Source organism: Miscanthus floridulus, chromosome 4 (genome assembly GCF_019320115.1).
Source record: "Miscanthus floridulus cultivar M001 chromosome 4, ASM1932011v1, whole genome shotgun sequence".
In the NCBI taxonomy this organism is placed as follows: domain Eukaryota; kingdom Viridiplantae; phylum Streptophyta; class Magnoliopsida; order Poales; family Poaceae; genus Miscanthus; species Miscanthus floridulus.
This window is the reverse complement of record NC_089583.1, coordinates 36,299,075-36,424,254: the sequence shown is the minus strand read 5'-3', so window position 1 is coordinate 36,424,254 and position 125,180 is coordinate 36,299,075. Positions and strand designations below refer to the sequence as shown.

At 44.4% G+C, this 125,180-nt stretch overlaps 1 protein-coding gene, 1 long non-coding RNA gene and 2 pseudogenes across 2 annotated transcripts; 3 read left to right on the top strand and 1 right to left on the bottom strand.

Moving 5' to 3' along the window:
- Positions 1 to 10,828: 10,828 nt before the first annotated feature.
- Positions 10,829 to 18,089, top strand: LOC136548392 (CASP-like protein 1D1; annotated as a pseudogene).
- A 3,542-nt stretch (positions 18,090 to 21,631) lies between these two features.
- LOC136549601 (glutamine-dependent NAD(+) synthetase-like) lies at positions 21,632 to 52,389 on the top strand (annotated as a pseudogene).
- On the bottom strand, positions 40,578 to 41,544 carry LOC136549602 (uncharacterized). The gene is made up of 3 exons (XR_010781961.1): positions 41,472 to 41,544; positions 41,298 to 41,396; positions 40,578 to 41,212 (listed from the first exon to the last, which is right to left on the bottom strand). It is a non-coding gene; the product is annotated as an uncharacterized lncRNA (long non-coding RNA).
- Positions 52,390 to 53,797: 1,408 nt separating the features above from the next.
- LOC136548390 (uncharacterized) lies at positions 53,798 to 54,475 on the top strand. Its single transcript, XM_066539941.1, has one exon. It carries the CDS (start codon positions 53,798 to 53,800, stop codon positions 54,473 to 54,475), a length of 678 nt encoding a protein of 225 aa, XP_066396038.1.
- The last annotated feature ends 70,705 nt before the right edge of the window (positions 54,476 to 125,180 follow it).

Genomic DNA, 125,180 nt, shown 5'->3' with positions numbered 1-125,180 from the left:
TTGTGCTTGAATTTCATGAACTTTTCGTAATAAACATGTGAATGATGATGAACATGTGACTTGTCGTTGTAATATATTGTGAGAAAATGGGTTATGTGTGATATATATATGTGATGGTTGATATATATATGTATATATATGAAATGCTTGTGTCGATGGAATGCAAAAAACAAAACAAAAAATTAAATTTCTATCTCTTTGCCGAGGGCAATGACCAAGGCCCTCGGCAAAGAAGGGTCCTTTGCCGAGGGCCGTCCCATTGCCCTTGGCAAAGATTCATTGGAAAAATTCTGGAACATTTCTTTGCTGAGGGCCATGGTTGGAGGCTCTCGGCAAAGACTTTTTTAAAAAAAATTAAAATTTCTTTGTCGAGGGCCTAGGGGAAGCCCTCGGCAAAGATTTTTTTTTAAAAAAAGAATAATTCTTTGCCGAGGGCCGTCCCATTGCTCTCGGCAAAGATTCATTGGAAAAATTCTGCAATATTTCTTTGCCGAGGGCCATGGTTGGAGGCCCTCGGCAAAGACTTTTTTTTAAAAAAATTAAAATTTCTTTGCCGAGGGCCTACGGGGAAGCCCTCGGCAAAGATTTTTCAAAAAAAAAAAAGAATAATTCTTTGCCGAGGGCCGTTCCATCGCCCTCGGCAAAGATTTTTTGGAAAAATTCTGCAACATTTCTTTGCCGAGGGCCATGGTTGGAGGCCCTCGGCAAAGATTTTTCAAAAAAAAAAGAATAATTCTTTGCCGAGGGCCCTCGGAGACGGCCCTCGGCAAAGACTCCGTCCCAGGCGCCGATACCGTGACGGCTGCTTTTCTTTGCCGAGTGCCGGTCCAGCCCTCGGCAAAGGCTTTGCCGAGTGCCCGATAAAGGGCCCTCGGCAAAGACCCTCTTCGCCGACTCAAAATTCCCCGAGAGCTCTTTGCCGAGGGTTAATGGGCCTTTGCCGAGGGCCTCAGGCCCTCGGCAAAGAGGCCGTCTGCAGTAGTGTAACTGAAAGGAGAGTTTAGAGTAGATCTCGTCCGTTTGTCTGTAATGAGTTGCTTTCCTAGGTATAGTTTATTTGGTGCATGGAGGAAAGGTCATGACTGCGGGGCACTTCACGGGGTAGTTTAAGGTAAGTTTAGAACCGGTGCCTTTTAGTATAGAGAGATAGATAGACTGGAATGTAATTGTACTTAGTGAAAGAGGCTTATTAGGGATTGATGTGGCACGTAGTGAGGTATGAAACATGGATAGCTTAGCATGCATAGATGCGGAGTTAGTGAGGTTTGTTTTTTTTCAAGAGATGTAGATTAAAGAGCTATCAGAAACCACCTTAGTTATAAAAACAGAAGAAAAAAAAAACAAACATGCCCTAAATTTGTTTTCTTCTTCCATTATTCCATCGGCCAACCACCCCTGGCATGGCCGGCCCCCCGTGACTAGCTAAGGTCCATTGGGAAATGGCGAGCTGGAGCTAGCCGAACCTTCTATTCTAACACAAGTTGTCCGGTGCCGTTTCTGAGTGCACAAGATATATATACACATACATATACGTAGATGTGGGCATCATACGAGAAGGTTGCTTGACTTTGTCGAGTGTGAACAAAGCACTCGAAAACGACGTGGTACAACAAGGGCCGCGAGCTGAGCGAGTGTCACGGTCCAGCCCGCTGACAAGTTGCCAAGCCTGAGAAGCTCAAAGCCAAAGAGGGAAAGGAGGCCCAGTACAAGATATGTTGGCCCAGAATGGGTGACTAGCAGGCCTGTTGTATCGGGTGAGCCCGCTGTTACCACAACAGCTGTAAGCCAGGAGTAGAAAAGGGAACGAGAAAGGCTAGTTTGTTTGTCTTGGTTGGCGTCGGACTTAGGCGGCGAGCTGTGGCTCGAGAAAACCGGCGACCTCCATTACCGTCGATCTCTGTATCTCATCACCAGACTGTTAAATCCTGAATAGAAGCTATCTCCGTCGTTACAGCGAGCTAGGTTGCCTGCTTTTTGCGATGTCTAAAATCCGTCCCTCATCTTCCACATACTGTATACATCGGATCAGAGGATGGCGTATTTGTTGGATTGATCTCCCACGCCATTAGGCCCAATGGTCTTTGGGCCTTGTTCTCACGCCCTGATCGGGGGCGCCCAACCCTACATGGTTGGTGGGCCCCCGTCGCACAGCGCTATAAAGGAAAGGTGGGGGTCGGGGCTCGTAGTACGAGGTTCACCGCTGAAAGGTCCTTGTTTGGTTTTGGTAATTGAGTGACAACTTAGGTGGACTAATTGTGGTTATGTGAGATACACAGGTGATTAGTCCACAGGTACATGTGTGTGAGCAACATATGCCATGGAGGTGAAAATGGCTTGGAGATGTTGCAAAGCTCACACATGTGATGATGAAGGAGCTGATTGCACATGAGACATGACATTGAGTCATATGATCAAGGTGGAGAAGATCAAGACAAGACTTGGCTTGATGGACCGGTTGCAAGCGTGAAGGGCAAGTCGAAGGCTTTGGAGTGATGGACCGCGTGGCGGTGAAGCTTGAGCAAGACTTGGCGCCGATGGACGATGGCAACGGTGAAGAGCAAGTAAAGTCAAGATCGATGAACCAATATGATCACGTGATGATATGAAGTGGATCATATCATTGTTGATCGTGTTGGTGCATGTGTTGCATCAACGTTGGAGGAGATGGAATGGAATGCGCAAGGCAAAGGTATAACCTAGGGCATTTTATTTCACCGGTCATAGGTGTGTAGAGAAGTTTATGATCGAGTTTAGGATAGATGGCCGTACTATCAAGAGGAGCAAACTTGTTTGCATATCGGTCATCTAGTGCCACTCGAGTGATCTAACTTTGCATCGTCGCTAGGATCGAGTGGCGTGGCAAGTTGAGTGGCTAACATTCTTTGGGAAATGATTGTGAAAAGCTAACACACACACATGGTGGTATTGGCACATTTACAAAGGAGGTGGTGTTTTCAGGGTTGAGATGGGTTTGGGTCCCTCTCTCCCTCCCGCCGAGCTAGCTCGGCGGGATTCGGCACTTTTGGGAAAATGAAATGCCTATTTTCTATTGCGCCGGATGCAAGTTCTTGTGGTTGGCACATTTGAGCAAGGGTGAAGAAGTTAGAAGTAAAAACGAGTTGGTCGCGAAGATGCTAGCGTCGGTCAATTGACCGGACGCTGGATCTGAAAGCACCGGACGCTGGCAGGCTGCGTCCGGTCAGGCTGACGTGCGGTGACGCAGAAGCTGGAGTGTGACCGGACGCTGGGCTGCGTCCGATCACGTGCGACCGGACGCGTCCGGTCGAAGAAATACGCCTTGGGGAGCTTACTGGAAACGACCAGACGCTGAGGTTTCTGCGTCCGGTCAGTTGAAGCTGCTGCGTCCGGTCAGGACAAGTGACCGTTGGAATCGGGACACATGGTCGTCTGTGGGCGACCGGACGCTGAGGTCCAGCGTCCGGTCGGCCCGATTTTTACCTAGTAAAGGGGTAACGGCTAGTTTAGCCCTTGGGACTATAAATAGAAGTGGCCTTCGGCCATGGCTAGAGCGGAGCATCTTGGGGGACTTTGTGTTCATGCTTGAGAGTGCTTAGGAGCCCTCCATCTCACACATACTTGATAGCGATCATCCGATTGTGTGAGTGAGCGATTCTAGTGCGATTGCATTGTGAGGTTGCATCGAGTGGCACTAGGTGATCGAGTTGCAAGCCGGTGGTGCTTGTTACTGTTGGAGGTTGCCACCTCCTAGACGGCTTGGTGGTGGTCTCCATCGAAGCGCGCAAGAAGCTTGTGCGGCGCTCCGGAGAAGTGCTTGTGAGGGGCATTGTGCTCGCCCCGCGGGAGCCGCGAAGAGCAACTCTAGTAAAGCGTGTCATTGAGCAACCCTCACTCAAGGGGTAGGTTCTTGCAGCGCCCGACGTGTGGGCTTAGCGGGTGATGCTAATTAGCCGCCGAACCACCAAGTGAGCGGTCGACACAACGGGGACTAGCGTGTTGGCAAACACGTGAACCTCGGGAGAAAAATCATCGTGTCAACCTTGTTCTTCCCGTTGGTTTGCATTCCCGTTACACAAGCTTGCAATTACTTTTATATACATTGAGCTTGTGTTGTTGCTTTAATAATTAGTTAGCTTGCGTAGCTTGCTAATTATCTTCTTGCTTGTGTAGCAAAGAATTAGCTTCCTTGCGTGGCTAATTTGATTTGTGTAACCTTGTTAGTCACATTGCTTAGTTTGTGTAGCTAAGTATTTGCGCTCTCTAATTTAGCATTGGTTGCCTTGTTATTGAGCATTGCTAGTGAGCTTTGTTAGCTTTGTGCTTTTGCCTACTAGCATGTGTAGGAGCTCTCTTATTGCTTAAAATACTAGTGGCATAGGTTTGTGTAACCTTGCTCCTAGAATTGTTTAGGAGAGCTCTAACTAGCCCAGCACCTTTCTTGCATAATTGTTATCTTTGCAAGGTGCTAGTGAACATATATAGTGGGGTATAGTCTTGGCTAGACCGATAGTTTTAATTCCACATTTGTATCGGTTAGCTGACGCGATTAAGTTTTAGAAAAGACTATTCACCCCCCCCTCTAGTCCGCCATGTCGACCCTTCAACCGTGCCGCCAGACACCCCACCGACATCCTAACCCTAACCCAATCTTGAGAAGGGGCACTGCCAGCGATGGGAAGCACCACTGACGCTGGCAACGCCACCCCGATACACACGCCGCCGTCAAGGACGCCACTGCACCGACTCCTCTCTCCACCGAACGTCGCTGCCGGCGCGCAGATGGCATCCACGAACGAGGCCACAACCGGCGCTTCCACTACTTCGGCTACTGCGACCACTACGGCCTTCAATGGTCTGCGACTTCACACTCTACCTATCCCTTTTCTCCCTTTTATGCCTCTTTGTAGATCGTGTATTAGGATCTTTGATTACTGGGATTTTGACTCGATTGAGTCCTATGAAACTTAACAATGGTATCAGAGAAGGGAAAAAGGGGAGGGTCGGATTCCGAACCCTAGATCTAAATCCTTATTCGGAGAAGAGAAAAGCAGACCCAAATCCGAAGAGGGGAAAGGGGACAATCTTGGAGAACTCGAATCAAACAAAAAAACATGAATCGGGTTCAACCGAACCCTAACCCTAGATCCCCTTTTTGGGTGAACGAGTAAAAAGAAAAGAAAGAAGATAGAAAACGAATCCGAAGGGAGAAGAAGGTCTACCTCGCCATGCGTCGAGATGTCCCTTCACCGGCGCGGGAGAAGAAGCCGAGCCGGGGAGCTGGCTCGCCGGGCTTGGCCAAGGAAGCATCGCGGCCAGGCCACTCGACGGCGGCGTGCTCACCCGTTGGGGAGCACGCGCGCCGGCGACGGCGCTATGGTCGCCCCACTACATGCTCGCTCGCCGTCGTCGCTCTCGGTCACTGTTGCGCAGAGAAGAGATGAGGTAGAGAGAGGAGAGAGCGGCGAAGAAGAGAGAGAGAAGCAGCGGCCGAATGACCTAGGGTTTCAGGCACCCGCGCGACGTCGGAGTTATTATCCAGCCGAAACAAATGCTCGGCCGTCTGATCCGATCCGATGGTGGAGCGCGATTGGACCGCCGGCTGGCCCAGGCTGGCGCGCGCGGCAGCGCGACTTTGCCGGCCCAGGCCCAGGTTGCGGCCTGCGCGCGCGTGGAGGACTGGGCCGAGCCAGTTTTTGCCGTCCTGGGCCGCGCTGGGCTGAACTGATAAGAATTTTTTTTGTTATTATTTTTCCAGGAGCAATTTTAATGCATATTTTTTTGATGAATTTGATACAATTTTCTATGCAAATTTTATCCAACGATATTTTGTCAGAAAACAGTAAAGTACTTAGCGCTTCTGGAAAAATAATAATATGAAAGATTATTAAGTTTCCGCTATGCATGATAATTATTGTTCTCTTTTGATTAAATTTGAACCAATGGGATAATTTAATTTTAAGAGAAGTGATGAATTTCTGATAATTTTTTATGAGATTATGATGTTGTTATTTTCTGACCAACGTTGTTAATAACAATATTATAATTTTGATTCATGAGAAATTATGCATTAATTTTACTTCTGCCCAACGGTGATGTAAAATGTTTGCATGGATAAATTATAAGTTTTAATTTGACCAATGTTGAGTTAAAGCATAAAATTTTATGTATAAATGTTTCTTACTTACTCTGGTGTGGTTTCAGGAGGCAAATGCATTGTGAACATTGCCAACATCCCGACACTCAATGGGACCAATCACCGTGTGTGGCGGGAGAAGTATGAATTGGAACTTGCGTTGGGAGAGGTCAATTTTGCCATCACCTCACCGTGTCCTACTGAGCCAGAGGACCCAGTGAAAGATGAAAATGAATCTGACACTGATTTCGCTGCTCGAAAGCATGATCATGCTGAAATAAGAATGAAATATGACCTTGAACATAGGCAATGGACTCTCTCCAACCGCAAGTGCCTGTTGGTGGCCAAGGCCACCATAGAAGAACAGATAAGAGGCTCAATCCCTGAATGTGCTACTGCCATAGAATATCTTAAGAAAATCAAGAGTCAGTTTACTGGGTCTACCAAGGCCATAGCAAGTTCACCGATTAAAAAGCTTGTGAATGAGAAATTCATTGGTGGTAGCATAAGAGAGCATATTTTGAAGATGAACACTACGGCATCTAAGCTAAAGGAAATGAATTTGAAGAAGGAGGATTTCCTGATTCATTTGATTTTTGCTTCTTTGCCAAAAGAATATGACACCTTCATTGTGAATTACAATATGCAGCCTGAAAGATGGGGCATAGAAAGACTCATCTCAATATGTGCTCAAGAAGAGAAGAGGATAAAGTCCTCACAGGGTGAATCCACTTATTTTGTGAAGGATAACAAAAGAAAGAACTTTAATGGCAAGAATTCTAAACCACAAGGGAAACCTAAGTGGGATAAGGCCTCTTCCTCCAATTCACAGGGAAAGAAACCCCAAGATTCTGAGAATTAGCAGTATGGTGGAGCTTAAAAAGATCAGTGCAAGCACTGCTTCAAGAAGGGACACTACAAGAAGGATTGTCCAGACTTCCTAAAATCTCTGCTAAAGAAAGGGGTTAAGTGGGACGAGAACCTTGCAAAGAGGAGAAAGAACGATTAAAGTTGCAAATGGAGTGCAAGCCAATGTTGAAGCCATTGGAGTTTTTTCTTTAGAATTGAATAATGGTTTTGTACTTAGACTTAAAGAAGTACTTTATGTTCCCTCTTTGCGTAGAAATTTGATAAGCGTTTCGAAACTTGATGATGATGGAATTGATTGCCATTTTGGTGGTGGCAAGTGTAAGATACTGGTTGATAATAAATGTGTTGGTCTTGCCTTCCGACAAGATAAGCTTTATTTATTATCTCTTGCTGAGAATGCGAACAAAGTATACGATGAGAATGTGGATGATTCCCCATCTGCGAATGTAACTAAGAAGCGGAAGAGAATTGATACTATCTCTTCAAAATTATGGCATTGTCGCTTGGGCCATATTTCAAGGGGGAGAATAGAACGATTGGTTAAGGAATCAATTCTCCCGCACTTAGAATTTTCAGATTTAGAACAATGTATTGATTGTATCAAAGGAAAGTATGTCAAGAAAATTATAAAAGATGCCAAACGAAGCACATAAATTTTAGAAATAATCCACACAGACATATGTGGTCCTTTTCATGTAAAAAGTGTAGATGGTTATGATTCGTTTATAACATTCACAGACGATTACTCTCGTTATGGCTATATTTATCCAATTAAAGAAAGATCGGAAGCGTTGGATAAATTCAAGATATTTAAAGCTGAAGTTGAAAATCAGCACAATAAGAAAATCAAGATAGTACGATCAGACCGAGGTGGAGAGTACTATGGGTGACATACCCCATATGGCCAAATTCCAGGACCGTTTGCAAAGTTTCTACAGAAAAATGGCATAGTCGCTCAGTACTCCACACCGGGGGAGCCTCAGCAGAATGGAGTGGCTGAAAGACGTAACCATATCTTAATGGATATGGTAAGAAGCATGATAAGTTACTCCACATTACCGATTAGTTTATGGATGGAGGCACTGAAAACCGCCATTCACATACTTAATCGAGTATCAAGTAAATCGATGCCTAAAACACCGTATGAATTATGGACAGGAAGGAAACCCTCACTTAACCATTTGCGTGTGTGGGGCTGTCCGGCTGAGGCAAAAGTGTTTAACCCAAACATAGGAAAGTTAGACTCCAAGACAGTCAGCTGCCATTTTATTGGCTATCCAGAAAGATCGAAAGGATATCGCTTCTATTGTCCTGACAGACATACGAAGATTGTAGAAACAAGACACGCTGTATTCTTGGAGGATAACATGATCAGGGGGAGCATGGTAGCACGAGAAATTAGCCTACAGGAAAAGTGGGTACATGTACCCACTCCGATGGTTGAAGAACCATTCTTCACGCTACCTGCTGCTGTTGCACCGACAGTGCAGGACACTGCAGTGCCAACACCTGTTGCAAGTTCTCCTGTGGCGACAATGAATGAACATGAGGTTCCTGTCCTTGAGGAACCTATCCTTGAGGAACCTATAGAACCAAATGTTGCACATGAGGAAGAACAACAACATCCCAATGTGGAACAAGTGCCGAAGGCACCTAGAAGATCTCAAAGAATAAGAAGATCAGCTATTACTGATAACTATGAAGTTTATGAAACAGAAGAATGTCAGATGGGGGATGATCCCACCTCATTTGAAGAAGCCATGAGAAGCGACCACTCATCAAAGTGGCTTAAGGCCGTGGAAGATGAATTGAAATCAATGAGTACCAATAAAGTTTGGGACTTAGAAAATATTCCTAAAGGAGCCAAAACAGTAGGCTGTAAATGGGTCTACAAAACGAAATATGACTCCAAAGGAAATATAGAAAGATTTAAAGCGCGACTTGTGGCGAAAGGCTTCACGCAAAGAGAAGGGATTGATTACAATGAGACGTTTTCTCTAGTCTCATGTAAAGATTCCTTCATAGTTATAATGGCACTTGTAGCCCACTATGATTTGGAGTTACATCAAATGGATGTAAAGACGGCTTTCCTAAACGGGGATTTGGAAGAAAATATTTATATGGCACAACCGAAAGGTTTTGTCGTAAAAGGAAAGGATAATATGGGATGCCGCCTGAAGAAATCAATCTACGGATTGAAGCAAGCTTCAAGACAGTGGTATTTGAAGTTTGATAGAACGATAAAATGTTTTGGGTTTAAAGAAAATGTTGAGGACAATTGCGTTTATGCAAAGTTCAAGAATGGAAAGTACATATTCCTAATTTTGTATGTGGATGATATCTTACTTGCTAGTAGTGATATCAAGCTACTAATGGAAATGAAGAAATTCTTGTCCTCAAACTTTGATATGAAAGATCTCAGTGAGGCCTCATTCGTTTTGGGAGTAGAGATTCACCGAGACAGGAGAAAGGGGGTTCTAGGATTATCGCAAAAGGCATACATAGAAAAGGTCCTGAAGAAATTTAGTATGCATGCGTGCAGTCCTTCAACTACTCCTATAGTCAAGGGCGATAGATTTGGGGAACATCAGTGTCCCAAGAACCAATATGAAATTGACCGAATGAAAGCGGTACCGTATGCTTCTGCTGTTGGAAGTTTACAATATGCTCAAGTGTGTACACGCCCTGACCTAGCTTTTGTTACCGGGTTACTTGGCAGATATCAAAAGAATCCAGGAATTGAACATTGAAATTTAGTGAAGAAAGTCCTGCGTTATTTGCAGGGTACGAAAGGCCTCATGCTTACGTATAGAAGATCTGATTCCCTGTAGATAGAGGGGTATTCAGATTTTGATTATGCGGGAGAAGAAAGAAAATCCACGTCAGGATATATATTTACTCTCGCAGGAGGGGATATATCATGAAAAAGCTCCAAACAAACCATAACTACATCCTCGACAATGTATGCCGAGTTTGTAGCATGCTATGAGGCAACGGAGCAGGTGAATTGGCTGAAGAAATTCATACCCGGATTGAAAGTGATTGATAATATAAATGAACCACTGAGATTGTATTGTGATAACAATCCAACGATATAGTACGCTCACAACAATAGGTCAAGTGGTGCTGCCAAACACATTGACATAAAGTACTATGTTATGAAAGATAAAGTTCGGGATCATATAATAAATCTTAAGCATATAAGTACAGAGAAAATGCTCGTAGATCCGCTCACAAAGGGCTTACCACCCAACGTGTTCAGAGAACACGTAGCCGACATGGGTTTAAGGAAAAGTCTATAATTCTCGAACATACGAAGGGCCCAAAGAAAGTTTACATTTCAAAACGGAGAAGTGTATTGTGGCTGTTAGTCTAACGGCACTAATTGCTGTGATGATGGGACAGTTCTATGCACTAATCTGTGATGAAATAGGATGGAAGCAAGAAAAATATAAATTGAAAGTTTTGAGTAAGAATTAAAGAACGAAGAAAGTGATGAGAGATAAAGGGAGAGAATGTTGGATTGATCTCCCACGCCATTAGGCCTAACGGCCTTTGGGCCTTGTTCTCGCGCCCTGATCGGTGGGTGTCCAACCCTACATAGTTGGTGGGCCCCCGTTGCACAGTGCTATAAAGGAAAGGTGGGGCCGGGGCTCGTAGTACGAGGTTCACCGCGCCGCCAGACACCCCACCGACATCCTAACCCTAACCCGATCTTGAGAAGGAGCGCTGCCAGCGACGAGAAGCACCACCGACGCCGGCAACGCCACCCCGACGCACACGCCGCCGTCAAGGACGCCACTGCACCGACTCCTCTCTCCACCGAACGTCGCTGCCGGCGCGCAGATGGCATCCGCGAACGAGGCCGCGGCCGGCGCTTCCACTACTCCCGCTGCTGCGACCACTACGGCCTTCGATGGTCTGCGACTTCACACTCTACCTATCCCTTTTCTTCCTTTTATGCCTCATTGTAGATCGTGTATTAGGATCTTTGATTACTGGGATTTTGACTCGATTGAGTCCTACGAAACTTAACAGTATTAACTGGCGTAGCACTCCACTCGATCACTAGTCAGAGGAAGCTAAGGCAGATAGAGACTAATTAATCAAATCAAAGCTCCAGCTAATGTGGACATACAAAATTCGTCCCAGACTAGCTAGGGGACTTCCGGCGCCCTACCTGCTGGGCTGGCTGCTGCTCCCGTATCAGACAAGTTGACGTCGCGTTCTCACGTGCCGCCGTGGCATGCTGCCACGCCGTCCCGTGTGTACATGTACGGCTGTACGTGCCAACCAACCTCGGCCGCCCGGCTATATAGCGGCAACATCTAGAGCCGCCGTGCCGCAACACACCACAGCTAGCCACGCCCCGATCGACGTACGCCTGCCGGCTAGTAGCACCTGCAGCTTCTCTAATTTAGCTAGCTAGCTGCCTCTGAGCCAGAGAGCCATCAGCCATGGCCACCGTGGACTGGACATCGCCACGACGACGGAGTCCGGCAAGCAGGCGCCGTCCCCGCCTCCGGCGGCGCGCGGAAGCAGCTTCTCCAGCGCCGACCTGGCCCTGAGGGCGCTTCTGTTCGCGGTGACGCTCGCGGGGCTCATCATGCTGGCCACCGCCAAGCAGACGGCGCTCGTCCCGGTCCCGCAAAACCCGGGGCTCCTCCTCTCCCGCCCCTTCAAGTTCAACGACTCGCCGGCGCTCATCACGGCGCCGGCGTGCCTTAATTGCATGGAGCATGGCCTCTGACGACGACTCTTTGCATGCATGTGGCCATGTGCTCATCGCTGTCTCTGGTAGATATCTGCTGTGAAATTTTTGCATTTTGGTCCCTTTTGAAAATATTTTTTACAAAAAGACCTATGTCAAAACGTTTGCTGAAAATAGACCATTTTTAAGCGTCTTAGAACATGACGCCAAGGTATGAGGGTCGGTGTCGACTGACACGACGCCGAGGTCTTGCCACGTCACGGACGACCCCGGTCGACGGTGACACGGTGGCGCATGGGGTCCGATACGTCGGCGTTGTGTCAGCCAACGTCACAGGCCCAACCTCGGCGCGGTGGGACTACACACCGAGCTATTGGCACCATCCGGCGCGCGGCCCAGGTGGCCCAACAACGCTCCGTGGCCCAATAGCTCGGCGCTGGGTCATTTAACGTCGAGCCACCAGACTCGGCGTGGCCCGACTCAACACCGAGGTCTGGACTCTTGAAGCCGCCCCGCGGTCCCCTTCTTCTTCCTCCCTCCATTCTGAAGTCGCCGGCTCTCTGTTCGTCTCCCCCACTGCCCCCACGAAACCCTAACCCCCAAATACGACCCTAGGTGCCCGGATCTCGTCTCCCGAAGCTTGCTCGAGGTAATGGTCCCTCCCCTCCTCCAATCTATCCACGTAGATGTGCTTGCATTGTCTTTAATCATGTGGAATCATGGGTGTATGGTGTTTTGATATATGTGTATTTGCATTTGCAAAATGTATGGCTTAGGTTGATTGAGTGCATTGTTGTTTAATTGTTTTATGTGCTGAACATGTTAGGTTAGTTTGGTTTCTAGTTATTTTGGTCATTAGGGTTCTTTGTTTATTGTAGGTGTCATTAAGATTAGTTATTTGTTGGTCATTAGGGTTAGTATATATTTTAGTTATTTGTTGGTCATTAGATTTTAATTTTTTATGACTAGAAATAATTATGTTGTTGGGGTTGAAAAAGATGAAATAATATATTTTAGTTCCTACTTATTGGATTGAAACTCGCATGATATATTGATATGTGACACTACTTATTGTGTGATGGTTGTAGATGGATAAATTAGTGAGGTTGCATCATGGAGGCCGTATTGTTAGGACAAGAGATGATAGTTTGGAATTTCTAGACATGTGTGAGGAGTTGTTGATTTTTTCTGAAACACCATCTTTGAACCAGTTAGTGGAGCGAGTGAAGGTTAAGTTAGGCTGGAATGAAGGAGACATGCATGTTCAGTTTGAAGGTGTCATAGATGTTGGATCGTCGAAGGGTCCTCGGATCAAGCGGTTGCTCAAAATTACAAGCGAGTCTAAATAGAATGATTACAAGGCAGTTGTATTGGCCTCAGAAGTGCGATCTTTGGATTTAGTAGTAAGTAAGGAGTCCGGCTTAGAAAATGATAACTTCGAAGCATGCCCATCTTCCCCCGCTCACATAGGTTAGGGTCCTTTGTCTGAAGAAAAAATACTTATCACACAACTAGGCTACGGTGGTGGTGAAGTGTTTGGATCGCTCGAGCGTGATGGAGGTTGGTTTGAGGGCGGTGGAGACGAGGAGGAGAATGCGGTTGCTGATGATGAGGGCAATCATGATAGTGATGAAGAGGATGATGATTATGTAATTAGTGATGCAGAAGAAGGTTTGGACGACGTTAGCGGAGACTTTTCTATTGAGGATGAGCTTAGCGACGAAGATGATCTTAGTGGTGAAGAAGACTTTGGTGATGCTAGGGCTACGAACCGTTTTGACATGGAGATAGCTGGAGATGATGAATCCTTCGTAGAGGAGATAGCCAAAGACTCTGATGATGATCGCCCTGTTGGTTGTCTCAATTTTAGGGAAATAGAGATATTGTCTAGGGTCTTGCCTTGGAGAGATCCACTAGTTAGTGATTTCGAGGACCTTAGCCATGGTCACAGGGCAGTAGCTGATGGTGGGCCAAGTGATACAATAGTGCCTGATGTTAGCGGTTGCCTCATCATACGGAAGGGCATATTGTTTGCTACCATGGATAAGTTGAAAACATGGTTCCAAGAGTACTCCATTGTACACAACCAGGGCCATACTCTAGGTCAAAGATGCGTCCCTGTAGATATGTGATGTACTGTTGATGGAGATAGATAGGAGGAGGGTCGACCCATCTAGTGAAGCCACAGTTATCTGAACAGCTTGAATCCTGAAAACCCATCTACCAATAAGTACTACTACAAACCAAATGCAAATCTCAAAAAGGAGAGAGAGTTCAAAGGAAATACAAATCCTCACGGGCATATGAAGAAACGACGGCCTCCACCGTCACATTCGTGGTACATCTGCACAACGCAATCCAAACTGTGGCAGCATTTTGGCCAATCTTCAATGCGCTTGTTGTATGATCTAAGAGGTCTCTCACGGGTGAAGTCACTCTTCCTCTCCAAAGGAAATTCCTCTATTGGTTTTTCAAAAGAATCAGGACCCAGAGAACCCTCCCACACAATCGGAGGTCCCTTCCTCACCCTCTTTCCTCTCCTTCCGTCGAAACCCTTTCCACTCGAGGAACCTCCGCTCGACATTTGCTAAAACTAAACCAGAAAACAAGTTGTGTGGATGTGGAGCAAGACATGGAGCACTATATATAGAGATGAAGGCAGGTTCACCATGAATGTTACTTGACAAAAAAACTTGTGTGCGTACTCATTTATTGAATCTACAAAGGCTAGATGCTTCATCTAAAAAGCCTACAACCATGACCGGTCATTTCATCTGAAAAGGCTACACCTGTGTTTTGTCACTTTATCTAAATACAGTACATCACTCTGATATTAATTCATTGCGTATACGGATACAACAATAAACGAATCTAGGCTTTTTAGTGAGTTTTTAAATAGATTTTTCATTGACTACAACAGTACTTGTAGCCGTTTCAGTGACTGCAACAGCATAAGTAGCCTTTTCAGTGATACAAACAGTAGCACTACAGTCCTAGGATAGTTAACGAAGTACAGGGTATAAGATCATCTGAAATAAAAGCATAGTGCATTACAACATAATAAAAAAAGTCCAGAGAATAAGTTCATCTGAAATAAAAGCAGAGTGCATTACAACATAGTAAAAAAAGTCCAGGGCTACACGACATTGCTCATGAATAAACCAAATACCTATTGAGTGCAACGAGGCCACTTTCTCTTTCTCTGGGCATCGGGATTCTCCTCCATCGTTGCCTTCACTCGGCGCACACGCTCAAGCTTCTTCTCCCTCTCCGCCCTGTATGCAGCAACACGTCTCCTTTCCTCCTCTTCCTTATGCTCCTTTTCTATCGCCTCCTGTCCGCGTCTCTGCTCAAACCTCTCCTTAACCTCCGCATCCCACTCCTTCAGACCTTCTAGATGCTGCTTGTCCGACTCCTTGATCTCAGTATCAATCCACTGCTCAAAGTCACACAGTGGTGGAACGGTCTGCAAGAAAAACAAATTGTTACAAAACAAATAAATAAGCAATACTTAATATCACAAGAAAATTAATTAACACACAATAAAAATTCCTCACAATCGATGCACGACGTTGTTGCTTTGTAGGTTCCCATTCATAATTGGGACACATCCAGTACATCTGTCTATATGTTTCCTCATCTTCAGAGATATCTACCTTGCAAGGATCACCATAAAAGCACATGGATCGAGAAACACCTTCAGGGAGAGACTTTAGGTCGTAGGGATTTACCCTCTAGCGACCATAGCTACAATTGAAAGAATTTAGTTATATTAACGGAGAACCAAACCTAAACCTAGGGTTTTCTATTTATTACACAAATAATGAATAAACATTGGGATTATCTTGGAATACGAGCTTTACCACGCCTTGGCATCCTAACATTACGTAGGAAAAAAATCAATCCAAAATACCTTGCAACGAATGTAAAGCTACTAACACTAAATCGCCATACCTCCCAAATAAGCTTTTCATTACAAACCCTAAGCAAATTTGAATCCCAACAAACACAAAATTTAACTCAATGATTATAAACCATAACATATACAACAACAACAATAACCATACATTTGGGTCATTCAATCATTTGAACCACCATACATTGCACAAATGACATGAACATAAACCAAACCTATAATACCAAGTTCAAAAAAAACACAAACAACCGAATCTAAATGGATGAAATGAAAGAGGGGAAAGAGGAGTACCTTGGCAAAACGTCAAAACCCTCGATCTGGCCTCCCAAGAGCTGGATTTAGGATTTAGGGTTCGTGGGAAGAGAGAGGGAGTGAGAAATGGCCACCTGTTGGTTCTGAATGGAGGGAGGAGGAAGAAGGGGGCTGCGGCGCGGCCTCAACTGACCGAACCTCGACGTTGAGTCGGGCCGCGCCGAGGTTAGCGTCTCTCGGCGTCAGCTGATCGCACGCCGACCTCTTGGCCCACGAAGCGTTGTTGGGCCGCCTGGGCCGCGCGCCGGATGGTGTCAAGAGCTCGGCGTGACTCCCCACCGCGCCGAAGTTAGGCCTGTGGCGTTGGCTGACACGACGCCGACGTACTGGGCCCCATACGCCAGCCCCGGAGTCGTCAGTGACGTGGCAAGGACTCGGCGTCGTGTCAGTCGACGTCAACCTTCATACCTCGGCGTGATTTCCTAAGACGCTTAAAAATGGTTTATTTGTAGCAAAAGTTTTGACAAGGGTCTTTTTATAAAAAAATATTTTAAAAATAGATCAAAATACAAAAATTTCACGATATCTGCTGATGGCGCTCGCTGTGCGTGACGTGCGTCTACAGCTTGCTGACGGCCCTCACCTCGCTTAAGCGCATCTCCGGCTCCTGTCCCACCAAGACTCTCTTCTTCCTTGTTCTGCTCGATGTGGTGAGCACCTTGCTTATTATACAAATTAATAAGCTTGGACAATATATTTAATTTCTTCTTCTTTATAATAGCGTTCTTTTTTCCGGCCCTGCGCTTAATTTGACATATAAAAACTTTGGGCAACTACTGTCTTTTTAATTAAAAAAATGGCTTTGTCACGCTTAATTTTGATATTGCTATAGTATTTCACGTTTATTAATTAGTTTCTGATCTTCACCTAAATATTATTTCATTAAAAAAAATCTTTTCAAGAAAACATAATAGGGATCTTGCTAAAAAACGATATCATGATTTCCATATATATATATATATATATATATATATAACCATCTTTCGTAAGAAAAAAACCAACATAGATCTTTCTATTTTTTAATAAATAATAGTCATATTAGTTCACCACAATATTTTACTAAATTTCGTTTTTTAAAGGGGATTAGGTTTCAAAAAATCGTTTCAATATAATACACGAAGTATTATGACTACACCATATGTTCTGGTGGATAAGAAGATATTTTTTCCTATGACAAAATCGACAATTATTGACTATATAGATGCGACATGTACATCAAAATATTGAGTATTTGGGTCAAGTTACTTTAATTCACGCAGAGTTTTTTTTTTAGAAATTCACGTAGAGTTATTAACCAATCTCTATATATAGGCAGATCTTATTGTTGCTTACCGGTACGTATTTAGGCCCCGTTTGACAGGGCTTCTTCACCGGCTTCAGGAGCCGTTTGGAGCTGTTTTCTATCAAACGGGGTAAAGTAAAATAGCTTCACTTGTGAAGCCCCTAAAAACATGCTCTCACAATGATTTGGGGTGGGATGGAGCCAAAAAAGTGGCTTCTCCCGGCTCCTCTTCCAGGCCCCTAAAAACATGCTCTCACAGGGAAGCCATTTTGCCAAACGGTTTACCAAAACCGCTTCAGCTCCACCGGTAGAACTGTTCGTGGAGCTAAAGCCAAAAAAAAATGGCTTCACTAGTGAAGTGAAACCCTACCAAACGGGGCCTTACTCTCCGGTATTTGAAGTCACTCGGTCCATGCATCTTTGAAAACTCTCAAGAAGAGAGCTTATTACTAGTCAGCGCGCGAAAAGGAAATGTATTTATTTCTAACATAACATCCATTTAAATTTGGTGCATCTCGCTATCTCCTTGTGTGCGCGTGCATGCATGGCGGCAGTTAATTATACGCAGCTATCATGGCTTCAGCGACCGGCTCAGCGGGTGGTGTAGCGTGGATCGGGCTCAAGGGCAACACGCACACCAACTGGAACAAGATCTGCAACCTCTACGGCAACTTCTGCCGTCACGTTGGCAGCTCCGCCTTCCTGGGCCTCATCGCCTCCATATCCTCGTCCTGCTCACCATCCTCAACGCCCACTCCTTGTACCACCGCAGTCGCTGGCTAAGCTACCTGATTATACGTACATCGATCGCCGGCTCATGGTGTGACATCTATATATTTCTACTTGTGGTCTAAATTTACAGGGAATCGAAGAATATAGAGCGTCATCTGTGTATTCTGTACTGCACTATGTATTTGTGTGTTTGTGCGGTTTATATTTCACTCTAGGTGTTTTTCCCCCCGACCATCGTTAGTTGTTGCTGTATATTATTCTAGCTGGTTCATCTGTTGCTTGTGCAACAAACATTTCAGTATTAGTTATGACAAGGTGCTGTTTGGTTAACGATTTTTTGGCCTTAATCCGACGCAATACCGTTACACAACCATGGAATTGGATCCAGACCCTATAGACACTTCACTCCCAATCGAGTGTGTTATGGACCTTATTAGGGCTCCCTTAGAACGTAGAAATTTCACGTGATTCATTTCATTTTTCGCAAAAAAAAAGTAGGAATGGGAAAAAGCCCCGCGTTCCGAAGGGGGCCTTAATAACCTTTATGACTGCATGTCATCCACTCATCCTTCCTAAAATATAACAAACTGTGCGTATTAACCAGTTAGCATCAATTACTAATTTGTTTTTGAACAGAATTAGAACCAATTACTAGTAAAAAAAGAACTTGGTTCGTGGGCTCACGGGTGTGCTTGGGCCACGGTGATGGGTGAGGGAGTGAGAGAGGAAGGCCTGGTTTGAGCCGGGAAGCCAACTAACAGGTCCTAAATTTCTAAATTCCAAACTTCCATTGCCTTGTTTCAGTTACTTCAACTAAACCTGTCGTAGCATATGCTTTGCTTTTGGATAACGGTATTACCAGCGTCCGGACGTCCAACACAAATAACCATCCGGACGCTTTCGCTCTACCCGCTCTACTCCAGCGCTCCTTTTCTTTGCTGACACACGTCACAGATCGCTTCTTTTCCCTGTGACGCAATAGTAAAATCCGGTGATGATGGTTGCGCTCCCTGTAGCGCCAGTACAGACTCTGCACCTTGTCATATGTGAGGGAGAGATGGAAAGAAAGATAAATGGATCATATGTTAATTATTGCTAGCAACATTGAGAAACAAGCAGCCTGTTCGGCTGGCCGTAAACGATCGTGGATTATTTACTGCTGACTAGTTTGGTATGAGAGAAAAGTACCGTTCCAGCTTATAATCCACGATTGTATACGAGCAAGTGAACAGGCTGATTCGCAATACTAAGAGCTTATTTAGTTCCATTTAGTCCATGAACTAAAGTTTAGTCTAGTCCCTATCTGTTTGGATTCAGAGACGGAAGGCCATTAAAGCTACTATATAAAGACCAAAATACCCTTCTTCTCACTATCTCTCTCTCCTTCTGTGCATTAACGAGGGGCTGAGGGTGTCTTTTGGCTGTTTTAGTCCCCTTTAGTCACCCCAAGGGACTAGAGGACTAAATCAGTTTAGTTATTTTTTAGTCACCATGTTTGGCAATTTAGTGACTAAAAGAGGCCAAATCTGGAACAAACATGGCCTAAAGAAATAGTGTATGCAACATTGAAAATAAACTTATATAACATCGAGGATAAGAATTAAAGCTGAACATCACACGCACTCATATAGATGATTCGAACAAAAAATCTCACCACAACATTGCCTTTTGCTTCACGTTCAAACCACATCATCTCAAAATCAAACCATGTGACATATCAAAATTATCCAATGAAACATATTGAATCACCTCATGTAACATAAAAAAACATGTTGCAACATCTCAAATAAGCTATTGCAACATCGCAAAATCCAATTTGTACGAAGTCTGCCATAGAACTTGTAACATCCAAGATTGATTGTGGCAACAAAATCACATACTACGACATAACCCACCATAGAGTGCAGATCCGATTGACCTTTTCTTGTGAAGGAGTCTAAACACAATGGAGGAGCTTGCCGCCAGCGAGGCCACCCCTCGATTGTGTAGTTCGTCGTCGAGAGATAGATCCAACCATAGAGGAGTTCATAGTCGAGAGACACCTCAACATAGAGGTGTCCATTTAGATCCACAATGCTGCCATGGCGGCGAGGCAAGAAGGTGGGTAGGTGTAGCTACGAGGAAAGAAAGAGGATGGGCATGAGCAGGCGGGGCCGCGAGGGAGGAAGAGGTAGTGAGGGAGTAAGGCGGTTAACGACGAAGGAGAAAGGCAAACAGAGATGACTAGCCGCGTCGGAGAGACGAAAAGCGGTGTGAGAGAGAAAGTAGAGATGTCAGGGCCGCTGGGAGGCTGCATGGCCTGTGATTCGAGTTAAAATAGCGTCGGACCACCGCGTAGGAGCATTTCCGTTTGGAGAACTGCAGCAGTCGTCCGTCCCAAAAACGAACCTATTCGACCGGCGAGGTATTGTAGCAACGTAGCGTAGGGCTTTGAGTTCTGACGGGTGGATCCCAGTCCCAGTAGACAGTTGGCGCCTGATTCCACCTTCGGAGCCGCCCAAGCGGCCACGCCTTCGGTGCTTTCGATGTTCGTCGATTCGATTCCCCACAGGCACAGCCACTCCCTCCACAGGCCCACACAAAAAGTCGAAGAAATGCTATACAACACATGTGTGTTTTAGCACAAAAAACACATGGATTTTTGGTGTACAACGAGACCAGGAACGCAACGGGGTCAGTCGGCGTACTTGGGCCGGGAGTGGTGTGGCGCCGCTGAGTCAACGTGGAACGGCCTGGCGCTCGGAGTCACCGCCGCCGTGGCCGTGCCCGTGTGCTAGTCCAGTCCAGCGTCAGCGTGCATGGATGGGACGATCGCGTGTTGGAGACCGACAGAGCTGACGGAAATAATACACTACAATGCCACGGTGCCACGGTGATGTCTTCACCGCCATTCTCCACACTTCACGCTGCACTGCACTGCACTACACTACGGGTGAGTCGGTACTCCAAAGTCCAAACGTAGATCGGCAAGTTCAGAAGTTCGTTGCATCTCGTCATCGTATTCGTCTTTGAATCTGTGATTTGTCTTTTTATAGAAAAAATTATTTCTTGTGATTTGTGTATTTGTGATCTTGTGATTGTCTGAAGATAGAAGAAGGCTGAAAGCTATAGGTAGAAGAAGGATGGAGACTGTTGGATCTTAATCATACGCTGAAAAAAGTGTCGAAACTGTATAAAACACGTAGTTGCGCAGGAGACAGACTCAGGCTGTCCGCACTGCTATCCCTCTAAATCCCACCTCTAAAGGTATATTCCTGTCCTAGTCACCCACTTACAGTACCATCTCCCACACCCATATTCTCTCTGTATCAAACTCTATCCCATTTTCTCTAATTTTTTAATCCCCCTCTCTCTCTCCCCTCCCTCCCACCGAGCACGCGCATGGGGCCCACCTCGCCTTTACCATTTTGCCGTACGCTCTCTGTATCTGGCGTTCCTCTCTCCTCCCCTTATTTCCCGGTGCAGGATACAGGCCTGCGCTGCGGCAATTTCTTTTGCTATGCGGACCTGCAGGGCGACATACAGGTGCCCGGTGCGGACAGCCTCAAAGCCGAAACATTCTTCAGCCGCCGCCTTCAATCCTCTCCCCGCGCGCGCCGAAGGCCGAACCAAACGAGCCTCTCATCTCAGGCAGGCGGTCTCGATTCGGGAGGAGGAGGAGGAGCGGAGTGGCCCCTCATCTGGGTGGCGGGCGAGATGAGGCTACTGCGGGTCGCCACGTGCAACCTCAACCAGTGGGCGATAGACTTCGACACCAACCTCCGCAACATCAAGGAGTCCATCGCGCGCGCCAAGGCTGCCGGCGCCGCCATCCGCGTCGGCCCCGAGCTCGAGCTCACTGGCTACGGCTGCGAGGACCACTTCCTCGAGCAGGACACCACCGCCCACGCGTACGTCACCGCCTAGTACCTTCTATCCCTACTAGTCTCGGCCGGCCCAGCCCGGCTAGCATGGCTCATATACCCACCCCTCAACTATGAAACCATCTGTTTTACTCCCTGAACTTTCCAAAACCGTCTATTTTACTCCCTGGACGGTTTTAAGCGGCGATTTTGCTACAGTAAAAGCGGGTCTGCTAGGGTAACAGCGGGTTGCTACAGTATGGTGGTTTGAATTTTCTTTTTTTTTTAATTTATTTTCGGTGAATTTTTGAAAAATCATAGAAAAATCATAAAATGAAAAATATAATTTTATTGGACTCCACATGAGTAGATCTACACAGTGAATATATAATACGGTATGCTTTAGTACAAAATTTTTACTGTAGCCTTAGATTAATTGGAAAATCTAATTTTGTCTGTAATTAATTGGAATAATTCATAGCTACAGTTTCTATGGTCCAATTGTGGTGAAATTTTTATGGTACACTAATTATTGTATGCTTGAACTATAGTAAAAATTTCGTACTCATTGGACTATGTATAACTTAGTTATAGATAAATTCTAATTAATTACAGACAAAATTGGATTTTCTAATTAATCTAAAGCTACAAAAAAAAATTTGTACTAAAGCATACCGTATTATATATTCACCGTGTAGATCTACTCATGTGGAGTCCAATAAAATTAGATTTTTCTATGCTTTTTCAAAAATTCACCGAAAATAAATAAATAAAAAAGCTACGGCCAGAGGTAAAATAGACCCGTTTTACTGTAGCAGACCTGCTTTTACTGTAGCAAAACCGCTGCTGAAAATCGCCCAGGGGGTAAAATAGACGGTTTTGGAAAGTTCAGGGGGTAAAACAGACGGTTTCATAGTTGAGGGGTGAAGTAGACCAAGTATGAAAGGTTGTAGAATGACAGAGAAATGGGAAACACCACACACCCAACATGGGAGGGTGACATTCATATATATAGCCAATATGGCAGGGTATAACAGGCATGTACATGCTTTACATAGCAGGTGCTAATCACACTGATTTGTGCCGTTGCCTATTATATACTTGGCTAATATACACTTGCCTAATATATCTATCAGCCGCCCGCAGTCGAAGCGTCAGGATTCCGGATGCAGAGACTGGACCGAAATTCTTCAAACAGCTGAACCGGCAACCCCTTTGTCATGATGTCAGCGAACTGAAAACGTGACGGCACATGGAGAACTCGAACCTCGCCGAGAGCCACCTTCTCACGGACGAAGTGGATGTCAATCTCGATGTGCTTGGTACGGCGGTGGTGGACCGGGTTGGCTGTCATGTAGACAGCGCTGACGTTGTCACAGTAGACAACTGTGGCAACCTTCAAGGGAACATGAAGTTCCTGAAGGAGTTGTCGAAGCCAACAGCACTCGGCAACCACGTGAGCAACAGCCCGGTACTCGGCCTCCGCACTGGACCGGGACACCGTGGTCTGCCGTTTTGAAGACCAGGACACCAGACTGTCGCCAAGGAAGACGCAGAAGCCTGATGTAGAGCGGCGGGAGTCTGGGCACCCGGCCCAGTCAGCATCGGAGTATGCAATCAGCTTGTCGACTGGCCCAGTGCCGATGTGGAGACCAGCCGACAGTGTGCCCTTCACATATCGAAGGATGCGCTTGATCAGCGCGAGGTGAGCTTCGCGCGGGTCATGCATGAAGAGGCACACTTGCTGTACAGCATAGGCCAGGTCGGGGCGAGTAAGCGTCAGGTACTGGAGAGAGCCGGCGAGACTCCGGTACGCGGCGGGATCAGCGACAGGAGCGCCCGCCGAGGCAGAGAGCTTGGCACGAGAGTCAACAGGTGTCGATGTCGAGTGACACTCGGCCATGCCCGCCTTCTGGAGGAGGTCCACGGCGTACTGCCGCTGGCTGAGGAAGAGGCCGTCGGAGGAGCGAGTGACGGATATACCCAGGAAGTGATGTAGTTCCCCGAGGTCCGTCATGGCGAACTCAGAGTGAAGGCGGGCGATGATACGTCGAAGCAGAGCGGCCGAGGAAGCCGTGAGGACGATGTCGTCGACGTACAGCAACAAGTAGGCGGAGGAGCTGCCCTCGGAGTAGATGAAGAGGGAGGCATCGGTGGCAGAGGCGACGAAGCCGAGCTGTCGGAGAAACGTGGCGAAGCGTTGGTGCCACGCTCGAGGGGCCTGCTTGAGGCCGTAGAGGGAGCGCTGGAGGAGGCAGACGGCTTCGGGTCGTGCTGGGTCGACGAAGCCGGGGGGCTGCTGACAGTAGACCGTCTCATGCAGGTGGCCATGAAGAAAAGCGTTCTTCACATCCAACTGATGGATAGGCCATTGGCGAGATGCGGCGATGCTGAGGACGACCCGAATAGTGGCCGGCTTGACGACGGGGCTGAACGTCTCGTCGTAGTCGACGCCGTGACGCTGGGTGAAGCCGCGGACGACCCAGCGAGCTTTATGCCGAGCCAAGGTGCCATCGGAGTGGAATTTGTGCCGGAAAATCCACTTGCCGGTGACCACATTGGCGCCAGGAGGACGAGGAACGAGGCGCCAGGTGTTGTTGTCGACAAGGGCCTTGTACTCCTCAGCCATGGCTGCACGCCACTGGGAATCAGCAAGACCCCCCCTGTAGTCGCGCGGAATGGGCGAGGCAGTGGAGCCGGTGGCGACGTGAGCTGCTGGAGGGAACCCGTACCGATCGACAGGCCTGAGGGAACCTGTCTGGAGGCGCGTCACAGGTCGGTTCGGAGGCAGTGGTGGTGGCAGTGGCGGAGCAGCCACCACAGCCGGAGCAGCTGCCATGGCTGGAACAGCTGCCACGGCTGGAGCCGGGGCCGGCTGTTCGGAAACAGCTGGTGCCGTGCGGCGCCGGGTGTAGACCCGAAGGGGTGGGGGAGCGACCGGTGCAGGTGGAAGAACCGGGCCAATCTGGAGGATGGCCGGGTCCTCAGCGAGCTCCTCCAGATGAGCTCGATGACGCGGCTGCGCAGCGTCGGGTTGCGACGGAGCGACCGCTGCTGCGCGTGGCACCGGCGCTGGTGTTCCTGCAAGAAAATCCAGAGAGCTTGGCAGCGCACTGGTGGAGTCAGATTGAAATGGAAATGTCGTCTCGGCGAAAACAACATGACGGGAAATGATGATCCGTCGTGTCGTTAGGTCGAGACACCGGTAGCCCTTATGGGAAGAGGGATAACCAAGGAAGACACAAGCGGTGGAGCGGGGGGCCAACTTGTGTTTGGAGGTAGCGGTGAGGTTAGGATAGCATAGACAACCGAATACACGAAGAATAGTGTAATCTGGTGGCTGCTGGTAGAGTTGCTCATAGGGGACTTTATGGTGAATGGCTGAGCTGGGGCGCCTGTTGAGGAGATAGGTGGCTGTGGTGAGCGCCTCGGCCCAGTATTTGGGTGGCATGTGAGCGTGGATGAGGAGGGTGCGGCATATATCGTTCAGAGAACGGATGATGCGTTCAGCCTTCCCGTTTTGAGGGGAGGTGTAAGGGCAAGAGAGGCGTAGGTGAATACCGCTGGAGGCAAAGAAGGTGGTGAGGGCAGTATTGATGAACTCAGTGCCATTATCAGCTTGTACAGCTTTGACAGGAAGGCTAAACTGTGTGTGTGCGTAGGCGCAAAAATTAATGATGTGAGTGGCTACCTCAGATTTGCGGACGAGGGGGAACGTCCAGCAATAATGTGTGAAATCATCTAGGATGACAAGATAGTACTGCGCACCAGAAATGCTAGCGACCGGGGACGTCCAAACATCACAGTGTACAAGCTCAAAGGGGAGAGATGAAACTGAACTGGAATTACCAAAGGGCAGCCGCACATGCTTGCCAAGTTGACATGGATGACATAAAGTAGGAGCTGATTTATTACAGGAAATGGAATTATTGTTCCTAAGCAAATCTAGAGTGGCAGCCCCTGGATGACCAAGACGATGGTGCCATAGGTCAGTGGAGGTGGCGAGGTTGGCCTGTGGCGTGGCGGGGACGGTGTAGAGGCCGTCGGAGCTATTGGAGCGAATAATCACGCGTCGGGTCTGCAGGTCCTTAACAGAGAAACCAAACGCGTCAAATTCGATAGTGCAATGGTTGTCACGAGTGAATTGGCGAACTGAAAGTAAGTTGCGCACTAAGGAGGGGACAACAAGAACATTGCGAAGAGAGAAGGGGGAGGTGCGGCCAGGTAAAGTGGAGTGACCAGAACAGGACACAGGCAACTGATGCCCGTTGCCGACAGTGATGGAAGAAGAGGAGGAGGGATGACGAGATAGAAGTATACCATCCGAGTTGTGCATGTGGGAGGTGGCGCCGGAGTCCATGACCCAGCCAGAGTTCTGGAGCGCCATTTGGTTCAAGGCGGTAATGAGGCCGGCTTGATCCCACATCGGTGTTGGTGGAGGTGCAGCGAAGTGCGCCTGCGGGTTGGTGCCCATGAGCCCCTGGTGACGCCCGCCCTGGGCATTGGGGTGTTGCAAGCCAGGGCGAGGGCCCTGCAGCCAGTCGCCATGTGGAGGAGGACCGCCCTGGGGGGCCCAGGGGGTGTAGCAGAACCAGGGCACCATGGGGCGGTTGCCCCCGTGTTGCTGACCGCCACCGCCGCCCTGCTGCCAGGCAGCGCCGCCGCCCTGCTGCCAGCCACCCTGGCCGCGCCAGGGACCCTTCTTGCCGCCCTTGCCTTTCTTGCCGCCCCCTGGACCCTTGGAAGGGGCAGAGGGAGCGCTGGAAGTGGAGGAATGGCACTCGGCAGAGGTGCAGCTAGAGCCGGAGGCGGCTACCATAGCGGAGGCCGCCGTGGTCTTCTCATCGTTGGCGAGGCGCAGTTCCTTGAGGGAGAGCATCTCGCGCGCCCTGGGAAAGGAGGGCAGCACGGTGCCGTTGGCGATGTCGTCGGCGGTGGCGCTGAAGCGCGGATTGAGGCCGCGGAGGAGACTGAGGACGAGCTGCTTGTCGTCGATGGTTTCGCCGACATCCCGGAGGGCAGCGGCCTTGACCTTGATCTTCTGGCAGTACTCGTCGATCGTCGAGTCGCCCTGCTTGAGGGAGTGAAACTCCTCAAGCAGGAAGACGGCCCGGGGTGCGCGGTTGGAGCGGAACAGGGCTTCAATTTCCACCCACAGCTCGCGGGCGGTTTGGTTCTCGTCGGTGATGGCGAGATCAAGAACCGAGTCGTCGACGGTGTTGAGGATCCAACCGCGGACAGTGCACTCAGCAATGGGCCACGATGGATCGTTGGCGGGGGGGTCAGCAGACTCACTGATGTGTGGGAGGAGACCGAATTTCCCACACAGAGACTTGAAGAAGGAAGCCCACTTGGTGAAGTTGGGATTCTTCATCTCCAGAACCACCGGGATGTGAGTCTTCACATTGACGGCGGTGTAGGGGTGGACGAGCACAGCCGGCGGTGAGCCGTCGGCGGTGACAGACATGGTGTGGACGGCGGCTGCAGAGGTCAGCCGGCGGGAAAGGTGGAGAGGAGAAAGGGGCGGAAGCAGAAGGTCCGGGATCAGATTGATCACGCGGGCTCTGATGCCATGTAGAATGACAGAGAAATGGGAAACACCACACACCCAACATGGGAGGGTGACATTCATATATATAGCCAATATGGCAGGGTATAACAGGCATGTACATGCTTTACATAGCAGGTGCTAATCACACTGATTTGTGCCGTTGCCTATTATATACTTGGCTAATATACACTTGCCTAATATATCTATCAAAGGTGGAAGGGTTAAGTCGACTTTTTCCTATATAAAATTCGGTAGATTACCGTGTTGCTCGAGATTAAGTATCCCGCACCACATTACAGTGGCTACGTTCTCGTGTGGTGGAGCCTGAATCCTTTTCACAATTTGGGGATTCTGCTAGATTACACTCTGGTAGGATAGGATCAGCTACTTCTACTGCACTCTGGTAGAATCAGTTACTTTTACTTCACTCTGGTGGAACCAGTTCACTTGGGGTGGAATGGGTTACTTCTCTACTCAACCTTGGTTGAATTACCTATGTTGTCTAGAAGTTGCACTAATTAACTTTAGTCTTTTTCTAGGAAAGCTTTCTCTGTCCGCAATGCAAAGAACATGTAAACAAATTGATAAGTCAAAAACAAAATGTATGGCAGGACAACCAAATCACTCATGTCATTTAATTTGTATTTCTCTGCATTCAGGGACTTGAAACCATTCCATTTAGCTTGATACAACTGCCGAATATGCACTCCTTATCTGGAAGACACTATATTATTCATGTGACTTATTATATGCAGCTTCTGTTATTAGTTTAACTGTGTATCAATCTGCAGATGGGAGTGCTTAAAGGACATTTTAACTGGGGACTATACGGACAACATCTTATGCAGCATAGGAATGCCAGTTATTTTCAATAGTGTGCGGTATAATTGCCAGGTTTTCTGCCTAAATCGCAAGATAATCATGATCCGACCAAAGATGTCCCTTGCAAATGATGGAAATTATCAGGAATTCCGTTGGTTTTCTGCTTGGACATTTAAAGATGAGATTGTTGACTTTCAGCTCCCTATTGAAGTCTCAGAGGCTATATCCCAGGATACTGTGCCTTTTGGTTATGGATACATGCGGTTTTTAGATGTGTAAGTATGAATGCTACTTGAATTTATTTCTGTGGTTGTAATTTTAGCTTCCTGCTTTTCTAGTGAACATGCTAGAGAAAACCATTGGTTTGTTGCCATCGATTTAAAAGTCAATTGTATCATGTAGGAGTACATGGTATCGAAGAGTTCAAGTTCAATTTAAAGTTTTTTTCAAACTGAGTTGGATATTGGACTGAAATAAGACATATCACTTTCTTAGTTTGAAATGTTCTGCAGTTTATCTTTTTTTTTGAGCGAATGTTCTGCAGTTTATCATGAAGGTTTAGTCTATATGCTTCATAAACTAATAAATCTATATACTCTCTGTGATGTATATTATTGATGATAAAGCACTACTTAAGCATTAGTTACTATTTGATCTTGTTTTTTTTTAAAAAATTCCTTTTGTCCAGGTCTTTGGCTGCTGAAACCTGTGAAGAGCTCTTTACAGCAAACGCTCCTCGGATTGACCTAGCATTGAATGGTGTTGAGGTTTTCATGAATGCAAGTGGAAGCCACCATCAGTTAAGGAAGCTCTTCGGATTGATTGCATAAGGAATGCAACTCAAACATGTGGTGGTGTTTACATGTATGCTAATCATCAAGGATGCGATGATGGCCGCCTTTATTATGGTATCTCAAAATGCCGTTGTTTGTGCTCTTGTAGTTTAGTTTTTTATTATCTGATTTTATTTTCTCATCTTCAGTTGTCAACCAATTTATTATTATCTCCAACACGTCATTCATGATTTTTTTATTCTTTTATACCTGACTTGAATGTCTGTTTATCACATCCACATGATATTATCCACTACGCAAACGAAACTGAGGAGCAAAATGCTTTGTCCTCTCCTTTATCGTTGGAGGTTGCAGTACTGAAACTGTATGTAGGATACATGGCATGTCAGTTTGGAGCTAGTGGTTTTGGGTAGTCCGACAGAGGGGATGTGATGTTATGAATGGAATTCTTAAAAATGTTCTTCTCACAAATAATTCCTGTGGCTATACCTCATGATTGCTGATGGCTGGGGTAGCATGTGCTTATCCATGAATCCATGACGATATTTTACTGGGGACAGAAATTTAATTGTTCTTTTATGAACTGAAGTGCCTTCTGAGAGTGCTGTTTACAGAAGATGTATTAACTATGTATGCTGTTCTACACTTTAAGTTTCTGAATGACGTTCCTGATTTGGCCCTTTCTTTCTTAATTCTTCAATTGTGTTCTATTTTGATCATACTTATCCAGAGAAATTTTCTGTTTTTTAAAATGTTCCCACTAGATGGTTGTTGCTGCATTGCTGTAAATGGTGATTTGGTAGCTCAGGGATCTCAATTCTCGTTGAAGGATGTAGAAGTTCTGGATGCTCTGGTAGATCTTGATGCTGTAAGTTCTAATCCTTTAGGTATTTTTTGTATTTGTGTAATCCTGTGAGTGTTTCCTGTTATATTTTTAGTTACATGAAAATTATTCTTTGGTTTGTTGCCCAACCAACCTTGATAAAATTGTTCCTATCCAAAAGAAAAAAATGTTGTCCATAGTGCCCATGAGATTGCCAGGATCTCGGGATTTACAGTAAAATTCATATGATGTGACCTAGGGCCATGAGCATTCAAAAGAAATTGCAACTATCCAAGCAAGTACAAAATTCTCTGGACCCTACCAAAAATTGGTAAGGTGGGTTGTCGCAAAAATAATACATTCAACTACTCCCCGAATTTTCTATATCTACCATCTGAAACACCTTTCCCTGTTTGCATAGAAAGAACATTTGTTAAGAAATTATCACATTGTTATGGGTATAATAGTTAGTTTAGCTGTTAGGCCTGGTATATCCATTCCGTGCTTTTACTTATTCTTTGTATCTTTTAGAAACTTCTTATTGAGCGTTTGCCTGTTTGCAGTTCTCCAAAGTCCATATTTATTCCGCTTTACTATATTTCTTAAGCTTTAAGTTTGTGAGCTATGGATTGTGCAAACACGGGTCGTATTCTGCTTTACTATATGCAGTTCTCCAAAGTCCACATTTGTTCTGCTTTACTATAAATTATGAGCTATCTGGCTGTAGTTTTAATGCAAATGTGAGGCATATTCTAGCACAGATAATCATTCATTTCTGCAATCAGGTATCGAGTTATCGAGCATCTGTTTCTAGTTTCAGAGAGCAAGCAAGCCACATAAAAAATGTACCTTTTGTGAAGGTACCATATAAGCTTTGCCAATCATTTCAGAGTGGAATGGTTCCGACTTCTCCAGTTGAGGTTAGTTGGTCTTCCAATATTCCAATGTTACTCTGTATACTTTAGTAGGTGGGTTTTTGTTACCATATCTGAAAGCAACTCAATCTTTCTTCCAGTTAGAGCATCTAGTATGGGCCTCAACATTGTAAACCAGTCACCAGTGTATGATGATTAAGCTTTGATAAGTAATGCCTGTTAGCTCATCCCATAATCATATATACAATATGAACTAATGTGCTTTTAGAAGAACTTCACAGCAGAGCCCAACTGGTTAATCTTAAATTAGACTAAGGTATGGGCCAATTCTTGAAGCGTTTATTGATGTACTTAATAATTAAACATGCTTGGGCTTTGGAATTTTATAATCCTATGTATGTATAAATTTTCTAACATCCTGGGTTTATTTTGTAAAATTTCTTCCTGCTAATATCGTAACTATTGTTGACAATCTATTTGAACATCTGCTTTATACTGAGAAAACATTGCATAAAATCATTGTTACCCTGATTGTCGTTTTACTAAGTATTCATAGGCAAATGCTTTCTCCCTTGTCTATCTCTTGAGCCCTACAATAGATTGGTGTATCACCATGAAAACTGTGCAAATGGGTATTTGGAGTAACCTTTTCTATCACGTCCATCTTTGAGCACATATTATATATCATTGTCCTGAAGAAGAGATTGCATTTGGACCTAGTTGTTGGCTATGGGATTATTTGAGGAGGAGTCAAGCATCAGGATTTTTGCTTCCACTTTCTGGTGGTGCAGATAGTTCATCTGTTGCGGCAATAGTCGGGTGCATGTGCCAACTTGTCATAAAAGGTCAGATCTAATTTCTGTCTTCCTTCTTTCACCTTTTAGTAGAATGTTCTCTGAACTGTCTTCGAAACATAGTTTGCAGGAGTGTTAAACAGATGCAAAAGTTACTATTTAGGGATAAGAAAAACCTTCTAGTAGAAGGTTCTCTGAATTGTCTTCGAAACATAGTTTGCAGGAGTGTTAACAGATGCATATGTCGACATTTAGGGATGAGAAAGCCACCTGACTATGAATTATCGGACTTGTTAACAGATGCATATGTTGACATTTAGGGATGAGAAAGCCACATGACTATGAATTATCAGATGGTGTTGTTTTATTCCATTGAAATAAAACTATGGTTCATGTCATGGCATAGGGAATAAATTAGGGCAAAGTAATTATTCTAATATCAAAATTAACACATAAAATATCATGGAACTGTACATGATGATCAAATGGAACGATACCGAAGCATTACTTTGGGCTGACATGTATAGGGCTCAGTGCATTGTCATAACCTTTTAATTTTTCCTTTTTGAATTAAGTGTCTCTGTTCACATCTCTAGTTGGCATTTGGTGGGCCATTAACAAATGAAAGAGTGGATGGTCAAGTCCAGAAAGGTCTAAACTCCATTATCATCCTTGGAGCCTGGCAATCTGGAATCATTGCAATCTGGGATTTTGCCTAATTTCAAATTTTAAATGGGGGTAATAGAGTTCATCAGGGAGGAGTTACAACTTTGGTGTTTAGCTGGGGCTCAAGGGGTTTCACATGTCCTTGCTCTTGGGTCAAGTGATAGTTTGTTTGTTGGTCGAGGTCATTTTAGTGTTTGTGTTCAGTAGCAAGAATCTATAAGTATTGTGTGGTTTGACTCTATGGTGTTGTATGGGTTCAAAACCCTTTTTTGCTTCTTAATATATGATACACAGCTTGAATTCAAACTGAGGGTTTGCACTATAATTCAGACATTTGAAAAGAGGTATATGGTGGAATACTTTTTTTAAACAATATGGTTGAATACTTGTAATTCAGAATTTCAAATGTTTAAAAATATAGGTTGGTGCAAGCTGTCCGGCAGACTTTAGACCGATCACTATGATACACAGCTTTGCCAAGCTAATCTCTAAGGTACTGGCACTGCGGTTAGCACCAAGGCTCAATGACCTGGTAGCCAAAAACCAGAATGCGTTCATTCAAAGCAGAACAATACAAGACAACTTCAAGTACATTCAGTCGGCTGCCGCAATGATTAGAAAGAAGAAAGTTCCAATGCTGCTGCTCAAGCTAGACATATCCAAGGCATTTGACACGCTCTCGTGGCCGTTTCTGCTGAAGGTATTGCAAGCTAGAGGCTTTGGGCAAAATTGGCGTCGGTGGATCTCAGTCCTACTCAGCACAGCGTCGTCCAAAATCATGCTCAATGGCCACCAAGGACCGGCAATCCGACACAGGAGGGGAGTGCGGCAAGGTGACTCTCTGTCACCTATGTTGTTCATCATTGCCTTGGATGTGCTCCATAGATTGTTCCTCAAGGCAGCAAGGGACGGCGTGCTGAGGAAAATGGATCCAGCATCAGTCAAATACCAATGCAGTTTCTATGCAGATGATGTGATGCTCTTCATTCGGCCAACAGTGCAAGAGGCAAGGGCGGTCAAGGAAATACTCCGCATCTTCGGTGAAGCATCCGGATTGAAAACCAATTTGGCAAAATGCTCAATTACGCCAATTTACGGTGGGGAGGAGACCATACAGGAACTGACCGACATCCTTGGATGCCAGGTCCAGCCGTTCCCGATCCGGTATCTGGGCTTACCCCTAAGCACCAAGAAGATTCCCAAGACTCACCTGCAATCCATGGTTGAATCAGTCGCAAGTAAACTGCCGCCCTGTCAGGGATCCCTGATGGCGCGAAGTGGACGCCTTGTCTGGGTTAAATCGGTGCTTAGAGCGGTACCAATTTACGCCATGACGGCAGACAGCCTACCGCCTTGGGCGCGCAAGGAGATTGACGCAATCTGCCGTAATTTCTTTTGGGCAGGAAGAGATGAATCCATCCGTGGCAAGTGCATGGTCGCTTGGGAGGCTGTGTGCAGACCGTCGCAACTGGGGGGGGGGGGGGGTTGGGAGTCTCTGAACTTAGACTCGCCGGCTACGCTAACAAGATGGCTGTGGCTACAGAAGACGGACCAAGATCGAGCCTGGAGCCAACTACCCATCAAGGTTGACACAAAAGTGCACAGGTTCTTCAGAGCATCCACGCTAACGGTGGTCGGCGATGGAAGGTCCACCCTCTTTTGGGATGATAACTGGATCGATGGTCAGTCAGCACAAGATATCGCTCCTGCCCTGTCTCAGTTCGTGCCTGCCAGAACGCGCCGGCAGCAGACGGTTAGACAGGGATTGACTGACCGGCAATGGGTACGCGCCATCGCTGGAGGCGTTTCAGTTCCAGCGATCGCCGATTATCTATCGCTCTGGGAACTCACGGAGGGCATCCAACTCTCTGACCAACCCGACAGAACAATCTGGCGCTGGACACCGAGTGGCTCTTACACGACCAAGTCTGCATACAACATGTTGCACACAGGCGCCATAAAATTCCGTGGGCACAGACTCATTTGGAAGACCTGGGCGCCGCTCAGAGTAAAGATCTTCCTATGGCTGGCCTTCCGACGCAGACACTGGACTGGGGATCGTCGTTTGCGCCATGGACTGGACGCAAGGGAGCAATGCTATCTCTGTGACCAAGCTCGGGAAACGATTGACCATATCGTCGCATCATGTCCATATACCAGGGAGGTCTGGACAATCATCCTCCATGCCTTCGGTCGACTGCTCCCGCCGGCAACTCAATCCATCATGTCCTGGTGGCGACGGCTGCGCACAGACTGGAATGGTGTGCAACGTTCCGGTATTGACTCCCTCTTTGCGCTAGTATCATGGGAAGTATGGAAAGAACGGAATGCGCGCTGCTTCAGAGTGGCAGCTGTCGCACCTATCGACCTCTTTTCGGCCATCAGAGCAGAAGCGGGTCACTGGGCAAAAGCCGGAGCTTCAGGATTTCACAGCTTGGCGATGCCAGGAGCAAGATAGAACGCGGCGACAAACCGTGTCCGCAGATAGTTCTTAACGCCTATGTAACCCCCCTTTAAGTTTCTGTTGTCGGGCCGGCGTAGGCCATTTGTAATTTAAACTCTCTTCCTTCTTAATACAAATGATACGCAATGCTCTTGCGTATTCGAGAGAAAAAAAAATATAGGTATGATGGAATACTCTATTTGACGTCATCTCCATTTTTTTTGTCATTTGAGCTTGATGTAATTGAATAAACCAAACAGGTTGATGAATATCCACCATACTAAATATTTGTCTTATGAGTTGTGAAGTTGCAATCATCATTTGCTATTCTTCTGTGAAAGTTCCTGGTGTGAATTGCCCACATTTGAATTCTTCCTCGTCAAATATCTCACTGGACAAAGTTCCTGGTGTTCTATTTTCCTCTTGATTAATTGATCAAATTTTGTCAAAAGAATTAATGATCATGTCAACAACCTGCAGATATAGAGAAAGGAGATGAGCAAGTTAAGGCGGATGCTCTTCGGATTGGGCAGTATAAAGATGGGGAGATCCCAACAGATAGCAGGGAATTGGCTAAACGTTTGCTTTACACTGTTTACATGGGAACTGAAAACAGGTGAGTTTTTCTTTGTAGTGACCTTATTCTAATGTGTGCCCTTCCCATTTCCTTTTTCTCAAACACAAGAGAATTGCGTATCATTTCATTAAGAAAGAAGAGAGTACAAAGGGAAGTAGAGAAACCCTAAAAACACACACCCAAGACACAGTCACAAGATACACTCCTAACACAACTTAAGGAGAAAACAGAAGCAGGAAGCCAATTGCAGCAGCTGGCAATCAAACAACCACAAGCCTGGAGCGCTAGCCTATTTGAGACGACCTGGGAAGCATCTCCTAGTGACGTTTTGTTCCACCAGCACACCAAAGGATACACTCATTAGTGACTGCTTGCAGCACCACCATTTGGATTTGCACAATTGAAGAGTGAGGATACAACAGTTGCTACGCTTCCAAATTTCCCAAGCCACAGGAATAATGAGTGAGTTAAGCCCCTTCACATCCTTGGGTGGCACCACTAGCTTGAGAATCTGCTTATCGAAGGTTGGGGTGCGATGGCAATCAGGCCCAATGCATTGAATTGTTATTGTGTAAGTGGCTATGTTGATAATGCTTATTGCTATTGTATATGCTCTTTGTTAGATGTATATGTACTTGTTTGTAATTCATTCATTGTGGAGGGATTTCTTTGCATATGTATGCACATAGGCCTCTTGTATAATGGCAGCTTACTGAATAATACTTGAGCTACTGTTAACACGGTCAAACAATATTATAAATATATATGAAGAGTATGGTATTTGATATGAGGGAAAGGGTCTTTTTACAAATTTGGAACTAGAATCTATGAATCGACACCAAGTCGGAGACCAGGCATCCAATACACCAGAACCACTAGGTCCTTTTCTCTAGTTCATGGTATAGAGCATTCAAAGGTGTCCCTAAGGAGATTCGCCAACTTCTGACTCCTGAGTTACACTGGTTAGACAGTTGAACAGTTGAAGTCCAGGGGGATATCTCTCTGGGCAAGTTTTTTTCCCTAAGGAGATTTGAAAAGGGTTCCACTCTCTAATTATCTTGGTTTCCTGGACAATTTGGAGACTGTGTCTTCCATGGTGAACCCAGCGTTCCAGTAGTTCTTCAGGGCATTGCTAATGAAAGCGCTCTTTAGTGCTTGGCTGGCGCCACAGCGCTCCTTGAGCTGCTCCCAATGTCGCTTGCTCCAGGTGTCTAGCCCGTGTAGTGTGAGTTGGGTTACAGACGTGAAATTTTCGTATTTTGGTCTCTTTTGAAAACAATTTTTAGAAAAATACCAACGCCAAAACAATTTCTAAAAATAGACCATTTTTAGGCGTCTTAGCACATGACGCCGAGATATGAGGCTCGGCGTCGTGTCACTCCACGCCGAGGTACTGCCACGTCACGGGAGACCGGGGTCGTCGTCGACACGTTGGCGCGTGGGTCCGAGACGTCGGCGTCGTGTCAGCCGACGCCAAGTACCCAACATCGGCGCGGTCGGACTCAGCGCCGAGCTCTGGCCCCATCCGGAGCACGGCCCAGGCGGCCCAACAAAGAACGGTGGCCCAGAAGCTCGGCGTTGGGTCACTTAACGCCGAGCCTCCAGACCTCGGCGTGGCCCGACTCAACGCCGAGGTCTGGACCCTTTAGGCCACGCCGAGGCCCCTTCTTCTTCTTCCCTCCCCTCCTCCATTCCCCCACGGCTCCCAAATCCCCCACGGCCCCCACGAAACTCTAACCTCCAAAATCGACCCCCGGTGCCCGGATCTCGTCTCCCGAAGCTTCCTCGAGGTAATGGTCCCTCCCCTCCTCCATTCTATCCGCGTAGATATGCTTACATTGTCCCTAATCATTTGGAATCATGGTTGTTTGGTGATTTGGTATATTTGTGTTTGCATTTGCAAAATGTATGGCTTAGGATGATTGAGTGCATTGTTGTTTAACTGTTATATGTGATGAACATGTTAGGTTAGTTTGGTTTCTAGTTATTTTGGTCATTAGGGTTATTTGTTTATTGTAGGTGTCATTAGGGTTAGTTATTTGTTGGTCATTAGGGTTACTATGTATTTTATTAATTTGTTGGTCATTACATTTCAATTTGTTATGACCAAGGCGTTTTCTTCGTAACGTTAGGATGCCAAGGCGTGGTAAAGCTCGTATTCCAAGGTAATCCCAATGTTTATTCATTATCTGTGCCAACAAATAGAAAACCCTAGGTTTAGGTTTGGTTCTCCGTTAATATGACTAAATTCTTTCAATTGTAGCTATGGTCGCCAGAGGGCAAATCCCTACGACCTAAAGCCTCTCCCTGAAGGTGTTCCTCGACCAATGTGCTTTTGTGGTGATCCTTGCAAGGTAGACATCTCTGAAGATGAGGAAACATATAGGCAGAGGTACTGGATGTGTCCCAATTATGCATGGGAACCTACAAAGCAACAACGCCGTGCATCGTTTGTGAGGAATTTTTATTTTGTTAATTAATTTTCTTGTGATATTAAGTATTGCTTATTTATTTGTTTTGTAACAATTTATTTTTCTTGCAGATCGTTCCACCACTGTGTGACTTTGAGCAGTGGATTGACACTGAGATCAAGGAGTCGGACAAGCAGCGTCTAGAAGGCCTGAAGGAGTGGGATGCGGAGGTTAAGGAGAGGTTTGAGCAGAGACGCAGACTGGAGGCTATAGAAAAGGAGCATAAGGAAGAGGAGGAAAGGAGGCGTGTTGCTGCGTACCGGGCGGAGAGGGAGAAGAAGATTGAGCGTGTGCGCCGAGCGAAGGCAGCGATGGAGGAGAATCCCTGATGCCGAGAGGAAGGGAAAGTGGCCTCGTTGCACTCAGTAGGTATTTGGTTCATTCACGAGCGATGTCGTGTAGCCCTGGACTTTTTTTACTATGTTGTAATGCACTCTGCTTTTATTTCAGATGAACTTATTCCCTGGAATTTTTTTATTATGTTGTAATGCACTATGATTTTATTTCAGATGGTCTTATGCCATGTACTTCGTTAACTATCCGAAGACTGTAGTGGTACTGTTTGTATCACTGAAAAGACTACTTGTGTTGTTGCAGTCACTGAAAGGGCTACAAGTACTGTTGCAGTCACTGAAAGGGGTACTAGTCTATTTGAAAACTCACTGAAAAGCCTAGATTCGTTTACTGTTGTATCTGTAGACGCAATGAATTAATATCAGAGTGATGTACTGCATTTAGATGAAGTGACAAAACACAGGTGTAGCCTTTTCAGATGAAATGACCAGTCATGGTTGTAGGCTTTTCAGATGAAGCATCTAGCCTTTTCAGATTCAATAAATGAGTAGGCACACATGTTTTTTGTCACGTAGCATTCATGGTGAACCTGCCTTCATATCTATATATAGTGCTCCATGTCTTGCTCCACATCCACACAACTTGTTTTCTGGTTTAGTTTTAGCAAATGTCGAGCGGAGGTTCCTCGAGTGGAAAGGGTTTAGGTGGAGGGAGAGGAAAGGGGGTGAGGAAGGGACCTCTGATTGTGTGGGAGGGTTCTCTGGGTCCTGAATTCTTTTGAAGAAGCAATAGAGGAATTTCCTTTGGAGAGGAAGAGTGACTTCACCCGTGAGAGACCTCTTAGATCATACGATAAGCGCATTGAAGATTGGCCAAAATGCCACCACGGTTTGGATTGCGTTGTGCAGATGTACAACAACTGTGACGGTGGAGGCCGTCGTTTCTTCAGATGCCCGCGAGGATTTGTATTGCCTTTGAACTCTCTCCTTTTTTAGATTTGCATGTAGTTTCTAGTAGTACTTATTGGTAGATGGGTTTTCAGGATTCAAGCTGTCCAGATAACTGTGGCTTCACTAGATGGGTCGACCCTCCTCCTATCTATCCCCATCAACAGTACATCACATATCTACAGGGACGCATCTTTGACCTAGAGTATGGCCCTGGAAGTGGTAACAGGGACAAGTCGGACGACGACAACATCAATGATGCAGAGGAGGCACTATGCAATAATCCATACTGCGAGTGCACAAACCATAAGAAGGACGGACCTCCTTCTCCACCGCCACCACCACCGCCACCACCACCGCCTCCGTCAACTGGAGGATACTATGGGGAAGGCGCAACTTAGTTCAATATGTGGGAGCATTATTAGGACCAACATTTGTTAGTCAATCCGAATGTGGAATGCTTGTATGAGTTGTTCTTTTCAATCTCGTAAGGCATGCTAGGTTTAGTTTGCAACATGCCATTGTTAGTTTTTATTTGAGTGTGTTCCCTTTGTAATGTCTGTATCACTTGTTTCTTTCAATCCCCTAAGGCATGCTAGGTTTAGTTTGCGACATGCCATTGTTACTTTTGATGTGAGTGTAATCGTTGTGCCTCCGCTATTTCATAAATTGCAGTTTACCTACCTCTAAGTTTCATGTACTATGGTTGATTCCCAAACTGAAAAAAAGATTTGAGTCTTCCTAAAAATAGGGGATTGAAATCGAACCAACAATCAGTTTTTCCTGCAGGAACAAATATACAAACATAAATATAACTTGTCTACTCTTATTAGTATAACTCGTGTTAGTCGAAGAGGAATCGTTGAGAAAGATTTTTCATTTGAATCATGCAAATAGGATCAGCAACATATACCAAATGGTTTGGGTCAGGCGTTTACGTGTTGAGCTGAGGCTCCCCTAGGGTTTGGGGTGTGTGAGGTGGGCTGAGGCTCGGCGTTGAGTCAGCCCACGCCGACCCTAGGGTTTGGCGGCCGTGTGTGAGGTGGGCTGAGGCTCGGCGTTGAGTCGGCCCACGCCGACCCTAGGGCACGCCGACCCTAGGGTTTGGCGGCTGTGTGGTGGGCTGAGGCTCGGCGTTGAGTCATCCCACGCCGACCCTAGGGTTTGGCTCGGCCTTCTGCGAGTTGGGCTGAGGCTTGGCGTCGAGGCGGCCCACGCCAACCCTAGGGTTTGGAAACGGCCGTGGCCCGGTTTGGGCCGAACCTCGGCGCTTAGTCATAACACGCCGAGCTTGGGTACCTCGGCGCTTCGATGCAAGGGTTTCCAGTAAGCACCAGGGGTCGGCGTGAAATGACTAAACGCCGAGCTTGGGCACCTCGGCGCTTCGATGAATTGCTTTCCAGTACATACCAGGGGTCGGCGTCAAATGACTAAACGCCGAGCCCCTGGGTTCACCAATATATCATCTCTTCTTTGCGTGCTTCGTCCCCTTTGCGTCCCCTTCGCTAGCTCCCCGACTCTCCTAACATGTCACCGTGGATCTTCTTTGCGTGCTTCGTCCCCTTTGCGTCCCCTTCGCTAGCTCCCCGACTCTCCTAACATGTCACCGTGGATCCAACAGAGGTTGATCATAACATGAAGGATGGGGATGATGACACCCCTTCTTCCTTGTGAGTTGCGACGGAGGCCCTTAATAGCTGGAAACATGAAACATGGCGACGTTCCACACATTCACATAACACATGACCACACCGACAGACACATTCATTCAACATCCGTACATACAAAAGGTCCAACACATTAAGCATCCAACATAGTCCAACACATTCAACATCCAACATAGTCCATACATATGCTTCATCAATCAACAAACATAGTCCAAACATAGTACAAGGTCCAATGCATACATAGTCCATGCACAAAATAAAGCATATGAAGTCTTTGGATCTTTTATCGCTCCTTGTACCTTAACGTGGACGGCGAGCGTAACGCTTTCCCCTCCCAAACGGATAGGTACCTGGAGTGTACCTGTCCACTGGTCTGAGCGTCCTATGTGGACGTCCAGAACCGGAGGGGCCTTGAGTTCCTTGGGGTGCATCTCCAAGCTGGGACATGCCAATCTCATCATACTCATGATCATACTCTCCCTGTCCTTCATCAACTTCATCATCATAATGACCATGTCCTTGACCACCCTCTGCAGTAGTTGCTGCACCATGTGAAGAAGAAGTCATGCCACCATGTGCACCATGTGAAGATGAAGTCCCTCCAACATGTGCAGTAGAAGGTCCAGCACCAAGCTGTTGTGGGACTGCCACATCCGGGGAACGTCTACATCCAAGGCGTGCAGCTACCTTTCGTAGGCGATGCATGGCACGCTGCATTTTGAAAGCACTATTAGTAAGTGGGGTTGGTCGCAAAACTATATAAAGATGTAACATCAACTGAATGAGAGAAGACTACCTGAATGTGTTGTCGTAACATGGAGGCCTCATCAGGATCGCCCACAGGAATCATCAATGCCCTTCCTTGGTCGGCCACTGTCCTCATTATCTCCATGCTCTATGCAACAAAAACAATAATTTAAGTCTCTATCACAGTAAAGACCTCAGAGATTGAAATAGTTGTATCACTTACAGCTCTGGCTAACGCAGGGGCGATCTCAACTTGCCTGCCTTCTCGGGTAGCTTGGTCATATGGGTTGTTGCCCTCACCCTCGCTCGCAATGTCAGCAATGTCTTGCTCTGTCCAAGCGGGCCTCAATTGAAGCCTTGTTCGTTGACCAAACCAAACAAGGTAATCATGGAATGCCTTGTCATGATGGACGGCGTGGATGCCCATGTTGTTCTGCTCCATCAACATCCACTCATCAATGTAGCGATGGTGCTCCAGCTGTCAGTTGGTGATCTTCTTATTTTTTTGTCTGTTGAACCTACAAATTTTACACCAAATTGGCAATATGAAGGCCTACTCAATGATTCTTTCATGTGAAACGAACAAAATATTGTATGTTACGTACTTGTGGAGCTGCCAACTGGTGGAGAAATCATCGAGCGGAGAAGGCTGCAGCCTACCAAACTGCTGTGCTACATGGTGAGGGAGATGGTACTCAACTGCATAGAAACAAATAAGGGGGGTCCTCATCGTCCAGACGTCCTCGTCTGCCATGCACAAGGCGCTCAAGTTGAGATCCGTTACTTGCCTCCGCCGATATGGGCTCCATTGAACCTATACACAACGTTGTCATCAACTAGTCGACGCTCAATTTGTGCACATATCCTCGATTAGGGCAAAAGGGTGGGAAACTTACATGCTGTGGCAAAAGGGTGTCCAGCTCGTTGGTGAAGCTGATGTACGCGTGGCGTCACACATGGTATGTTCCATGGGCTCGCTCGTAGAGGTGTGCCACGGTAGGGGCGACAACTGCGTCTCCTTGAGGAAACCAAGGTTGTGGGGGATCAAGCTGATGCGGTCTCCCAACTGAAAGCCTCTCCCACATCCAAATCTGGAAAAAAAGAGTGGAAACATGAATGTTAATCACTTTTGTTAAGAAAATACATTGAATTGTAGTGGTAACTTGTACAACTTTGCTTTATTACCTGCAACAGTGTGATGCAGCCTGACATTGTAGCATGCGAGCCTCCAGGATGGTGGCAAGCCTCACAAAGCTGACGGTACAGGAAGGCAAGTATAGCCGAGCCCCAACTCCTATTGCCGGCATCCTCCCAGTTCAAAAGGCACAGGAAGTACATCCAGGACGCCGTGTCTCCAGTGCCGTCAGGGAAGAGAACCATACCTAACATGTGGAGGACGTAGGCCCGACAGTAGTATGTCACGGTCTCGGCGTCTACGTTGGGTGGGCACTCCCGAAACTGCTGACGAAGCCACCTCAGGGACACCCCACTGCTACGCCGTTTCTTGCCAGCCTCAACTGCCGCTAGGGGCCGTCCCAAGAAGTGCTCAACCCGCTGCTGCCATCCTTCAGACTCCGTGTCTCCTGTCACTGGGAATCCTCGGATTTTGACTCCAAGGATCATGGCAACGTCCTCGAGAGTGACCGTCATCTCCCCGCATGGTAGGTGAAAGCTGTGTGTCTCCGGACGCCACCGATCTATCAACGCCGTCAGCGCCGCTGGGTTGAAAGGTGGCGTGCCTCGACGACAAACACGAGCAACGGTAGCAAGGTTCGCCACCTTCAGGAGGGGCGTGTACCTCTCGTCGTAGAGGCCTCATGTGTCATTGGCCTCAGCACATTCAAAACCTGCAAAAAAAACAAGCATGAAAAAGTATTAGTTCATGTCACTTTATAAAGAGCATGGACTATAGAGCAAAACATGAACAATGCAGTGTTTTCATACGAATTGTTGAATATACCTCTCCATTCTCGATCCTCCGAGCCCGGTGGTGCTCATCGAACCTTGGATCAAGAAGGGGGAACCGATCCATCCGGCAACATAAGCAATGACAAACCATTAGTGTAAGTTAAAGCATGTGTATGTGGTACGAAGTAACATAAAAATAAAAAAAACAAAAGTAAACCAATGTACCATTACACAAAGCAATTCTAGTAGCTAGCTTGATGGATACCTGTTGTCTAAGTAGTTCAGGACATTTTCTCTTATTGTGGCCCGGCTTATGGCAACCAGAGCAACGGCTCTTTTGGGTGTCCTCTACAAAATGTCTCCCAACCTTACTCGTGGTTGATCTACCTTTCGTGGCTCGGTCCATGTCCATCCTGAACCGCTTCCGCCGCCTAGGTCCTCTACTCTTCCAGAGTAAACCAAGATCAGCCACATACTTGGGGCCATCATAAGTAGGCCATTGACTCTCGTCAAGATATGGCTCGAACTGAGGATTCCAGGTGCTCATTAGGTTCCTCAAAGAGAACTCCGTGGCCATACGGGGAGGGACCTCAGGGTCAACACGTCTAAGGCGACAGGCTGTAATCATGTGGGAGCAAGGCCTATGGTATATGATCGGTTTTCCACACATACACTTGTTCTCATTGATCACTACTTTATGTTTTCGAGCACCATGGTCTTCACCACCAATGTTAGTTCCGCCACCCTCTAGAATCTCATATCCATGGTTGATCGGATCGAAACATGAACCCTTCTGTCGTTTAGAATTTTTCTTTGAGAAAGCTAGTTCCTGAGATGCTAAAAGTGGCCAAGCTTTGCCTGCTGTCCATAGAGACCTCGCATGCTTCTTCCTCGAAACGAACCAAGAATTCAACTTGTAGATGGTGAATGAGGCAATAGCAGTCACAGGCAGACCACGACAACCTCTTAGAAGGCTGTTGAACATCTCTGCCATGTTACTAGTCATGAAGCCCTATCTCCAACCACCCGTGTCATATGCAAGTGACCACTTATCCTTTGACGTCATCAACTCGCTCAAGAATTGCCTGCCATCAACATTTGTGGCTAACTTCAGGGCATCTAACTTGTCTTTGAATAATTGAACCTCTTGCTACCTGCAAACCTCCTCAAATAATTTGAAGTTGTCCTTTGTGTGATCACGCCTTATAAGATTCTGAGCAAGGTGTCTGGTGCACCACCAGTGATGTATTTGGCCGTAACCAGGAATCTCTTGTTCTACGGCATTCAGAATGCCAGCATGCCTATCGGATATCACACAAACATCACGTCCCAGACCAATTACCACTTGTCTTACTAGCCTGAGAAACCAACACCAACTATCTGTATCCTCCTTCCGAACAATCGCAAAGGCCAATGGCACAAGCTGGTCCTCTGCATCTGTCCCAATACAAATAAGCATTGTGCCTTCAAATTTCCCTGTAAGAAAGGTCCCGTCAATTGAGACGACGGGCTTGCAATGCTTGAATGCTTCGATGCTCTGCCCGAACGCCCAAAACGCCCTTCCAAATACCTGGCTACCATTCCTTGTTTCACCCTCCTTAGGTAAATACTCGAAGTGCATCCCAGGATTTACGGCCCTCATTGCGTTCAACATTACAGGGAGGCGCTCATAAGCTTCTTCCCAATTTCCAAATATTATTTCCAGTGCACGCTGCTTTGCCCTCCATGCTTTCCCATACTTAACATAGTAATTATACCGTTGGAAGATGATCTCAACCAATGCAGACACCGTAATGGTTGGCATATGCTTCACCACGGGGCATAATTGCCTTGCAATGAACCTAGAATTGAGCTGCAGATGGTTCTCTTCTGCCTCAGCAGTGGCACAAACATGTGGTTGCTTCACTGAGGTAATCTTCCATTTGCCTGCCTTCGTCTTCCTAGCACATACTCTCCAACCACACTGTTGTTCTTCACAAGCAACAGTGTACCTCTTCTCCTTGAATGAATTGATGACCCTAAAAGGTCGGTTGTGTACAATGGAGTACTCTTGCAACCATGATTTCAACTCATCCATGGTAGCAAACAATATGCCCTTCCATATGATGAGGCAACCGCTAACATCAGGCACAGTTGTATCACTTTGCCCACCATCAGCTACTGCCCTATGACCATGGCTAAGGTCCTCGAAATCACCAACTAGTGGATCTCTCCAAGGCAAGACCCTAGACAATATCTCTATTTCCCTTAAATTCAGACGACTAACAGGGCGATCGTCATCAGAGTCTTCGGCTATCTCCTCTACGAAGGACTCATCATCTCCAGCTATCTCCATGTCAAAACGGTTCGTAGCCCTAGCATCACCAAAGTCTTCTTCACTACTAAGATCATCTTCGTCGCTAAGCTCATCCTCAATAGAAAAGTCTCCGCTAGCGTCGTCCAAACCTTCTTCTGCATCAACAATTACATAATCATCATCATCTTCATCACTATCATGATTGCCCTCACCATCGGCAACCGGATTCTCTTCCTCATCTCCACCGTAGCCTAGTTGTGTGACAAGTATTTCTTCTTCAGGCAAAGGACCATAACCTATGTGAGCGGGGGAAGATGGCCATGCTTCGAAGTTATCATTTCCTAAGCCGGACTCCTTACTTACTACTAAATCCAAAGATCGCACTTATGAGGCCAATACAACTGCCTTGTAATCATTCCATTCAGACTCGTTTGTTATTTTGAGCAACCGCTTGATCCGAGGACCCTTCGACGACCCAACATCTATGACACCTTCAAACTGAACATGCACGTCTCCTTCATTCCAGCTTAACTTAACCTTCACTCGCTCCACTAACTGGGTCAAAGATGGTGTTTCAGAAAAAATCAACAACTCCTCACACATGTCCAGAAATTCCAAACTATCATCTCTTGTCCTAACAATACGGCCTCCATGATGCAACCTCACTAATTTATCCATCTACAGCCATCACACAACAAGTAGTGTAACATATGAATATATTTCAATCCAATAAGTAGAAACTAAAATATATCATTTCATCGTTTTTCAACCCCAACAACATAATCATTTCTAGTCATAACAAATTGAAATGTAATGACCAACAAATTAATAAAATACATAGTAACCCTAATGACCAACAAATAACTAACCCTAATGACACCTACAATAAACAAATAACCCTAATGACCAAAATAACTAGAAACCAAACTAACCTAACATGTTTATCACATATAACAGTTAAACAACAATGCACTCAATCATCCTAAGCCATACATTTTGCAAATGCAAACACAAATATACCAAATCACCAAACAACCATGATTCCAAATGATTAGGGACAATGTAAGCACATCTACGCGGATAGAATGGAGGAGGGGAGGGACCATTACCTCGAGGAACCTTCGGGAGCCGAGATCGTGGCACCGGGGGTCGATTTTGGGGGTTAGGGTTTGGTGGCGGCGCGGGGGAGAAGAGAAAGAGAGGGAGGCCGGCGGTTTCAGAATGAAGGGAGGAAGAAGAAGGGGCCTCGGTGCGGCCTAAAGGGTCCAGACCTCGGCGTTGAGTCGGGCCACGCCGAGGTCTGGAGGCTCGGCGTTAAGTGACCCAACGCCGAGCTTCTGGGCCATCGTTCTTTGTTGGGCCGCCTGGGCCGCGCTCCGGATGGGGCCAGAGCTCGGCGCTGAGTCCGACCGCGCCGATGTTGGGTACTTGGCGTCGGCTGACACGACGCCGACGTCTCGGACCCACGCGCCAACGTGTCGACGACGACCCCGGTCTCCCGTGACGTGGCAGTACCTCGGCGTGGAGTGACACGACGCCGAGCCTCATATCTCGGCGTCATGTGCTAAGACGCCTAAAAATGGTCTATTTTTAGAAATTGTTTTGGCGTTGGTATTTTTCTAAAAATTGTTTTCAAAAAAGACCAAAATACGAAAATTTCACCGTTACAGACTTTGTATGTGTCCTTTTTAGTTTTTCTGTCCATGGTGTGGGGAGGGCATGGAGTTTCTTTAATTCCTATTCCTGTTACTTTGTACCATATTTCTTTCTTAATGCAATGACATGCAGCTCTCTTGCGTGTTCAAGGAAAAAAGGCATCCAACACCAACAGTCATCAAGTATCCAGACCGGACAGCCCATCCCCACTCCCGCTCCAACTACCCTCACATTAGGCCAATGCTCCATATAGCTGCATGGGTACTTTGGCAACACAAAATCCCCAGTTTCTGTGGAAAAGGAAGTTCAAAGATGAAGTTATTGTACAAGATGGATCATGGCTAGATAGTCTTTACTCCCCTTTAATTTATTTCCTTAAACTCTGTAGTCTGTACACATGTTTTCTTCTTAAATTTAATTTAAAACAGCTTGTGCTGTGGGGATTGGGGAACCTCCCCACAATTTTTCATTAAAAATGTTGTATTTGGCACATGCATGGCTGTAGTTGAAGTTTGAATTTTTTTCCTTGATGTGATGGAAGTGTTTTAATTTCCAATTGCTACAGCATTGTAACTTGTGATTTTTTTAAATGGTAAACATGTGATGATTTCAATGTAAATCAATCCAAAGTATTAAATAGGAGATATCTGCTTTTCATTCATCGTTGTTTAATTTGTATTCTAGGTTATCTGTGATTGTAGAAATTTTGTTTGTTGAAGTTGTAGATTGTTAGTTTGCTTTATTTACATTGCCATGTTCTGGACAGTTCTGAAGATACGAGATCACGTGCCAAAAGGCTAGCTGAGGAGATTGGTTCATTCCACCTGAATGTACCCATTGATAGTATAGTATCTGCTTTTCTTTCCTTGTTTGAAACATTGACCGGGAAGCGACCACGCTACAAGGTATTTCTTCAACATGACTTCAATTTACTAAATTACTGCAGTGCAGAAACATAAAAATAAACTAGACCAACCTAGTAGGAACTAGGTGGCATTTCATTAAGAAGAAAATAAGCACCCAAATCCGTGTTGACGAGGACTTGAACATGGGCGGTCTGGGTATACATGACTAGCCAAGCTAGCTCAGATTCGTGTGCAGAGAACACATATATAGTTGAATTCATGTTTATTCACCTTTTCATGGTATTTTAGTTTGTGGCTAGCTAAGATTGTTGAACTGAAATTTTTGCTTAATAGCCCTTAACAGGTATGCCTGCAAACTTTATCTATTTCTTCTTTTGCAATAATTGTGAAATGTGGCCTGGGGAACGGGTAGTTATGCTTAGGTGGCTTTGGTCACTGTCAGGCTTATCTCTTATGGGTTAGGTTCTCTTGTCTCACTGCCATTTTGGGCTTCTGGGAGGAACTACTAGCCCTGACCTCAAGACACAAGGAGTCAATGAAAAAGGGGGTGGGGGGGTATTGCCACCCCTACATAAGGGACATTACGTTTTTATACTCTACATACCTTAGCACCTTATATGTAAGGCCATCCTTATAAGTTACCAGTCCTAGATCTACAGGTTTTAAAATATAGATTGGTATCATGAGTACAGGGGGTTTCGATGATATTGTTGTGGCCAAAAGTTCTCATTAGCAATGATAATAGATTAAAATTGATGGTAGCCAGCCGATTGGCATCTGACTACCCTTCAGCGGTAAAAATATCAGACCAAATGGTACATATGAGTTCCATTTTTTCCCCTCGAACAACGCAGGAGAGCTGCGTACCATTTCATTAAGAAGAATATGATTTTCAATTTGAGGAAGTCTCTGGTGCAAGCGGTAGAGTCTTACCGCCTGTGACCGGAAGGTCCCGGGTTCTAGTCGCGGTCTCCTCGCATTGCACAGGCGAGGGTAAGGCTTGCCACTAACACCCTTCTCCAGACCCCGCACAGAGCGGGAGCTCTCTGCACTGGGTACGCCCTATTTTACTACCCAAAAACATTTCTCGTATGCTTCAGGTTGATGGGGGCTCAAATACCGAGAATCTGGGATTGCAAAATATTCAAGCCCGAATCAGGATGCTGTTAGCCTTTATGATGGCTTCTCTAATGCCATGGGTCCACAACAATTCTATCTTGTTCTTGGAAGCTCGAACGTTGATGAAGGGTTACGTGGTTATTTGACAAAGGTAATGCATTGCCCAACTTAGGTCTGTCTTTAGATTGCTCCATAGATGCCCAATGGGTATGGCATTTTTTTTCATGATTTCTCTAACTGCAATGTATTGTTTGCTGGTGTGTCGGAAATGTAATAAGACTGTTCTTGCTTTACAAAGTATGACTGCAGTTCAGCTGATATAAACCCCATTGGAAGTGTAAGTAAGCAAGACCTGAGGGCTTTTTTACGATGGGCAGCAATTCATCTTAAGTATTCTTCCTTGGCCGAGGTTGAAGCTGCACCACCTACTGCAGAGCTTGAGCCAATACGGGCAAACTACAATCAGGTATATATAAACTTGTTCCCCAACTTCTAGATAGAAATCATTAGAAGTCATGTTTGATATATCTGCATAAATCTGTAGTGCAAAATTGTGAAAACTTTGAACTTCTACTCGAGGCTTGTACCATGGTAGGGCTCATGTATGCTCATTCACACATAATGGTATAAAATTTAAGTTCTCTAGTTGTTATTAAAATGAACCAGAGAGGGCTAAGGTTGAACAGAATAAAGCATCATGTAGACATGGAGGCTAAAACTGATATTGCACTGTTTACAATTGAACCTGACATTATGCATAAGAGCTGAAAGGGGATCCATGGACTGAATTAATTTTCAAAGCACCTTTGCTTGATATGGGAAATGTTGGCCTTGAGGATCAGTTGTACGCATTCAACATCCTAGCTGTTGCTTCTTAATGCAATGATATGCAGTCCTGCTTATCTGAGGAAAAAAAAAACATCCTAGCTGTTCTGATTGATCTTCATTGCTTTAGGGGTTTGCTGTTATTTTTATCATGGTCTTGTTTTTTTGTTTGTATTAGCTACTTGGATTCCATATTAAGTGAAATTAAATGTATGAACTCCATTCTATGATCGAAAGTTACATAAATTTTCAGTGTCATGTTGCATTTTCCGTGGGTCTAGTTTCTCTTTATGCAGTTCGTATCATATCTTCCTTTTGAGGTGCTCATTGAAAATTTGACTGTCCCATGCCCTTGTGGCTAATGCATGTTTATGTAGACAATTGGAATGCATTTTTACAGATTAAAATATACAGGCTACCCTTCTCCTGGTTGAACTGTTGAGGGTTGACATAAGAAGTAGCAGATAATTTTCAATTTATTGTGTTAGAATACTCATTAATTGCTAAATATACCTTTTTCTGCTTCAGTAGTGCTTCCATCTTCACTTCAATATCTGTTAGACTAGGTTCAGTTTAGTATCATCCTCATATTTTTTTTTCCTACACTGTCGTTAAGTTATTTGTTTGTCTTAACCAGCTGACAAGAAAGTTTATATCATGTCAACTTGACTATTTTCCTTTTGTCCATCTTAACTCTTGTCATTTGACCATATTTATATTTCATTAGTTGGATGAAGTAGACATGGGAATGACATATGAGGAGTTGTCTATATATGGGAGGTTAAGGAAAATTTTCCGATGTGGTCCTGTTTCAATGTTTCAGGTATGTATTTAATATTTAAGGGCTTGTTCAGAACAAAGGGATTGCACAAGGAAACCTTTGATTTCCACAAGAATCAGAGAAAATTCATTTGTCACAAACAAAGCCTTGATTATTTTATTCCTCAGCATTCTATCGAAATTGCATTTTCCATTTGCAGCGCAGTTAAAATTTTTATGTGCTGTCTGTCTAGCTTTGAAGGGCGGGCTTGGTGCAAGCGGTAGAGTCTTACTGCCTATGACCGGAAGGTCCCGGGTTCGAGTCGCGGTCTCCTCGCATTGTATAGGCGAGGGTAAGGCTTGCCACTAACACCCTTCCCTAGACCCCGCACAGAGCGGGAGCTCTCTGCACTGGGTATGCCCTTTTTTTGTCTGTCTAGCTTTATCAGCATATTGACTGCAGGATAGATTTGTATCATGAGGGATAGCATTTTTTTCTTTGTTATTATTTAAGCTAAAGTTTTAAATTTGTCCTTGTATAACAACTGAGCCTGTCGTGGCTAGCAGTTTCCTTCTAAAGCATTTTTGTAGGGGCTTCTATGTTGTGAAAAATCCCTTCTTTTCTGTGATTTTGCCCTAATATTTTATATTTTTCATGACCAATTGCTTCACCTCTCTCCAGTCATGTGTAGAACTAAATGATTGAAAGCTGTTTTTGAAGCACAAAAAGTAAGGGCTGTGCAAATTTTAGTTAATTTAGGAATCAGTATGAACTTTGCAGGAATCTCATAACAGCAGTTCTATTCACATTGGGATATTAAACTTTTCCTGCATGCTATTAACATGAAAATTCCTAAAGAACTTTAACAGTTAACTGATACAATGACAATAACACTGTACTTGCTAAAGTTATCATAATTTTGTTGTTGTGTACGAGTTTGCAACTTGTTAACTATCATGCAGAAGAGGGCTAAACAACATTACTTTAGCAAATTCAAAGTTACTAAGGATGAGTCACATGTAGGGAAACTTAAAATGCAATTTATTTATTTGGAGGGGACCTTAGAGGCCTAGGATTATAGACTCAGAAATTGAGACATTAATCTTTGTCTTCTGCTTTGTTAAAAACTAAAAAGATGTGTATAGGAAGGTATATATTCTGCAACCATCTTAAAGTGAACCTTGAACAGAGAGTTTACTTTTGCAAATATGTTTGAACGGAGTGGGGCCCTAACCATGCTAATACAAATTGCTGCAGAACCTGTGCCACAGTTGGTGTGGAAGATTATCTCCGTCTGAAGTGGCAGACAAAGTGAAGCACTTCTTCAAGTACTATGCCCTAAACCGGCATAAGATGACTGTTTTGACACCATCTTATCATGCTGAGGTACCGATCTACTACATTTCATAACACCTGCCTGCTTGCTGCTCTAACCCTGCGCTGCCACTTTTTCAGAGCTATTCACCAGAGGACAATAGATTCGACCTTCGCCAGTTTCTGTACAACTCAAGGTGGCCGTACCAGTTTCGGAAGATCAATGAGCTTGTGCAAGAGATGGACAAAGATGGCAAATGGGAAACTTCTGCAGAAGGGAAGCTGAGAGGGCAGACAGGTGCGCAGGGAAGCGGAATGGGAGTTGTGGCGGCGGGATCTGCCAATCCCAGTGCTGGGTTCTGAAGAGAACCATACTAACACGCGGGAGCTGGTTCCTCAAGGTAAAGCTTCAGCCAACCATTACTTCTGGTTATAATTTTACTTGACCAGGATACCATTTCTGTGCTAACTTTGAAGTTCTGATGAATATTTTGGTTTTTGGCCTTGACAGAATAATACACCGGTCCCCAGGACACGGGCTGCTAATGTAAATTTGTCTGCTTGGTTCCCTTGGACTGCATTACTCTCCCTGCTAACAGAGCTGAAGTTGCTCTGGTAACACAAATTGAACCAATGATGCAAAATGTATTCTCCCATTTTGTCTAGTACGATCTACAAGTGGCAACAAAAGAACATGTCAATAAGATGGAATCCCTTTACTAATCAGATAGTTCGATCCGAAGTGAACGGTGGTGAAAAAAGGAAAACATTACTGTAAAGAACTGCTTAACATAAACTGTATTTCTTTGCTCTGCCAATGTCCTTTCTAAATAATGATGTGATGTGATTTCTGCTATGACTTAAATAAGTCCATATTTTGCACCTTAACTCTCCAATTTGTCTAATTGTAACATCAAATTTCAATACCGTTTTATTTGAGTATCTCAATTTTCCATTCCGTTTTATTTTAGTTTAATCTTGGCACCTGGCCCACTCAAAGCAGCTTTTTTTTTGTGAAACAGGAAATTTATTAAGAATTAAGTACTGTCATTACAAATAGCTGGACTACGACTTGAACCAACATGCTGTTTGGTTGGCTTATTTTGTAGAGTGATCCGATTGCACCGCTACTCGATTGCGTTAGTTATTGTTTGTTTCACGTATGCTGTAATCAGATCACACGGGAGCAGATACGGACCTTCGATACGCCGATCACGCCCGATCTTGGGCGGTAACATGTGTGTGTCGTGTGGCCTGTGGCCTTTCAGTTTAGCACTAGCATTCATGTGTGTGTTAGCGCTAGTATTCATGTGTGTGTCGTGTGGCTTTCTGCCTTCTAGCCGTATGGTTTCCTATGATATATATGTAAGCCGTTCCTGTGAGCAATACAATTGATTAGCATTCTCTAATATGGTATCACACGCTGTTCCGATCACGCTTAGGCTTACGCTTCCACAACCATAGCTGTCGCCGACCGATCGCCTGTCCCTGCTGCCGCTTAGCTCGCCAGGCACAGTCGCCGATCCCTCGCCAGCACCCTCCATCTCGCTGCCCCCGATGGCTGCAGATGACGCCGCGCCGAGGAGGAAGCACGGTTGGACGCCCACGAGGCCGACAACGCCGCCCTGTGGGCGCAGGCCACGGCCGTCGTCAACATTAAGGCCTTAATTCCCGTCGTGCTGGAGCAATCGGTCAACAACTTCGGCAAGTGGCGTGGCATCTTCCTCGTGGTGCTCGGCAAGTATGCCCTCACCAGCCACGTTCTCACTGACGAGGCCCTCCCCGAGCTCCCCGCATGGGCGCAGATGGACCGCACCGTCCTCACCTGGATCTACGACAACGTCTCCAGTGACTTGCTGCAGTCGCTGATGCTTCACCAGTTCTCGGCCCGCGGAGCTTGGCGTTTCCTGGAGGGCGAGTTCCTCGGCCACAGCGAATCCCGCGCGCTGCTCCTCGAGACGCAGTTTTGCAACCTGCGCCAGGGATCCATGAGCATCACCGACTATTGCCGCCGACTCGAGTCCATGGCCACATCTCTTGGCGAGTTCGGCGACCCCATTGGTGATTGGCAGATGGTGCTCACACTCCTCCGCGGCCTTAACGGCCAATATCACCATATGGTGTCTATCTTGAAGATGCATCGTCCGTTCCCCACATTTCAGGAGGCCCGGACTCACTTCCTGTTGGAAGAGATCGAGCAGGAGGCACGGCCGCCGTCACCGCCATCCGCACTTGTTGCCATGCCAGGATCATCTTCGACACCGCGCCAGGGCCATCCTGGAGGCCCTTCTTCAGCACCAGCCCGCCAGGGTGGCCCTCCGTCCGTGCGCCCGCCCGCTCCAGCGTCCACCTTCGGCCGTGGCCAGCGCAACAACCGTCGACGCGGCCGCGGTGGCCGATCCGGCGGCACGCCGCCCTCCACTGGTGGCGCACCTGTCCTTTTCCCATCCTTGGGCGGGGACTGTGCAGATGTGGCCCTATGACCGCTCTGGTCGCCCACCGATGGCGCCACCACCGATGTTCGCCGCCACCGCCGCGGTCCCACCCGGGTTCGCCGCCGTGCCGTTCAGTCCCTACGGTCTTCCCCAGTACGGTGGCCCCTCGGGTCCCTACTACGGGGGAGCCCATACTCTGCAGCCGGCTCCACAGCCGGCATTCCAGTCGTCACCGGGGGCCTGGAACCCGATCCATGGCGGCTCGTTCGATTCGAACTCCTTGGCGAACTCGTTCAACATGATGACGCTCAACCCACCTCCGACTTCCGAGTGGTACGCCGACTCCGGAGCGGGCTCCCACATGACCTCCGCCGCTGGTAACCTCTCCACAATTTCTCCATCTTCATCATGCACTCCTTCATCTATCATTGTCGGTAATGGGCCTTACTCCCCGTTACTGCCACCGGGTCTCATTCTTTTTCTTTTCCGCACCGCGATCTCGTTCTTAATAATGTCTTGGTCTCCCCTCACATTATGAAGAATTTGATTTCCATTTGTAGTTTTACCACCGATAACAACTGTTCTATCGAATTTGACCCATTTGGCCTTTCTGTGAAGGATTTGCAAACCAGGAACGTGATCATCAGGTGCAATAGCTTTGGCGACCTCTGCCCGTTCTTCCCACACTCCACTAGCGCTGCTGCGTTCATTGCAGCCCCTCCTCCCTTTGGCACCGTCACCTTGGACAACTTGGTCGTGAAGCTTTGTTCAAGTTTGTCAGCTCTAGTGCCATTTCATGTAATAAGTGAAAGCATCTAGGCCCCTAGTTAGGTTTCGGTGATTAATGACAATACATGATTACTGTGACTAACATGTGTTTTACAGAAACAATTGAGTTAGGTCACGGTAATAGAGATCGATTGGCAATCATGGTTGTCATGCCCTTGCGATGGAAATCGTTTCGGTTTTCAAAGGATGGACGACAAGGTTAAGGATGGACTAGTTCTAAGTGTCGATTGGAGTTGGAGAGACACTTAGAGTAGTTTAGGACTTTATTTTTCCTTTGGCCGTACTATTAAGGGGGGTATGAACGGGTAACTTGACCTAGGTGAGTCTAGTGAGTTAGATGTGGTGCACACTTGTTAAAACTAGCACTAGGTAGCTCCACAACAGCCTTTTGATCCAATGGAGCAAACTTCATTCACATATGTTCGAGAGTTGAAAGTGAATGGAGGGTTAAATACTGACCGAACGCTGGCTCCGGTGCGACCGGACGCTGGCTCAGGGTCCGGTTAGTTCATTTGACCAAGGTGAAAGCGTCTAGAAGTGACCGGACGCTGCTAGGTCATGTCACCAGACGCTGAGGGCCAGCGTCCGGTCGACTCCAGTAAGGTCCCAAAGAGAGAGAATCCTGATCGGACGCGCCCGGACAATGCTAACCAGACACTGATAAGGTTCCGGCTACTGATCGGACGCTGCTCAGCAAGTGACCGGACTCTGGAGGTCTAGTGTCCGGTCGACATCAGTAAGGTTCCAGTAGGGGAAAACATGACCGGACACGTCCGGTCAACTCTTAACCACTGGAGCTCGGGGTATACTGACCGGTGCGTCCGGTCAACATGACCGAAGCGTCCGGTCACCCCGCAGAGGCACATAACGGTTCGTTTTTCAGCCGGTGTTATAAATACAACCTCCGCTCGTGTGTGGGGGTACTTTTGCTCATTCCAACAGCTGAGAAACACCTTAGAGAGTGCCAAGAAGAGCAAGGTCCTAGTGAGGTGATTGAGATTTGAGAATCCCAAAGAGAGCCCTCATTAGTGAAGATCAAGAGTAGCAAAGTATGCATCCACCTTCTCATTAGGCTTGTCGTGGTCAAGTGAGAGTTCGTGCTTGTTACTCTTAGTGATCGCCATCACCTAGATGGCTTGGTGGTGATTGAGAGTTTGGTGATCACCCGGCGGAGCTTGTGGGTGACCCAACTCAAGTTGTGAGCGGTTGTGGGTGATTCACCGTGATAGAGTGTCGAAGAATCAACCCATAGAGAGCACTTGATCCTTGTGCGGATCAAGGGGGAGCTACACCCTTACGTGGGTGCTCCAACGAGGACTAGTGGGGAGTGGCGACTCTCTGATATCTCGGCAAAACATCGCCGCATTCCTTCCTCTCTATTTACTTTGAGCATTTATTTTGAGCAATTCATTTCATGCCTTTACATTCTTAGAATTGCCATGCTAGAGTAGGTTTGGAACTTAGGTTGCAAGTCTTTTGTGCGGTAGAACAATTAGGAACACTTTCTAGGCACAAGGGGTTAATTGGGCTAACCATAGGATTTAATTATTGAAAGAAATTTAGAATTAGCCTAATTCACCCCCTCTTGGGCATCTTGATCCTTTCAATTAGTATCAGAGCCTCGTGCTCACATATTTAGGCTTAACCACCTAGAGCAAAATGTCTCACGGGGATGGACCTCCTCCTATCTTTGAGGGAGATGACTTTCCTTATTGGAAAATTTGCATGGAGGCGTATCTAGAGGCTCTAGATGTTGGTATACTTAGAGCCGCCTCTCAAGGCTTCACAAAACCTTGGGATGCTACTAACCTACAAGGCGATGAGGTGAATTACGAGAAGTGGAATGCAAAGGCTCGAAACACCATCTTTAGAGGCCTTTGCAAAGATGTGTTCAATCGGGTGAGGAACCACAAAGACGCCCATGCACTATGGTCGGACATTTGTACGCTCCATGAGGGAACTAAGAGTGAGCATGAGGAACGCTATCATCTTGTCATGAAAAAGCTCAACTCCTTTGAAATGCTTCCTAAGGAATGTGCTAATGAAATGTATTCATGTTTAAATGTTCTTGTAGAGGAGGTCAATGGGCTTGGACTCACTCAAATGCAACCATCCGATGTTGTAAGAAAGATCTTGAGTGTCCTCCCCATTGAAAAATATGGGCATATTTGTGACCGTGCTACATCAAGGTGATCTTTCCACCGCTACACCGACACAAATCTTGGGGAAGATCAATGCTCATGAGATGTACATGCACATCACGCCACAAGATGGCTCATCCTCTACCAAGAAGAAAGATAAGGACTTAGCATTCAAAGCTAGTCAAGAGAAGGGCAAAGCAAGACTTGAGTATGAGAGCTCAAGTGATGATGAAGTTGATGATGAAAGTCTTGCTCTCATGGTGAAGAAGACCGCCAAGATGCTAAAGAAGCTTAACAAGAGTGGCATCAAGTTTGATGGCAAGAAGAAGAAGTTCTTCACTAGCTCTAGAAGGAAGCCAATCTCCAAGATGGATTGCTACAATTGTGGAGAACTTGGTCATCTAGCTCACCAATGCACAAAGCCCAAGAAAGACAAGTTCAAGAACAAGAACAAGGGCAAGAAAGATGACTCAAGCAATGAAGATGAAGATGAGAAGAAAAAGAACAAGCCATACAAGAAGAGAGATGGCAAGAAGAGGGATTTCCATAAGAAGAAGAAGAGTGGAAAGGCATACATTGTCGGTGATTGCCTCATGGACATTGACTCATCTAGTGCCTCATCCGATAATGATAGTGACAACGAGAAGGTGGTTGCAATTGTTATCAACTCTTCATCATCTTCATCGCCACCACCGCCATCATCCTCTACACACCTATGCCTTATGGCCAAGGGTGACCACAAGGTATCAAACAATGATGATAGTAGTGATGATGAGCATGCTAGTGATGATGATAGCGATAGTGATGATGATGAATATGAGTCACCTACTTATGATGATCTTGCTAGATTACTTAAACAATACACTAAGATCATTATAAAGACTAGAGCTAAGAATGAAAAGCTAGAGGCTAAAAATGATGCACTTTTAGCAAAATATGATATAGCCAAAAAGGCTAGTGTTGAGCTTAGAGAAGCTAATGATGCTATGTCATCCAAACTCAAGGAGCTCAAATCTTCTAAGAAAGAGCTTAAAGATAAACATGATAAACTTGAGTGGGTGCACAAAGAGCTTATTACTAGCCATAACAAGTTAAAAGATGAATATACTACTCTCAAGATTAATCATGACAATCTTGTTATTGCTCAAGAATTTTTACCCAATGAGCCACATGATGCTACTAACGATGTTGTTAAGATTGATATAGCTACATCATGTGATGATTTAATTGATGAGAGCATTGAGCAAAGATCTAGTGGCAAAGGCAAGCAAGTGGTTGAGTGCAATAACTATGATGAGTATGTCAAGCTCAAGCATGACAATGAAAAGCTAAAGAAAGAGTTTGAAGAGCTCAAAATCCACAACACCATTGTGCTAGAAACTCTTGATCATGATGATGACTTGGTTCTTGAGAATGAGAAGCTAAAAGAAGAAAATAAGAAACTCAAGGAAGAGAGAAACAATGTTGCACTCAAGGAAGATAAAAGTAGTGATGCACTCAAGGAAGAAAACAAGAAGCTCAAGTTGGAAAAAGAGCATCTCAAGATTGGATTGAGCAAGTTCACTAGAGGCAAGTATCTTCAAAGTGAGCTTCTAATGAACACCATCATGAAGATGGATAGAAGTGGCATTGGGTACATGGCAAACAAAGAGAAGAAGGCTCAAGCCCAACAACAACAATCAAAGCCAAAGCCAAAGCCAAAGAGATGCTTTGAGTGTGGACAAGAAGGCCATTTTGCTCATGAGTGCCAAACTCCACCACCACAACCCTTGTCCAAGCATGCTAGACCCTTTGCCTTCAATGCTCACTAATGCTTAGAAATGATTCTAGTGGAAAGATGAAAGTGATGTTCTTAGGACCTCCAAATAAGAATAGGCCTAAGAAAATTTGGGTTACAAAGTCACTTGTTGAGAAGGTGAATAGGCCCTCAATAAGTTTGGGTTCCTAAAGCTTGATCTCTTGTGTGTAGGTGAACTACAAGACCGGTGGAAGTCATTGGGTTATTGATAGTGGTTGCACACAACATATGACCGGTGATCCTCGTATGTTCACCTCACTTGATGAAGAAGTAGATGGGCAAGAAAGAATCACATTTGGAGATAACTCAAAGGGCAAGGTCAAAGGATTGGGCAAAGTGGCAATATCAAATGATCATTCCATCTCCAATGTGCTATATGTTGCTTCTTTGAGTTTCAACTTGCTATCCGTTGGACAATTGTGTGATCTTGGCTTCCAATGCTTGTTTACCGAGAAGGAAGTTGTTGTATCTAAGAAGGATGATGATCATGTGATATTCAAAGGATTTAGATACAACAACCTTTATCTAGTGGACTTCACCTCCGAAGATGCAAACTTGAAGACATGCCTATTCACCAAAACAACACTTGGGTGGCTATAGCATAGAAGACTTGCTCATATTGGGATGAGTTCACTCAAGAAGCTTATAAAGAATGATTTGGTGAGAGGGTTGAAGGATGTGAAGTTTGAGAAGGACAAGCTTTATAGTGCATGTCAAGCCGACAAGCAAGTTGCAAATACCCATCCAACAAAAGCTTTCATATCAACCACAAGAGTGATATAGCTCCTTCACATGGATTTATTTGGACCAACAACATACAAGAGTTTGGGAGGAAATCTTTATTGTCTTGTGATTGTTGATGACTACTCAAGATACACATGTGTATTCTTTCTTCATGACAAATCCGAAGTAGCATTTTGTTTCAAAAAGTTTTCCAAGAGAGCACAAAATGAATTTGAAGTGAAGCTCAAGAAGATAAGAAGTGACAACGGCAAAGAATTCGACAACACAAACATAGAACCAGACATAAAGTCTCCGCTACATATACTCCTCAACAAAATGGTGTCCGCTACATATACTCCTCAACAAAATGGTGTAGTTGAAAGGAAGAATCGGACATTGATCACTCTTGCAAGAACAATGCTTGATGAGTACAACACCCCCGAAGCTCTATGGGCGGAAGCAATCAACACCGCATGCTATGCATCCAACCGCCTATTCCTTCAAAAGTTCCTTGGCAAGACACCTTATGAGTTGCTCAATGGAAAGAAGCCGGACGTCTCCTTCTTTAGGGTGCTTGGTTGCAAATACTACATCTACAAGAAGCGGCAACACTTAGGGAAGTTTCAAAGACGTTGTGATATTGGTTTTCTTGTTGGTTACTCATCAAAGTCCAAAGCATATAGAGTATTTAATCATGCCGCCGGCTTGGTTGAAGAAACATATGATGTGGAATTTGATGAATCTAACGGCTCCCAAGGAGCACATGAGAATCTTGGTGATGTAGGTGATGAATCATTGAGGGAGGCTATGAAGAATATCCCAGTTGGAGACATCAAGCCTAAAGATGATGAAGATGATGTACAAGTGATTGATCCACCTTCTTCATCAAGTGTGCCACAAGATGGTGAAAAAGATGGAAGAGTAGAAAATAAAGACACTCATGTCTCCCATGATCAAATGGTGGTACAAGCACAAGATGTTGGTGCTCCACAACCTCCCCCTCAAGTGGTCAATAAAAGAAACACACCTCTACTACAAGATCATCCACAAGATCTCATCATAGGGAGTCCTTCAAAGGGTGTAATGACTCGATCACAAAACTTGCTTCATTTATTGCTCATCACTCTTTTGTCTCTTGCTATGAGCCTACTAAAGTAGAAGAAGCTCTTCAAGATCCAGATTGGATAAATGCCATGCATGAAGAGTTGAACAACTTCACCCGCAATGAAGTTTGGACTCTTGAAGAGCGGCCAAAAGGTGCAAGAGTAATTGGAACAAAGTGGGTGTTCCGAAACAAGCAAGATGATCAAGGTGTTGTTGTGAGGAACAAGGCAAGACTAGTTGCAAAGGGGTTCTCTCAAGTTGAAGGTTTGGATTTTGGAGAGACCTTTGCACTAGTTGCAAGATTAGAAGTCATTCGTATCCTCCTTGCATATGCATCACATCATGAAATGAAATTATATCAAATGGATGTGAAAAGTGCATTTTTAAATGGCTTTATTAATGAACTAGTCTATGTTGATCAACCTCCCGGGTTTGAAGACCCTAGATATCCTAATCATGTTTATCGGTTGTCCAAGGCACTATATGAGCTTAAGCAAGCCCCAAGAGCTTGGTATGAGCGCCTTCAGGACTTCCTCATTGAGAAGGGCTTCACAATTGGGAAGGTCGATACCACACTATTCACCAAGAAGCTTGATGGGCATATCTTCATTTGTCAAGTGTATGTTGATGATATCATCTTTGGATCATCAAATGAAGATTCATGCAAAGAATTTGGTGAATTGATGTCGAAGGAGTTCGAGATGTCCATGATTGGTGAGCTTACATTCTTTCTTGGTTTTCAAGTCAAGCAAATGAGAGAAGGGATCTTCATCTCTCAAGAGAAATATACAAAAGATCTTCTCAAGAGATTCAAGATGGATGAATGTAAGCCAATCAAGACACCAATGCCAACTAATGGACATCTCGACCTAGATGAGGGAGGTAACACGGTTGATCAAACTCTCTACCGTTCTATGATTGGTAGCTTGTTGTACTTAACCACATCTAGGCCCGACATCATATTTAGTGTATGTATGTGTGCTAGATTTCAAGCTAAGCCTAAGGAATCACATTTAATTGCCGTAAAAAGAATCCTTAGGTACCTTAAGCACACACCAAGCATTGGCCTTTGGTATCCCAAAGGAGCTAGATTTGAATTAATTGGCTATTCCGATTCAGATTATGCCAGATACAAAGTTGATAGAAAAAGCACATCTGGAGGGTGCCGTTTGCTTAGTAGATCACTTGTGTCTTGGTCCTCCAAGAAACAAAATAGTGTGGCTTTGTCCACCGCCGAAGCGGAATACATTATCGCGGGTGCTTGTTGTGCACAAATACTTTACATGAAACAAACTTTGCTAGACTATGGTGTAGTTCTAGAAAAAATACCTCTTTTGTGTGACAATGAAAGTGCGATAAAACTTGCAAATAATCTGGTTCAACACTCTCGCATCAAGCACATAGATATCCGTCATCACTTTCTTAGAGATGATGTTGCTAAAAATGATATATCATTAGAAGGTGTAAGGACCGAGGATCAATTGGCGGATATCTTTACTAAACCGCTAGATGAGGCAACATTTTGTAGATTGCAGAATGAACAAAATGTGCTTGATTTTAGTAACTTCACTAAAAATTAAGCTTGTGTTGTCCCTTGCATTGCATTGTAATATACAACATGTTTAATGCTTTATAATGCATATAGGGCTTGTCTAACATGGTTAAGATAACCGCCAAAAAGCGTGTGAAGAAGCTTAACCTTAGATCAAACTTGACAAGCAACTAGATTTACTTTCAAGTATTGCATTGCATATGCATGATTGTTGTTTTGCCATTTGTCTTTAAATTGCCCTCTTATTGCCTATTTTCTTAAAAAGAATTATAGCCTAAGGCAAAATATTTTGAAAAACTTGAGGGCTTGAGAGAGGTCACTCACATCAGTTCCAATTGGTGTTCATTTGGATCTTATTTGAGTTGGGACTTGATTGGGAATAGGCAGCGCGAAGGACTTTGAAGATTTGCTGAAGAAGGAGTGACCGGATGCTGCACCAGACTCTGATGTCCAGCATCCAGTCAATTCACAGGAGGTGAACAACTACCGAGCAGGAGTGACCAGACGCTAAAATAGTGTTTTCCCAGCGTCCGGTCAGAAGGAGGTTCTGCGTCCGGTCGATCATGAAGACATCAAGGATAGGTGACCGGACTCTAGCTGCGTCCAGTCGGTGTCCACCGGACGCGTTCAGTCGTGATTCTAGAGGAATTGGCCATCTCTGGAATCGACTGGACGCTGGGTGGCAGTGTCTGGTCACTGCCATCAGAGCGTTCGGTCAGTAGAAAGCGTGCGGTTTCAGGTCTCTGTTACCGTTTCCTTCTCTGATCCACCGGGGGACCCGCATATAATCCAAGCGCATAACCTAATCTTTGACCGCATAGTCTTTCCCAAGCTCTAAGCCACCGCGCACGCCATAGCCGCTGTCTTTGTCACCCTACCCATGCCACCTCCATGAGCTCGTGCCTCCCGCGCTGGCTCCACACGCCATCGCCTGCCCAAGTTGCCGCGTCTAGCACCACCGCGAGCTCGCCTCTGCCCTAGCCGCCGATTTCACCGTGTGCCCACGCCTAAGCACCACCTGTGCCCTAGATTCCACAGCAGCAGTGCTACCCACATCCAACGCCGGTGAAGCTCTAATTTGTGCCCTAGCACCCATTGCAATCCAGGGCCATCGATTCACCGTATCGGATTGCCGATCCTCGCCGACCAGCAACCCTAGCTAATTCAGTGTCCCTCGATCTGTAACTCCTCTCGCTGTTTCACCGTTTCGACAGGTAGCAAGCCCTGCATTTCAATTTTGTATCTAAATTGCTTGCTTCCTAGGGTTTCACATCTTTAGATATATTATATTTATTTGTATATCCTTTCTATTCCATCGTGCAGCGAGTCGGTTCCGTTGAGGTGTCAGTGGCAGTTGTCAAATCGAGGCCAAGCTCGCGAGTACGAAACGAGGCCAAGCCTCAAAAATGTCAGCGACAGTTGATCCTTGTCAGAGGCAGTTGATTCATCTCAGATCTTTTAGATGGCTTATACAAAGAATGTCGGTGGTGGTCTCGGTGACGAGGATTCGAGGCCCCCGCCTCGCCAGCCTACAGAACCTAAAGGCAAGGTGACCAAGAAGCTGGTAGTCAGGAAGCACAAGTATCCAGATGCAGATACAGCGAGAGCCGCCATAGTTGTAGAGGCCACAGAGCATGCCGAGAGAGGAGGCGCTCATAGTGGAGTCTGGATTGCCGACCCGCTTTCACCAGAGGTGATGGCTTCACTTCAGCGAGTTGAGCGCCTTCATGGTGGTCCAGCTAGGACCCTCATGATTGGAGGATGGCGTGTTGCCATTGATGAGGTTCAGCCTCAGGGGGAGCCACAGCAGCAGCCTCAGTCCACACAACAGACTTAGGAGCCTCAGCCAGCTCAACAGACTCAGGAGCCACAAACAGCACAGCAATCTCAGGAGGGTGAGCAGGTTTAGCAGGTCGAGGAGACAGAGCTAGCACCACAGCCATAGTTACGCCGCTCTGGTCATACTCGTGTCCTAGTTTCACTGAGGCCAGTCACTTAGAGGAGGGGTTCTCGTCCACCACCTTGACCATAGGGTCCGCCTCCAGTGACCCATCTTGACCTGAGGGCCGCCACAGCCAAGCAGGTGCAGCAGTTGAGGTTTGTTGACTTTGAGGTGTGGTTTCCACCCAAGAGGGATGAGAGAGCATCAGATGGATTCTATACACCCCTGCAGGAGGACTTCTATAATGCCTATCTAAATAGTGGAGCAGTCTTCAGACCTCAAAGAGTGTGCAACATAGAGTCTATTGTTGCAGCAGCTGGAGAGCACGTTCACCCCTACCTTGCATATCTACCGGGGCTGACAGATCTGATTGGATGGACCGAATTATATGTTCCATCTTGGGTTCGTCAGTTCTATGCATCTCTCTGGATTGACCCCCACCACAGGTTTATTCACTTTGCATTCGGTAGCAGAGACTATCGGTTGACGAGCACTAGGGTCAGGGAGATTCTCAGGATTTAGGAGCAGCCTGTCAGGCTCCATGAGGTGTGCTATGGACAGACTACACCCCCAGACTCCCTCATGGTGGCATGGTATCCCCTACAGACTTGGTACATCACTGCTTCACTGAGCCCTTTGGCAAGGGTTCGAGGAGGAACCCCAGTGATCTAACGCCCACTGCTCGTGTGATTGAGGCTGTTATGAGGAGGACTTTACTTCTAAGGATGGGATACAGAGAGGGATTGACTCAGATTTAGCTATGGCTTCTCAACTCTCATGCAGCAGACAATTTTTGATATCTAGGATCTCCTTCTGTCAGAGATGGAGGACACTATAGCTGAGGGTTTTAGAGGTCACAGGCAGCTACCCTATGCTCATTGGGTCACATTTCTTATCCATAGAGCTGTTTCTGTTAAGTCACCTGAGATGATTGCTGAGTACAGTGGTGCCACGACAGAGTTCCCTGCTTATAACCTGTCTCAGATGATCCACCACAGTACACCATAGGCATCGAGTCAGCCATGCCATCGTCTAGAGGTGCTAGAGACTGCAGCCTAGCAGGATGATATTATTAGGGGCATTGTAGCTATAGAGGAGGAGGAGCTTGCTCAGCAAGAGGGGTTGGTCACTAGCGAGCCCAGTGACAGTTCTGATGATGACTACCAGCCCATTCCATAGATGCCTCCATGACGACATGATGCTGAGGCTGATAGCTCTAGTTCCACGCCACCTGCCCCACAGACTAACCCCGCTCTTCTGGCTATACTTGAGCGGATGAGACAGGACCAGGCCAGATAGGCTCAGGAGACAGCTGCTACACTTGCACAGTTCTAGACTCAGTAGGACGAGTTCTAGCGCCAGCAGCTAGTCATTCAGCAGCAGACACATGCACTACAGCAGCATTAGCAGGCTATGCATCAGCAGTAGATCCTCATGCAGCAATAGCTTCTTGGGTTCATGCAGCAGGTAGTGTAGGCTATTGGGGCCCCACCACCACAGGCTTTGCCCCAGCTTGGTCAGCCTGCTACCACTTCGATGACTCTAGCGTTATAGCCTAGTGGGCTTTAGAGTCAGGGATAGCCACTAGCACAGTATGCTTCATCGACAGAGTAGGTGTCCTAGTGGTTCGCTTCGCTAGTGGTAGCCCCGTAGTTCACTCCACTTTAGACGGGCTTCACACCAGCATAGACATCATCGCTGCTTGAGCCAGACACTTTAGTCTCTAGGAGTCTTGGAGCCTCCTTCAGTGAGTTGATAGGACAGCCCACTCCTCCATACCTATATGTTCTAGGTCCTTCTATGGCTGCACCTATCACAACAATGATAGAGATGCTACCCTCCTCCATGGCATCATCAGAGCTAGCTGCTTCAGTTATACCCGCACAGCCTACAATAGCACCAGTTCCTAATCTGACCCAGACTGCTTCAGCATCACTACCAGCTACAGAGGGTCAGGTAGCCCAGAGCTCAGGATCAGACGATGATGGCACCTAGTTCCACCTTGCTCCTTGTACCTCAGCGTCCGGCTCGTCCGCTGCTGCCCCACCGACCGACTCGTAGGTTTTGGTGTTTGACGCCAAAGGGGGAGAGAGTTCGAGTATGTTAGGCTTAGGGGGAGCTACTTATCTAGGGGGAGCTTAGTTACTACATTAGCTTATCTATTACATTTGGAGTTTTTATGTGTGAGATACACTATTATGCTTTTGTGTGTGTGATACATTATGCATTCATGTTTACTACTATATCTATGTGATAGTGATATCTACGTGATCGTGATATATGACATGTGTGCTCTATACTTTGAATTCTTTATATGTCATATCACTTGTGTTTTGCTCATTTGCCTTTGCTCCCACGCTTTACTCCGATGCAAATGAGCTTTATTACTTGTACTCATGCATATTTCATATCTTTGAGTACATCATGATGGCTTGGGTCATATAAGCTTGTCTAACACTTTTGTTCTTATTGCCAAAAGCTTATATGAACCAAGCATGTTAAAAACCTCATCTCTTTCACATACTCGAGGTAGTATTGTCATCAATCACCAAAAACGGGGAGATTGAAAGCATCTAGGCCCCTAGTTAGGTTTCGGTGATTAATGACAATACATGATTACTGTGACTAACGTGTGTTTTGTAGAAACAATTGAGTTAGGTCACTGTAATGGAGATTGATTGGGCAATCATGGTTGTCATGCCCCTACGATGGAAATCATTTTAGTTTTCAAAGGATGGAAGACAAGGTTAAGGATGGACTAGTTCTGAGTGTCGATTGGAGTTGGAGAGACACTTAGAGTAGTTTAGGACTTTGTTTTTCCTTTGGCCATACTATTAAGGGGGTATGAACGGGTAGCTTGACCTAGGTGAGTCTAGTGAGTTAGGTGTGGTGCACACTTGTTAAAACTAGCACTAGGTAGCTCCACAACAGCCTATTGATCTAATGGAGCAAACTTCATTCACATATGTTCGAGAGTTGAAAGTGAAGGAGGGTCAAATACTGACCGGATGCTGGCCCCGGTGTCACCAGATGCTGGCTCAGGGTCCGGTCAGTTCATTGACCAAGGTGAAAGCATCTAGAAGTGACCGGATGCTGCTAGGTCATGTCACCGGATGCTGAGGGCCAGCGTCCGGTCGACTCCAGTAAGGTCCCAAAGAGGGAGAATCCTGATTGGACGTGTCCGATCAATGCTAATCGGACGCTGATCAGGTTCTGGCTACTAACCGGACGCTGCTCAGCAAGTGACCAGACTCTGGAGGTCCAGCGTCCGGTCGACATCAGTAAGGTTCTAGTGGGGGGAAAACGTGACCGGACACGTCCAGTCAATGTTGATCGGATGCTTCTCTTAACCACTGGAGTTTAGGGTATACTGACCGGTGCATCCGGTCACCCCACAGAGGCACATAACTGTCATAGAACCGACCAATTTATAAGTGCACAAGTACAAAAACAATCACAGAAACAATCAAATTCTCGAACTTGAGCTCATATAAACCCGGTAGTCAACTGAAATCTTGAAGGATTTCAAACCAACTTGCATATAACTAAGATCATAGTAATTCAACATAACATTTCGTACATTACAACATTTCGCAGATGTTTGCAAATAGATTACATCATCACAGAGTCATTGTTATTACAAAACAAGTCTTGTAAAACATGCGGAAGCAAATAGTTTGACTTACACACCCGAGTTCAAATACAAATACTGGTTCACTGATCACAACCCACAAAAGCATTTGGATAAGAGAAACGGAGATCATGCCCATGATCTAGTCTTCATCACCCATCGGGTGGAGACAATACTTACAGAATCCCTGATATAGAAGGTCATCTGCAACAAGAGGGAATAAACCATGAGTACGAGAAGGTACTCAGCTAGACTTACCCATTGAAAACCAAAACAAATGACACCAAGGATTATGCATAGCTTAATTTAGTGGATCTGGCTGACACTTTCTTTTTGCAGAAAAGCATAAGTAATAATGATCAACTCTTAACCTAAACAAGCAGTGACTTTTAGCCATTAACCTATCATCTATATTAGCACCTGTACTAAGCAATCACTTTATTAGGGTGCAAACATTAATAACCATATTAGGTATACATTGTGGCAACCTTATCATCATCATCCATTTAACCATATTGTTAAATTAATTGAATCTACGTTGCCGCTGCTCAGTCAAGTTCTCACTATCCGGGAGAGACAGCGATTCAAATCGATTCCTATCTAGCTAGAGGGTTATTTCTAACACAAACCCTGCTTCCCCCATCAGGGTCGCAAACAAGTCACCTTTGGTACAACTTAGGAGAAAAATAAAAGAAAAGACGTGGGTCCGGGCCACCCTGCATTATCAGAGAACCACTCTGCCAGGAAGTGTAGGATTTTAAGCACCTGACTCCCCTTGGACTTATGCCAATGGCTCTCCGCACATCCTTACTTCCTCCAAAATGCATCCAACCCCCACAGATCCCAGCCTGAGTTGAGCTACTTGGCTTCGCGGTCGGAACGACTTATCCGGCTAGCTCAGTGCTAGGCTGCGTTCAACATGACATGAGGACGTACAGCGTATCGGTCCTTAAACGACACAGACGGAGTCACTATGTTCAACCTACACAAGACTCCACCCGGTTTTAGTTCATTATTCACATGGTTCTTTTCCATGATAGCAAATATAGCCAACCGTGATCCACCTCATCCTAAAGCTCGCAGGTGATAGGAAATCACCTGACTTCTACCGCACTAAGCATGGCTAAGCATTTAACCCGTTCCTGAACTTAAATAGGATTCCAGTGCGATATCTAGACAAGGAAGGATATATAATGCAACAATTGGTTCCAACCAATTCCTATACTTAATGCATCATCAACGAATAAAAGATACTCAATGTATTTGTAAAATACGGGAGGCTTAATATGCTCCGGGGCTTGCCTTTTAGGAAAGAGGACGGCTGGTGGTCAGGGCACTCGAGCAACTCCTCCACGGTGGGAGCTTCGTCGGCTTCCTGCACCTCGGGCTCTTCCTCCTGGTTGGCTTCCTCAAACTCCAGCAACGTCACTCTCTCTGGCACACCTATTGCATGAATGCGCAAGATAAATATCATGGATGCACATGAACGAAGTCAAGGATGCTCGGGGAATGCACATGTTCACTGTAGTCTGCATATTCCACTTAAGCTCTATTCAAATCACTTTACTTACCAAGTTTATACAACCTAATGTATAATTGCTCATCTTCAGTTAATGACCTAGCACCTGCACCTAAGCATGTTCTCAAGTTAGGCTAGCCCTGAAACAATCAACGAGAGCGTGGCAACGAAGCATACACTCAAGCATTTGTATTTCCGCAAAATGGAGACTATATAGCGATACAGTAAACTAGTCATAACTGAAGGTTTATAAATCCAAATGACATGCAACAAGACAATTTGGAAAGCTTATGAAATTGTCTACAATTCATTTTCAGACCTCTAAGCATGATTCCAACCTTTACCAGGTTGAATTCTTTAATCAACAGAACTCTGTCTTTATAAGACAGAGAGTAGGCAAAACTGGAACCTAACTTTAAATAGCTGTAGTTCCTAAACTACTGGGCCAAATGCCATCAAATTTTGACAGGAGCTAGATACATAAATGATCTACAACTTTTGTATTCATTACATTCAAGCAAACCAAAATATCATGGGGAACTTTATAAAGTCCCCAGATCTGTCCAGAGGGACCTAATGCCAACAAAATAATTATTAACTTATGATGTAAACACATAATTGGACAAAACTAACTCTACTCACTTATTACACATATCACAAGAACACCAGAAAGTCGGGTGTTCCTCACCAAAACATTTCTTTTGATACCTTTCTTAATTTATTTAATTAATTAGAGGAAATGGTAAACATATATGCAAACTACCCCATTAAATCTACAAAAATTACAGTAGATACTACATGCTCTAAGTATACTACCATAAAAATTTCACACCATTTGAGCAAGTATAACAGCCTACACAAAAATGATAAGACATAATGGCTTAAAATGACATAATTAGGAAACCTTAGTGAAAAGTGTCAAGCAACAGATTTGATATTTTTCCTAGCATCCTTATGGTACTTGGATACTGCCCACAAAGTTTCATGGTCATAGGATTCCTAGATAATTTACAAATATTTACACAAGTATCAATCAATGATAAAAGGAAAATCTATAACTCAAAAACCATACATGCAATGACTCTCAAATTTTTACCAGAGCTTCTACTAAGCACAAATAGCTTACCCACAAAATTTCATAATTTTTGGATCATAGAAACTTAAGATATAATTTAAACAAGTTTGCATGCATTTAAAAACACATTTTAAGTTCCTATTTAATTCATCCAAAATTTCTACTTCATGGGCTCATGTCATATTTTTCTTAAATACTAGACTTTACAGTGATTCTACCAAAATTTGAATCACATCATTTGGATCTATCATCAAGGAGATACAAAATTCACAAAACAGCATAGAAATCTGTAAATTTGAACTATCCTACAACTAAACTGTCACTGACGCGTGGGACCCGCGTGTCAGCCGGGCCCACTGGTCAGCGACACAGAACAGGGGAGACGGCACGCGACGGCGCGGCAACGGCAAAGCTCGCCGACGGCGGCTCCTCTGGCGAAACCAAAGGCACCGGCGTGCTCCCCATACGATGCGCACCCATCTATACCCTCACCACCATCTCTACTGAACTCGAACACTGACGGCGACGTGCAATGGCGGACGGCGGAGGAGTCCAGCGATGCTCTGGCAACGGCCGGCCGTGTAGGGTGTGGCTAAGCTTGGTATGAACTCCTAGGGCATGCGGGGAAACTGAAGGAAGCAAGAAACGAGGATGAGATGGCTCCTAGCTACCCCGACCACGACGACCTCAAACTTCGGCGAGGTCACGCTCATGGTGGTAATGGTGGAAGTGGCCAATGTGCCCTTACCTAGACTCAATCAGCTCAGCTAAGAGGTGGAGGAGGTAGAGGAGGACACGGCGGAGCTATTGACGAGCTGTGGTTCGTGTTTTTGTGGCGGCGAGCAAGCTAGGCGACGGCAGAGCAGCTCGGCAATGGCAGAGCCGACGCTGCTCTATTGCTGCTCGCAGTGGAGGCGAAGGAACTGAGAAAATGGACTGTGAACCGGTCAGGCAGGCGTGTGGGAGGTTCAAGTCGTGGCCTACGATGCCAGGACATCCGCGGCGCATGGCTGCACGGTCATGCGGCCAGCGACGGGTGGCACCACGCGGCCATCGATTTCTGAACCAGCCGGTGCACTGTAGCTAGTCTGAAACAGCGATTCAGAGTTCAAAGGTACCGACTGATAGGCGAACTTTGACGGTGATTAACTCCTAATCCGTGATGACATAGCTCAAGGTATAATTGATAAAGTTGGACATCTACATGTGAACTACAACTTTTACAATTGGAGCTCGAGCTGGTTTGGCTTTGTTTGCAAACTACAGAGCTCTAAACTGGGGTACATGAAAACTGAAATTCAATACAAGACAGAAAATTTTTAGAGTTTCAAAATAGATCTCAAAACTGACTTGTGGGCCATTTTTGAGCATGTTGTGCACATTTTCATGACTTGGCTTCTAAATAAAGTTTGTTCCTTATAAAATTTGCTACAACTTTGCTTTAGGTTGCTCAGACATGCAAATACTCTAAGCTACACTTTTTAAACAGTCAAACAAAAGGGTTTAGGAGTCAAAACAAGTCAAACCACTATTTGAAATCATAATTAGGCAACATGGTCAATATGAACAATGTTCCAAATGACATTCTAGGTGTCACTAAGTTGTTCAAGAGAATTATTAGCCACACCACACCTTGGTCACACAAGAATCAAGCATTGTATGTACTAAAACAATGAAAAACACATGAAATGTTACATTTGTTTCATAGTCATGTTTCATGTGTTTCATGATCTTGTTGCATGGTACTAACTAGTTTTGTTTCACTAAAGTGAGTTGCACATACTACACTTAAGTGTTGCACACTATTCATTTCATAAAAGAAACAACACACATGAAATATGCAACATGTTGCAATGTTTCAAAATCATGTTTCATGTGATATAAGCTTATGAATGGATGAATGATGCTCATGTTCATGAAATGCAAGTGCAAATGTGGAAGCCAAACACCTGGGGTGTTACAATAACGGTTCGTTTTTCAGCCGGTGTTATAAATACAACCTCCGCTCGTGTGTGGGGGTACTTTTGCTCACTCCAACAGCTGAGAAACACTTTAGAGAGTGCCAAGAAGAGCAAGGTCCTAGTGAGATGATTGAGATTTGAGAATCCCAAAGAGAGCCCTCATTAGTGAAGATCAAGAGTAGCAAAGTGTGCGTCCACCTTCTCATTAGGCTTGTCGTGGTCAAGTGACAGTTCATGCTTGTTACTCTTGGTGATCGCCATCACCTAGACGGCTTGGTGGTGATTGAGAGTTTGGTGATCACCCGACAGAGCTTGTGGGTGACCCAACTCAAGTTGTGAGCGGTTGTGGATGATTCACCACGACGAAGTGTCAAAGAATCAACCTGTATAGAGCACTTGATCCTTGCGCAGATCAAGGGGGAGCTACACCCTTGCGAGGGTGCTCCAACGATGACTAGTGGGGAGTGACGACTCTCCGATACCTCAGCAAAACATCGCCGCATTCCTTCCTCTCTATTTACTTTGAGCATTTATTTTGAGCAATTCATTTCATGTCTTTACATTCTTAGAATTGCCGTGCTAGAGTAGGTTTGGAACTTAGGTTGCAAGTCATAATTAGGCAACATGGTCAATATGAACAATGTTCCAAATGACATTCTAGGTGTCACTAAGTTGTTCAAGAGAATTATTAGCCACACCACACCTTGGTCACACAAGAATCAAGCATTGTATGTACTGAAACAATGAAAAACACATGAAATGTTACATTTGTTTCATAGTCATGTTTCATGTGTTTCATGATCTTGTTGCATGGTACTAATTAGTTTTGTTTCACTAAAGTGAGTTGCACATGTTGCACTTAAGTGTTGCACACTATTCATTTCATAAAAGAAACAACACACATGAAATATGCAACATGTTGCAATGTTTCGAAATCATGTTTCATGTGATATAAGCTTATGAATGGATGAATGATGCTCATGTTCATGAAATTCAAGTGCAAATGTGGAAGCCAAACACCTGGGGTGTTATAGCCCTCCCCCCTTATAAAAATCTCATCCCGAGATTTGAAAAGCGTACCATTGTTGATAGAATTCCTTATAACCATCCCTCAAATAATCTTCTCTTTCCCACGTTGCATCGCGTTCACTACCCTAATTACTCCACATGACTTTGTAAAACTTGACCACCCGACTTCGAGTCACTCACTCACGGGTGTCAATCACTCGGACCAGATTTTCTTCAAAGGTCAAATCAGATTTTAACTCGATATCCCCCAATGGAACTCTCTCTTTAGGGACGTGAAGACATTTCTTCAATTGAGATACATGAAAGACATTGAAGATAGCACTCATCTCAAGAGGTAATTGAATCTTGTATGCCACCTTACCACTTTGTCCAATGATTTCAAACGGACCAACATATCTCGGCGCAAGCTTTCGCTTCACACCAAAGTGTTGGACACTCTTCATGGGTGAGACTTTCAGATAAACGAAGTCTCCAACTTCAAACTCAATAGGTTTTCTATGTCGATCAACATAACTTTTCTGCCTAGCTTGAGCTACGACCATGTGGGTTTGGATAGTACGGACTTGTTCTTCAGCTTCTTGAACAAAATCTATGCCATAGTATCTCCTTTCACCGGCTTCTACCTAATTCAACAGGGTTCTACACTTCCGGCCATACAAAGCTTCAAACGGTGCCATCTTGATGCTCTCTTGATAACTATTATTATACGAGAATTCAGCTAGGGGCAACCATTTTTCCCATGAGCCCTTAGCCGAGATGACACATGCTCTCAACATATCTTCTAAGATTTGATTCACTCATTCAGTTTGCCCATTGGTTTGCGGATGATTGGCAGAACTTCTTACTAACTTAGTTCCTAATAATCCGTGTAAGTGCTCCCAAAAGCAAGCAGTGAACTATGGTCCTCTATCTAAGACAATAGTACAAGGGATCCCATGAAGTTGGACTATCTGATTAAAGTACAACTCTGCATAGTCGGTTGGACAGAAATCTATGTGGGCAGGAATGAAGTGTGCAGACTTGGTCAGACGGTCTACAATCACCCAAATGGAGTTAAAATTCCTCTAAGTAATAGGGAGTCCAACAATAAAATCCATACTTATCTCCTCCCATTTCCAACCTGGAATAGAGGGTGGCTGAAGTAATCCAGCTTTCATGTGCACAGCCTTGACCCAACAACAAGTGTCACACCTAGCCACATAAGCGGCTATCTCTTTCTTTATTTTGGTCCACCAAAAGCGAGGCTTCAAATCATGATACATTTTGCTACTACCAGGATGAAAAGATAATTTAGAGGAATGGGCTTCAGATATGATTTGATTTCTAAGCTCTTTATCCTTCGAAACCACCAACCTATCCTTGAACCATAACACTCCATCCTCATCTACTTGAAAATGTTTGGTTTCTTGCTCTTTCATCTTGCGCTTGATGTGAAACACACCTGCATCTGTCTTCTGTAGCTCGATAATTCAACTCTATAGAGTACAACTGATAGTGATGTTGTAAAGGACTGTAGGATGAAGGAGTTTTGACAAATGGACATCACTTTCAATCAAAGAGTGGCAATGAGATTTCCTGCTTAAGGCATCTACTACGACATTTGCCTTGCCAGGGTGATAGTGCACTTGGAGGTTATAATCCTTGATTAACTCGAGCCATCTTCTCTGGCGCATATTCAACTCTGGTTGAGTGAAGATGTACTTGAGACTTTTATGATCAGTGTAGATGTTGCACACATTGCCGAGTAAATAATGTCTCTAGGCCTTCAAAGCATGAACAACAGCAGCGAGTTCCAAGTCATGCGTTGGATAATTCACTTCATGCTTCTGAAGTTGGTGAGTGGTATAAGCAATGACTCTACCATCTTGCATAAGAACACCTCCTAACCCAATACCTGATGCATCGCAGAACACATCAAAAGGTTTCTCGATATCCGATTGTGCCAAAACTGGAGCCAAAGTTAGAAGAGTTCGTAGGGTGTGGAAAGCCGCATCACACTCGGGAGTCTAGACAAACTTCATGTCTTTTTGCAGCAACCGAGTCATAGGCTTGGCTATTTTAGAGAAATCCAGGATGAAGCGACGATAATAGCCAGCCAACCCCAGAAAACTCCAAACCTCATGCACTGAGATTGGAGCCTTCCAGTTCAACACTTCTTGCACCTTGGTGGGATCAACCATAATTCCACCATCGGACAACACGTGTCCAAGAAAAGGTACCTCACAAAGCCAGAATTCATATTTGCTGAACTTTGCATAAAGTTGGTGTTTCCGCAATCTAGTGAGAACCACTCCCAAATGTTTAACATGGTCTTCTTCATTCTCCAAATAAACCAGGATATCATCTATAAATACCACCACAAATTTGTCCAACTCGGGCATAAACACCGAATTCATCAGATACATAAAATGTGCGGGGGCGTTGGTCAATCCAAAAGACATAACAAGGTACTCATACATACCATATCTTGTAGAGAATGTAGTCTTTGGGACATCCTCAGGCCGAATCTTGATGTGATGATAACCAAATCTCAAATCAATCTTGGAAAAGACTTTTGCATTAGACAACTGATCAAATAAGATATCTATACGTGGCAGAGGGTACTTATTCTTGATTGTAACTGCATTCAAGGGTCTATAATCTACACACATGCATAGGGATTGGTCCTTCTTCTTTACAAAGATAGCTGGGCACCCCCACAGAGATGAACTTGGACGGATAAGGCCTTTCTTTAGAAGTTCATTCAACTAGGTCTTAAGTTCGGCTAGTTCATTGGGAGGCATTCTATGTGGCCTTCTAGAGATGGGCGCTGTACCAGGAAGCAACTCTATCTTGAACTCCACTTCTCGATCCAGGGGCAATCCAGGCAAATCATCGAGAAAAACATCCATAAAGTCACACACGATAGGGATATCTGCCAAAGACTTGGCTTGCACCGCATTAGTCGTGCAAGAAAGATTGATGTCCCTAGGTAGCTGTACTAGGAAACCCTCCTGGTTACCAAGATCTCTGAGCATGACTACCCTAGTCGATGTATCAATAAGCACTCCATGACTGCTCATCCAGTTCATTCCCAATATCACATCGATACCTAGCCCCGGTAAAACTACCAGATCAACCCGATAACTTCGCCCCTCTATCTCAAATTGTACGTCCCCAACTACTAGCTTGGTTGGGATAGTACCACTAGCAGCCCTAATACAATAACCCTCACCCTCAATAGTGTATGTTTTCTGCATAAACTTGGATGCAAATGCTGGACTAATAAAGGAATGCGAAGCATCCGAATCAAATAGTACAACTATGGGGTGTTGATTAACTAGAAACTTACCAGCAATTACCACCTCTCCTAAAGGAATATCAGTAATATTCATGTGGTTCACCTACCCCTGATGGCCACCTTGGTAGTTATTCTTCTTGGGGTAAGGACACTTCCTTGCCCAGTGACCGGTCTTATTGCAATTCCAACACAGCATGTTACTTGGTGGCACATTGGAACTGCCTTGACTGGTAGTGCCCTTGGGAAGAGCTACTGTAAACGCCTTGTGAAACCCAGTCTTGGCGGGATTCTTCTTCAGTGGTGGACGGAACTTAGCGGCTGATGCTGGAGGATGGAATGGAGCCTTCTGTGTGACTGGAGCCTTGGATTGTGAGGCACCCGCCTCATAGGCCCGCTTATGACTTTTTGAAGCAGCATACACAGCATTGTTGTTCTCTTGCGATAAAGCATCGCTCACAAACTCATTAAAAAGAGCACACTTGCAATTTCCCATGGTCTTCATCAATTTGGGGCTAAGTCCCCGCTTGAAACTAGCAATCTTTTTGGCATCGGTGTCCACAAACTTGGTAGCATACCTTGCAAGGTTGTTTAAAGCCTACATGTATTCATTCAAGCTCTTGTTCCCCTAGGTCAGCTTCATGAACTCTGTATGCTTGATTGCCATGAGACCTAGAGGAATATAATTTCCCCTGAAAGCAGACTTGAACTGATCCCAAGTGATTTGGACATTAGCGGGCATAGTGGACCGATGATGACTCCACCAAATGCCAGCTGGCCCATGCAGTTGGTGAGACGCGTACTTAGTCTTCAGCACCTCAGTTAAGCGAAGCAGACGAAACTTCTGCTCGAGACTATTCAACCACTCATCAGCTTGTAGGGGCTCCTTAGCCTCCTTGAAGATCGGGGGTTTTGTGTCAAGGAAATCCTTGAAGTCACTGTATTGATTTGGTTCCGGTCCTTGGCATGGACCACGTCCATCACGATTCGCAATCGTACAGAGAGCCTCAGCCATAGTACGCTGTCCTTCCGCAAGAATTGCCATCAATTATGTGGGTGTGGGTGGTGGTGGCAGTGGAAGGTCCTCATCATCACCAGCCGCACCAGTGGAACGAGTACGAGGCATCTGTAACAATGCGTGACCAGTAATTATTGATGATGTTAGCACATTGGAGAGGAACAATGTAATTGTGCCAAACTGAATTTACTGATGAGAATGAAAACTTCATACAATAAATAGAGTCAATAATTCATTATCTAGTCACCACATCATCAATTAGATTACTAGCGCCATATGCAGTGCATTCCAACATGACAAGTTTTAAACTTAACCATCACGATACGCATCCTGAAGGAAGCGAATTAAAGTACATTACATGTCAAGTTTGAATTAAAAAGGTACATCCAACATCAGTCATCGCACTTAAGTCCATTACATCAATGACTGCAAAAGCTTAAACGAGTGAGACTTGCTAACTAACTACTCATCAAAGTGATCGCTGTCCACATTGGAGACACCTTGGACTTCTTCTGGGACTTCCTCTTCTTCTTCATTTGCAGGCTCAGCTACATTGTCACCCATCTGCATGTCCTCTTCTTCGTCATCAGCCTCAATCACTTGAGGTCCACCCACATTTGGATACCTTGGTATGGGGCGAGGAATAGGAAATAGACGGTTGTGCAGTTGATGGTGCTCAACCTGAAGCTCTTCAAGCTGTTCTTGTAGTGCTTGCTCCCTTTGAAAGGCGTTGTGGTTAGCTAAAATCCAACCCCGACATCTTTCTTCTGCTAACTCTAAAGCTGCATCTCTGTGATGGGTCACACGATCCAACTCTTGTGCTGCCTCATCTCACTCAATAGTGAGGTTTATCAACTGGTTATGAAGCTCATCTCTCTCGCGTGCGGTTTGACCCCACTGTAGCAAACGATAATTTGCAATACCATGAATCTCCTCAACTTCTTGCTAAGCTCTCCCACATGCATCTGCCCTATGGCGATACTTGCGGGCACGCAACCTGAACTTGTGCTGGGCTGCCATTGCCTTGCCAGCTTCATTTAGCGCACTAGAAAGGGTGTTTTGCCTGACTCGACAAAGCTTCAAGACTGCCATCATAGCACTCATTCTAGCATTGTCGCTCTGCACACGTTCGCCACAGCCTCGAACCAAGGCCTGGCCAACGTCCTAAGTCCACTCAGCCTCAGTAGGAGACACTCAGGGAATGGATGAAGCAGGTCCACCCACTAACTCATCCCCAAAGCTCTGTGCTATATCCATCAGCACATCAAGGGCAGCAACCTGAGTGGCTTCCCATGGCTTTGCCCATCAGTCTCAATGTTCCACCCATGCCACAATGGTCTTGTGGGGTTTTGTGACACTATAAAGGTGACGACGTACCATGGTACATCTCCCAATGGTACCGCCTGCCTCCACGTATAGCTGGGTGCCTCTGGGTACCCAACTGAACTGAGCACCCTCCAGAGCAAGGTGGGAGTACTGAACTGGTCCAAAAAGGTGCTGCTACAAGTAGGAAACATGGGCACGGCCATCTGTATCAAAAAGGGATGCAATTCTCGTGAGAGGATTATTTTGCTGAGAGATTGCACTTTATACTTGGGATAAGCAATTATAAGGGAGGGAGTAATGCAATATGAATGACATGAGTGAATATGATGCATGCTCGTTTCGTACGTCCTCACAAACCTAAGAAAATTTAAGCTTTAGCGGAATATACGGTGGCATACATACGTTCTCTCAATTAGCGGTAACTAGTCGATCTACATGGTGCGTTGTTAGTGTACCTGTAGAAAACTTCATTGTAGCCCAACCCAACAAGATATAATGCTAATTAACACAAGTAGTAACTAAGATACTCTCTATATATACATCCCCAGATATATATACTTTGGTATCCAAACTACCCGATAGATGTACCCACAATTAAGTACCTTCATATATACATGTATACAACATATAAATACTCCAGTAACCACAACTAGCTTTCCCCTAGACCGATGGTTGGACGGTCATGCTCTCATAACTCACACTTACCTTAGCGTAGAGGCAATTGATCCATACATTACCATTTAAACGAATGGCACCCATGCAATATCACGCCGCATGGACGACAAAATAGAAACAATCAATTTTCCCCAACTTAGTAATTATATATAAGCCACCTAGAAGTCCTTAAGTGGGCTACAAGGGATGTAATCACCAGTACACCATAAAAATTTTGATTTTTGAACACTTATATATAACTATAAGTTGGAAAACCGTTTTTACAACAAAAGTTTTTGTTTTAAATAGCCATAAGACATGTTTAATGTTGAATCTAGCTCCGATACTAGCTGTCATAGAACCGACCAATTTATAAGAGCACAAGTACAAAAACAATTATCGAAACGATCAAATTCTCGAACTTGAGTCCATATAAACCCGGTAGTCAACTGAAATCTCGAAGGATTTCAAACCAACTTGCATACAACCAAGATCACAGTAATTCAACATAACATATCGTACGTTACAACATTTCATAGATGTTTGCAAATAGATTACATCATCATAGAGTCATCGTTATTACAAAATAAGTCTTGTAAAACATGCGAAAGCAAATAGTTTGACTTACACACCCGAGTTCAAATACAAATACTGGTTCGCTGATCACAACCCGCAAAAGCATTCGGATAAGAGAAATGGAGATCATGCCCATGATCTAGTCTTCATCAGCCGCTAGGTGGAGACAATACTTACAGAATCCCTAATATAGAAGGTCATCTGCAACAAGAGAGAATAAACCCTAAGTACAAGAAGGTACTCAGCTAGACTTACCCGTCGAAAACCAAAACAAATGACATCAAGGATTATGCATAGCTTAATTTAGTGGATCTGACTGACACTTTCTTTTTGTAGAAAAGCATAAGTAATAATGATCAACTCTTAACCTGAACTAGCAGTGACTTTTAGCCATTAACCTATCATCTATATTAGCACCTGTACTAAGCAATCACTTTATTAGGGTGCAAACATTAATAACCATATCAGGTATACATTGTGGCAACCTTATCATCACCATCCATTTAACCATATCATTAAATTAATTGAATCTACGTTGCCGCTGCTCAGTCAAGTTCTCACTATCTGGGAGAGACGATGATTCGAATCGATTCCTATCCAGCTAGAGGCTTATTCCTAACACAAACCCTGCTTCCCCCGTTAGGGTCACAAACAAGTCACCTTTGGTACAACTCAGGAGAAAAATAAAAGAAAAGATGTAGGTATGGGCTGCCCTGCATTCTCAGAGAACCACTCTGCTAGGAAGTGCAGGATTTTAAGCACCTGACTCCCCTTGGACTTATGCCAATGGCTCTCCGCACATCCTTACTTCCTCCAAAATGCATCCCCACGAATCCTGGCCTGAGTTGAGCTACTCGGCTTCACGGTCGGAATGACTTATCCGGCCAGCTAAGTGTTAGGCTGCGTTCAACATGACATGAGGACATACAACGTATCGGTCCTCAAATGACACAGACGGAGTCACTATGTTCAACCTACACAAGACTCCGTCCGGTCTGAGTTCATTATTCACATGGTTCTTTTCCACAATAGCAAATATAGCCAACCATGATCCACCTCATCCTAAAGCTTGCAGGTGATAGGAAATCACCTGACTTCTACCGCACTAAGCATGGCTAAGCATTTAACCCGTTCCTGAACTTAAATAGGATTCCAGTGCGATATCTGGACAAGGAAGGATATATAATGCAACAATTGGTTCCAACCAATTCCTATACTTAATGCATCATCAACGAATAAAAGATACTCAATGTATTTGTAAAACACGAGAGGCTTAATATGCTTCGGAGCTTGCCTTTCAGGAAAGAGGAAGGCTGGTGGTCAGGGCACTCAGGCAACTCCTCCGTGGCGGCTGCTTCTTCGGCTTCCTGCACCTCGGGCTCCTCCTCCTAGTTGGCTTTCGCGAACTCCAGCAACGTCACTCCCTTCGGCACACCTATTGCATGAATGCGTAAGATAAATATCATGGATGCACATGAACAAAGTCAAGGATGCTCGGGGAATGCACATGTTCACTGTAGTCTACATATTCCACTTAAGCTCTATTCAAATCACTTTACTTGCCAAGTTTATACAACATAATATATAATTGCTCATCTTCAGTTAATGACCTAGCACCTGCACCTGCACCTAAGCATGTTCTCAAGTTAGGCTAGCCCTGAAACAATCAACGAGAGCGTGGCAACGAAGCATACACTCAAGCATTTGTATTTCCGCAAAATGGAGACTATATAGTGGTACAGTAAACTAGTCATAACTGAAGGTTTATAAATCCAAATGACATGCAACAAGACAATTTGGAAAGCTTATGAAATTGTCTACAATTCCTTTTCAGACCTCTAAGCGTGATTCCAACCTTTACCAGGTTGAATTCTTTAATCAACAGAACTCTATCCATATAAGACAAAGAGTAGGCAAAACTGGAACCTAACTTTAAACAGCTGTAGTTCCTAAACTACTAAGCCAAATGTCATCAAATTTTGATAGGAGCTAGATACATAAATGATCTACAACTTTTGTATTCATCACATTCAAGCAAACCAAAATATCATGGGGAACTTTATAAAGTACTCAGATCTGTCCAGAGGGACCTAATGGCAACAAAATAATTATTAACTTATGATGTAAACACATAATTGGATAAAACTAACTCTACTCACTTATTACACATATCACAAGAACACCAGAAAGTCAGGTGTTCCTCACCAAAACATTTCTTTTAATACCTTTCTTAATTTATTTAATTAATTAGAGGAAATGGTAAACATATATGAAACTACCCCATTAAATCTACAAAAATTACAGTAGATACTACATGCTCTAAGTAGACTACCATAAAAATTTCACACCATTTGAGCAAGTATAACAGCCTACACAAAAATGATAAGACATAATGGCTTAAAATGACATAATTAGGAAACCTTAGTGAAAAGTGTCAAGCAACAGATTTCATATTTTTCCTAGCATCCTTATGGTACTAGGATACTACCCACAAAGTTTCATGGTCATAGGATTCCTAGATAATTTATAAATATTTACACAAGTATCAATCAATGATAAAAGGAAAATCTATAACTCAAAAACCATACATGCAATGACTCTCAAATTTTTACCAGAGCTTCTACTAAGTACAAATAGCTTACCCACAAAATTTCATAATTTTTGGATCACAGAAACTCAAGATATAATTTAAACAAGTTTGCATGCATTTAAAAACACATTTTAAGTTCCTATTTAATTCATCCAAAATTTCTACTTCATGGGCTCATGTCATATTTTTCTTAAATACTAGACTTTACTCTGATTCTACCAAAATTTTAATCACATCATTTGGATCTACCATCAAGGAGATACAAAATTCACAAAACAGCATAGAAATCTGTAAATTTGAACTATCCTACAACTGAACTATCACTGACGCGTGGGACCCGCGTGTCAGCTGGGCCCGCTGGTCAGCGACACAGAACAGGGGAGATGGCACGCGATGGCGCAGCAACGGCAAAGCTCGCCGACAGCGGCTCCTCCGGCGAAACCGAAGGCACCGGCGTGCTCCCCACATGATGCGCACCCATCTATACCCTCACCACCATCTCTACCGAACTCGAACACCGACGGTGACGTGCAATGGCGGACGGTGGAGGAGTCCGGCGACGCTTCGGCAACGGCCGGCCGTGTAGGGTGCGGCTAAGCTCGGTACAAGCTCCTAGGGCACGTGGGGAAACTGAAGGAAGCAAGAAACAAGGACGAGATGGCTCCTAGCTACCCCGACCACGGTGGCCTCAAACTCCGGTGAGGTCACGCTCATGGCGGTGACGGCGGAAGTGGCCATGTGCCCTTACCTAGACTCAATCGACTCAGCTAAGAGGTGAAGGAGGTAGAGGAGGACATGGCGAAGCTGTTGATGAGCTATGGTTCACGTTTTTGTGGCGGCGAGCAAGCTAGGCGACGGCGGAGCTGCTCGGCAATGGCAGAGCTGACGCTGCTCTGTTGCTGCTCATGGTGGAGGCAAAGGAACTGAGAAAATGGACTGTGAACCGGTCGGGCAGGCACGTGGGAGGTTCAAGTCGTGGCCTACGATGCCAGGACGTCCGCGGCGCATGGCTGTGCGGTCATGCGGCCGACGACGGGTGGCGCCACGTGGACGTCGATTTTTGAACCAGCCGGTGCACTATAGCTGGTCTGAAACTGCGATTGAGAGTTCAAAGGTACCGACTGACAGGCGAACTTTGACGGTGATTAACTCCTAATCCGTGATGACATAGCTCAAGGTATAATTGACAAAGTTGGACATCTACATGTGAACTACAACTTTTACAATTGGAGCTCGAGCTGGTTTGGCTTTGTTTGCAAACTACAGAGCTCTAAACTGGGGTACATGAAAACTGAAATTCAATACAAGACAGAAAATTTTCAGAGTTTCAAAATAGATCTCAAAACTGACTTGTGGGCCATTTTTGAGCATGTTGTGCATATTTTCATGACTTGGCTTCTAAATAAAGTTTGTTCCTTATAAAATTTGCTACAACTTTGCTTTAGGTTGCTCAGACATGCAAACACTCTAAGCTACACTTTTTAAATAGTCAAACAAAAGGGTTTAGGAGTCAAAACAAGTCAAACCACTATTTGAAATCATAATTAGGCAACATGGTCAATATGAACAATGTTCCAAATGACATTCTAGGTGTCACTAAGTTGTTCAAGAGAATTATTAGCCACACCACACCTTGGTCACACAAGAATCAAGCATTGTATGTACTGAAACAATGAAAAACACATGAAATGTTACATTTGTTTCATAGTCATGTTTCATGTGTTTCATGATCTTGTTGCATGGTACTAACTAGTTTTGTTTCACTAAAGTGAGTTGCACATACTGCACTTAAGTGTTGCACACTATTCATTTCATAAAAGAAACAACACACATGAAATATGCAACATGTTGCAATGTTTCAAAATCATGTTTCATGTGATATAAGCTTATGAATGGATGAATGATGCTCATGTTCATGAAATGCAAGTGCAAATGTGTAAGCCAAACACCTGGGGTGTTACAATAACAGTTTGTTTTTCAACCGGTGTTATAAATACAACCTCCGCTCGTGTGTGGGGGTACTTTTGCTCATTCCAACAGTTGAGAAACACTTTAGAGAGTGCCAAGAAGAGCAAGGTCCTAGTGAGATGATTGAGATTTGAGAATCCCAAAGAGAGCCCTCATTAGTGAAGATCAAGAGTAGCAAAGTGTGCATCCACCTTCTCATTAGGCTTGTCGTGGTCAAGTGAGAGTTCGTGCTTGTTACTCTTGGTGATCGCCATCACCTAGACGGCTTGGTGGTGATTGAGAGTTTGGTGATCACCCGGCAGAGCTTGTGGGTGATCCAACTCAAGTTGTGAGCAGTTGTGGGTGATTCACCACGACGAAGTGTCAAAGAATTAACCTGTATAGAGCACTTGATCCTTGCGCGGATCAAAGGGGAGCTACACCCTTGCGAGGGTGCTCCAACGATGACTAGTGGGGAGTGGCGACTCTCCAATACCTCAGCAAAACATCGCCGCGTTCCTTCCTCTCTATTTACTTTGAGCATTTATTTTGAGCAATTCATTTCATGTCTTTATATTCTTAGAATTGCCATGCTAGAATAGGTTTGGAACTTAGGTTGCAAGTCTTTTGTGTGGTAGAACAATTAGGAACACTTTCTAGGCACAAGGGGTTAATTGGGCTAACCATAGGATTTAATTATTGAAAGAAATTTAGAATTAGCCCAATTCACCCCCCCTCTTAGGCATCTTGATCCTTTCAATAAGGATGATCTAGACCACATATGTCTCGCTTGTCAGCTTGGTCATCATGTGCGTCTACCTTTTGGTTCATCTACTTCTCGAGCACTACATAAACTTGATTTAATACATTGTGACCTCTGGACATGTCCCGTGGTCAGTGTCTCCGGTTACAAGTACTATCTTGTTATCCTTGATGATTGTTCACATTATATTTGGATTTTCCCACTTCATCTCAAGTCCGAGACGTTCTCTGTCCTCTCCAATTTCTTTGCCTATGCACACACATAATTTAACACCATCATCAAGAGTGTCTAGTGTGACAATGGCCGTGAATTTGACAATTCTTCAGCCCACACGTTCTTCCTCCAGCATGGTGCTGTCTTTCGTATGTTGTGTCTCTATACCTCCCAGCAAAACGACAAAGCCGAGCGCTCCCTTTGCACCCTAAACAATATTCTAAGCTCCCTATTGTTCCAGGCCAGTCTTCCCCTGGTTTATTGGGTGGAAGCCCTTCACACCGCCACCTATCACTACGTTAGAATAGCACTTTAGGGCCGGTTTAAAACACCCCCATCACTATCGGATTTTGAACCGGCACAACCATACCGGTAGTGATGAGGGTCAGCTATCATTGTCGGTTCCTATCAACCGACAGTGTTCTTCAACTTCACTATCAGTTCTGTAAAGAACTGGTAGAGTTCTGGTACACCAATACTGCTGGTTCATTAGACCAGCCAACAGAGTTCAGTTCCACCAACACTATCGGTTTTGTTTTAACCGACAGTGTTGTCATAACAAGCACTGCCGGTTTGTGACAAGAACTGGTAGTGATGGATAAGCTAACGCTACCAGTTTGTGGCTCAAGCCAATAGTGCCATCTTGGCCAACACTATCGGTTTGTTTCTAACCGGCAGTGAAGGTTACAACAACACTGCCGGTTTGTTGCGAACCGGCAGTGATGGCCCGTTCGCATTTTATTGTTTTATAATTTATTTTAATTTATATTTTTTCGTGGAATCGGGTTTCACTTTATATACACTACGTAGATGATAGGTCCATCAATATTAAACATTACAAATGTTACAGTTACAGTTCAAATGTTTTTATGAAGAACTCAATCCCTCAAAATAAATAAAAAAATATTCGATAAGATGAAGCATGCTTCTCGGACTTCTTATAATAATCTAGTGAGCCGCTCTGGGCCATACTGGTCCTTGAACTTCATGGATTGTGAGATGGAAAATACTCCATCTTTTTCCAATACCTCAGCTAAGATGAATTTTACCAGCTCCGATTGTAGTGCGACGATCTCCATTAGCCTTTCGTGGTTATATTTCTTGCGTTGTCGTTCAAAAAAGATGATATCCAAAGAGGAATCAGTAAATCATTTTGTTGAATTATTAACAAACATAAATGAAATGGGGATTATACACACCAACTTATCTGCTTCTTCCGATTTCTCGCCGATGTAGCGAAGCATTGCTCACATTACATAAAACCCGCATTCATTGTTTCCCGCCGGCTATTTTTGGTACTTCCCCTCCATTTCGACAACCTTGAATGGAACCTGCGTCCCACCGATATGTCTTCTTTGGACACTGTGCAACATTAAAAGGAGAAACATTAGAAAGCGGTATGTGTGACTAGAAAATAATATGTTATTAGGATCACTTACTAATTCAGCACTGCCACCAGTGCATCTAGATGGTGAAATGGTTTTTTCTTCGAGTCCCACACCTCGATCAGATTTTTAGCAAGATTGATACAAATGAAGATGAAATGGTTGCTACAATCACAGAATCCTAATTATCGAATAATCTTAATGAAAAAAGAAGCATACAATTAAAAGCCGAGAACACATACTCGCGGTTGTAGGCTAGAAGTATGTGGGTTTTGTTCTTCATCTTGAATTCATCGAAAACAACAATCAATCTCTCTTTCAAGTCTTCCATGTCACATCCATGGAGGCCTAAACATGTCTTCTCATTGACTCGCAAGGGGTCTAAGAAGCCTATGTTATCCCATTTGCTTTTTAGTATGCAAATTTTTGCTATACACCTACATAAAATTATGGGAATTGATTAAAAGTTAACAATTTGTGTCTTGAGAGAGTAGTTAATTATAATATTGTGCGTGTAGGGTACTTACATAGTCCACAGCATCAACATTTGTGAATCGAGAGAGCATTTCTGGTATAGCTGGAACATGCACTCCCACTCGACATCGAACTTCTCTTCTTCAGGATAATGAAAAACATATGGTGAACGGATAATAACCTCAAAACCAAAGTCCTCCGTCTCTATTGCTTGAGCCATGTAATATTCATTCAACTGGCGCATATATGTTGTCAAATTTTTATACTCATCATCGGGAACCAAAAGATTGCCCCTTTCATACTTCATTGCCGGTGTTCCCATCCCTTGTACATCATAATAGATGTTCGCGGCGTCTTCCATGGTTAATTCGGGGTTGTCTTCGACGTACTTCTGTATCTTCCTTAAATCTTCATTGTATATTTCATTGGCTCTTATTGTAGCATACTGATTCTGTGTTTGCCTTTTAAATTCGGACTTCAACAAACACAGAGGCAGTGAGGCATATAGATTGAAGAAACTAACACAATCTTCCTTCGAGATGTGTGCTATAAATTTTCCTTCCATCAAGTTTGTAATGCTACCACTGAACGACCTTTTTCTTTTTTGTTGGTCGACTTTGGGAGCATTAGCGACCGAATCCAAGGACCTTTTCTGTGACTGCGAGGATGCCTTTGATCTTATTTTGGGCTGAGGTGGAGGAGGAGGAGGATGATGACAAGAATTCTATTTTCCCAAGGCTAATAAAGATGGAGGAGGAGGAGGAGTCTTCTCTTTTCTCGGGGCTAATGAAGATGGAGTCGGACGAGGAGGAATAGAAGGAGACCTCTGTCTTCTCGGGGGTGATGGCAAGGGATGAGGAGGGGAGTGATCTCTATTGGGAGATGGTGAGTGATCATCGCGGGTGGGCGAAGACTCGTAATCGTCCTCATCATCATAGGATAATTGGTGGTCAAGCTTAATGAAGCGCTTGCACCAGGCCACTTGAGAGCCCTTGTTATGATCAAGTTTTGGCTTGTCTTCTGCTGTGGGGTACTCAATGTGTATCTTATTATACTTCTTATCAAGTATTTTATCAATGGTGATGTCATGTACCCCTGTGGAATTGGGCGACCATTAATGGTCCCGTCTCCCGTAGGCCAGGCCTGGCCGAGTGCCACCTTGTCCTTTGTCCATTCCTGACGGATGTACAACTTGACATTGACAGGTTCAGTGATGCCATCCACCGAATGAGGCACATTCGCATCTTGTTCGTCGAGCGGGGTCGATCCGTAGCTACTGCGCCCCCTAAACTGTGGGCTAAAGGCAGTAGGAGTAGGGTTTTGTGGTACTCCTGACCCCTTGGACATCAAAATTTGCTAGACTCGTGCTTCAATAGTCACATCAATCCGTGCATCCATTCTGTCTTCCATCTCTTTTAGTCGCCTCAAATACTCTACCTCCTGATCCGCTCTACCTCTCGAGCGGCTCCGGTAAGTGTTAAATTCTTAGGGGAATGCTAGGTTCCAAGGAACAACCCCGGTTCCTCTAGTGTGACCAGGGTGCTCCTTGGTTCCGAGTGCTTGGGTGAGCATGTCTTTCTCCCTATTAGAAGTGCGAGTCCCTTGCCTCACCTCCTCAGTTACCTAGGAGATCCTTTGGATGAGTTCGCTCATGGGTTGATTTGTGGAGCTAAAGCTCCCATCCTCGGTGTGCCATACATTCCTCCCCATACAGTATATTACCGATCTAGGCTCCCAATCGGTAGTCTCAACCTGAATGCCTTCCTCAGCAAGGCGATCCATCTTTTCAAGTTCTGCTTTAAATTCTGGCATGTTTTTGGCATAGCCACGAGAGCCAAGATGATGAGGATTCATCGCTTTCTGTGAGTTCTCCTTATTCTTTCTGCCCAATTCTAAGTACTCCTCGGATAACCTGTATTCCTTGAAATCCTACCAGAAGTCCTTCTACTTGCTAAACTATTCATCATTAAAATCTGGCTCTTTATTTTGGAGGACAAAATTCTTGTACAATGTCCCCTTGAAATTCTTGAAGCATGTCCCCATGATTTCTTTTGCTTTTTTCTTGACTAACACCTTGTCATACTCCGTTGGGAAAGTGAAATACTCTGGGATCTTGATATCCCATATGTAATCCTTCTCACTTTCGGGAGCCCTCCATGGGTCATCATCTTTCCTAATCCACTTCCTGTACCTAATCGGGATGAAGTCCCTTACAAGTAACCCAAGGATAGTCTTGTATTTGGTCAAAGCTATAGGCGGTGAGAGTGTATCCCTGAATTCATCGAACTCAGTGATGTGCTAGTGTGCATTCCTACCAACAGGAATCTTTGACATGCCTCGCTTGGATCTAGCCTTCCTGCTACCCGAACCCTCTGCCTCCTTGGCCGGCGGAGGCTCCTGCTAAAGACACCAAGTAAGCTATGACCCTCTCTTTGGATTAGCGTGTGTGGCTACATAGTCACATGTAACCCAAGTTACCTAGCCATCTTGGTCATTTTGACCTAGATCGAGCAGGCCAGACGTGGTCCATGGCTGCTCGTTCTCACCATCCTGATTGACACCATCACTGTTTGTCGGATCATGCGGCTCTCCTATCCTAGCGATATCAGCCGCTTCTTGTTGCCGATCAGTTCTTAGGTGACGGGGTAACAGGCGACAACGTGTCATGGCTGTGACACGATCGTGGTTAGTTTTGGCTATGGACAACTACTAATAGCATATGTTCATATTATATATATATAATATGTTTAATGCAAAGTCTAATAATAAGTCCATATACAACAAAATCAAATAATAGCATATGTTCACCTAGAACAAATTCATTGTTTGATTGACCACATACAATAAAGTCCACCTACCGTTCTACGAATCTAAGCCTACATCAACCTCCAAATAAAAAAGGCAATGACCATATCCATAAATAAAAGCATGACATCTTTCCAAGACCAAGAAGCAATTCTCCTAATCTTCACATCTCTGGCGGGTGGCTTCTCTTCAATCTCCAGTGCTAGCGGATGGCCATGGTTTGCATTCATTAGACCATTGTAGGCCGGTTGCCCATGGTTTGCAAGGTAGGCCAGATGACTATAGTAGGCCCTCAAAGCTTCAGCTTTTGTGTTGTATTTTTTATGCAAATTACCAGGGTAGCGATTGACTTGAGCATAGCAATTTTCCTAGGTTCGATAAATCCCAGGCATGTGACCAACATGCACTACATACCATACCATGGTTGCTTATAGATTTAAGTAAATTAGGTTGTCATTCAAACATGATGTATTCTTATAAAATTTAATATATTTATGAATAATACACAACCATTGCATAGATAGGAGTGTTTGGAAAATAGCTATTCACGTGCCTGAACATTGATTGCTTATGCTGGGTTTTAACTCTAGCCTATCCTAACTTGTTTGGAACTTATAGGCTTTGTTGTTGTTGTTGTTGTACACAACCATTGCATAGACAAACAAAGGATACAAAATACAAATGTGACAACTATGTTGGCAATGTTCCTGATATAAGTCTGCAGCTTTCCACCATGGTTTCATTACGTTAGTCTGTTAATATAGACTAATTTTTAAAGTTGTTTTTAACTTTTTTTCTAGAACAATCATCTATAGATGCCTTTTTTAAGCATGCTATACATTCCATCAAAATCAATTGACACTCTACCTATAGCGATTATTTTTCCTACAAAAGAAATTCAGCAACATCATTTCTAGATATAGACCTTTTTTTACTAATGTACGTTGTTAAGCAATGTATAGGTTGAGCTCAGCTTCCCAAATGCAGTTCTTTGTACAAGCAGGCTTAAAGCCTTTGCTGCAGATTAAAAAAATAGAGGGGAACAAAATAATTTATAAAAGGAAGCTTAAAAAATAACAAAAAAGATAACAACACATGACCATAGCACACATGTCTGTAGCCTCAGTAATAGTTACTACAACATATGATTATATCATCATTGCACATGACCACAGCCTCAGTCCAATTAATATATTAAGTCATCATAACCTTAGTCTAAGTGCCATCATAGACGAGAGAAAACACTCAGATTAAATATAGTTATCATCGGCACTGACATCATAGGAAATGGATAGTGCTAAGAAGTAAGAAGACACCATTGGCAATGGATCAATGCTCAGATTAAAAACAACCATCATAAACATAGACATGCGCTTGGTATAGAGAAATCCTCATAATATAATCAATCATCATTGGCATGGACATGTGCTCAGATTTATATATCAAACATATTTCAACAATGGACATGTGCTCAGTATAATCATTTTCATTAACAAATTCAACTCGAGCTTGAGCAATCACTTAGAGAGAGATAAGGTTGACGGCCGCCAACCGTTGTGGGAAACCAGGTTTAGCTATGAAAACTCCAAACCGTGGGGCATTTCATCAAACACATAGACGTCAGTGAGCCATGCACTCACCGTGGGGGTGGGAAAGTAGTTGTCCATGTGCTCCTGAAGGCCTTGGCGGTGGGAGTGCAGGCTTGGAGGAGGAGGGGCATGGCTAGCGTCGTGGATGAGGAACGAGGGCATAGACGGCGCAGTGCTCCGGTGTGGGGCGGTGGACGGCGTGGGGCTGTGCTCTGGTGTGGGGCGGTGCACAGGCGTCGGCGTTGAAGAAGAGGAGCGCGGGGCTGGAAACGGTGGCGCGGGGGGCAGTGGACGGGTGTGCAGGGAATGGTGGTGCCCGTTGGCGTGGGGTGGTGCTCTGGCAGCGTGGGGGGAGGGGTTGGCGCGGGGTTGAAATGAATTTGGAAAATTTCAACCCGTGCCTTGCTATATACCAATGTCGATTCATCACTGCCAGTTCTAATCATAAACCAACAGTGATGAGGAAGTATCACTGCCGGGCCAATCCTCAAACTGGCAGTGATGTGCGTGTAGCAGTTAGAGGTTAAGTAGGATAACTTTTTCATTTCTTTCGAATACCTCTGACTGGCTCAACGGTTAAGACCCCGCAACTTAGCCCCCGAGACCCGTGTTCGAATCCCAGACGGCCCAATTTTTTTGGTTTAATTTTATAATTTATTAAGCGGTCTAAAGGTCAAAAAGAAAAAATAAATTAGCCTTAGCACATATCCTACACTAGCGCGGCGGTTAAGTCTCAAAACTCTACAGCCTGAGACTCGAGCTTGAACCCGAGGGCTGGCATAATTTTTTTTAATTTTTTATATATCACTGTCGATTTTCAAAATAAACCAACAGTGATAACTTGCATCACTATCGGTTTCATCTCATCACTGCCGGTTTTTTGAAACCGACGGTGATTTTTATATATATTAAAAAATTTCTTTTATATACTGAATAAATAGAAGCATGTGTATTCCTATGTCGAAATGTCTTGAAATTTTTTTTGCAAGCATGTACACCCAAATTAAGACCCCACACAGGATCTTAGGTTTTTCTGATCAATTTTTTATTTATTATATTTTTCTGTGTGCTGAATGAGACAAAAGAGGTTGAATTTCATTTTGTGTAAAAGTTCTTATCCCTAGGTTTTTTCATCGACCTCCACAAAATTCTTATCCCCAGGGTACATTAGAGCCTGTGTAAAAATTTGGCACCATTCCGGATCTTTTCGTGGGTATACTCACCTCAACCTATAATAAATTGGTGTCGTCGCACGGAAATTCAATTAAACCTCAAAAAGTAGCAAACCATCTCCAAAAAATCTCAAACTAGGTATTTCCTTCACACATGGCACGTGCAAGCCTAAGAAAAAGTTTGAGACCAATACAACACCGGAATACGTATGAACCACAGAAACCTTGATAACTTATGTGTATAGTCATGGTTCGATAAAAGGGCTCATGTACCTCTGTGAAGAATGTATACTCCGCCTATATCAAAAATGACTTGAAATTTTTTTGGCAAGCATGTATACTCAAATTAAGGCCCCAAACAAGATCTGAGGTTTTTCTAATCATTTTTAATATATTTTCTCTATGCTGAATGAGACAAAAATGGGTGAATTACATTTTGGACCCAATAGATTTTTCATCGACCTCCACAAAATTTTTATCCCTAGGGCACATTAGAGCTTGTGTAAAAGTTTAGCACCATTTCGGATCTTTCCATGGGTAGACTTAGTTCAACCTATAATTAATTGGTGTCGTTGCGCGTAAATTCAATTAAACCTCAGAAAGTAGCAAACCATCTCCGAAAAATCCCAAACTTGGTGTTTCCTTCACCTGTGTCATGTGCAAGCCTAAGAATAATTTTGAGACCAATACGACACCAGAATGTATATTTCTAGTTGCCCAACAAATATTACACGAATTACATGCATAACAATAATTAAACACACAAAGCCATACAAATTAAAATTAGAACCCAATTAAACTATGACCTTGAAAACCTACCTAAATAAACATTAATTACTATCAGAATCACTGTCGAGATCGATCGGGCCATGCACACTAACATGCTTCTATAGCCATATATGGTAATTGATGTCACGGATTAAGTATCCGCTTATATCGATGAAGGTCAATACACGTATGAGTGCACCCTCTCATGCCTCACAATACCGAAAGAATGGTTGGCCATAGATATAACCTACTGAATGACCATTGTCCCTGTTAGTAATCCTTATGTAGTACTAGCGTCCTTCTATAGTGAACTGGCCAAGGTTTTCATTGTAGAAGTCCCAATCGTATCCGAGTTGCTCCGTAGCTTGGTCTAGAATGGCCCACAAGCCACATGCAGCGTAGGTAAGGTCCTGGAGTGCAATCTGCATGCGGAGAAAAAGAAAAAAATTAGAAAATGTTATTACAATAATAAACAACAAATAACCATGACTCAGGTATAAGTGACCATTTTACCACATCCGCACGGTTGTAGCTCGCAAACCATTCGCTTGCTTATGAGACGGGGATATCACCAGCATTCAAAGCAAGTGCCTTGAAGTGCAAGAAATCAGGCACATCATAGCAAACACGTCGAAGTGCCTCTAAACAGATGTGCATGGCACTAAATTGGGCGCTTATCACATCCGGGCTCTGTCTTCCCGTCTCGTGGATATGGTTCCTATGATTTGCACCCCTCAAAGGGATGGAAAAACTGAGTTCACACGTCCATAGCCGACAACTTGCATTAGATGCCGTGTTCTCGACGATGTTCGAGATAAAGAACCAGCTAAGTGCTGTTCGTAGCCAATCTATTGGGGATATAGTCTATGACATATATGTATGCAATAATGATATTAAACTAATTACACTTATTTATTAGCATCTAAAAACAAAAGATGTTGGAAAATATTTCATACAATAGCTGGAACAGGGAACCGTTGAATGGCCACATTTGGAGCGAATGACTCATCGCTAGGGTGGAAACCTGGTTCTTGTGGTGGGGGAGGTCCGTTGTTCATACCACCTGATCGATAAAATGCAAAAAAATATGAACATAAAATATATGCACAAAAAAATTCTTCCAAATAAAATATGGCAACATAATTAAATATAGATCGAATGCAAGGAATAAGAATATATATAAATGTAGAATGCAAAGAAACATAAATATAAATATAGATCAAATGAATATAAATAGAATATTGGAGAAGACAACATATCGATACCATTGAAAAATACAGGAGCCATGACTAAATCACATAGAGAGAGAGTGGATTTCTTGAGAAGTGAGAGTGAAACGTGAGAAATGAGACTGTGAGAGTTTGTGGGTGGGTGGGATCGATGTATGTGGCCGGCGATTTGTTTTATATAGGTGGGCATGGACATCACTGCCAGTTTTTTAGTAGAACCGACAGTGAAAGTTAATATGACTGTCGGTTTTTAAATAGAACCGACAGTGAAAGTTAATATCATTGTCGGTTTGTAAGTAGAACCAACAATGAAGGTGCATATATATAAAGGATATATTTATTTAGATAGTACAGTGGGAAAGTTTTAACAACAATAATATATTTATTTAGATAGTAATGAAATACATCAAAAATAACAAAAATATTAGAAATAAATTACATATAAGATAACAAAGACCTTACACTAAAATTCCATATACGATAACAAAGACCTATTTGCATATAGGTCAATGTTACAATCAATGTGTATTAACACATTATAATGTAACCACCTCAGTAGCATTCTTCTAGCACCAACTAGGGTCAAACAGCAGCACCGAGGTGGTCTATGAGCTATACCGGTTGGAGATGACAAGGTGGCATCGATGAATCCACCTTGTCTGTACATGGCCTTTTTCCAGATGCGCACCGTAGCGGATGACTCTGTGAACCTCGTGGCATCTCCAATCTTCAATGTTGCTCTATCTTCAGTAGCATTCTTCTAGTACCTTTTGTCTATAGCATTTTGGTGGACTACGACGTATAACGATATCTATGGTTTGTTGTAAGAGGAAAATACTGTATCATGGCTAATAAGGCTTGGCTGAAACCAATATGCATGGAGAGGCTAGCTCCTAGCCAAGGGCCATTTTATAGGGGCTAGCAGTCATGGTACATTTTTGTTTCTGAACTAAAGTTGTCAGGGGTAGGTGGGAGCAGTGTTCCTACTGTTGTGGTCAGTGGGAGCACTATTGGCATGTGAGGGGCATCAAGACATCACTGTCGGTTTTAGTTTAAAAACCGACAGTGAATGGGGCCTTCGGTGTCGGTTCGAGCAACCGACTATGATAGAAGCTATCACTGTCGGTTTTAAAACCAAAATCGGAATTGAAGGGCCCTGCCGCCATCGCAGTCATTTAGTAAAAAAATATAAAAAAATCACTGTCGGTTTGGAGCCTGCCATCGTAGCCTTTTATAAAAAATATAAAAAAAATCCTGAGCCTAGGATTCTAACCAGGGTCTTGGGGTTCTTAGTTTGGAGCCTTAACCACTACGCTAGAATAGGGATTATGTTAGAATTAGTTGTTCTTTTTCTTTTACCCTATTGTAACGCACTACTACTACATAATAAATAAATGAAAAATTAAAAAGTTTGGCCCGTCTGAGATTCAAGCGTGGGTCACGGAGTCAAGAGTGCGCGGCCTTAACCACTGAGTTAGGATAGGGAGTTTGGTTAGGTTGGTTTTATTTTTTTTCTCTTATCCCGTCGTAATGCACTACTAAATAATAATGCAAAATCAAAAAAGTTTGGCCTGTCTGGGATTCGAGCGTGGGTCTGAGAGTATAGAGTGCGCGGCCTTAACCGCTAAGCTAAGATAGGGAGTTCGGTTAGTTTGCTTTTCTTTATTTATTTATTAACAGAAATAATGTAGTTAGTTTATATTCTAAAATAACACAAAAAATTGTGTCTTGATTATTTAATTCTATGATAATTAATTAATAGTTTATAATTATCAAATAATAGTGTTTGTGAACATCATCTGAATATTTGATTACATAGTTAATAATTAAATTATAGAGATGCGCACAAAATATAAATCAGATATTCAGTGTGAATTACTGATACAACGTCTGCATAATGATTACATAGTTAACAATAATCTAACTATCTTTAGGTGCATCAACAATGAGGGCCTCATTGTGATCAAGCCATACTAAGCTGGTCCATCACCCTCTTGAAGGATAGTAGGGGTACGTTCACCCCGAATGGAGGCATTTCCTGATAGCCCCTATAGTCTTCTTCATCCGTCACTCTATCGACACCAACAATCTTCCTTTTCCCTTCTAGACCTACTTTTAGCCTTCCTTTTGTCTTGTTGTCCCTTACATAGAAGACTTGCATAACATCTCTTGCAAGGACGAAGGGGTCGTCTCTGTATGTGGTCTTAGTGAGATCAACGGTAGTGAACCCTTCGCTGTCAGTGTTGATTTCCTTGAGCTAGACCCACTGGCAGCGAAAAAGAGCTACCTTCAATGGACCATCGGCTAGCTCCCATATCTCCTCTATGAAACCATAGTATGTCGCCTACACATTGCCATTTTCGTCGTGAGCATCAAAACGAACACCACAATTTTGGTATGTGCTCTTTCCATCTTGCTTTTTGTGTAAAATATGAATCCATTGATCTCATACCCTTGGTACTTAAGATATGTACTCAAAGGTCCCTTGGCTAAGGCATCCAGTTGATTACCCAACTTTATTCCAAGCAAGCGATGTCGCAACCAGTTGACAAATTCCTCCTTATGTTTTTTATCCAGCCAAGCCTGTGACCTACTCGGATACAGAGTTTGTAGCAATTGCATGTGCTCATCAATGTATGGCATCACACCCTCGACTTGCTAGAGAATAGCAAACTATGCCTATCTAAAAGAAATAGAGTCATCTACTATAACAGATTTCTCCCCGATCGTTCCTTTGCCATGTAGTCTTCCCTCGTGACGAGATTCTGGAACTCTGACCCTTTTGATGTCCAGATAATATGTGCAAACTCAATGGCCTCCTCTGTTGACCATCCTTCAACCATGCCCCCTTCTAGCTTGAATCTATTCCTAACATACCTCCTAAAAACTTTCATCAATCTTTTGAAAAGGAACATCTGATGCAGGTACATTGGGCCAAGGGCTCTAATTTGGTCAACAAGATGAATGAGCAGATGCAATGAGATATCAAAGTAAGTTGGTAGGAAATGCATCTCAAGCCTAACGAGAGTTTCAGCTATGTCCCGCTGCAGCTGCTCTAGTGTGGACACATCAATGACCTTTTTTGAGATCGCGTTGAAGAACGAGCAAAGCTTTATGATTGGGACACGAACCTTTGGGGGGAGGATACCACGCAGGGCAACAGGGAGCAGCTGAGTCATAATGACATGATAGTCATGGGCCTTCATAGGGCCATAGTTGAACTTGAGTTCTCTCATGTTCACTAGCCTCTTTGAGTTTGCACAGTAGCCCGTCGGGACTTTGAGTTCATTGAAGAAAAAAAATTAGCGCACACTTTTCTTCCTTCTTCAATGTCTATGACGCAACCGGAAGTTTGAACTGGCCATTCTCTAGCTCCATGGGATGCAGCTCCTTCCTGATTCCCAAGTGTTGCATGTCCAGGCATATGGCTAGTGAATCCTACGATGTCCCCTCGGTGTCCATCAAGGTGTTAAGAGTGTTAGCGCACATGTTTTTAGTGATGTGCATGGGATCAAGACAGTGGAGTACACTCAGAAATGGCCAGTAAGGTAGTTTCCAAAAAACTAATTTTTTCTTCCAAATGCTCCCATCAGGCGCTGCTACTGGCATTGTCCCCTTCCCAAGGACAACCTCTAGTTTGTTGAGTTCTCGAAGTATCGCAGGCCCGTCTCGATATTTTGGAGCTAAGCGTTTCTCAATACTACCATTGAAATCTTTTCTGTTCCTGTGGTAAGGGTGATCCTTAGGTAGGAACCTACGATGTCCCATATAAACTATCTTTGAGTTATTTGGCAGATTTACCGTATCGGTGTCGTCTAAGCACTCGTCACCATCCAGTATAGCCTTTTGTCTTCTCTCCGGACAACAAACCTCGACCTGGCAGGTCGGTGATTATAGCGATAAGTACTCCCTTGATCGTGACATGTTCCTTTTTGTACTCGTCCCAAACATTCAGCACACCCTTTTCAAACATCTCCACTAGTTCATCGATCACTGGTTCTAGAAAACACATCGATGTCATTCCCAGGTTGTCTTGGCCCTAGGATCAGTAGTGGCATCTAGATGTACGACCACTTCATATAGACCCAAAGTGGAAGGTTGTATATATAGAGCATCACTAGCCAAGTGCTATGATTGCTTCTAACCTGGTTGAAAGGATTCATCCCATCTGTGCTCAAAGCAAACCAAAGGTGCCTTACCTCTCCACCGATGTCCTTATAGAACATAGTATTGACAGTCCTCCAGTCATGCCCATCGGTGGGGTTCCTCATCATTGTATCTTTGTTATGCTCTTGCCATGCCAGTGCAATAGCTTGGCTGACTTTACACATGCAAACAGCCTATACACCCGAGAAGCTATAGGGAAATACCAAACAACCTTTATGGGACATCCTCTGGTCTTGGTACCCTCATCTGACGGCCCTTCCTTGTACCATAGAGCTTCACACTTGGAGCACTTATCCAAGTCTTTGTATTTTTCTCCACGGTATAATATGCATCATTGGAACACGCGTGGATTTTTCAACCTCGAGGCCGATGGGGTAGATCATTTGCTTGGCCAAGTATGTCTTTTCTGGCAACTCATTTTTTGCTAGGAGCAATTTTCCTTATTATACCTAACAACTGATCGAAGCCTTTATCGCCATCTGTTTGTCGATTTGAACTCTAACAGCATAATGTTGGCTTCCTATTTGCTCATTGGAAAATTCCTATAACAATGGTGTTTTGCCATCTTGTCTTATTTTCTCTAGCTTTCTCAGCTGACTTCACTAAGACCATCATGTCTCTACATTACGTTAGCAGCTGAGAAATGCCATCGTCATCCTCGGTGTTGTCAGCTAGCATGTTCCTAAACACATTATTAATTGTGGCCATAGGTTCTGTATTGGACACCGGGTTCCTCATCAGCATCATGGATGGCTAGTCAAGTATTTCCACATCATCATCGTTTTCCCTGTAGAACCATTCACCAACCTCACCAGCATAGTCCATTCAATAAGTTTGGCATGAATGCCCTGGTAATCAAGTGCGATCGTATAGACTCAATTTGACAAAAGTTCCTTTGATTCTTGCAATCTTTGCATGGGCAGAAGACAGGGTTCCCATTCCCAGCATGGGCTTTGGCATCGATGATAAACTGGCTGATGCCATGCATGTACCGCTTGTCTGTTCAGAACAGATGCATCCACTCTCGATCCATCTCTGCATAAAAAATAATGAGACAATAATTACAAAGAATTAATAAGAAATTGAGCTTCATGAACAACAATTGTAGCTCGAAAGTACCATTTTTGGAAAACATTATTGTACACTAATTATTATAAAATTGAAATTGGTAGCCCCGGCCCTGTAAATTGAAAATCGTAGTAAAAAATAATTATTGCACAATAATGAAGAACATCTATTCTATTCTACTTCTAAGAACTATTTATAGCATCACATACTAACAATGGTGATCTGATCACCATGGAATAATTAGCTAGGAATTTAAATGTGTTCATAGACACCAACCTTTTGGATGATGGATTCACCATAATTTGAGCCTTGTACAAATGTCCAATTGGAAAAGTGTTGTCTAGAATAGAGAAAGAAATAGAATGAGAATCAAGCAATGTAGCCATCAAAACGAAGATAATTAAGCAACAAAATCAAAGGAGTGGATATTTGTTACTAACCTTAAAGCAAAAAGATCAAGCCATTCTTCAAAATCCAAGAGCTCGCTTCATGGTGAAGAGCAGACGCAACAATGGAGGGAAAGGCCCAAATGCGCGCCTCTATTCTTGGGATGGAAGAGAGGAGGAAGTAGAGGATGGCTACAACCTTTTGTGTTGTAGGCTTTATTGCCATCGATTGTTAGCTTGAACCGACAGTGATAGATCAAAATCACTGTTGGCTCTTGGCTTAAACTGGTAGTGATGAGTGGTCACCAAAACACTGCCAGTTCAAGCCACAAACCGGCAGTGATGTGGTCCTTCACTGCCAGTTTTAGCCCAGCCCTAATCATTTTCTCATTTCAAGCTCATAACCGGCAGTGAAGGTACATCACTGTCGGTTGTCACAAATCCGGTAGTGATGAGGCCGGCAGTGATGTCCAAATCTGGGGTAGTGTATCTTGTGAACCGGCTCCCCACTAAAACTCTTGCTTTCTCCATGCCATTTAGCTCCCTCATTCCACATAGCCCTCCTATGAACATCTTCGTGTGTTCGGCTGCGCCTGCCTTCCCCATATGTCCTCCATAGTGGCCAACAAACTTTCACCCTGCTCCTCCCTATGTGTGTTCCTTGGTTACTCCTCCAACCACAAGGGCTATCGATGTCTTGAACTCCAATCCAATTGGATTATTATTTCCCACCATTTTGTCTTTGGCGAGTCTTTTCTTCCATTCTTAGATATGTCCATGACACCTATGGCTCCTTCCACTCTGGACTTCTTGACACCTGATGATGATGCTCCTTCTATTCCTTTTAGAGCTCATACTATGCATGTAGGTTCTTCGACATCCACGACGGGTGCTACAACGCTTGCCCCTGCACATACCCTGCCCAACGTGCATGGTGCTGTGCCTCCACTGCATGGCCCTGTAGTGCCCGCACCGGCCTTAACTCGTGCAACACCTCCCAACATGCCCAAGGTTGTGCCTGATGCAGCTGGTGCCCAGCACACGCCTACCGTCCCTGTGTCCAGTACCCACCTAGCTACCCCCTGTGTCCAGTATGTAGGATGTTGCCAGTGGGATCGGGTACAACTCGACGACGTCTGCTGCCCTTGTATCTTCTACACAGGCTACTGCCAGCGATATCGGTCGATTCTGATCCCGTTGGTAACCAATGCACACGCATGGGAATGACGGCTTTGCTCATCTAGTGGATCGCCTCAATCTCCATGCCGCCCCAGTGTCACCGCTGACGTGCTCTATTCGTGATGCGCTATCTGACTCCAACTGGCGCACCGCCATGCAAGATGCGTTCGACGCACTTCTCGCCAACAGCACCTGGACTCTTGTTCCTCGCCCGTCGGGTGTCAACTTGGTCACTGGTAAATGGATTTATCGCCACAAATTAAAAGATGATGGTTCTCTTTATCGTTACAAGGCTCAATGGGTATTGTGAGGATTCACTCCATGTGCGGGTATTGATTATGATGAGATTTTCAGCCCATCGATCAAGCCAGCGATAGTTTGAGTGGTTCTCTCTTTAGTTTTCTCTCATAATTGGCCAATTCATCAGTTGGATGTCAAGAATGCGTTCTTACATGGCACTCTGTCAGAGACAGACTACTACATTCAGCCCTATGGGTTTATTGATCCTTCTCATCCAGATTATGTTTGCCGTTTGAACAAGTCACTTTATGGTTTGAAGCAAGCCCCCATGCATGACATAACAGGTTTGCATCCCACCTTCTGTCCCTTGGTTTTATTGAGGCTAGATCAAACATTTCGCTATTCACTTATCATCGGGGGTCTAATATTGCCTATCTGTTACTCTATGTTGATGACATTGTGCTCACCGCTTCTTCAGCAGGTTTTCTTTAGCAAACCATTATGGCGTTACCACGTGAGCTTTCTAGGACTGATATGGACCAACTTTATCTATTCTTGGTGTCTCAGTCGCCCACCGAGATGATGATATGTTCCTATCATAGCGCCAGTATACACTTGATATCTTGGAGCGCGCCGTCATGAGCGCTTGCAAGCCTTGTAGCACCCCCATTGACATGCACTCCTAGTTATCTAGAGACAGTGCCCCAGTCAAAGACGCTATGCAGTACCACAGTATGGCTGGAGCTCTATAGTATCTAACTTTTACTCATAAGGATATTGCTTATGTCGTGCAACATATTTCCCTCTACATGCATGATCCTCTTGAGCCTCACTTTGCTGCTCTCAAGCGTATCTTACTGAAAGCATCAAGATGCCCAAGAGGGGGGTGAATTGGGCTAATTCTAAAATTCTTTGCAATAATTAAACCCTACACTTAGCCCACTTCACCCTTTGTGCCTAGAATGTGTTTCTAATGTTCTACCACACAAAAGTTTTGCAACCTAAATTCCAATCCTACTCTAGCATGGCAATTCTATGAATGTAAAGACAAGAATTGAATTTCTCAAAGTAAATGCTCAAAGTAAAGAGAGAACAAGGAACGCGGTGATATTTTGCCGAGGTATCGGAGAGTCGCCACTCCCCACTAGTCCTCGTTGGAGCACCCACGCAAGGGTGTAGCTCCCCCTTGATCCGCGCAAGGATCAAGTGCTCTCTATGGGTTGATTCTTCGACACTCCGTCGTGGTGAATCACCCACAACCGCTCACAACTTGAGTTGGGTCATCCACAAGCTCCACCGGATGATCACCAAACTCCCAATCACCACCAAGCTGTCTAGGTGATGGCGATCACCAAGAGTAACAAGCAAGAACTCTCACTTGACCACAACAAGCCTAATGAGAAGGGTGGATGCACACTTGCTACTCTCTTTTTCACTAATGAGGCCTCTCTCTTGGATTCTCAAATATCAATCACCTCACTAGGACCTTGCTCTCCTTAGCACTCTCAAGGGTGTTTCTCAGCTATTGAAATGAGCAAAAGTGATCCCTTGAGTGAATAGAGGAAATATTTATAACCCCTCATTCAAAACGAACCGTTATGTGCCACTACAGGGTGATCGGATGCTCCGGTCAAGGTGACCGGATGCTTCGGTCAGTTCTCCCCGCCACTGAGTAGTTAAGTTGTGACCAGACTCTGACTGGACGTGTCTGGTGAAAGGTCCTAATGGCTAGAGGGGGTTTGAATAGCCGAATAAAAATTTCTACAACAACACTTAACAAACCGGTTAGACAATTATGAGGCAAAGCAAGTGTTGCGCTAGCCTACTAAAAATGCAAGCCACCTACCATAATTTTAGTTTCTATTGTCTCTAGCCACACAATAGTTGTGGCACTACACTAAGTTAGTGTGCTCTCAAAGACTAACTAAAGAGCCACACTAACCAAACTAACAAGCTCTCACAACTAGCTACACTAAAGAGCTTGATAAGTAGTTTGTGGTAATGTAAAGAGAGAGAGCAAGATAGTTATACCGCCGTGTCGAGGAGTGAACCAATCAACCACAAGAATCAATATCAATGAAGACCAATCACCTTGGAATCAAATGATGAACACAATGATTTTTTACCGAGGTTCACTTGCTTGTCGACAAGCTACTCCTCGTTGTGGCAATTCACTCACTTGGAGGTTCACGCGCTAATTGGCATCACACGCCAAACCCTCAATAGGGTGCCGCACAACCAACACAAGATGAGGATCACGCAAGCCATGAGCAATCCACTAGAGTACCTTTTGGCTCTCCACCGGGGAAAGGTCAAGAACCCCTCACAATCACCATGATCGGAGCTAGAGACAATTGCCACCCTCCGCTCGATGATCCTTGCTGCTCCAAGCCATCTAGGTGGTGGCAACCACCAAGAGTAACAAGCGAATCCCATAGTGAAACACGAACACCAAGTGCCTCTAGATGCAAACACTCAAGCAATGCACTTGGATTCTCTCCCAATCTCATAAAGATGATGAATCAATGATGGAGATGAGTGGGAGGGCTTTGGCTAAGCTCACAAGGTTGCTATGTCAATGCAAATGGCTAAGAGAGTGAGCTTGAGCTGGCCATGGGTCTTAAATAGAAGCCCCCATGAAATAGAGTCATTGTACCCCTTCACTGGGCACAACGCGGGGTGACCGGACGCTCCGGTCACACGATGCGTGCCACGTGTCCCCTCTCTTCAAATGTTGTGCGCCCAATCTCAATGGTCAGAAGATGACTAGATGCAGTAGCTAATAGTGACCGGACGCTAAACCCCCAGCGTCCGGTCGTTTCTAAAGCTTCTAGAAACAATTTTTCCCGACCAGACGCATCCGGTCATGCTTGACCGGACACAGCCAGTGTTCGGTCACACGGTGTCTTCCTCTGTGCTGCCACGTCAACATGACCGAACACAGCCTGCTAGCGTCCGGTCGCTGAGTGACCCAGCGTCTGGTTGTTTGACCGACGCCAGCGTCTTCACTGTTAAAACTGACCAGACGCGCTGGTCCCTCTGAGACCAGCGTCCAGTCACTTTGTGACCAGCAAGACCAACTCCTTTTCACCTCTATCTTCTTCACCCTTGCTCAAATATGCCAACCACCAAGTGTATCCCCTTGTGCACAAGTGTTAGCATATTTTCACAAACATTTTCAAGGGTGTTAGCACTCCACTAGATCTTAAATGCATATGCAATGAGTTAGAGCATCTAGTGGCACTTTGATAACCACATTTCGATACGAGTTTCACCCCTCTTAATAGTACGGCTATCAAACCTAAATGTGATCACACTCTCTAAGTGTCTTGATCACCAAAATAAAATAGCTCCTACAATTTATACCTTTGCCTTGAGCCTTTTGTTTTCCTCTTTCTTCTTTTCAAGTCCAAGCACTTGATCATCACCATGGCATCACCATTGTCATGTCATGATCTTCATTTGCTTCACCACTTGGAATGTGCTACCTATCTCATGATCACTTGATAAACTAGGTTAGCACTTAGGGTTCCATCAATTCACCAAAACCAAACTAGAGCTTTTAATCTCTCCCTTTTTGGTAATTGATGACAACCCTTTCACAAAGATATGAATTGAAATTCAATTGAATCCATGTTGCTTGTCCAAGCATATTTACCATGTGTAAAAGGATATGGACAAGTTTCATGAACCCCATATGGTAGCAATTGCTCCCCCTACATATGTGCTAAGAGTTTGGATTGTAGCTTGCACATATGCTTAGATAGGAAATATAGGAGACAATGTCTACCAAATGATGCTAAGGTATAAAAGATGGACCTTTGAAGCATGATACCAATCGGAGTGCACCAATATACCATCCTTAGCACCATGGTTAGCTTGATACCACTTGGAAACACTTGGAAATGAAATCATTAGATATCCTATGCATGCTAGTTTTTCATTTCATCATTCAAACCTACAACTAGTATACACCACACAAGCATGGATATTGAAATTTAAAACTTATGCCATGCAAGCAAACATATGAAATGCATATTCAAATGCACCATACAAGTTCATGAGCTTGCTCCCCATACTTGTGTGCTCAAAATTTTAATTGATTCCTTTCCTTTGTCATATCTCTCCCCCTATGTCAAGTTCTCCCCTTTTGTTGTCTTTTCATCATCTTAGTACACTAATATCTTTGTTTTTTTCCCCATGTACTAATATCTTTGTTATTTCTTCCCCTTTGTTATCAATGACCACAAAGGTTCAAAATGTAGATAGGTTGAGATTATCAATGTCAATCAATGGGGTGAGGATCTTTTTCCCAAATTTTGGTCCAATCTAGATTATTTGCCAAAGACATTTAACTCGGTTTGATCCAAGGACAAGCTTCTTCACACCTCCAAATAAGGGTTATCTTGTACCATATTTAGTTAAACACTTAGACCTCATTTTCTAGATTAAACACTAGGTTTACAAGCCCACAAACATGTCATATGCTACCACTAGATCAAGATAAGCATAGAAGCAATAGTGGTACCATACAATCATCAAAATCATTTGATTTTCATGAATGAGCCTTATTGAATGTGAAAGATGTCTAGATGCACTAAACATGTCCTTAGCAAGGTTGTATGCCATGCCAATCAACTTTTACCTTAGATTGCTCGAATGAGAGGCATGTCATATAAGTGGGGGGTGCATCAACACATATTTGAGAAATCCAATATGTTCAACTCATTCCTTAGCTTGCAAAACCTTTTCTCATCTAATGGCTTGGTGAATATATTGGCAAGTTAATCTTCGGTGCCTACACTCTCAATGCAAATGTCCCCTTTTGTTGGTGATCTCTTATGAAATGGTGGCGGACATCAATATGATTTGTTCTTGCATGTTGAACTGGATTGTTGGTTAACTTGATTGTACTCTCATTGTCACATAGCAATGGCACTTTCTTGAACTTGATTCCAAAGTCACTCAAAGTGGCCATCATCCAAAGTATTTGTGCACAACAACTACCAGTGGATATGTATTTGACTTCGGCGGTTGATAATGCAACACTATTTTGCTTCTTTGATGACCATGATACAAGTGATCTTCCCAACAATTGACATGTGCCCGAGGTGCTCTTCCTTTCAACCTTACATCTCGCATAATCTAAGTCAGAGTAACCAACTAGCTCAAACTTTGCTCCTTTGGGATACCACAAACCAACATTTGGTGTATGCTTCAAGTACCTCAATATTCTCTTTGTAGCTTTCAAATGACTTTCTCTTGGTGAGGCTTGAAATCTTGCACACATGCATACACTAAATATGACATCCAGCCTTGATGCGGTCACATAGAGTAGGCTTCCAATCATAGACCGATATAATTTTTGATCCACCATATTTCCACTTGCATCACTATCCAAGTTGCCATTTGTTCCCATTGGTGTGCTAATGACTTTGCTATTACTCATGCCAAACTTCTTGATCATGTCCTTGATATACTTGCCTTGACTCACAAAAGTACCATTCTTTAATTGCTTGATTTGAAGACCAAGGAAGTAACTTAACTCTCCAATCATGGACATCTCAAACTCATTAGCCATCATCTTTAAAAACTCATCACAAAAGTCTTGATTGGTTGATCCAAATATGATATCATCAACATAGATTTGCAATACAAATAAATCTTTTCCAATCTTCTTGTTGAAAAGAGTGGTGTCAACCTTGCCCATCATGAACCCTTTAGAGAGTAGGAAGTCTCTCAATATCTCATACCATGCTCTAGGTGCTTGCTTCAAGCCATACAATGCCTTCTTCAACTTGTACACATGGTTGGGCTTCTTGTCATCTTCAAAACCGAAAGGTTGCTCAACATATACTTCTTCATTGATGTAACCATTGAGAAATGCACTCTTAACATCCATTTGATAGAGCTTGATGTTGTGGGCACAAGCATAGGCTAGCAAGATTCTAATTGCTTACAATCTAGCAACCGGGGCATATGTTTCTCCAAAGTCAAGACCTTCAACTTGTGTATAGCCTTGTGCTACCAATCTTGCTTTGTTCCTTACTACTATCCCATCTTGATCTTGCTTATTTCTAAAGACCCATTTGGTTCTAATCATATTGTGTCCCTTTGGTCTCTCTACTAATTCCCATACTTGATTTCTTGTGAAGTTATTCAATTCTTCATGCATAGCATTCACCCAATTAACATCCTTCAATGCTTCATCTATCTTCTTTGGTTCAATGGATGACACAAAAGAGAAATGCTCACAAAATGAGGCCAATCTTGATCTTGTTTGTACACCTCTAGAAATATCTCCAATTATAGTGTCCAATGGATGATATCTTGCAACATTAGTTGGTTGGAGGATTGGAACTTTATTGCTTGCACTTGCTTGATCATTAGGTTGAGATAATGTACTAGCCATTTGATCTTGTTCATCATCATGAGAGCCACTTGTGCTAGCTTGATTTGTATCATCTTACACATTTGAGTTAGAGAGCACTTGCACTTGATCATCTTCATCATCATTCACTTGCCTAGGCCTCAATTCACCAATATCCATGTTCTTCATGGCATTTGAAAGTTGAATGCCTCTAACATCTTCCAAGTTCTCATTATCTTCTTGTGAACCCTTGGTTTCATCAAATTCAACATCATGAACTTCCTCAAGAGTACCACTATCCACATTCCAAACTCTATATGCTTTGCTAGTGGTTGAGTATTCAAGTAGGAATCCTTCATCACATTTCTTGTCAAACTTGCCCAATCTAGTGCCTTTCTTCAAGATATAGCATTTGCAACCAAAGACCCAAAAATATGCAATGTTGGGCTTTCTACCATTCAAGAGCTCATATGGTGTCTTCTCTTTTAATGGGTGACAATAGAGGCAGATGCTACAATAGCAAGCCGTGTTGATAGCTTCAGCCCAAAATGATTGACTCACATTGTACTCACTAAGCATAGACCTTGCCATATCAATGAGTGTTCTATTCTTTCTCTCAACAAGGCCATTTGATTGTGGAGGGTACTTGGCCGAGAATTGATGTCTAATTCCAAATTCATCACATAACTCATCAATTCTAGTGTTCTTGAACTCACTACCATTGTCACTTCTAACTCTCTTGATGGTTCAAACTCATTGTGAATGCCCTTGACAAATGATTTGAATGTTGCAAACACATCACTTTTGTCCACTAGAAAGAATACCCATGTGTATCTAGTATAATCATCCACTATCACAAAGCCATATTTATTTCCACCAATGCTAGTGTATTGAGTTAGCCCAAACAAGTCCATGTGCAATAATTCAAATGCTTTACTAGTGCTCATCATGTTTTTCTTAGGATGGGTGTTTCCAACTTGTTTTCCGGCTAGACAAGAGCTACAAAGCTTATCCTTTTCAAACACAACATCTTTCAAGCCTCTAACCAAGTCATGCTTAACCAATCTATTCAATTGTTTCATTTCAACATGACCAAGCCTTCTATGCCATAACCAACCCATGCTAGAGTTAGTGAACAAGCATGTAGATAATCTAGCTTCACTAGAATTGAAATCAACCAAGTATAGATTCTCATATCTAAAGCCTTTGAAGATCAAGTTAGAGCCATCTACACTTATGATCTCTACATCATCTACCCCAAATATGCATTTGAATCTAAGATCACACAATTGAGCCATAGATAACAAATTGAAGTTTAAGCTCTCTACTAGCAACACATTGGAAATGCTCATGTCATTGGATATTGCAATCTTACCAAGCCCTTTGACCTTGCCTTTGCCATTGTCACCAAATGTGATACTATCATAACCATCATTGCCATTGGTGTTGATTGAGTTGAACATTCTTGCATCACCGGTCATGTGTTGAGTACACCCACTATCAAGAACCCAATACCTTCCTCTGACTTTGTAATTGACCTACAAAAGAAGATCAATTCTTTTTTGGTACCCAAACTTGCTTGGGTCCTTGAAGGTTAGTCACTAAACTCTTTGGTACCCAAATGGCTTTCTTCTTTGATCCCATCCATGGTTTACCAATGAACTTAGCCTTTACACCATTTGCACCCTTTGTAAGCACATAGAAAGAATCAAGCTTAATGGAGGATACATTAGCTGGTGACTTCTTGTTCATGCACTTTTGCTCTACATGACCAACTTGCTTGTAACTAGTGCAAAACCGACCATTGTTCTTCACAAAACTAGTCTTGTGAGGAGCAAAGGTTGTCTTGCCTTTCTTGGGGATATAGCCTAATCCCTCTTTGTAGAGAGAAGCTCTTTGGCTACCCAAGCACATAAGCAAGCGGTCCTCACCACCATAGGCCTTAGCCAAGGTGTGAGTGAGCTTATTGACCTCCTTCTTGAGGTTCTCATTCTCAACCATTAGTGAGGTATCACAAGTGAGACCATCACTACTAGATGAGGTGGAAGTAGAAGTACTACAAGAAGGGTTAGTTGGAGCAACAATGATAGGCATAGATAATGATTCATCAATTATATCACAAGTTAAGCCTACATCACAAGTCTCAACATGCTTCTTTTTATTTTGCTCATTAAGCAAAGAGGAATGAGCTTTTTCAAGCTTCTTGTGAGCCTTGCCAAGCTTCTCATGGGCTTCCTCTAGCCTCTCATGAGTTGCTTTGAGCTCATCAAGGGCTTGCTTAAGGGCTTTTACCTCCTTATTCAAGCTCTTGTATTCCCTTCTCTTAATGTCAAAGTGTTCTTTAGCATCTTCTAGCATGTCATATAATTCATCCTTAGTATGTTCATCATCATCACTATCACTTTTATTTTCATTTTCATTATCATGTTCCTCATCACTTCCATCATCACAAATTTGTACCTTAGTGGCCTTAGCCATGAAGCATGATGGAGTGTCGAAGAGAGAAGGCTTCTCATTGATTGCAATGCTTGCAAGTGCTTTCTTCTTGGTGGTCTTGTCATCATCACTATCATCATCATCACTTGAGGAAGCATCACTATCCCAAGTGACCACATATGAACCACCCTTCTTCTTCTTGAAGGTCATCTTATCCTTCTTCTCTTTCTTTTCCTTCTTGTCCTTCTTCTTGTTCTTGTTGTCATCATCATTGTCGCTATTGTATGGACATTGAGCAACAAGATGATCTTTGCTTCCACATTTGAAGCACCTTCTTGACTCTTCCTTGTTCTTAGATGAAGATTTCTTTCTTCTAGCATGATACCCTTTCTTCATCATGAATTTGCCAAATTTCTTGACAAAGAGAGCCATCTTCTCATCATCATCATCATTATCCTATGAACCATCATCTTCACTTGATGTTTCTTGCTTTGCATTGCCCTTGGATGATGTGGCCTTGAATGCCACACTCTTCTTCTTCTCATCTTTCTTCTCATCTTTCTTCTCCTTCTTTTCTTCCTTCTCATCATCATCTCTATATGTATCATCGGTCATTATATCTCCCAACACTTGGTTTGGTGTCATGGTGTCCAAACCACTTCTCACTAGAATAGTGACTAATGTGCCAAATCTTGAAGGTAAGCATCTCAAGAACTTGTGAGAGAAGTCCTTGTCCTTCACCTCTTCTCCAAGTGCTTTGAGATCATTGACAAGCACTTGAAGCCTATGGAACATCTCCGGCATACTCTCATCCTTCTTCATCTTGAAGCTTGCAAACTTCTCTTTGAGAATGTATGCCTTTGCACCCTTCATGGCTTGAGTGCCATCAAATGATTCTTCCAACTTCTTCCAAGCCTCATGAGCTATCTCAACATTATTGATTTTCTCAAATGTTCTCTCATCAATTGCATCATGAATGACACTCAGAGCAATGCCATTATTTTAGAGAAGCACTTCTTCGGCCGCGGTGGGATTCTCCGGATCACCAATCTTAATTTTGGTTTCTACCACCTTCCACACTTTTCTATTGATTGACTTGATATGTGTGGTCATCTTTGATTTCTAATACGGATAATTTGTGTCATCAAATTGGGGTAGCTTCTTGGTGTTGTTGATTTAAGCCATTTTTACACCGAAGGTTGTTAAGCCTCAAATAACGGTGACCTCGGCTCTGATACCACTTGAAAGGTCCTAATGGCTAGAGGGGGTGAATAGCCTAATAAAAATTTCTACAACAACACTTAACAAACCGGTTAGACAATTATGAGGCAAAGCAAGTGTTGCGCTAGCCTACAAAAAATGCAAGCCACCTATCACAATTTTAGTTTCTATTATCTCTAACCACATAATAGCTGTGGCACTATACTAAGTTAGTGTGCTCTCAAAGACTAACTAAAGAGCCACACTAACCAAACTAACAAGCTCTCACAACTAGCTACACTAAAGAGCTTGATAAATAATTTGCGGTAATGTAAAGAGAGAGATCAAGATAGTTATACCGCCGTGTCGAGGAGTGAACCAATCAATCATAAGAATCAATATCAATGAAGACCAATCACCTTGGAATCAAATGATGAACACAATGATTTTTTACCGAGGTTCACTTGCTTGCCGACAAGCTACTCCTCGTTGTGGCAATTCACTCACTTGGAGGTTCACATGCTAATTGGCATCACACGCCAAACCCTCAATAGGGTACCACACAACCAACACAAGATGAGGATCACACAAGCCATGAGCAATCCACTAGAGTACCTTTTGGCTCTCCGCCAGGGAAAGGTCAAGAACCCCTCACAATCACCATGATCGGAGCCAGAGACAATCGCCACCCTCCACTAGATGATCCTCGCTGCTCCAAGCCATCTAGGTGGCGGCAACCACCAAGAGTAACAAGCGAATCCCACAGCGAAACACGAACACCAAGTGCCTCTAGATGCAAACACTCAAGCAATGCACTTGGATTCTCTCCCAATCTCACAAAGATGATGAATCAATGATGGAGATGAGTGGGAGGGCTTTGGCTAAGCTCACAAGGTTGCTATGTTAATGCAAATGGCCAAGAGAGTGAGCTTGAGCTAGCCATGAGGCTTAAATAGAAGCTCCCACAAAATAGAGTCATTATACCCCTTCACTGGGCACAATGTGGGGTGACCGGATGCTCCGGTTATATTGACCGGACGCTGGACCTCAGCGTCCGGTCACGCGATGCGTGCCACGTGTCCCCTCTCTTCAAATGTAGTGCACCCAATCTCAACAATCAGAAGACAACCGAACGCAATAGCTAACAGTGACTGGATGCTAAACCCCCAGCGTCGGGTTGTTTCTAGTAAGCTTCCAGAAACGATTTTTCCTAACCAGACGCGTCCGATCATGCTTGACCGGACACAGCCAGCGTCTGGTCACATGGTGTCTTCCTCTGTGCTACCACATCAACATGACCGAACACAACTTGCTAGTGTCCGGTCGCTGAGCGACCTAGTGTCCGGTCGTTTGACCAACGCCAGCGTCTTCGCTGTTACAACTGACCAGACATACTGATCCCTCTGAGACCAGCGTCCAGTCACTTTGTGACCAGTGAGACCAACTCCTTTTCACCTCTATCTTCTTCACCCTTGCTCAAATGTGCCAACCACCAAGTGTATCACCTTGTGCACAAGTGTTAGCATATTTTCACAAACATTTTCAAGGGTGTTAGCACTCCACTAGATCCTAAATGCATATGCAATGAGTTAGAGCATCTAGTGGCACTTTGATAACCGCATTTCAATACGAGTTTCACCCCTCTTAATAGTACAGCTATCAAACCTAAATATGATCACACTCTCTAAGTGTCTTGATCACCAAAACAAAATAGCTCCTACAATTTATACCTTTGCCTTGAGGCTTTTGTTTTCCTCTTTCTTCTTTTCAAGTCCAAGCACTTGATCATCACCATGGCATCACCATTGTCATGTCATGGTCTTCATTTGCTTCACCACTTGGAATGTGCTACCTATCTCATGATCACTTGATAAACTAGGTTAACACTTAGGGTTCCATCAATTCACCAAAACCAAACTAGAGCTTTCATCCGGTTACAAAACTACTCTCTAGAACCTTACTGATGTTGACCGGACTCTGGCACCCAGCGTCCAGTCACTTTGCTGCTCAGCGTTCGGTCAGTAGCCAGAACCTAACCAGCGTCCGGTGAGCACTGACCGGACGCATCCGATCAGGATTCTCCCTCTCTGGGACCTTACTGGAGTTGACCAGACTCTGGCACCTAGTGTCCGGTCACATTTCACTCAGCGTTCGGTCGCATCCAAATGACTACAACTTGATCAAATGAACTGATCGGACTCTGCGCTAGTGTCCGGTCACACCGGAACCAGTGTCTGGTCACACCGGAACCAGCGTCCGATTAACATTTGACCCTCCATTCACTTCAAACTCACAATCATATGTGAATGAAATTCGCTCCAATTGATCTTAGGGCTACTTAGGAGCTACCTAGTGCTAGATTTGACAAGTGTACACCACACCTAACCCACTAGACTTACCTAGGTCAAGCTACCCATCCATACCCCCCTTAATAGTATGGCCAAAGGAAAAACAAAGTCCTAAACTACTCTAAGTGTCTCTTCAACACCAAACGACACTTAGAACTAGTCCATCCTTAACCTTGTCATCCATCCTTTGAAAACCAAAATGATTTCCATCGTAGGGGCATGACAACCATGATTGCCCAATCAATTGCCATTACCATGACCTAACTTAATTGCATCTGCAAAACACACATTAGTCATAGTAATCTCGTATTGTCATTAATCACCGAAACCCAACTAGGGGCCTAGATGCTTTCGATCTTCCCCTTTTTGGTGATTGATGACAATACAACCTCGAGTATGTAAAAGAGATGAGGTTTTCAACATGCTTGATTCATATAAGCTTTTGACATTAAGAATAAAAGAGTTAGGCAAGCTTATATGATCCAAGCCAACATGATGTACTCAATAGATATGAAATAAGCATGAGTACAAGAAATAAAGCTCATTTGTATTGGAGTAAAACATGGAAGCAAAGCAAATGAGCATAACCAAGTGACATGACATACATAAAGATCAAAGTAGAGAGCACACATGTCGCATATCACATAAATATCACTATCACATCAATATTACTATCACATGTATATAGTTCGATGCATGAAAGTAAATATGAATGCATAATAGAGTATCACACATAAAAAGCCAAATATAATATATAAGCTCCCCCTAGATATATCGCTCCCCCTATGTCTATCATACTCAATCCCTCTCCCCCTTTGGCGTCAAACACCAAAACATAAGGGTCGGTCGATGGGGCTGCAGCGGATGAGTTAGGTGCTGAGGTGCGATGAGCGATCTGGAACTATGCATCATCATCATCTGATCCTAAGCTCTAAGCTGTATGACCCTCTGTCACTGAAAGTGATGCTAAAGCGGTCTAGTTCGGATATGGGACTGGTGCGGCCTGTGACTCTGTAGGTATCACTAAAGCAGGCGTCTCTGATGATGCAACGGATGAAGGGAGTGTCTCTGTAGTCCTAGTAATAGGAGCAACTGTGGAAGGACTAGGGACATGTAGATCTGGCGGTGTAGGCTACCCTATCAACTCACTGAAGGTAGCACCAAGGCTCCTAGAAACTAGGGTGTCAGCCACAAGCAATGACGAACTCTGAGCCGGTGTGAAGCCCGTATGTAAAGGTGTGAAAGAAAGACCTTGGGCTATCAAAGGCGAGGCAAACCACTAGGACACCTGCTCTATTGGTGAAGCAAACTATGGAGCTAGTTATCCCTAACTCTAAAGCCCACTAGGCTGTAAAGCTAGAATCACTGTAGTGGTGGTAGGCTGGCCGAGCTGAGGTGTAAGCTATGGTGGTGGAGCCCCAATAGCAGAGACGACTTGCTGCATGAATCCAAGTAACTGCTGCTGCATGAGAAACTGATGTTGCTGTTGGATAGCCTGCTGCTATCGCTGGAACTCGTCCTATCTAGCCTGTACCTATGCTAGAGTAGCTACTGTCTCCTAGGCCTGGTGAGCCTGATCCTGCCTTATCCACTCTAGAATAGCAAGTAGAGCGAGGTCTGTCTACGATGCCGATGGGGCTGAGCTAGAGCCACTGGCCTCACCATCATGTCGTTGAGGAGGCATCCGAGGGATATCCTGATAATCATCATCTGAGCTGTCACTCGGGTCGCTCTTGACCATACCCTCCTACTGAGCATCTAGCTCCTCCTCCTCCGTAGCTGCAATCCCCCTAATAGTCTCATCCCGCTGGGCTACAGTCTCTAGCACCTCTAGGTGATGGCACAGTTGGCTAGGTGTCCTCGCTGCACTGTGGTGGAGCATCTAAGTCATGCTATAACCTGGAAACTCTGTAGTAGCACCAGAATACTCTGCCAACATCTTAGGAGGCCTCATTGTGACTGCCCTGTGAATCAGAAAAGTGATCTAGTGTGCATACAACAGCAGCCTGTGACCTCTGAATCCCTCTACAAGTGTATCCTCCATCTCAGAAAGAATGACATCCCATACATCAAAGATTGTCTGCTGCATTAGAGCATTCAATAGCCACAACTGAATGCGAGTCAATCCCTCATGATATCCCATCCTCGGTAATAGGGTCCTCCTCATGATAGCATCAAGCAGTCTAGCTATAGGAATAAGATCTCTAGGAGTCCTGCTCGACCCCTCGCTGAATGGCTCTGTGAAGCAAGGTTGGATGAGATCTGTGGGAAGCACAAGACCACCGTGAGGGCATCTAGGAGGCTCTGTGTGTCCATAGCAAACCTCATGAATGTGGATAGGTGACTCCTGTAATTTGAGTATCTCTCTGACCCTAAAGCTCATCAGCCTATAGTCATGGCCTCTGAAAGCAAAGTGAATGAATCTATGCCCTGGGTCAATATAAAGAGTAGCGTAGAACTCACAGACCCAAGATGGAACATATCTGCCTATCCATCCAAGTAAGTCGGTCAGCCCTAGCAAGTAAGAGAGATGAGGGCAGATCTGCTCTCCAGCTGCTGCTACAATGGCCTTAATGGAACAAATCCTCTATGATCTGAATGCAACCCCACTGTTAAGATATGCATTATAGAAATCCTCCGACAGTGGTGTATAGAAACCCTCTGAGGCACGATCATCCCTCCTCAGTAGGAACCAGTCCTCGAATGGCATAAACCTAAGCTGCTGCACCTGCTTGGCCATGGCGGCCCTCAAATCTAGATGAGTCACTGGAGGCGGACCCTATGGTCTAGGAGGCAGACGAGAACCCCTTCGCTGTGTCTCTGTCCTTGGTGTCACCTGGGTATGGGTATGACTAGAGTGGCATAACTGTGGCTAAGGTGCCTGCTCTGTCTCCTCGGTCTGCTCTACCTCCTGTGTCTACTCTATCTGCTGCTGTGGTTCCCACTGAAGCTAAGTCTCCTCTATAGCAACACATCGTCCCTCAAGCATGATAGTCCTAGCTGGACTACCATGACAATGCTCAACCTACTCAATGGCTACCCTCTATGCTGGTGAAAGCCGATCTGTAATCTAAACTCCACTCCGAGCACCTCCTCTCTCTGCATGCTCTGCGGTGGCTACCACTGCTGATGCTCTCATTGTATCAACATCTGCATACTTTCGCTTCTTTGACGTGATCTTCTTCATTGCCTTGTCTTTCACATCAGTAGGCAAGCGAGGCGAAGGCCTCGGATCCTCATCACCTACACCACCTCTAGCGTTCTTGACACGAGCCATTGCTGAAGCTGAAACAAACTGCAATCATAGACAAGAACCAACTATCATAGACACTTCTGAGGCTTGGCCTCGATCCGTACTCACGAGCTTGGCCCCGAGTTGACCGACAACTGCCAAAGTAACCTCAGAAACACCGACTCACTGCACATTAGAATAGATCGGATATATGAATAATTTCAATATACATCTAGAGATACGAAACCCTAAGAAGCAAGCAATAGATATGAAATTAGAATCGAGGACTTGCTACCTAACGAATTGGCGATCGAAGAGAAGAGGAACGAATCACAGGCACCACCGAATCGGCAATTAGGGTTAGGGTTGCGCTGGTCGGCGGCACTATTGGGGCATGGTGAGATTGAGGCAGCTCTGGTGGCGCAAGGCAGGCGCAGCACAGTGCAGCATGATGGCGTGGGTCTACAGGGCAGAATAGCGTGGCGGTGGAGCACGGCTAGGGCACGGTGCATGAGCTCCTAATGGCAGAGGCTATGGCGGTGCGAACACAGGCACGGCGACATGAGTGTAGGATGGAGCAATGCGGCACTGGAGCTATGCAGGCATGGCGTGGGCAAGCGGCACGAAGAGGTCATGGCAGCTGTGAAGGCGTGGCTAGGGCTTTGCGTGGCGATGTCAGCACGAGTAAGATGGGTATGGGTGGCACGGATGCAGGATTATATGGTGGCCGCCGTGATGGGTTAAGAAAGGAAACAAAATAGAGTTTAGATCCCATACGATTTCTACTGATCGAACACTCTGGTGGCAATGATCGGACGCTGCCGCCTAGAGTTCGATCGACTCTAGAGAGGTTCAAATCCCCTCAAGTCGCGACCGGACGCGTCCGATCACCACTGACCGGATGCAGCCAGAGTCCGGTCGATCCTTAGATCTTCTTCTTCGCTTGACCGAACATAGGGACGTCATCTGACTAGATGTAGGGAAAGAATTGTTTCAGGGTCCAGTCAATCCTTCGCAGCAACAGTTCACCTCCTGTGAACTGATCGGACGCTGGACTTTAGAGTCTGGTGCAGCGTCCTGTCACTCTTTTTTAGCAAATCTTCAAAGTTCCTTCGTGCTGCATGTTCCCAATCAAGTCCCAACTTCAATAAGCTCCAAATAAACACCAATTGGGACTGATGTGAGTGACCTCTCTCAAACCCTCAAATTTTTCAAAGTATTTTGCCTTAGGCTATAATTGTTTTTAAGAAAACAGGCAATAAAAGGGTGATTGAAGAGAAACGACAATACAACATACATGCATATGTAATGTAATACTTGAAGGTAATTCTAGTTGCTTGTCAAGTTTGATCCAAGGTTAAGCTTTTTCACACGCTTTTCGACGGTTATCTTAACCATGTTAGACAAGCCCTAAATGCATTACCAAAAAGTAAACATGTTGTATATTACAATGCAATGTAAGTGACAACACAAGCTCATTTTCTAGTGAAGTTACTAAAATCAAGCACATTGAGCTCATTCCTCAACTGACAAAATGTAGCTTCATCTAGCAGTTTAGTGAAGATATCATCCAATTGATCCTCGGTCCTTACACCTTCTAATGATATATTATTCTTAGCAACATGATCTCTAAGAAAGTGATGGTGGATATCTATGTGCTTGATGCAAGAGTGTTGAATCAGATTATTAGCAAGTTTTACCACACTCTCATTGTCACACAAAAGGTGGTACCTTTTCTAGAACTGTTGATGCAAAAGTGGATCTACAAACACAAAGGGCTAATACCCGAATCGATATCCAAAGCGTGCCAGTCGATTTGACCTGTTAATCGACAATGATGAAGATACGAGCACTTTGGTCCTAACAACAGCGATACGCCCGGAAGTCATGGCCAAGAGGTACTCACACGGAACTCGAGAATTGCCGAAGGTCGCACTGAAGCTATGCAACTCGCTGAATCAATGAGAACTCGTAAAAAGGAAAATTATGCAAATTGACGAAGTCGCCGAAAAGTAAGTAGATACAAATAGGAGTAAAAATTGGTTTTGATATTGATTGATTCTTTATTACATTGCCCCTCAATCTATATTTATACCCTGATCTAAAGAGACATAACCAAATACAACTAGGACACCAAGTCCATATCTAAGGAAACACGTGACTCTTACATGATTCATACTCTAACAAATATAGAAAAGGAAATCAACTCCTATCTATTTCCCTGTCCGCCTCAATTACGATGGAAATCTCACCGACCTCCTTTCCATCGGCATACTTCCTGTTTCATTGGCAGTAGTCTTCAAGCCTTCTTTTATCGGCATCGACAATAACATCTCCAACCTTATCGGCAACGCCCGAGTCTAAATCAACCTTTCCATCGATCACCACCATTCATCGGCAACCATCTTTACAAGCTGATTTTCATCGGCTGTCAGCGTATACAGTAACTTTCCTCCTGCCAATTAGCCCACTCTAATCATTTTGACATGTGCAAAAAACGGTGTCAACACATGCCCCCCAATTTCGGAGTATAAAACCATTAATGCTCTGAAATTTACTCCAGATAACGTTTGCCTTCGCCCAATTACCGTAACTCATCCTTCAAGCCAAAACTTGATCTGTTATCAAATCTAATCAAATCTAATCCTGATTCACGCACCTCAGTAAATATCACACAATTGTCAACCACTCTTGCCCTGATTATGGTTAAGATACCGAAACAATAATCCATCGACAAGATCCTAACATAATAGTGCCGCCATTTTCAGAATTAAAATATCCTGTACCGAGATCTCTTCCAAGTCATGATTACTTGCCATCAAATCATCTATACAATCCCTTGATTATCGTGTGAACAGTTACCATATCCATCTGAACCACCTCGACCTACATGCGCGCGGCATAGAGATAAGTCCAAAATACCCCTACTCCAAGCGGCTTATAAATAGATTTCTCCGGAACGCTTGTCTTCTACCCTCAGACTCCAATCTTTGACATTCTCTCTTTCTAGCAGCGACTCCAACGAACAACTGCGCGACCTCAACCAACAAGAACTTTTCTCCAGCGTCAACCTCGTGTCTCTGGCTCATGCCCCCATCTACCTCAAGATAATGGCAATCAACTTTGACATCCCTGCGGTTCGTTCCACTTCCGTTACCTTTTACCTCGATTCCTCTGGTCTTTGCGAGTTCATACAGTTGGTAATTTTTTCTCTTTTCTTTTGTTCTTTGGATCCTCTAAACTTAGGAACTGCGCAACAATTTAGTTATTCCAACCGATCAGCCGCATGTCCAATGCCTAGGACCAATGGGCAACCCAGATCCAACTGATCTGATTAATGCAGAGGTTAACAGAATCCCTTTTAGAGCCCAAAATTTCTCTCTGAATTTATGGAAAGATACATTCCGATCTTGGCCCAAAACCACCAAAGGGTGGAAAGATTGGTACTTAAGGGTCAATAGGTCGATGCAAGTACACTGGGCAGAACGGAAGCTAGACCAATGCATTAGGCTATCCATTGCCGATATGCAAACGAACGAGTCAATGATGATTGCAGCTGCTTACTTTTGGTCAGACACAACAAACACTTTTATGTTTGGACATGGCCCAGCTACTCCCACACTTGCCGATGTCTACATTCTCACTGGCTTGGATATTTCAACTGCCGATGAAGGCTCCATCTATGGCAGAAAATCTGAATATAGGGTGAATACCCGCAACATCGGCGGTTGGACAGGATACATTCAAGAATGCTAGAGAACCGGGACAGTTAACTAGAGGGAACATGCCACATTCTTTAATATGTGGCTAGAAAAATTTATCTTCTATGGTCGATCAGTAGGACCAACCAACGCCTTCCTCCCCGCGGCTGAACTCTTGGCTAATGGTGTAAGGTTCCCTCTTGGCCGATACCTTCTGAGCTCCACTTATCATCTTCTTCATCAAGTGTCTCAGAAACTTTTGCTTGGCGAACCCATCGGCAACTTAGGAGGCCCGTGGTGGTTTATCAATATGTGGCTGAATGCCCATATGCACAAACGTTTGCAATGGGACTTCTTTGCCCAACAATTCCCACGAGAAATTGCTGAAGACCACGTGCTTGGGGACAAGGAATCGGCAACACGCTCACCCCTTAATTTTGGTGAAGCCACAATTGTCCTCCCTAGAACAGAGGCCAATGAAGACTAGATCGGTAGATTCTTCCAAAGCTTCTACAATGGTCTTTCTCATGATCGTAGGGCCTGGGTACCTTATATTGACGAAGAAAACAGATTCCCCCTTCTTTTCAACTTTGCCGATGACACTCTGAATTAGGATAATGAACTCATGATGGACATCATTACTCCCAGGGCAATCCCAGTAAACACATTCGGTAGCGGGAAAAACACCAATATCACATATGAATTTTACAACCCATCGGCAGTATCCCGTCAATTGGCTTTTGGGCAACTGTCAATCAAACTTTGTTTTGCCGATGTGATCAAACCCAGAGAAACAATCACCTGTGGAACAGATTGGAGCAGGGTAGTGCGACTCTCCCCCGATGCCGATACTACAGATGTTGATATATCCATCTAGACGCCAGTATCTTTCATCATCGAATCATATAAGCAATGGTGGCGAGAGTGGAGGGAACAACTGTTTGCAACATCTGCTCACACATATCAGCACATGATCGACCCTAAATACGCCATTCCCGATGACGCAGTAAGTTTCTTTTAACTCCCTTCTGCTTTTTTCTTTCATATATCGGTAACTAACTTTCTCGTGACAGGTTAACAACCCAGCACCATCAATGAGCAAAAGTGGAAAACCCTTTGATCTTCGGCCTGTTTCCCCGATATCACCGATCGGCTACAACGCCCCCACCTTAGCTGCTTTGACTCACCAGAAGACCCGTGCCAAGACCATCACCTCCAAGTCCAAATTGGCTACAGCTAGGGCCACTCCATTGGCTGCTGCTACAACCCTGATCAAGGCATTCAAGGTAACAACCCTATTTATTTCTACTCATGCCGATCACAAACTGTATTAACATTAATCATCAAGGTGTAAGAGCCGCTGCTGGAGCGTCATCGACAATTCCTCCGACATCAAGCACCACTACTTCTGACAAACCTTCAGAGGTATTCCTTTGATTTTACATTTTATTTGTTAAATATCATACCTTACACTTGTTTTGCAGCAACAAATGGGTACATCGGCAAGCGTACCAGATGTCCAAGCTCCACAACCAACAAGTGCCAATGCCCCCCAGCCAACCGTTGCTGAGGCCCAAGCAAAGCGCAAAGCCTTAACAGATGTTGAGGCACAGCCAAAACGACAGAAGTCCATGCCAATCCCCACATCTGCCCTAATGTCTGCAATCCGACCAGAATCAGTCGATGTAACTGAGCAAGCAGTTAATCCTCCTGTACAGAACATACCATCGGTCATCATACCCCAAGAGCCAACCACCGATGAGGCCATAGAGGATATCCCATCGGCAAGCTCAGCCGATCCTCCACACGGCATACTCCAGGCTGCTTCCTCCAGCCAAGTACAGGAAATTGCCTTGAAACAAGAAAGCCGATTGACCTAGTCAATTTATAATATTCATACTTATCCTTAACTGACCTCTTTTTCTTTTTCTTAGGAACAAGACTCCCCAAACAGCCTATTTTCCTTTGCCATTGACGTTTCTGACAATGATGGAGAGGAAACAAGTTCTTCCCTTGCACTGGGAACAATATCGGCAGAAATTAAGTCCAAGTTGGAAGCTCTCCTGAACTTGTTACAGCAGGATACCACCCAACTGGTAGATGACTCAGACCCCGCAAAGGCAATTTTCAAAACAATCCATGGCCAGGTCCCTGCCTATGTTGAAGAAGTACTCTTCCCAGCAGCCCATTTAGAAAGTCGTCAACTACAATATCAATGGGCTGCTCAATGCATTGCCGATAGAGCAGCTCAGGCTCAACTCAAAGAAGAGATGCTATAATTGAAACAGATTGCCGATGAGAAGCATAAGGGCATCGGCAACTTGCAAACTTTGGGCGCTGAACTTAAGCAGAAAATCTTAGACTTATCGGCAAAGAAGATGGCTCTATTGGTTGAATTGAAAGAAGTCGAGGCAGCCTTAACTCATGCCCAACAAGAAGAAAGCTGGCTACCCAATGCCATCAAGGCCCTTCAGCAAGAAAGAGACATCCAGGCTCGCAAAGCCTTGGCCATGAAGAAAAAACTCAAGCCTATGGAGGGTGCTGCCGATGAAGACATCAAAGAAATGAAGGAAGCCGACCAGATTCGCCTGTGTGCGATATTGGCTATCCAATCCTTGTTAAACTTGTAAATCTTGTCTATTGCATTGGCACTTTATGAGACATTGACATCCTTGTATAATTCTAGCCGATAGGACTGTTATCGGCACTTATACTTTTATGCATCCATCCAGATACTAGGGTAATATTTCTTTAAATATTTTCCATTTAATGCTCTGGGAAACACAACCCCTTCCAGGGTTTCTAGAATATATGCGTTACCAGGAACAGACTGATTTATCCGATATGGACCTTCCCAATTAGGAGACCACTTTCCAAACTTTGAACTTTTAGTTCCAATCGGTAAAATCAATTTCCAGACCAGATCTCCATCGGCAAACTCCTTTACCTTCACCTTCTTGTCATACCATCTGGCTACTCTTTTCTTATTTTCTTCGATGCTAACTAAAGCCCTTAACCGATGACCCACCACATCTTCCAACTCATCCTTCATAAGAGTATCATAATCATCGGTTGTCAGCTGATTTTGAGAACGTATTCGCCTAGAGCCACTTTTAATTTCCCAAGGTAATACTACGTCATGTCCATATACTAACTGATAAGGCGTTACTTTGGTTGCACCATGACATGACATCCGATATGACCACAAGGCTTTATTTAATACTGTATGCCACCTCTTAGGATTTTCTTTAATTTTGCGCTTAATGAGTTTGATGATCCCTTTGTTAGAAGCATCAGCCTAACCATTAGCTTGAGCATAATGTCGGGTACCGCGAGAAGGGGTACCCTAAGCAAGACCCAAAAAAACAACTGCTTA

Excerpts from the sequence above, each read along its gene's own strand:
- LOC136548390 (XM_066539941.1), top strand. The coding sequence starts at position 53,798 with ATGGACCGCACCGTCCTCACCTGGATCTACGACAACGTCTCCAGTGAC.